This window comes from Bombina bombina, chromosome 1 (genome assembly GCF_027579735.1).
Source record: "Bombina bombina isolate aBomBom1 chromosome 1, aBomBom1.pri, whole genome shotgun sequence".
Classification (NCBI taxonomy): domain Eukaryota; kingdom Metazoa; phylum Chordata; class Amphibia; order Anura; family Bombinatoridae; genus Bombina; species Bombina bombina.
This window is the reverse complement of record NC_069499.1, coordinates 1355043197-1355187375: the sequence shown is the minus strand read 5'-3', so window position 1 is coordinate 1355187375 and position 144179 is coordinate 1355043197. Positions and strand designations below refer to the sequence as shown.

Here is a 144179-nt window from a genome sequence, read left to right as displayed (position 1 = left end):
AAAATGAGTGCAGAAATATAGTCCAAGGTGATAACCTGTAGAAAAATAAGGTGTCCAAAAATTAAATGTCACTGAAAAATGTGGATCCTAGAACAGTGTAGTGGATAACCAAATGTTGAAAACAATGATGATGAAATCCAAAAATATGTGGGAAAAAAGTGCAAAAAAGATTATATGTGACTCCAATGCTAGTGCTCCTGTCCGCTGTGGGTCAACCAAATTGCTGACCAAATAAATCCTATAGTAGAAACCTGTGGAAAAAAGATATAACAAATGTGTAGATCTATAAACGATAAATGCTCCAAATGAAATAAGGCTTACCAGTGTCTACGCGTTTCGGCCCTCTCTGGGCCTTTATCAAGACTGGTTTAATGTGTAAACTGATGGCCCTTTTATATCTTTGATTAATTAACAGCCGGAAGTTACCCAGAAAACCATTTCCGGTTTGGCGAATTTTTTTTATTTTTATATAAATGATACCCTTTGTACTTTCTAAGGGTATAAGTTAGAGAATATGTTAGTTCTATTTGGGTAATTATTCAAAAAGGTTACTTCCCTAAAGTGGTTCTTAATACCTGTTTACGGTCTCGGTGGATTTCTGACGTCACTTCCGGTGGGGGACTCTTAGCGGAAAATCTTTGGGTCTATATTTTACCCAATCGTCCTCATAATATTTTGTAAAGTTTGATCAATGCGTTATTAATTTTAGGGTTAAATCAATCCGATTGATTATCAAAATAATTGCTGATTTTTTGGTGCCCCTATTGGTCGTGACGTCATGCCTAGAGACTTTGCTATTTGCTGGCTTAGGGTATACAGAGGTGTGTTCATTACAGGCTCTGTTATTGGGTGTTTACTATTTGCTTGCTCAGGGTATACAGAGGTGTGTCCATTACGTGCTCTGTTATTGGGTGTAATAGTTGTGTGAGTACTTGTCACTTAATGCAACAGTGTTAAAATTCTAAATGTAGTGCTGATCGTACTAGAGGGAGATCTATAACAGCAGGAATTATGGGTTTTAGAGATTCTGTTCTGTAGTTATAAACGTAAGTGGACCTGTTGGTGCAGATGAACTACACATAATGTGTATCCTTTACTTTATGTTTAATGAGATACCACTATACTTAAGCCTATGGTGGTAATTTCTGTGTTGCCTTAAACTATAAATACAAACTTTAGTTTGTCTCCTAGTCCTGACCTTAATTTTCAACCATACGAGGCCTTAGTATGATGCCCATAGAAACGGAGCTTTGTGACTAGAAGCTGTGAACTAATGCATTATTTTGAATTGATGCATTATTTTAAATTAAAAATTGAAGAATTAGAAAATAAGTGGATTTACAACCAGAGGTACATAAAATCACGCTGTAAACAAATACAATAGTAGAAATAAAGGCAGTATTGCCTTAGACTAATTCCAGACCTTTATATCGTTTGCCGAAAGTGTCTATGAATCTAATATGTTTAAAATGTATAAAAAATGTTTAGAAAAGGGGTCATTGAGGACCGGGGGTTATTGCTGTATTAACTCAGATGATCATAGCTTGCTATATTGTATGGGATAAATGTGAGCAAGATGTGTAGGACCTTGTTTCCTCATATTCCATTAACGTAGATCATTTAGCATATGGCCTATACTGGCCATGTCTATAGTTGCTGTACCAGTGTTGATGTCAGACTAGATTAATAACCTTAACACACTTGGTAACCTCGAGATAGGGGACGTTGCATTTAGGGGAAAAGAACTGTATCCCGACATGGTGATATTGGACCTTGAACTGGCTAATATTGCCCCAATTGGCATGTGCTACTAGTAATGCTAAAATACACTAGTTACCTTTTCCTGATCTTATCATGATGATGATATATGCAGCTAACCTTAATCTAGTGTAGCAAATCTGATTGACCTCAGTGGGTATATTGGTAGTATGGTCACTAATGGAAGTGGGATGTAAATGATATCTAACTGGTTATCTTCACATGAACTTTAATTAGCCTAGAGTGTCTTAATTATTTACAAATAGTAAACTTTAGCTTTCAATCTTCAATTAAACTCTATTATACCTGATTTTATATTTACTGGAAGGAAAAGGGGATTGCTAAAAACAGGATGACTACATAAACTAAAGTGGTGGATAAACTGACCCAACTAAGGCCCTGTAGGTGTTGATAACCTAAATGTCGTTGGAAATACATAGTGTCCATTTAGGGACTATACTTATTTCTTGTCATAAAGCGATAAGGAGAATTTGGGATCAACTTATAGAAATCTATAAGGATATGTGCCATTATCCTTTTATAGATGGAACCTTATCAATGAATTAATACCTTCAAAAAGTCAATTTTATCGTTTATAGATCTACACATTTGTTATATCTTTTTTCCACAGGTTTCTACTATAGGATTTATTTGGTCAGCAATTTGGTTGACCCACAGCGGACAGGAGCACTAGCATTGGAGTCACATATAATCTTTTTTGCACTTTTTTCCCACATATTTTTGGATTTCATCATCATTGTTTTCAACATTTGGTTATCCACTACACTATGTTCTAGGATCCACATTTTTCAGTGACATTTAATTTTTGGACACCTTATTTTTCTACAGGTTATCACCTTGGACTATATTTCTGCACTCATTTTTAAGTTATTTTTTAAGTTGTGACTTTGAACTATTTTTTGGATTATCATCAGCACTATTTTTTTGTGTGCACATTTGGATTTATTATCTGTTATTTGCATTGCCAGCCACTTTGCTTGAATTTGTTTTAGAATACATATCAAGTATCTAGGTCAAGAATTGTTTTTACACTATTGTTTACTAAATTTACTATATTTATTGTACCTGCGTGGATCCACTGCACCCACTTTTTAACTTAATTTTTACCTATTGTAATTTTTATCATTGTAATATTGTCAATATCGTTATTTGCAAATATTGTCATTAAATTCTTTTAAGTAAATCAACCTTAGCCTCCTCTGGTTGGCGCCTAGGTATATTCCCTTTTCTTCTTTAGTACCTGTATACTGTGTTATCTACCCCCACCCGACACCAACGTTCTATTTATCGGCACGTAATCTGTGGGGGGGAGTGCGATGCAGTTTAGTTTTAGCTTCCCTTTAATTCCTTTTTCAGTATGTGTTTGGATTTCTCCCCATACTAGTTAACATAGCACTCACTGGATAATTTGAGTCCCTTTTAACCTTTTTTTGAATGATTAGGTAAAAAAAATACTTTTTAAAGTAGCAGACGTAGTTAACGTTCAATAAATCTCCCTCTTTTTATTTGTGTTGGTTTCCTATTGTTTTAGGGAGATTGCACCAAACACGGTGTGGTATAAACCAATCCTGTTTGCACTACACTTTTTTTTTTTTTTTTTTTATTTGTCACAGTGACATTTTTCTCTCTCTCACTATATATAATCCTATCACTGCTGGTATGACTTGCAAAAAATGCTTCTACTCAAAACTGTAATGCTCTCTGGATATTGAAACCTAATTGATATGTTAGGTCCCCCTACATAACATACACACTAAGCTGAAGGGTGGTAGATTAAGGAGTAATTTGAGGAAGAAAGGGTAATTAGTGGAATAACCTTCCACAAGAGGTAATGACAAACCCTGTGGGGGCTTTAAGAATGCCTGGTATAACCATAAGGCTATCCTATGAACTAGATACATTTGTACTTTTAGGAAATATTGGGCAGACTTGTTGGGCCTAAGGTTCTTATCTGCCGTCAAAATCTATGTCTCTAATGTGTTTTGCACCCATTGGTAAAAAAAAGTAATTCTATGCTAAAGAACAAAGGCCACTGAAAAGATGTTAGCACACGAGACACAGAATCCAGTAAGGATAACATTTATGGAAATACAAAAGCAGCCAATATTAGAAACGGGAGAGGCTTTATTTTCAGAGGGGAATGGGGGGAATGTACATGGCGCTCCATCCTGGACGAGGCTTTGTTGGCACATAGAGAAGTCAGTTCCTTTTTTTCCCCTTCCCGACTACCTTGCCAGGAGTTATTATTGGAGCAGCTATTTGGTAGAGGCTTGAGGAGATCTTGTTCACGTAGTATAGATCCACCAGGGAGAAAATAAGGCTAAGGAGAGAAGAAAGTGGCATTAAAGACAAAAGTGGGAGGGATAACACGCTGCAGTGAGGCAGCACACGCAAAAGGCATATAGTTCTTTATGCACTAGATTACCAACCATAATAATAATTACTATATTCTAATATCAGCTGCTAGCTTTGTAAATGAATGATTATTTGAAGGTTAAAAGGAAAGTTGCATTGCTTAGAACATAAGTTAAAGGGACATTCGAGCCAACATTGTAATGCACATGGGTGCATTTAAAGAGACAGCCTAGTCAAAATTAAATTTTCATGATTCAGATAGGGCATGCAATGTTAAACAACTTTCCAATTTACTTTTATCATCAAATTTGCTTTGTTATCTTGGTATTCTTTGTTGAAAGCTAAACCTAGGTAGGCTCATATGCTAATTTCTAAACCCTTGAAGGCCACCTCTTATCTCAGTGAATTTTGATCATTTTCACAGCTAGACAACGCTAGTTCATGTGTGCCATATAGTTACCTAGGAGTCAGCACTGATTGGCTAAAATCCAAGTCTTTCAAAAGAACTGAAATATGGGGGCAGTCTGCAGAGGCTTAGATACAAGGTAATCACAGAAGTAAAAAGTATATTAATATAACCGTGTTGGTTATGTAAAACTGGGGAATGAGTAATAAAGGATTTATCTATCTTTTTAAACAATAAAAAATTCTGGAGTAGACTGTACCTTTAAATTCTGTATAAAAGCATTTTTGCAATATACATGTATTAGCAAAAATGCATCTACTAAGTTATAGCTGTTTCAAGTATGTTTTTAAAGGGACAGTAAACCTAAAAAATAATGTTATATAATTCTGCACATAGTGCAGAATTATATAACATTATATTAGCGCAAACTTTATAAAACATAATATTCCCTTCGAATTTTTTAAAACAACGGCTGTTTTACAGACCCGCTCTCTGTGCTCTGCTGAGCGGGTCTGTTTTTATTACACAGCGCATCGGGCCAGCTGTATAGTCACAGCCCGGCCCGACCGCGCCATAACCCTAAGTGCAGATCGCTCCTGCTCTGTCTGACAGCAGGAGCGAGCTGCACTATGTATAATGGCGCGGTCTGGCCGGGCTGTGACTATACAGCTGGCCCGATGCGCTGTGTGAAAAAAACAGACCCGCTCAGCAGAGAGCGGGTCTGTAAAACAGCCGTTGTTTTAAAAAATTCTAAGGGAATATTATGTTTTATAGAGTTTGCGCTAATATAATGTTATATAATTCTGCACTATGTGCAGAATTATATAACATTATTTTTGAGGTTTACTGACACTTTAAGTAAGCTTATATAAACGTATTCTCTCTGATATTTGAATATTCCTTGTTAATTTTAATTCATGTAATATGATTTGCTCCTGTAATAAATTCTAATACCTATGTGCAACCTTTGGGTGCAGCCTCAAACTAAATGTCAGAATCTCAAAGAATGTACCAGATCCAGAGGTTAATACACCGACTATTTATACTCCAGGTAATACACCACCCATATACTGTAGATACACACTTAAAACGTACATTTATAATACTAATACCAGCCACAAAAGATATCTACATACCACGTTGTGACGCAGACCCTGTGAACCAGTCCAGAGGCAAACAGCGCAATAGACAAACAGACAAGAACTGTAGGGTGAAAAAAAAATTACTGATTAGACCAGTGAGAATTTCACATAAAAGAGTTAGTGCTGAGAACTATACTAACAGTGATGGGGGCCATCAAAACAGATTTAGACGACAACTACACACACTGACATCCAAAGAGCTGTACACATAGGTCCATCCTAAAAAAGTTCTGCGATACATATTGTGGTCATCTGTGAGATACACATGGATCAGTACTAAGGCACATTGAGAGAGTTGACACACACAGGGGCCCAGCCTAGGAACATACCGAGAGCCAACACAAACACAGGCTCAGTACTGAGACACACAGAGTTCATACAGCCCAGTCCTGAGAGCACAAAGAGAGCGCTAACACTCACATGGGCCCAGTTGTGAGACACACAGATAGCGCTTACACTTAAATGGGCCCAGAACAGAGAGAGTTCACATGGCCCAGTTCTGAGACAATAAACAGGGAGAAATGACAAACACACAAGCAAGCCCAGTACTTAGACACAAGGAAAAAGAGAAAACACGCGTGGGTCCAGTCCTAAGACACATTGAGACAGAGAACTCACATACCTAATTCTGAGAAACAAATTGAGAAACATTTGTTTTGATTGTGGTAAACATTTAGGAAAGGGTGGTTTATACCTTATATTTAATGTGTTTATGTCATGTTGCTTCTTTTACATGTAATTTATTAAATATAGTGTTTGATATCCAATATAGCATTGAAGTTTGAGTTTCATGTGTGTAGGAAACATTGCACTTATTTTAAAGATTTGATTTTTGCGGAGTTCTGGGACATGGACAGCTCACAGAAGTTCTGAGACTCACAAAGTGTGAGACGGACAGCTTACACTTATGGTTTAGTGCTGACACACACAAAGAGAGCTCATAAACGCACACAGTTCTCAAACACCAAGAAAAGCTCTCACACAGGAGTCAGTTGCAAGATGTACATGGAGGACTTTATTATCTGTTACCTCTGGGGAATAAAAACAATCGTTAAAACACCTGCAATAGATAAAAGTAATATAGGCTGATGGAGATTACCTTCTGGGAAGATCTTGGCCTGGAATCCTTTGCCAAACATCACATTCTCTAGATTGCTAAAAGCCTGAATACGGAGTTAAGAAAATAAAAAATAGGCGAAAAAATATTGCATAAAATGCAGCAAGGAACAGCAGCAAGTACATAAACCTTCTTCTTCAGAAAATGATGTACATTTAAAAAGGGAACTACATATCGTCACCTTAAACATCACGATCAAACATGCACGATGCTCACCTGATGCAGTTAGACAGCTTGTTCGTGTACTCACACTATACAGAAAAGGATACAATAAGGGAGAAGAAAAAGACCCCTGAGCCAAGCAAGCCTCCCACAATTGTCAGCCACTCTGAGGACGCCAACTGCTTGCTGTACATCTGCATTCCAGCGAACAGCAGAAGGGAGATGAGGGAGGAGAGCGCAAGGGAGATGCCAGTGCTGACCGCTGTAGGAAAGAGACAGATAAATTCATAACTGCAATTAAGCACATTCAAGTCACTGAGAAGCAAAACAATATCTGCACATTGTGGGTGGAAGCTACACAATCAGGGGCACAGTGCACCAAATGATAGATCTAACTGCATGTACACAGGAGACCATCACAAAACAGACCATAAGAAAGTCACTAGACCATACAAAGTACTATAGCTTTAATGAATGACATTAGATAATGTGTATGTATTATAGTGCTATATTTAACACTATAGTAGCAAACATGATATTAATTTTAATATTGAGGATTTTGTGTGGGACTGAATATTTTTCCTGACAAATTATATTTACCTTGCATATTTAAATAAAAGGGAGCTGGTGATAATTTGCCACAAATAAGGAGGAGGGTTATTATTAAACACCAGTGCAATATTCGGTCTACTTAAGTCCATTCTATAATTATTTTTAATAAATTGAGTTTCAAGTCAAATCTAATGATAGTGAATGATATAATTTCCATTTGCTCTAACATTCTTTTGTGCAGTGATCATTTTCAGGTGTGTGTATAATGTCAAAGTATTGGTTAAAGGGACAGTCTAGTCAAAATTAAACTTTCATGATTCAGATAGGGCATGCAATTTTAAACAACTTTCCAATTTACTTATATTATCTAATTTGCTCAAATCTTTAGATATCCTTTGTTGAAGAAATAGCAATGCACATGTGTGAGCCAATCACACAAGGCCTCTAGGTGCAGCAACCAATCAGCAGCTACTGAGCATATCTAGATATGCTTTTCAGCAAGTGATATCAAGAGAATGAAGCAAATTAGATAATAGAAGTAAATTAGAAAGTTGTTTAAAATGACATGCTCTTTCTAAATCCCGAAAGAAAAAAATTGGCTCTCATGTCCCTTTAACCCCTTAATGACAACTGACGTACCAGGTACGTCCTGCAAAAACTTGCAGTTAGTGACAATGGACGTACCTGGTACGTCAGTTGTCTTAGAGAGTGCTGGAAGCGATCGCAATCGCTTCCAGCAGCTCTCAGGGTATTGCAGTGATGCCTCGATATTGAGGCATCCTGCAATACCCTTTAGAAAGCATCCGATGCAGAGAGAGCCACTCTGTGGCCCTCTCTGCACCGGTAGCGATGGTGGCAATTAGGTAGGTGGGGAGGGTTAGAGAGGTGTTTGGGGGGGGGATCAGGGAGGTTGGGGGTTAAGGCAGGGGTCCATCACAGCTGAATAATTAAAAAAAACAAAAAACAAAAAAAAAAACACCTTTTATTTTAGTACTGGCAGACTTTCTGCCAGTACTTAAGATGGCGGGGACAATTGTGGGGTGGGGGAGGGAAGAGAGCTGTCTGGGAGGGATCAGGGGTGGGATGTGTCAGGTGGGAGGCTAATCTCTACACTAAAGCTAAAATTAACCCTGCAAGCTCTCTACAAGCTACCTAATTAACCCCTTCACTGCTGGGCTTAATACAAGTGTGGTGCGCAGCAGCATTTAGCGGCCTCCTAATTGCCAAAAAGCAACGCCAAAGCCATATATGTCTGCTATTTATGAACAAAGGAGATCCCAGAGAAGCATTTACAACCATTTGTGCCATAATTGCACAAGCTGTTTGTAAATAATTTAAGTGAGAAACCTAAAATTGTGAAAAATGTCACTTTTTTTTTTTTATTTGCTCGCATTTGGCGGTGAAATGGTGGCATGAAATATACCAAAATGGGCCTAGATCAATACTTTGGGTTGTCTACTACACTACACTAAAGCTAAAATTAACCCTTCAAGGTCCCTACAAGATCCCTAATTAACCCCTTCACTGCTGGGCATAATACACGTGTGGTGCGCAGCTGCATTTAGCGGCCTTCTAATTACCAAAAAGCAACGCCAAAGCCATATATGTCTGCTATTTCTGAACAAAGGGGATCCCAGAGAAGCATTTACAACCATTTGTGCCATAATTGCACAAACTGTTTGTAAATAATTTCAGTGAGAAACCTAAAGTTTGTGACAAAATTTGTGAAAAAGTGAACAATTTTTTTTATTTGCTCGCATTTGGCAGTGAAATGGTGGCATGAAATATACCAAAATGGGCATAAATCAATACTTTGGGATGTCTTCTAAAAAAAAATATATACATGTCAAGGGATATTCAGGGATTCCGGACAGATATCAGTGTTCCAATGTAACTAGCGCTAATTTTGAAAAAAAGTGGTTTGGAAATAGCAAAGTTCTACTTGTACTTATTGCCCTATAACTTGCAAAAAAAGCAAACAACATGTAACCATTGGGTATTTCTAAACTCAGGACAAAATTTAGAAACTATTTAGCATGGGTGTTTTTTGGTGGTTGTAGATGTGTAACATATTTTGGAGGTCAAAGTTAGAAAAAGTGTGTTTTTTTCCATTTTTTCCTCATATTTTATATATTTTTTATATTAAATTATAAGATGTGATGAAAAAAATGGTATCTTTAGAAAGTCCATTTAATGGCGAGAAAAACGGTATATAATATGTGTGGGTACAGTAAATGAGTAAGAGGAAAATTACAGCTAAACACAAACACTGCAGAATTGTAAAAATAGCCATTGTCATTAAGGGTAAGAAAACTGAAAAATGGTCCGGTCATTAAGGGGTTAATATGTAGACAATTCATGCAGTGATTCATTTTAGTGAATTACATTAGTAATTCAAAGATACAGCACAGGTTTCAAAACTGCATGTTTCAATGTTTTCTAGTGTTTTAAAACCATCTGTGCATAAAATGTTATTTGGTCACTAAAAAAATACATTTGGTCACGAAAAGAAGCATTTTACTATATTGTGATACGTGTGTGCTTAAAAGGTAGATCAGAATTTACCACTAGATCTCTTAGTGCTACTGATCAATAGATCACAATACTGTTGTACGATTTTCAATTACAAAGTCAGTCAGTAAATATAGTTCAGGTTCATGTTAAAAGGATTTTTCACAATTATATTTTACACCACTATGGTGGCCTTAATTACAAAAAGGGTGATTCAGGAAAAGAATAAAGATCATTTCCATGTAAAAACTGAGCTTTTATTTTGCTTAACACATTCAGAAGTAGATCACACAAACTTCACAGAGAGGAAATAAGGCCTCCTGTTATAATACACCCATGCACAGGTTCTGCAGTTCTGGTACTGACATCAACAGGAACAAACATCATTTGCACATTACAATACATACACAAGACAAAATAAGTTTACTGCTGATAGGACTTTTACCACAAACAATCACCGAAAAGTAAAATAATATTATAGCACCAACAGTTTGCCATTTGTAAAAATGAGAGAGGAGTTTAATATACTTCTGTAGAGATAGATTATATAGATATATTTGGATTGTTGCTAACAAGCTATATACAGTGCACGATATAAGTGCATTATTATATTTGTCAACACTATTAGTGACATTTAAATATGCATTAATATCCACAAGAACCCACTACACACTGGGGATGACAGGTCCTTTACAATGTAATGAACGTCTAAATTTCTGTCTCCGGAAGTAGAAAAATAAAGTATTGCTATTAGCATACTGTTCTAGCACCTGCCCGGTGACTGTGCATTAAGGGTGCTAATAAACATGTACATTATACATACTGCAGGACACAGACTGCCAGCACAGCAATGACAGGGACACGTCATGGTTCCTCCCATGTAACCAGCAGTATTTGTACGCGGGACCCGTCCCTAACCTCCCCACAATAACCAGTTTATGTGCCCGGAAAACCCAGACCCTCGCCTAACTCTCACCCATTCTGAATGCTGCTGATAGTGACTGAACAACCGTGCGGAACCTGCCGCACCGACACTACCAGAGAGACTAGATATTTGGGACAGAGAAGACACAGCCTACAAGAGAACTAAAACACGTTTACATATTGAGAGAGAGCACTGGAGAATGAAGTAACAGCGCCATCTGCGGGAGGGGATGATCAAAATTATGAATACACATCTAAATAGCAGAAGCGCACCATGCAGTTGCACTACTATAGAAAGAGGAAACAGCGCCATCTGCGGGAGAAAATGAACAGAAGCATGTTGTATATACACGTGTACATTGTCAAAGAGAGGACGGAAGTGAACGAAGCAGAAGCTGATTGGTTTCTTGTTCAACTTCAGCACATTTCTAATTCGTGGAAGTTAGTGCCTTTATTTCAGCTCACTTGTATTCCCCTTTACGAGGATTTTAAAATAAAAATATAGATTTATTGTAAAATAAAAACGTAATTTAAATGATGCAAATTATGAAAGGGGAATTTGCAGCATACAATCAAAGTAGGCACAAAACCTCATTGAGTATTAAAGGGACAGTCTACAACTGAATTGTTATTGTTTTAAAAGATAGATAAGTAACCCCTTTATAACCCATGTCCCCAGTTTTGCATAACCAACAGTTATATTAATACACTTTGTACCTCTGTGATTACCTTGTATCTAAGCATCTGCTGACAGCCCCCTGATCACATGACTTTTTTTGTTGTCTTTTTTCCAAGACACTGTAAAACATAGTATCAACAGTAATTATAACTTACAAACCCAAAGGGCAGGGTACAATGAGTTGTTAATCTGTTACATATACAAATCTGTACCCGGTTGAGCCCCAGTTGTCCAATGTTGAATTAAAAGGCTGTATTGAAGATACCCAGATGCGTCTTCTTTCATTTATTTGTCGTAATTGAACTGTATATAACAATAATGAACTAACAAAAAACACAAGTAAAATGGGTCATGGTTTATACAGAATATAATAAATCATCCTCTTCCTGGAATAAAAGGATACTGACGGGTAAGAAAGTTGTACACTGTTAGAGAGTCAGGGGGAGTATTAAGAAATGCCAGTTAAGAATAGAAGAGATCACGTGACTTTTTTTGTTTATTATATTGACTTGCATTTTAGCCAATTAGTGCTGTGTTGTGCTGACTCCACAGGTGTGAGCACAATGTTATCTATATGGCCCACATGAACTAGCAGTCTTCTGTTTTGAAAAGCAAATACAAAAGCATGTGATAAGAAGCTTGTCATGAGATGCAGGACACAGCAAGGATGGTACAACTCTATTTTATTGTAGAGCATGGAAACATACATCTGGTAGCATTGATCTCACTAACTAACTGCGACACAGACAAACGGACCTAAGTCCCGCCCCAATCTGGTGACGTCACTTCCTGCTCTCATCACATCTTCCCCCTTTTCAAAGGACAAAGCATAAAAAAAAATTTTCATTTGAATATAACAAATAACAAAGTATACAACAACAATTTTGTATAGAATATAACAAATAAGTTACAGAAAATATAAACGACATGAATTACATCCTGACTTGAACATCGGGGTAGACTACCCTAGTCCACAGTGACCATGGGATTATTCTGCCCATACTTCCGGTCACTGTTCTAACTAAAGTTAATCCCGATATCAGGCCGGAAGTTTCACCACTCTTCCGCTTGATGTAACTCTACATGAACTATCCTCTGATACAGAAGAAGGTGATTGAGAGTCCGCTGGAGGCAAAGATATGTCCCCGCTGTGATCTTGCTAAGGGGAAGGCACCCCTTTTAAATCAGGGGATCCACCGGCGGTGGTACTGAGGCATCCAGTTCCAAACTCTCAGGTACAGGCTGAAGATGTTTTCGGTTACGGCGTGTAACTGTCCCTCCATCAGTAAGGACCACATAAGAGCTTGGTTCTGGAGAGCGTCCAATTACCATAGCAGGCGTCTTCCATTTCTTCTCATCATCCAGTTTAATTCTGACACTTTGCCCCGCATTTAGCTCCTGCAAGGGCCTCACAGAATGTCTTCTGTCGTAGAAGAATAGATTGCCCCTTTTTGCCTCTTCATCCCTCCTAAGGACTTCGTCCCATGGAATAGAGCTAGTAGGCTGGAAGACACCCACAGAGGGTAAGGTGGTGCGAATCTGGCGTCCTAGCATCAGCTGTGCCGGGCTAAACCCCGTGGCTTGAATGGGAGTCGCCCTATAGGACAAGAGGGCCAGGTACGGCTCAAATTGCTTTAAAATGAATTTTGTTGTTTGAACTGCCCTTTCAGCCATTCCGTTGGCCTGCGGGTAATGTGTACTTGACGTAGAATGTATAAAATCATATTCCCTGCTGAAATAACTGAACTCTGTGTAAGCGAACTGCATTCCGTTATCACTCACCAGCTCCATTGGTATGCCCCACCGGGCGAACAATCTCTTGAGACGAGTGATAACGGCTTGACTTGTAATTTCATTCAAAGGTGCAATTTCCAAATACCTGGAATAGTAGTCGATCACGACTAAGAACTTTTTCCCGTGCAGTTCGCACAAATCAGCAGCTATTTTCTGCCACGGGCCTGCAGGCAGCGGAGTAGAAATCAAGGGCTCCCTTCTCTGAGTAGGCCGGCGTTCTCGGCAAAAGGCACATTTAGACACATGGCTTGCAATGTCGGAACTAATTCCAGGCCACCATACAGCCATAGCTGCCCTTTCTCTGCACTTTGTAATGCCTAAGTGGCCATCATGAATCCTATTTAACATCTCCTGCCGCATGCTAACAGGAATAACAATGCGGTCCTGGAACAGCACCAACCCATCCAGCTCCGTGAGCTGCAACCTTTCTGACTGGTAAGAACTTAAAGACATCCAGGCTGCCCGACTCTCGGGCCAACCTTCTTTTATGTACTTTATAACTTCTTGAAGGTCTGTATCTAAATATGTATCTTTCTTTATTTGTACTAGCTTCCCTGAAGAAAGGGATTTGGAGGCCAGAACTTAATCTACATACACTTTTACATCTGATTCCGTTGACGACTCTTCAGCAGAAGCCAGCGGGAACCTGGACAGTGTATCTGCCACAACCAGTTGTTTCCCCGGCACATGCACTGCCTGTACGTTGAATCTAAGCAGCCTCATTAGAAGTCTCTGGCATCTTAGGGGTGTTTTGTCAATATCATAGGAATTGATTAGAGGGACTAGCGGTTTATGATCAGTCTCCAGACTAAATTTCTCTAAACCCACTAGGTAACGCTGAAAGCGCTCACAGGCCCAAACTGCAGCCAGGCACTCTTTTTTAATTTGGACGCATCTGTCAGTGTACGGGAACAGTAGGCAATGGGCTGTAGTTTGTTTTCATTCAGCTGCAGGAGGGCGGCCCCTAACCCATAACTGCTCAGATCAGCACTAACCACAGTCTTTTTGGAAGGGTCGTAGAACCCCAACACTGGGGCAGACCCCAGCAGGGACTTGACCTGCATAAAAGATTCTTCCTGTGAAGGTCCCCAGACCCAGGCAACATATTTCTTTAGCAACTCTGTGATAGGGTGTAGTATTGTGGATAAATCTGGAAGGAACCTGCCCACATAATTTAGAAGGCCCAATATTTGTCTCAGCTCATGTACATCAGAAGGATTTTTCATCTGTTCAATAGCACAAATTTTCTCGGGGTCTGGCTTGATGCCATCCCCATTGATGATATGCCCAAAGTAACATAACTCAGCTTTCCCAAAATGGCATTTCTCTTTGTTTAGCTTCAGCCCAGACTCTCTGATAGTCTGCAGCACACAGCTCAATCGCTGATCATGTTCCTCCAACGTAGACCCATACACTAAGATGTCATCCATGACGACTGCCGTGCCCACGTGGTCTCTTAGGAGAGAACTCATTTCTCTTTGGAAGATTTCAGGAGCAGAGGATATCCCGAAGGGGAGTCTGCAAAAACAAAACCGACCTACTGGTGTAATGAAGGTAGTCAGTTTGCGGCACTTTGGATCTAGAGGTATCTGCCAGAAGCCGCTAGAAGCATCCAATGTAGAGAAGAACTTCGCCCCCGCCAATTTCAGAGCCATGTCTTCAAGTGTTGGCAGCACATATCTCTCTCTCTTCACCGCATCATTCAGCCTTTTCAAATCTACGCAGATGCGTACCTTCCCGTTCTTCTTCGCAACGGGCACAATGGGGGCACACCAGTCAGTTGCTTCAACAACCTCTTCAATAACCCCCATATTCTTCATACGCAGAAGCTCCTTCTCCACTTGAAGCATGAGCGGGAACGGAATTCTACGGGGAGTGGTAATGCTGCATGGGACTGCGTCACCTTTAAGTGATATACGGACTGGGTTGCAATTCAGTAGGCCCAATTCGCCAAACATATCTTCCGTGATCTCATTCACTCTGGCCACTAGGCCCAAACCACAGGCTGCTTTTCTGCTCAATAAGTTGTTAACACACTGACCTCTAATCACATGCACCCACATGGTGAATTTCCTTTGCTTGTACTCGCAGCTGGCAAGAAATTTCCCCGCACAATCAATACGGCCACCAGGACTATGGACTTTTGTTGTAACTTTTGCCAGCTGGGGCTGTCGAGGCAGTTTTATAAACGCTGCAAGAGACATTAGAGTGATGTCTGCTCTGTGTCAATCTGAAAGGCAACTTTGGCTCCCATTACAGTAAGGGTAACCCTCCAATCATCTTCTGAACCAGGCCGTTCAACAACAGACCCCACAAAGGACACTTCTTGACCCTCCTGGTCGCTATCCACCTGCATCTCCTTAATATATTCAGTCTTACACACCACTTCAAAATGGCCCATCCTGTTAGATTTTCTACATCTTTTGTCTTTAGCAGGGCATATGCCACTCTGATCATGGGCACGGTTGCACCGTGTGCATTGGGCATGCTGCGCCCATCCACTTCTGGGCCTATCTGTTGCCCTAGGTCTACCGCTCACACTGTGCCTTTCACTAGCAGCTCTCCTGAACTGCTGCACTTCATCCACAATACTCTCAAGACCTCAGATCAGCACTTTGCTTTTTCACTAGTTCACTCTGGCGGGCCATCCTAATAGACCCATCTAATGTTAAATCAGACTCTAACTGTAGCCTCAGTGAGACTTCAGCATCTGCAATTCCAATGACTATTCTGTCTCTGATTTGCTCTTCTTTAGCAACACCAAACTCACAGAATTCAGCTAGTTCATACAGGCTGCGCACAAATTACTCCCCAAATTCTTCCACACACTGGGCACGTTTGTAAAAACAAGCCCTCTCATGAATCACATTTCTTTTGGGCACAAAGTAGGCACTGAGTTTATTCATAACTATTTCAAAGTCAAATTCTTCCCCTTCTTGGAAAGTAAAAGCATTGAACACTGGATCCACATCTTTCCCCATAGAGTATAAAAGAGAACTAACTTGTACTTCACCACTCTCCTTGTCCAGCTTGGAAGCAATCCTGAAACGCTGAAACCGCTGACGCCATGTGGGCCAAGCTGCAGGCTGAGAGAAGTCAAAAGGCTCAGGTGGGGTAAACTTTGACATCGTCATCGATCAGGAACAGAAGCGCAGGCAAGAACTTCTGACACCATGTCATGAGATGCAGGACACATGCAGGACATAGCAAGGATGGTACAACTCTATTTTATTGTAGAGCATGGAAACATACATCTGGTAGCATTGATCTCACTAACTGCGACACAGACAAATGGACCTAAGCCCCGCCTCCATTCTGGTGACGTCACTTCCTGCTCTCATCACAAAGCTGTCTGTAGTGGTTTAGAAACAGGCAGACATTTAGTGGTTTAAATATTATAAAGTATATTAATATAGCAATGTTGGTTGTGCAAAGCAAAATGGCTAGTAAAGGCATTATCTATCTTTTTAAACAATAACAATTTTGATGTTGAATGTCCCTTTAAAAACATGGGCAAACTTAGACAATATGCAAAAATTATGAATATGGAATTTCATCACTTAATGGTATTTGACCACTAATTTCAACGTGGATATAAATCTTACCCAATTAAACACAATTGTCATTGAATAAGTAACTGGTATTTTAAAAGTTTTAATGACTACTGGATCACTCATTCCTTCTAAGGATATACAATGGCTGGATCCTCTTCTATAACATCCAGTTGTAGTCTGGTCCAGTAGTATTTTGCATATGAATAGCTATACCAACCAAGGCATGGGTGCTGTTTTACTCATTTTTGAAAAGGAACAGGGGGATAATCATAAAGTCACTAATTTTAAAGGGACACTGAACTCAAATTTTTTCTTTTGTGATTCAGATAGAGCATGATATTTTAACCAACTTTCTAATTTACTCCTATTATCAAATGTTCTTTAATCTCTTGGTATCTTTATTTGAAATGCAAGAATGTAAGTTTAGATGCCGGACCATTTTTGGTGAACAACATAGGTTGTCCTTGCTGATTGGTGGATAAATTCATCCACCAATCAAAAACTGCTGTCCAGAGTCCTAAACCAAGAAAAAAGCTTAGATGCCTTCTTTTTTATATAAAGATAGCAAGAGAACGAAGAAACATTGATAATAGGAGTAAATTAGAAAGTTGCTTAAAATTGCATGCTTTATCTGAATCACAAAATAATTTTTTTGGGTTCAGTGTCCCTTTAATATATAGATAAAAAAAGTCTGCCCCTTCCTATATTGTATGCAATTGTCATAATCCTGGCTCAAATGGATTCTTGGACATAGAAAGAAGATTCACATTGTTGTATAAGTATCTGATATTATCAAAAGGTTAATCACTATTGGGCAACTGATTTCAATTTAGATATACATAAACTGGATACTATGTTCAGTTGTCATTAGGGGACACAATAGCAGTTTCTGTATATAAACCTTAGCATGGTTTCTGTACTTTATCATTTTTTAACAAGTAACTCATATTTTCAAATCAGTTACCATTACATTGATTTCAGTGTGGATATGCTCAGTGTTTATTCCCATTTCTCAAGTAGGCAACTAATGGCTGAAATGTTTTTTTCTTTTGGGATTCAGATAGAGTAGGCAATTTTAAGCAACTTTCTAATTTACTCCTATTATCAAATGTTCTTCATTCTCTTGGTATATTTATTTGAAAAGCAAGAATGTAAGTTTAGATGCCGGCCCATTTTTGATGAACAACCTGGATTGTTCTTGCTGATTGGTGGATAAATTCATCCACCAATAAACAAGTGCTGTCCAGGGTTCTTGACATTCTTTTTCAAATAAAAATGGCAAGAGAATGAAGAAAAATTGATAATAGGAGTAAATTAGAAAGTTGCTTAAAATTGCAGGCTCTATCTGAATCACAAAAGAAAAAATGTGGGTTCAGTATCCCTTTAATATTGTGGATTATCAACCTTTTACTCCTTGCCATTCTCAGCATATCTGGTTCATCTGCACTGTACTATTTCCTGGATGCAAATGCCAATATCACCTGTACAACATTATTCTGGCAACAACTACAGCATTGTAACAATGTTAAATCAGAAACTATATTGCCTGTGTGACTTGCAAGCTGGTATATATTTTTTATAGTTATGAGTTACATTTCTGCAGCCTCTACTTATATTTATTTTATTCTGTTCACGTATTGGATATGGAAATACTCAGTATCTGCATTGGGCATCTTTGATAGTTGATCTCCTGTAACCATTACATTGGTCTGATAGAATATTTTCATTTTTTTCTATCTGGAGGTGTCACCATTTACAATTACACAACTGACCACATTCAGAAGCCATCCATAGTAGGAAGCATGTTACAACTACCAATACATAGCTGCCAACTGTCCCGTTTTTCCGCGACAGTCCTGTTTGTTTGTTTTTGCTTTCTGTCCCTGCCTTTTAAAGGACCAGTAAATTCAGTAGATTTGCATAATCAACACATGTATGATAACAAGACAATGCAATAGCACTTAGTCTGAACTTTAAGTGAGTAGTAGATTTTTTTCTGACAAACTTCAAAATTATGTCTATTTCCACTCTTCCTGTATCATGTGACAACCATCAGCCAATCACAAATGCATCTATGCATATTCTGTGAATTCTTGCACATCGGAGTTGGTGACTCAAAAAGTGTAAATATAAAAAAGACTATACACATTTTGTTAATGGAAGTACATTGGAAAGTTGTTTAAAATCGCATTCTCTATCTGAATCATGAAAGCTTAATTTTGACTTGAGAGTCCTTTTAAGTGTGTCCCTTGTTCTAGTTAGTCTGTATTGTTAATATTGTGTGCAGGTCAGTACTCCTACCACAGAGGGCACTATGCCTTTATGATTTAAAGTGATTGTAAACTTTAAAGAATTAAAGCCCAGTATCAAATAACAATCTTAAAAACAGGTGCATTTTAATTAAAGTTTACAAAGATGCTTATTTTTTTAAAAACATTTGCGTAAACATAGAGATAATCCTCCGCCCGCATCTGCTGCTTTCATTAGCATATTGAATCTGGAGGAAGCCGGATTAGTTATCGATCTGCTAAATAAAGCAGCAGATGCGGGCAGAAGAATGGCGTTATGATACTGGGCTTTAATTCGTTAAAGTTTACAATCACTTTAACTTTATTGTCTCTAGTCTCTTAGTTACTGTATGTAAGTTTTTCTCTAGTCTTTATCTGTGCTGAGTGCTCATCTTTTATACTGAGGTTTAAGGAGGGGCCATGATATTTGTAATATCAGGGTTTGTAGACTAGAATACAATGTGTGAGGAAGCAAGGCATCTGAAGAGTATTGCACAATTCGGAATATGAGTAATTGTCTTTGATTAGCAGAGGCTTAAGATATCAGGCTTTTCATGTGCTGGGACTGGAATTCACAGATCATACATATAATACAGATTTACTGGGGCATTTCTATGTTTATTAACCCACTGCACACAATCACAGTTGCAGCAAAGATCAAAAACTACTATTTACCTCATAAAATGCCACCTGCTTGTGAAACTTTCAATAGTGTTTTAGCAGAAGTAAAACATAAGAAACAAATGCTCAGTATTGACCCCTTGAATCGTCAAGTCTCTCAACCCTCCCAATAACACAAACATTCATCCTCCCAATTTCTCTCTTCCATTAACCCTGCCCCTTATGAAATAACAACACCACACCTTTCCTTAGTATAAATTAGGCTGTAGCGTGTTTATTAAGAACAACTTACTTAACATAACCAATATATATCAATTTCACAATACTTTAACCATAACTATATAACCCAACCTACCAGCAGTGCTAGTCCAACCTCCCCACCCCAAGTTTTGTTCTTTCCTTTTTGCAACATGACCATACATTTTATCATATCTATACATGACTGGACACAGCAAAAAAAATCTGCTCTGTCCGTTACTTCTTTTTCAACCACCCTGCTCTAAGGAACCCCATTCCCCCAGAGCTAAATCCAACTGCTCTCCCACCCCATGGGGAGGCACTTAATAGTGACAATGGCCATATCTATGCCGTGCAAGTGGGAGGTGGACTAGCACCCCCCGCCAACGACTGGCCTGACTTTGTCAGCCCAGTCCCACCAACCTGCAGGATATTCTGCAAACCTTCCTGAATCCCCAAAATAAACAGCCACAGGCCAAATTAATTGAAATGTACCCCATCCTCCCTATATAATTCACCTTTTCCTACATCCTACACATCTGGATAGCGTAACACAGCCCCATTAATGCTCTTCATAAATGACCCAACCAATTTGTTAACTTTCTTCCTACTCATGTCTAATCTAGACGGGTCACATTCTGCCCTCCACCTTAACCTGGGAAAAATATTATACCAAACTATACGCATAGTGGGGAACAATACCACTAACCTGGCCAAATCACTTTTTATACAACAACTTCCTCTGTGGCATAAAACCCAAATCATTGCCTCCTGCATGCACCACCAATATATTTCCATCTCTTGCAATAATCAGCTACCATCAACAACACCTGGCACCAACGGAGCCCACTGACTCCAAACCACTTAACCTCAAAACCTGATCTAGAGAAACCCAACTGAAGACCATCCTCTTTCTGTGCCGCAGTCCTCCTGGTCCAATATATAAAAGAATGATCCAAACCATATGCTTTGAAAACCTAGGAAAAACAAACAAAGAACAAAAAACATACTAAAACTGAAATACCCAACTCTGGGCGAATATACAAATGAGAACTCTGAGATCCCCACCTATCAATATTCATCAGCACTCTCTCATCCAAACCTAAAGCAGCCACCTCTGTGGCCGAACCTATTTTAAATGAATGGGACCCAAACTCTGCCACAACCAAACCCAACTTGGACAATGCTCTATTTAGGATGGCCCTACACTGAAATTGAGACAATGGGCACCCATCCTAACAGAGAACACACCACTTAAGGCCGCAAACCCAAATACTAAGCTATTTGCAAGGACAAATACTCAAACACATTAGATGATGCGACGCCGTGGTACCGGCAGTAGCCTGAAGGCAGCCTCAATATCGACCTTTGCCAATAGTGCTGATGTACCAGCAGCTCTGACCAGCTTAAGAGCCTTGTCAAAGGATGTATACTTTACCGATGCTAACTCGTCCGGAATTCCATCATTTACCGTTCCTTCTTTTGGGTACTATAATTGATAAATCATCCAAAATTTTCCGGGCTCACGCGTAGGGACTACCCCCAGCGGGGATATTTTTAAATTTGCCAAGGGAAGGTCAGAGAATGGGCCGGCCATATGCTCCGGGGCAACCTCCTTCGCAAACTTGTCCCTCACAACCTTCGGCCAATCCCTTGCCAACTTTAAATTTCACCCCAGCTTTTCAGCCCCACCGCTTGAGGGAATGACGAAACCAAAGTTGAACCCTTGCAACAACAATGCAGCCTTCTCCCTACACCTTTTTTTCTGAGTGTAACGGCTTAGCCAAGGCTCCATCACACTTACTTTCACCTCCCTTTTAAGACAGGTCCTGCTTTCCCCAAAACCTACCCTTTTTAAAGCACTTAGCATAGGGGTTGGCTCAGCCACATGCAAAACATTTGTGCCGGAATTTGCATGAAGACCCCCCCTTACATGTTTTTTTCGTTGAATGCAAAGCAAAAGCCTTTTTTAACACCCGCAAATGATCCACTAGTGGATGATCCTCTGGCCAAAGATTGAAAGGGCTGTGATGCTTGTAATGGCATCATAATCTTCAGCAACAAGCCCATATCACGGTCATCACACTTCATTTCTCGCTTAACCGCTAACCTTTGACAAAAATGTTTGTCATAGGTCCACCAGGCCATCCCCTATACGTCTTCTGGGCAGCCACTATCTCATCAAGATAGCAAAAAAGAGGGGCCCCTTGGTCAGGAAACTTTCCTGCCATGACACTGGCATAAATGACAAATGTTTGAAACCAATTTGAAAATGTTTTGGGCAGTTTACGGTAGCGTTTTTTTGGCACCTCAAACAACTGCTCTAGGGGCAATAATGAAAAGAGCTCTGTAAATTCCCTCTTATATATTCTTTCCCTAACCTCACTAGACAAGTGCAACCCCAATGGGCCAATGGAACAAAGACAGGACCTAGCTATGGCTGTATCCGCAAGTCGCAATTCAGGACCTCCTGCTAATTTAAACGCATTACCTATAGTGTGACTACCAGAACAAACAACCTGTTCCATCACAGCAACATTACCTGCGCCCGCCTTCCCTTGAACCTGACCCCTATCGGTACTAGCACCCACTTGTACACCCGCTAACGTGTTCCCAGAAGGAACCCAAACCCTAGATACTGAAAGAACAGTCGGCTGGGGTACTGAATTTTCAAGTCTGGCCAGCAAATCCTTCAAGCTAGCTACAAAAGACCCTGACACAAATTCCTCCACACCCACACCAATATTTGTACTGCAAACACTCCCCACCCCTGACAGTCCTGTCAATTTCTTACCTGCCAGTTTGTCAGTCTCTTGTGTGTTGTGGGAAGCTGTAGAGTCACTAGTCAACTGAACTTTCACACAGTGAAGCCCGTCTTTGCGTGGCTACGTCCCAAGTCTCACCCTGGTAGGGTCACCAATATCTTTGCCTCTAACTGCTGAGGCGGCTGCAACCAATGCTGTAAAATAGGAACACATGAGTGTCCCCCTTCTGGATCCCTCCCTCATCTGCTAACACTCAGGCTGGAAACCCCAGGCGTGACAATACCTTTGCCCCGTTTGGAGCTGAACCCCTCAGCTCTGAAGACTTCCCCAGCTACATACCTCCTGCGAGGTCTGCCCCTATTATTTACAGTGTAGTCTCCTGGCCAAGTAGGGTGTCATGTCCTCCCTTCACCCTCAAAATCCAAAATGGCCTTGCGGACCGTGACAGTGCTGACCTCTCTCCCTCTCTGGCCTGTACCCCAATGCCGGGTCCTGCTGACCAATTTTGTCCGAGACCAGGATGAGGGTTTTACCACATTTAAGAGGCCAATGTTTGGGTCCACAATGATGCTCTCCATCCAGGAGTCCAATAGGCCAGAAGAGGTCATGCCTGCCCGACTGCCATGCTGTTCCATTCTTACTTGAACACCTGTGGAAGACAAACTTACAGCTGAGAAGCCTGACTGAATACTAAAAAGTAACCTCACCATACGCTAACACTGACTCCTGGCCCTCCACACCAGCTACCCCCAGAACTGCTGTTCACTTCTTGGGAGAGACTAAGAGATCATTCCCCAGAGACTCCCTTTTTTCTACCGCAGGCCCAGTTAGGCCATAATTCCCTTCCTGCCCAGAGACTACTGCAGATACCTCCATCCAATCCTCAGGCTTAACATGGCCATGTGACCTCTCCCACTCCTGAGAGTCATCAGACTGCCGCCTCCACCCCATCACCGTATTCTCCTCCAACACCAGCCTGTACATTTTGAGCAGGACCTGTCAAGGACCCTCCATGGCCTCTCCTGCTCCCAGCCACTCCCGCCAAACTGCTAACACTGCCTCCTAGAACTGCCCCTCTACCTCAAGACTGAGGTGTACAGGGGGGTGCGATCGCTATATCATACATAAAAAAGTATATATTATATATATTATATTATTTATCCCTTCTCTTTAAAAAAAACAACAACTCCGAAATCTTTATTTTAATGTTTATTTTCCTTTTTCTGTTTTTTAAAATCTTTATAACAAATCCATTACAAAAGCCATACTAGAAAACAGCACAAGAGTCTCCCCACCATGATATAAATAAAAAAATGGAACTGCAATAATTTTGTAGCTAAGAGACACACATACATACACACATGCGCTCACACAAGCACACACATACATATATGGGGCCCCTAGAGATGAAGGCAGGGTAGACGGCAGGGGCCTTTGACCTGTGGAGGAATAAGCCTTTTTGGTGAGTGGGAAGGAAGGGGTGGGGCAAGGAAGCCACTATTTAAGGGGCAGGAGCGAGAAAAAGTGCCAGACTGTTAGTAAATATTTTCATGAGAATCATCTTGTCCGGTCTGTTTTTTTCCTGCTCCGGCCTTTTGAGTGATGGCTTCCTTGGAGGAGCTGTTGGGCCGTATCCGGAAGACTGCTGTGGAGAAGGGACCTACCTGGCTGCAGGAGCAGTTACAGTCCATCTTCAGTGAGCGGGTCCCGGTTCCGGTGTCGGATGCTGCTGCGGTGAGGCTCAAGTCATCCCGGAATGATGTTGTGGGATCCGGTGGGAAAGATAGCCAGGCTGCAAGTTTTTGGGGGATGATGAAGAGATCTACTCTGAACGGGAGCTGGAGGAGATGTTTAAGAATGTTTATGAGGAGTCTCACCCTTAGGATGACATGGCCTTATGTCTGTCCCCTTCCTCTGGTGAGGATTATGTTCCTCCCTCTCCAGAGGCCCATGGGTCTAGATCCCATATTCACTCTTCTGGGTTGGGGTATTTGGGTTTCTCTTCCGACAGGGGCGGGGCTGTCCCTGATATTCCTAGTGTGAGGGTCCCTGGTTTCGGAGGGGGGAGAGGGGGGGACATTTGTCACGTGAATCTGTTTCTTTTGCAGAGTGATTGCCCCAAAAAGTGGTAGAGGGAATGCTATGGTTGGTGGGGTCAGCCAATCTAGGGGGAGACGGGGACGGGGTGGGTATTTGCCCCTGAATGTGGTTTCACGTGTCCCTGTTTTATAGACTTCAATACAGCGACCACCCCAGGTGGACTCGGATGTACGGGGCGTGGTCACCGGGTCATCGGTTACAGAGGGCGCGGCTACGGAGCAGCGCAGGAGCGGGCTCCAGGCACCGACGCTGTGTGAGGGCGTCGGTGGCGGTATTTGTCCGTCAGCAGTGACGGGTTCAGGTGAGATGGCTATTGGGCCTGCTGTGGGTGGGGAGTCTGTGTTGGGGTGTGACTAGCGGTGAGTCTGTGTCGGGATCTTTGTTAGCGGGATTGCGGGAATTGCTGGCAAAGCTGAAGGGCCAGGGTGGGCCTGTGTGGTTAGCAAAGGTGTGGGTTCCCCCAGAGGGATCCCCTCGGCCTCCTCGCTGGTGAAAGAGGCTACTGTGCTCCAGTGAGCGGCCACTTGACGGGGTATTTCTGCTGGTAACCAGGTATCTGGTTTGTTGGTCCCGGTGGGTGGGGTCAGGAAGAAAGCGGCTAGTGGGGCGGAGCTTATGGGGCAGACACAGCAATGTCACGGTCTTGCCTCGGTTCAATTGGGCCTTTAGGTATGCACTTGTCGGCTGATCTTCGGGATAAGATCATTAAGCGGGAATTTATTGAACTTTTCTCCCTTCTGCCTCTGGACCAGTCTTTTGAAATCCCTGAGGATACTAAGAAAGATTCGGTTAAAAAGGAGGAGGAGGAGCGTAAAAAACGTTATCGGAAATTACCGAAAATATTTACTAATTGGATTCAAGCCTTAATGATTTATGCCAGTGTCATGTCAGGGAAGTTTCCCAAACAAGGTGCGGGATTGTTTTGCTACCTTGACGAAATTGCGTCTGCTCAGAGAACATTCGGTGGTATGGCCTGGTGGGCTTACGATGAGCAGTTTTGGCAGCGTTTATCCGTTAAACCCGCTATGTGTTGGGATGATCGTGATATGGGGTTGTGGTTGAAAATCATGACTCTGCTGAGGGCTGCTCAGCCCTTTCGAGCTGGAGCTGGCAGCCCACCTTTGGGGGGGTTGCCGGTTGGTGGAAAAAAGGGTTGCTGCTTTGCCTTTAACGAGAAGTTTTGTAAGTGGGGGCGACTTGTAAATTCCGGCATGAGTGCTCGGGATGTGGGGGTTCCGACCCCTCTTCAAGTTTTTCTGTAAGGGAAAGTCTGGTTGTGCCCTGAGTCAGTTGAAAAAGGGGGTAACCCGGGTGAGGGTAAGCGCGATGGAGCCGTGGCAAGTACGATGACAAGTACGCTAGTTAAGAGGGTTGTTGGAAAATGCGGCATTGTTGCTGCACGGTTTCTGCTTTGGCTTTGTTATCCCTTCTCAGGGGGGTCAGTGTGTTATTAGGGGTAATTTGAAGTCGGCTCGGCAGTGGCCTGGGGTGGTGACTGAAAAAATCCTGAAGGAGGTTGCGTTGGGCCGCATGGCGGCCCTTTTTTCTGAGTCTCCTCTGCCGACTTGAGGATTTCGCCTTTAGTGGTGGTTCCGAAGCGGGAGCATCGGAAGTTCCGTTTAATACATCATCTTTCTTTCCCCAAAGGGGGATCAGTTAATGATGGGATTCCAGATTAATTTGCCTCGGTTAAGTACGCCTCTTTTGATCAGGCTGTTAGTCTGCTTAGGGGGGCTGGTAAGTTGGCGTTGCTGGCAAAAATTGATATTGAGGCGGCGTTTCGGTTATTGCCGGTTCACCCTTCCTCTAATCGTTTACATGGTTGTTGTGTTGTGTTGATGGTTCCTATTTTGTGGACCTTTGTCTGCCTATGGGCTGCTCCATATCCTGCTCCCTCTTTGAGTGTTTCAGCACTTTTCTGGAATGGGTGATTCGTGTGCGGTCGGGTTTTGGTGCGGTTTTGCATTATCTTGACGACTTCCTGTTTGTCGGCCCGGCTGGGTCTGAGATATGTCGGCATATGCGGGATGTTTTTTATCTGGTGGCGAGTGATTTTGGTGTTCCCATTGCTAGGGAGAAGTCTGAGGGTCCAGTTACGATCCTCGGTTTTCTTGGCATTACCATAGATCTGGGGCGCATGGAGTGCATTCTCCTGATTGATAAAGTTCAGGACTTGCTTTTGCTGGCAAAAAAGGTGACTTTGAAGGATCTCCAGTCCTTGCTGGGCATATTAAATTTTGTCTGTCGCATTATACCTATAGGTAGGGTTTTTTGTAGACGGCTATCTATGGCCACGGCTGGAGTTAGGCAGCCGCATCATTTTGTGTGCTTGTCTCATGACTTAAAAGATTACTTGAATTTGTGGCAGCATTTTCTTTTGGATTTTAACTGATCTAGCTTGATCCAGGAGGTTAAGATTTCTAATGATGAATTGGGTTTGGTGACCGATGCTGCGGGGGGTCATGGTATCGGAGCTTATTTTCAGGGGCACTCGTGTTCGGCTGCTTGGCCGGATTAGTGGTTTGATGGTGAGCTGGTACGCAATTTGGTATTTCTGGAATTGTTCCCGATTGTGGTGTCATTGTTTGTGTGGGAGGAATCCTTGGCTAACAGGTCTGTGGTTTTCTTTACGGATAACATGGGGTTTGTTTCTGCACTGAATACATTGTCTTCTTCATTGCATCCGGTGTTGCGGTAGTTGCGCTTACTGGTGCTGAAATGACTGAGGATGAATGTTTTTGTGAGAGAGAAGCATATTCCTGGTGTGGATAATTCTATAGCTGACTCCCTCTCTCGTTTTCAGTGGTGCAGGTTCCGAGAATTGGCTCCAGGGGCAGATCCTGTTGGGTGACTGTTTGTCATGTTCCGGAGTACATGCGCTCAGGACACAGACCCTCGGGGCAGTGGTAGGGATTTGGAGACACCGACCCCTGACCCGGGGAAGAGTATCCTGGACATGGATAGATGACATTTTGTGATTCATAGTTGCTAGAAGTTATTGTAGAATTCATGGAGAGTGCAATATTTGTATACAATATATTCTGGCTTCACTCTGACTTATAGTTAGTTAATAGGAGTAGGATTAGATGATTATAAGCATAGGTAAAAGGAAAGGCTGTAGCTTGAATAAGTTGGTAAAATCCATGCAGGAACAGTCACAGACCTCTGTTGTTCAGGAACACAACTTCAAAGTTAATGCAATGCACATTAGACCTGAAAATAAAAATAAAAAGAGGCTGAGGGAATCAGGTGTATGACTGATTAATTAGGCAGGTAAGTTGAATGCAAATACTGCCCAAACCAGCATGATTGTCAGAAGCAGGGAAGGCAGTGGTAAAAGGACTGCGATATCAGGCTGGGATATGTTACAGAACCCCCTCCATCAAGGTGACCTCCGGGCACCCAACGCAATCCAAAATGAGAGAGAACAAAAAAAGAGAGTCGGCAGTAGGTGTATGGAGGTAGTGAGTCCAATCGGAAATCAAGAAAGGAGGGTTGGAGATCTCTTGAAAAAGTAAAATGACAAAGCAAAGGCCATGGAATTCAGGTATCAAAAGATCTTGAAAATGATGAGAGCAAAACTTGAAGTCATCTTTCTTGTAGTCATCGTGAGAATGCATGAACGTAACATACAATGAGCTTCCTACCACAGAATTATCCTGAGGGTTGATAGGCGGATGTTCTTCATGATAGATGACCATATACACAGCCAATGAAAAGGCACCCAGTCCTAGACATATGAATAGGCTTTCCTCAACTTCAGAAATAGAGATGAAGCATTCTGGATTGATAACAGATTATCCACCTTTGGATCAGAGATTTGAGTATCCTCAGAATTAACCTCTTGGCTGAGGATTAGATATACTCCAAAAGAAAAAGCTATAGCCACTTCTAAACCAATAGCAGGGCTTTCTTCAAAGTAGGAGATAGGAGTGTAGAGTGCAAGATTCGTCCAGTTCTTGCCATCTTCTTATTCAATATGAAATGTCTCCTTACTGGATTCAGAATCAAGAGTGTCCTCACTAGGAACAGGTATATGAATGTCCACACCAGGGCAAGGTTCAGGAATACCCACATCTGGGCAAGGTTCAGTAATATCCTCAGTAGGATCGGGTGAAGGAATGCCCATGCCAGGGCAAGGTTCAACTATAGAAAAAGAAAAAGAACCCACTTTAGAGACAGGAACCATACTCTCTTCTGAGCAGAGGGCAAGGCTTTCTTCAGGGTTCACAAACAAAGAATTTACAAGACCCACTTTAGAGCCAAGAACTATACTCGCTTCTGAGCAGAGGGCATGGCTGTCTTCAGGATCAAGTATTATTACACCCATTTCTGGGTTAAACAAAGCAATACCCATACCAGGGTCAAAAACAGGAGAGTCCACCTTGATGCCAGGTTTAGTAGTATCATCATGGAAAACAGGGACAGGAATGGCCACTGGGGAATCTTGTTGAAGAACTTTAGTACAAGTTTCAGGGTCAAGAACGTCCACTTGCAAACTAGGTTCAATGATATCCTCACAAAGTTCAGTATCAGGAATTCCTGTAGAGGAAACAGATGTAGTAGAAAATGTAGGTTGAGGCGAAGTATCTCCCAAGGATAACAATTTCTTAGATGCAGTAACAGAAGAATTTTGAGAAGGTGAAGTTTACTGAAATATGCCACTCTCAGGTAGATGTAGAGGAATTGTGACTCAAGATTCTGACTGAGAAGTTGTCTGGGGTTCAGCAGGCATTCTTATTTGAGTTTGAATATCAGAGCTAAATTTTCCAGGGACTATCTCTGGTAAACTTAAAGGTTGTATATCTGGAACAAAATTATCTTTTGCTTCTAGCACAGGGTTTACAGACATTGAGGCAGCATGAGAGGGATGTAAGGAATCAGTAGTTGAAAGCAGTGTTTGTAATTGTAGAGTCTGAGAAGAGATACCATTAAATGCTTTAAAAACAGACTGATGGTGACTAGAGACATCATCCAGCTCGGTGTTGACAGTATCATGAGGCAAGAGAGGATCTGGCACAACAGAAACTGAAACAGGAGATTCAGGCTGAGTTTTCTCTTTACGCTTCTGATTATCTGTAGGCAGAAAGATTTTCTTTTTCTTCTTTTTTTTAGAGAGCTTAGATAACTGATATTTCTTCCCAATATGAGGTTTCTTAGGGTGGTGCCACTGTGGCCTGGAGTACCTTATATCAGGTTGAGAACAGAAATCCTCTTCATCACTGGATGCATAATTCTGAAGTAATAAATCAGCATAGTAGTTGAGGGGACCATTTCTCCAAACAGCAGTCTGTAAACCAGATCTCTCTTCTTCCGACTCTGAATCTGTCCAATCTAAAGAATCCATGGGAATATCAGAAATAGGAAGATCAGCATTTCCATGAGAGGTTTCATGATGGGAGCTGTCTGTATCATCTATATTGTAAATATAGCTACCAAGGATGTCATTATAGCCAATAGGTTGAGGCTTTATCTGAGTTTGTGGCAAAGTAAAGTTGCGCTCATATCAGTCTAATGCCAGTTCAGCTGGATCTATGAAGTCATCCTCCTCGTTGACATATTCAGACTCAGAGTCAGTATCACCAGGATGAGAATCACAAACAGGAGGAGTAGATGGTTTTCTGGAACAGTAGTCCTGTCTCTTTAAATCTTAAAAGGTCTGATTTTTTTCTGCTGAATCTATGAATACAGCCTCTTCAGTTACATAGTCAGACTCAGAATCAGTTTAACCAAAATGGAAGTCACGAACATGAGTAGATGAAATTCTAGAAAAGTGGTTCTTTCTCTTTAAATCTTTAAAGATCTGAATTTTTTCTGCTTAATCTATGGATACATTCTCTTCATTTTCATAGTCAGATTCAGAATCAGTTTCACCAAAATGGAAATCACGAACATGAGGAACAGATGAAATTCTTTAAAAGTGGTTCTGTCTCTTTAAATCTTTAAAGATCTGATTTTTTTCTGATGAATCTATGGATACATTCTCTTCATTTTCATAGTCAGATTCAGAATCAGTTTCATCAAAATGGAAATCACGAACATGAGGAACAGATGAAATTCTAGAAAAGTGGTTCTGTCTCTTTAAATCTTTAAAGATCTGATTTTTTTCTGCTGAATCTATGGATACATCCTCTTCATTTTCATAGTCAGATTCAGGATCAGTTTCAACAAAATGTCAACCATGAACATGAGTAGAGGATACTCTAGAATGGGAGTACTGTGTCTTTACATTTTTAAAAGTATGAAAATCTTTTTTTCCTTTAGGGATAGCTTGGGTCTGAGATAGGTTGTAATTTTTATTTTCCTTTGTGGGCCGGTGCATCCACTACCACTGCAGAGCCCTTTTGTTGGCATTAACTTTCTGTCATGTTCCACTGTACATGCGCTCAGGACACAGACCCTCGGGGCAGTGGTAGGGATTTGGAGACACCGACCCCTGACCCGGGGAAGAGTATCCTGGACATGGATAGATGACATTCTGTGATTCATAGTTGCTAGAAGTTATTGTAGAATTCATGGAGAGTGCAACATATGTATACAATATATTCTGGCTTCACTCTGACTTATAGTTAGTTAATAGGAGTAGGATTAGATGATTATAAGCATAGGTAAAAGGAAAGGCTGTAGCTTGAATAAGTTGGTAAAATCCATGCAGGAACAGTCACAGACCTCTGTTGTTCAGGAACACAACTTCAAAGTGAATGCAATGCACATTAGACCTGAGAAGACTTAAAAAGAGGCTGAGGGAATCAGGTGTATGAATGATTAATTAGGCAGGTAAGTTGAATGCAAATACTGCCCAAACCAGCATGATTGTCAGAAGCAGGGAAGGCAGTCTTAAAGGGACAGCAATATCAGGCTGGGATATGTTACACAGTTCCCCACCCATCTGTGGAAGCTTGGAACGAAGGATTGGCTGGAGTGGTGATGGATTCCTTGGCGCCAGGTACTTGGGCATCTTATGATAAAGTTTGGCGGGAGTGGATGGAATATTGGTAGGTGGGGGTTTCGTTGCTATCAACTGTATGTTTGTCCCAATCTGAAGGTTTGAACTGTGGTTATGTTTCCCTTGTTATTTATATTGTAGGTTTTAAAAGGATGTGGATTTTTGGCCACTCATTCATTTATTGGGCCAGAGGGCAGCTTTGCAGAGGGTCGATGGTTTGCAGTTGGGTCTTTCCAGACCTGATTGGGATGTGCATTGGTTCGGGGTGCGTGGTCTTCGTTGGGTCCGGTTGCTGTTGATGGTTCTGGATTACTGTAAACGGTATCCGCATCCGGATGTATTGGCGGTCCATGCTGGGGGTAATGATTTGGGTTTCATGCCCCAGAGGGAATTGGTTCAGATGATTATGCGAGATCTGGGAAGGTTATCGGATTTGTATCCATCCTTAAAGGTAATTTGGTCTGATATGGTGCCACGTCTGGTATGGAGAGCGGCTTGGGATCCTGTCAAGCTGGATAAGAGTAGGCATAAGGTCAATAAACTTATTGGGTCTTTTGTTCGGAGGCTTGGGGGATCGGTGATTCATCATTCTGATTTGGAGGAGGTTGGGAGTTTTATCTTCCTGATGGAGTGCATCTTAACGAGTTCAGCCTGCAGCTCTTCCTCCTTGATTTCAAGGAGGCTTTCAGTTCTGTTGGGGTTTTGGCAGGACTGGGCTGATTAGGTCAGACCAGTCATTGGCGGGGGTGCTAGTTCGCTGCAAGACAGCGGGTTATGGCCAATTGGAAGGTGTTAACTACATTTGTATTCCCACGGGGTGGAATGCTTGTGGAAAATGTCTCAAGGGACAAGGGGATCTCTTAGAGTGGCCAGGGATTTGACGGCCATATTGGTAAAGTAATTGAACTAGCACCGCTTGATCATATGTTTACAGATGTTGTTACTGCAATATGTTATTTACACTTTAAAAATGATTATTAAAATATTTAAAGGTTTTATTTATATATTTAATAAAGGAGCTGCGGACAGTTTTTTATACCAAGAATGTTGTCTGGTGTCTTTATTTGTAAAGGTTAATAAGTTGTGTTTTGGAGTAGGTGGAGATTTAAAGGTAGGCCGGTTATTGACGACTCAAAAGGTCAATAGGGCCCCTAGAGGCGAACGCAGGGTAGACGGCAGGGGCCTTTGACCTGCGGAGGAATAGGCCTTTTTGGTGAGTGGGAAGGAAGAGGTGTAGCAAGGAAGGCACTATTTAAGGGGCAGGAGCGGGAAAAAGTGCCAGACTGTTAGTAAATATTTTCATGAGATTCATCTCCCCCCCCCCCCCCTTTTTCTTTGTTGTTTTATTTCTTGTTTTGTTGCAGCTGGATGGCGGGGGTGCTAGTTCGCTGCAAGACAGCGGGTTATGGCCAGTTGGAAGGTGTTAACTACATTGTATTCCCACGGGGTGGAATGCTTGTGGAAAACATCTCAAGGGACAAGGGGTCTCTTAGAGTCAGGTTTTAAAGAGGGGTAACAGACTCAATCCTTAATAAGGTTGTGTCCAGGGATTTGACGGCCATATTGGTAAAATAATTGAACTAGCACCGCTAGTTACTGCAATATGTTATTTACACTTATTTAAAAATGGTTATTAAAATATTTAAAGGTTTTATTTATATTTTTAATAAACCAGCTGCGGCCAGTTTTTTATACCAAGAATGTTGTCTGGTGTCTTTATTTGTAAAGGTTAATAAGTTGTGTTTGGAGTAGGTGGAGATTTAAAGGTAGGCCGATTATTGACGACTCAAAAGGTCAACACACACACAAGTACACCCACAGACATACATACATACACACATGCGCTCACACAAGCACACACATATACATATACACACACACACTCACACAAACACAAGTACACCCACAGACACACATATATACACACATGCGCTCACACAAGCACACACATATACATATACACACACACACTCACACAAACACAAGTACACCCACAGACACACATACATACACATTTGCACAAGCACACACACTCACACAAACACACAGGTGCACACACTTACTCAAACATACATACACACACTCAAGCACACACATACATACACACAGACGCACCCACATACATTCACACATGCACACCTACGTACACACACAGTAAAACAAGCAGTCACACAAGCACAGACCTGCTGAGTTCTAAATTGCAATAATGTACTTTTCATAGAATGCTGAAGGAACAGCTTGTCATTTTGTGCATTCTGATGTACATTACTAAATGAATGAGTAAAGCATATGGGAGATATTTATCAAGCCGTCGACCGCAAATACGCTGGAATTCTGCAGCGTAATTGTGGCGAGCTTGATCCGACCTAGTTATCAAAGCCTACGGACCGGCAAAAGTTGAAATCTGTGATGTAACATACGATCCGTCGGTCTCAATCTGACACAGATCGATGCTTACGTCATTACAAATGTTCCAAATACACATTCGGCACTATTTGACACTTTCTCAAAGTTATCAAATAGTTAACCGGTACGCTGGTTTTCAATCCGCCACCCTGGAGGCCGCGGATGCCATAGGAATCAATGGGATTCTGAAAGCAGCGAAAGCTTATGTTCGATGCTGTCAGATATCCCATTGATTTCAACGGTAGAAAACCAGTAACGTTTACACCTAACACCCTAACATAAGCCCAGCATCTAAATACCCCTAATCTGCTGCCCGACATCTCTGCAACCTAAATAAAAGGTATTAACCCCTATCCCGCCGCTCCCAGACCTCGCCGCCACTAAATAAATGTATTAACCTCTATGCCACTGCTCCTGAACCCCGCCGCCACTAAACATATTAACCTCTAAACATCTGGCCTCCCACATCACTACCATTAACTAAACCTATTAACCCCTAAACCACCAGCCCCCCACATCGCCATTAACTAAATTAAGCTATTAACCCCTAAACCTAACAAGCCCCTAACTTTACATTAAAATTACAACATCCCTAAAATAAATGTAAACTTACCTGTAGAATTAAAATAAACTATATTAAACTATTAATTAACCTACCCTAACTATTATACTAAAATTACATTAAACTGATTAAATTAACTATATTACATATTAAAAAACCCTATCCCTACTCAATTATTTAAATCTACTATTAAAAATTATTAAATTACAAAAAAATAAACGGTAAGTTACAACCCCTCCCCACTAAATTACGAAAACAAACAAACCACAGTATCAAAAATAAAAACGAATTACACCTAATCTAATAGCCCTATCAAAATAAAAAAGCCCCCCAAAATAAAAAAAACCTAGCCTACAATAAACTACCAATGGCCCTTAAAAGGGCCTTTTGCTGTGCATTGCCCCAAAGAAATCAGCTCTTTTACCTGTAAAAAAAAATACAAACACCCCCCAACAGTAAAGCCCACCACCCAACTAACCAACCCCCCCAAATAAAAAGCCTATCTAAAAATCCTAAGCTCCCCATTGCCCTGAAAAGGGCATTTGTATGGGCATTGCCCTTAAAAGGGCATTCAGCTCTTTTACCTGCCCAGACTCTACTCTAAAAATAAAACCCACCCAAAAAAACCCTTAAATAAACCTAACACTAACCCCCGACGATCCACTTAGTTTTTGAAGTTCCGCTTGAAGGATCCATCCAGCCAGCAAGAAGTCTTCATCCGGGCAGACTCTTCCATCTTCATCCATCCGGCGAAGTCTTCTTCCATGCAGCCTCTTCTATCTTCATCCATCCGGCGCGGAGCGGGTCCATCCTGAAGACATCCGGCGTGGAGCTCCTCTTCAATATGGACGCCGCCATAAACTGGAACTTGAATGCAAGTGACGTCATAAAACATGGCGTCCCTTGCATTCCTATTGGCTGAAAGGTTCCAATCAGCTAATAGGATTAGAGCTGCTAAAATCCTATTGGCTGTTCCAATCAGCCAATAGAATTTGAGCAGCTCTCATCCTATTGGCTGTTCCAATCAGCCAATAAGATGAGAGCTCAATCCTTTTGGCTGAGAGATCAATCCTATTGGCTGATTGGAACAGCCAATAGAATGAGAGCTGCTCAAATACTATTGGCTGATTGGAACAGCCAATAGGATTTTAGCAGCTCTAATCCTATTGGCTGATTGGAACTTTTCAGCCAATAGGAATGCAAGGGACGCCATCTTGGATGACGTCACTTGCAATCAAGTTCCAGTTTACGGCGGCGACAGTATTGAAGAGGAGCTCCGCGCCGGATGTCTTCAGGATGGACCCGCTCCGCTCCGGATGGATGAAGATAGAAGAGGCCACATGGAAGACTTCTTGCCGCCCAGATGAAGACTTATTGCCGGCTGGATGGATCCTTCAAGCGGAACTTCAAAAACTGTAAGTGGATCATCAGGGGCTAGTGTTAGGTTTATTTAAGGGTTTTTTGGGTGGGTTTTATTTTTAGAGTAGGGTTTGGGAAGGTAAAAGAGATAAATGCCCTTTTAAGGGCAATGCCCATACAAATGCCCTTTTCAGGGCAATGGGGAGCTTTGGTTTTTTAGATAGGCTTTTAATTTGGTGTGGTTGGTTGGTTGGTTGGTAAAAGAGCTGATTTCTTTGGGGCAATGCCCCGCAAAAGGCCCTTTTAAGGGCCATTGGTAGTGTATTGTAGGCTAGAGTTTTTTTTTTATTTTCGTTTTTTTTTTTTGTAATTTAGTCATTTTTAATAGTAGATTTAAATAATTTGTGTAGGGTTAGGGTTTTTTAATATGTAATTTTAGTATAATAGTTAGGGTAGGTTAATTAATAGTTTAATATAGTTTCTTTTAATTCTACAGGTAAGTTTAAATTTATTTTAAGATAGTGATGTAATTTTAAGATAGGGATGTTGTAATTTTAATGTAAAGTTAGCGGGTTGTTAGGTTTAGGGGATAATAGCTTCATTTAGTTTATGGCTATGTGGGGGGATGGCGGTTTAGGGGTTAATAGGTTTAGTTAATGGTAGTGATGTGGGAGGCCAGAGGTTTAGGGGTTAATAAATTTTTTTAGTGGCAGCGGGGTCCGGGATCGGTGGGATAGGGGTTAATACATTTTATTTAGGTTGCGGCAGTGTCGGGGAGCGGTGGGATAGGGGTTAATAGCTTATTTAAAGTTGCGGCGGGGTCCGGGAGCAGCGGGATAGGGGTTGTTGAAAATAATAAGCAATATCTGTCTCTGTTTTTTGCAGTGCCTTGTGAGGTCTGAATGGGTTAATTTGTATGCGGGCATTATTAGTCAGGTGCGGCCAGTCTGGTTAATGGGGCTATAAAATGTAGCTAGTTCTGAGTGTGTCTGTTTATTTTTTTTTAAATCTAATCTTTTTCTATCCTTGTTTAAGTCCTTGCATTCCAGCTAGTTATCTTGATAGGCCAAATATATGAATGTAGGTACACAACTCATTGTAAACATTGGGAATGTATCTAGTTCATCCCTGACCTTTGCCTTTTTTTATGTATTGTCAAACACAGTAAAACCTACAATTCTGATGTGTAGAACTGTTATTTACTTATGTTGTAACCATATTTGTTAAAACCCTTTTTTTAGCTAGCTAATCATAAACTGTAAATAGCCTAGATGTGGAATGTATAAATACCTGGGAAGGGGACTGACCCCCTCAGAGAAAACTTTGTATTGTTTCTCTCCATACTGCAGTGTGTAATCAATAAACAAACTGTTTTTAACCTGTCTTGGTCTGAAGAAGTTATTTAGTCCAGGGTGAGTATATCACCAACAGGGTTAAACATTTTAGTATAGTGGCGGCATTTAGTGACAGGGTATAAATAAAGTTGGTAAGAAGCCGAATAGCAGCGAGATTGATGACTGCTAGCTAACAACAGTCCAATGCTCAATGCCCCGTACTTGGTGCGCGGCTTTTTGCCGACTTTTTTTTATAAATATGGAGATCGTATTCAGGTCCATTGCTGCAATGTTAGGCGAGATTATTGGTGCCGGCAAATACAGCATAGTTGAGGCTTTGATAAATATCCCCCTATATCTCTTTTGTCTGCTTTTTAGTTAGTTAATCCCCCCCCCCATTTATAGATCTTTTGAGTCTTCACTACAAATTAGTGCATATTAATGTACATTTTCTTCCCAAATCTCAAAGCAATAGTATAGCGAATCGGATCTACACAATCAATGTATATTATTTCTTTATCTGAGCTGAAAACAGAATTAGACAGAATAAAGTCCTAAAACTTCCCTTCATATGTATTCATCATACCGCTCTTATTCCCTGGGAATGGATCGTCTGGAGATGGTGCAGATCACTTCCTTAGCCTGCCTGATTTTCCACGCCGCCGCCTCCACACGTGTCCACACACTGCTCCTGTCGCCTCTAACTGCTCACTGACTCAAAATTGTATGCAGGCTCAGCACTGTGCGCATGGTGCGTGGGTGGAGCAGGAGCTGGAGCCTGGCTGGTGTGAAGTGGAGTCAACCACACCTGGTCCACATATTGCAGGTGCGTGCAGCACTGCAGGGGCTCCCGGCTGCCTGCATATACAGGGAGTGCAGAATTATTAGGCAAGTTGTATTTTTGAGGAATAATTTTATTATTGAACAACAACCATGTTCTCAATGAACCCAAAAAACTCATTAATATCAAAGCTGAATAGTTTGTTTTTAGTTATAGCTATTTTAGGGGGATATCTGTGTGTGCAGGTGACTATTACTGTGCATAATTATTAGGCAACTTAACAAAAAACAAATATATACCCATTTCAATTATTTATTTTTTACCAGTGAAACCAATATAACATCTCAACATTCACAAATATACATTTCTGACATTCAAAAACAAAACAAAAACAAATCAGTGACCAATATAGCCACCTTTCTTTGCAAGGACACTCAAAAGCCTGCCATCCATGGATTCTGTCAGTGTTTTGATCTGTTCACCATCAACATTGCGTGCAGCAGCAACCACAGCCTCCCAGACACTGTTCAGAGAGGTGTACTGTTTTCCCTCCTTGTAAATCTCACATTTGATGATGGACCACAGGTTCTCAATGGGGTTCAGATCAGGTGAACAAGGAGGCCATATCATTAGATTTTCTTCTTTTATACCCTTTCTTGCCAGCCACGCTGTGGAGTACTTGGACGCGTGTGATGGAGCATTGTCCTGCATGAAAATCATGTTTTTCTTGAAGGATGCAGACTTCTTCCTGTACCACTGCTTGAAGAAGGTGTCTTCCAGAAACTGGCAGTAGGACTGGGAGTTGAGCTTGACTCCATCCTCAACCCGAAAAGGCCCCACAAGCTCATCTTTGATGATACCAGCCCAAACCAGTACTCCACCTCCACCTTGCTGGCGTCTGAGTCGGACTGGAGCTCTCTGCCCTTTACCAATCCAACCACGGGCCCATCCATCTGGCCCATCAAGACTCACTCTCATTTCATCAGTCCATAAAACCTTAGAAAAATCAGTCTTGAGATATTTCTTGGCCCAGTCTTGACGTTTCAGCTTGTGTGTCTTGTTCAGTGGTGGTCGTCTTTCAGCCTTTCTTACCTTGGCCATGTCTCTGAGTATTGCACACCTTGTGCTTTTGGGCACTCCAGTGATGTTGCAGCTCTGAAATATGGTGGCAAGTGGCATCTTGGCAGCTGCACGCTTGACTTTTCTCAGTTCATGGGCAGTTATTTTGCGCCTTGGTTTTTCCACATGCTTCTTGCGACCCTGTTGACTATTTTGAATGAAACGCTTGATTGTTCGATGATAACGCTTCAGAAGCTTTGCAATTTTAAGAGTGCTGCATCCCTCTGCAAGATATCTCACTATTTTTGACTTTTCTGAGCCTGTCAAGTCCTTCTTTTGACCCATTTTGCCAAAGGAAAGGAAGTTACCTAATAATTATGCACACCTGATATAGGGTGTTGATGTCATTAGACCACACCCCTTCTCATTACAGAGATGCACATCACCTAATATGCTTAATTGGTAGTAGGCTTTCGAGCCTATACAGCTTGGAGTAAGACAACATGCATAAAGAGGATGATGTGGTCAAAATACTCATTTGCCTAATAATTCTGCACTCCCTGTACCTTACCAGGCCAGGACTTTCTTACGGCTCAAGTTCACACTATCGTGACGACCCCACACACTGTCACAATACTTGCGGCCAGCGCGGGCTCAAGGGGCAGCTGCTTTGGGCCCCAGAAGATATACATAGAGAATTGTGGGTGGGGGGAAGTCTCTTAGTAGTTCATTACTTAGCAGCCAGTGACATAATGCTTCAGTGCTGAATCTTTGCAGTCGCAGCCAACTTGTATTAAATGTTGATAGTTCGCAGGGCCATTATCAAATCTGCTGAGCGGCAGGCCCCCAAGAGTGGCGGACCTTCAGGGCCTGGTCGCAGCCGTCGTGACCATGGAAGTTCCGCCCCTGTTAGCAACAATTACAACGGATTATACAATCTTCAATCAAAACTATTTACATTTTCTCATCTGAATATTGTTGATTGTCCTACAAACTATTGAGATTATGTGATAAGAATACTTTGTTAGAATCCTCAAATGTATTTTTATTTTACTGGCAAATATAATATACCATGTTCACTAGGTTGTAACTCATTTGTAACCTTGTTTACAACATGAATGTATTGTCTTATCCCTTAATAAAAAGAATTAAAAAAATTAAACAAATTTATTGCTATATTGCATTTAAATTTGTGATGACATTGTTCTACAAAAATTTTATTTTATTGAAAAATGTAAGTTTGTACTGAAATTATGCAGCAAAAAACTATTTAATGCACACGGTAGAAACTGTAATAAAACTACACTATACTGTACATGCGCACTGTAAAACTTCTGCTTAGAAATGTAAAATTCAAATGATTTTTTTTTCTTATTTAAAATGGGTTCTCCCCCCTCTGCTAGTGGGCTGAGCAGCGTCATTCCATTTGAGAAGCTGAAAGTTCTCTATCAGGTCAGACTTTTCCCCCTGCAGATCTTCCTGTTTTTTTTCTTGCAAACTGGTGGTGATATTGTGTCAAAATATTCAAAACACTAACGGCTAGATTACGAGTTGTGCGTTAGGATTAAAAAGCAGCGTTGGCCAGTCCTAACACTGCTTTTTAACGCCCGCTGGTATTATGAGTCTTGCAGGTACAGGTGTACTGCTCACTTTTTGGGCCAGACTTGGAAATACCACAAATCCACTTACGTAAATTGCGTATTCTCTTTTTTCAATGGGACTTGCATAGCGCTGGTATTACGAGTGTGACAAAAAGTGAGCGGTACACCCTCTCCTGTCAAGACTGGTACCGCATTTTAAAGTCAGTAGTTAAGAGTTTTACACTACAACGCCGTAGCATAAAACTCTTAACTAAAGTGCTAAAAAGTACACTAACACACATAAACTACCTATTAACCCGAGGCCCCCCCACATCGCAAACACTAAAATAAAATTTTTAACCCCTAATCTGCCGAACCGGACATCGCCGCCACTATAATAAATATATTAACTCCTAAACCGCTGCACTCCCGCATTGCAAACACTAGTTAAATATTATTAACCCCTAATCTGCCGTCCCTAACATCGCCGACACCTACCTACATTTATTAACCCCTAATCTGCCGCCCCAACGTCGCCGCCACTATATTAAAGTTATTAACCCCTAAATCTAAGTCTAACCCTAACACCCCCTAACTTAAATATAATTTAAATAAATCTAAATAAAAATAACTATCATTAACTAAATTATTCCTATTTAAAACTAAATACTTACCTATAAAATAAACCCTAAGCTAGCTACAATATAATTGTTACATTGTAGCTATCTCAGGGTTTATTTTTATTTTACAGGAAAGTTTGTATTTATTTTAACTAGGTAGAATAGTTATTAAATAGTTATTAAGTATTTAATAACTACCTAGTTAAAATAAAGACAAATTTACCTGTAAAATAACACCTAACACTACTATAATTAAATTAATTCCCTAAATTAAATACAATTAAATACAATTAAATAAAATAATCTAAAGTACAACCCCCCCCCACTAAATTACAGAAAATAATAAACAAATTACAAGATTTTTAAACTAATTACACCTAATCTAATCCCGCTAACAAAATAAAAAAGCCCCCCCAAAATAAAAAAAGCCCTACCCTACACTAAATTACAAATAGCCCTTAAAAGGGCCTTTTGCGGGGCATTGCCCCAAAGTAATCAGCTCTTTTACCTGTAAAAATAAAATTACAAATCCCCCCAAACATTAAAACCCACCACCCACACAACCAACCCTACTCTAAAACCCACCCAATACCCACTTAAAAAAACCTAACACTAACCCCTTGAAGATCACCTTATCAGGAGAAGTCTTCATCCAACCGGGCCGAAGTCCTCAACGAAGCCGGGAGAAGTCTTCATCCAAGCCGGACGAAGTGGTCCTCCAGACGGGCAGAAGTCTTCATCCAGACGGCATCTTCTATCTTCATCCATCCGGCGCGGAACGGGTCCATCTTCAAGACCTCCGGCGCGGAGCATCCTCTTCCAACGAAGTCTTCTTACTAAATGACGGTTCCTTTAAGTGACGTCATCCAAGATGGCGTCCCTTCAATTCCTATTGGCTGATAGAATTCTATCAGCCAATCGGAATTAAGGTAGAAAAATCCTATTGGCTGATGCAATCAGCCAATAGGATTGAGCTGGCATTCTATTGGCTGATTGGATCAGCCAATAGAATGCCAGCTCAATCCTATTGGCTGATTGCATCAGCCAATAGGATTTTTTCTACCTTAATTCCGATTAGCTGATAGAATTTAATTGTATTTAATTTAGGGAATTAATTTAATTATAGTGTAGTGTTAGGTGTTAGTGTAATTTAGGTTATGTTTTAATTTACAGGTAAATTTGTCTTTATTTTAACTAGGTAGTTATTAAATAGTTAATAACTATTTAATAACTATTCTACCTAGTTAAAATAAATACAAACTTGCCTGTAAAATAAAAATAAATCCTAAGCTAGCTACAATGTAACTATTAATTATATTGTAGCTATCTTAGGGTTTACTTTATAGGTAAGTATTTAGTTTTAAATAGGAATTATTTAGTTAATTATAGTAATTTTATTTAGATTTATTTAAATTATATTTAAGTTAGTGGGGGTTAGGGTTAGGGTTAGACTTAGGTTTAGGGGTTAATAAATTTAGAATAGTGGCGGCGACGTTGGGGTGGCAGATTAGGGGTTAATAAATGTAGGTAGGTGGCGGTGATGTTAGGGACAGCAGATTAGGGGTTAATAATACTTAACTAATGCAACAACTAGTTAAACTAATTGTAATAGAGGATACAATCCAGTTTAAGAAAAAGAACAAGTACCACAATAGTATAATACCATTCAGCTCTGCTAGAGCAGAAAATGTATAAAAGTTACAAAATGTTCCATATCATACATACAATTAAACTTTATTGTTATTAACTAGGAACTTACACACATACAGTAGCTAGGCTAAAAGTTAAAAACACTTAAACTCTGTTGATTGCACAATCGCAATTGAGTACTATGACAAAAAAACTTGAATTGTTCAACAGTCCTCAGTCCTAAATAATTAAGAATAAACTAAGCCCTTACAATCCGAGGGCTGATTATTATTACTTTTATTGCTTATAAGGACCAGAGGCTGTGATACATACTTATAAGTTAATATTCCATAACTTTTACCAACAAGAGCAAGCTAGTTAAAACATGAGCAGGAGAGACTGAGCTACCCCTGTCGGACCCCTGACGCGCGTTTCACGAATGCTTCCTCAGAGGGGGTGCGGGCCGCTGCTACTCAGCATGATATATTCCAACTATTTGCCCACCAACTATGGATTATTGGTCTCTACGGTAGGCGTTGTCTGCCTATGATTGAATAAGTCAGATGTCACTCAAAGCATTCAGTGCCAACGCATTACATACTGATCGTCATGAAGTGCGTGTATTAAACAAGTGAGTCTACTATTAGCCCACCTACTATGGATCATTGGTCTCTACAGTAGATGTTGTCTGCCTATGATTGAGTAAATCCGATGTCAATCAAAACATTCTTTGCCGACGCATCTCGTACTGATCGTCATGAAGTGGGTGTATTCTGTCTAGTGAGTCATCGTGGTTGTAAGCCAATCAGTGGATTATAGGTCACATTATAGCTGGGTGTGTGGTAATAGACGAAGGTCATTGGCGGTCATGGATCATGTAAACAGGATAGCGATCTTAATGCAAAAGCATATACTATATCATTATCAGGGTTATAAAATATTTGTAGGATTTTCCAGTGGTCATTTATGATTTTAGTTATGTGTGTAATCTGGGGGTTATATGTAGTTATGAGTCTCGGACAGGATTCTGCTTGTATTTTGTCTTTTGGTACTAATAGTTCCTCTCTGCATATTCTCAGTGCCTTATATTTTGCTCTTTTAACAGACTTTTTACTGTACCCTCGCGAGATTAATCTTTGAGATAGATCAATGCTTTCACCATAGGGTATCGCTTGTAGAGTGCTAGGTGAGCTCCCCTAGCACTCTAAAAGCGATACCCTATGGTGAATTCTTGCGACTCCGCCGGAACTGTACAAATACCGAGATTTATATGAAAGAAAGCATTGAACTATCTCAAAGATTAATCTCGCGAGGGTACAGTAAAAAGTCTGTTAAAAGAGCAAAATATAAGGCACTGATAATATGCAGAGAGGAACTATTAGTACCAAAAGACAAAATACAAGCAGAATCCTGTCCGAGACTCATAACTACATATAACCCCCAGATTACACACATAACTAAAATCATAAATGACCACTGGAAAATCCTACAAAATGATGAAACTCTAAAAACCATCATTGGAGATAAAGTATCCTTGGGATTTAAAAGACCCCATAACCTAAGAGACAAGCTGGTATCTAGTCATTTCGTCAGATCTAGGAAGAAACAAGACAGAGATTTGGGTACGTATCCTTGTGGCACTTGCTCAGCATGCAAGTTTGTGTGGAAAACAAAAACCATAACAGAAAGAAATGGCAGAGTATATAAATTACCATCTTATTTCTCATGCACAACAATAGGAGTAGTGTATGCACTCTACTGTTCTTGCCAAATTATCTATGTTGGCATGACGACAAGAGAGGTCAAAACACGTATTTTAGAAGATGCCTACAATATCAAAAATGCACAAAGAGATCTAAACAATGGCAAAAAAATAACTTCAGTGGCCAAACATTTTCTATCACATCACAAAAGCTCAACCAAGGATTTAAAATATACAGTAATTCAAAAAGCATCCCTGGGTATAAGGGGTGGTAATATTGAAAAAATATTGCTAAAAATGGAATGCAAGTGGATCTATTCATTGAATGCAGTCAAACCAAACGGGATGAATGATTACAATAATTACTTTGTATATTTATAGTTCAATTATAATATACCGGAGTATTCACAATATAGGTAGGCTCATAAATATTTGTACCAAGATAATTAACTCATGCCATCCAATATCTTAGGGAACCTAGAAATATAAATATACAAAACAAGATAATTTATATCTTAGGGTACCTACAAATATAAATATATAAAACACAAGAGAGTTCAATTCATTTCTCTTGTGAGGTAAGGGTTACAAGCATATAAACTTAATATAAGCTTAGAATCCACACATATTATAGATAGTTGATTGTTACACTGTGATACTCAACAATCTGGCAATTCTCTGTCCAAAAATCGTTACGTCACTTATTGAGTAATGCTTCACGTTGACACTATATTCTAAATGTTTAGCCGAACTAACAGTTCAGCAATGCACCAATTTATAGTTTCCTTTAATTTTTAATTACATCATCACAATAAGAGCACTAGTGCATAATTTATCATTTTCAGCAGACACATTTTATCACAGATCACCATTTTAGGATAATATGACATGTTCACTTTATGCATAACTTTAATATGGTATTTTAAATTTATTATATTTATCATCAAAACCAGTAACTATCTATTATGGAGCACTTTATAATTTTAATTGTTTCTCACCCACTCTAACACTCATGCCACAAGTATTTTCTTTTTCACACACAATGGTTATATATGTGGGTAATAACCAACTCACCTTCACAAATTCCATATGATAACATTTTTAAATACATGTTTTATATAATGAGAAACCACTCACTATAAATATCAATGCACTCTTTAAGAAAATAATAATAAAAATATATTTACATCTATTACAGTACTTGGGTGTTAAACAAAACCCTGGATACAATTACATATAGTATCATATAAGTATGGTCAGTATGGACATCTATATATTTCATAGAAACTACCCAATAATTTATGATACTGTGAATACTTTCTACAGATTATTGTTACAAAATCTCTATATAGGGATCGTAATCTGTCATGCTGATAAAGATCGTAATTGACTTTACAATGTATACAACAGGATCTTGCAACATATTATGCATGCAACATCATTTACTTTACAGATGCACATACAGTATAGAATAATATTGGGGATATTTTATAACCCTGATAATGATATAGTATATGTTTTTGCATTAAGATCGCTATCCTGTTTACATGATCCATGATCCGCCAATGACCTTCGTCTATTACCACACACCCAGCTATAATGTGACCTATGATCCACTGATTGGCTTACAACCACGATGACTTACTAGACGGAATACACCCACTTCATGACGATCAGTACGAGATGCGTCGGCAAAGAATGTTTTGATTGACATCGGATTTACTCAATCATAGGCAGACAACATCTACTGTAGAGACCAATGATCCATAGTAGGTGGGCTAATAGTAGACTCACTTGTTTAACACACCCACTTCATGACGATCAGTATGTAATGCATCGGCACTGAATGCTTTGAGTGACATCTGACTTATTCAATCATAGGCAGACTACGCCTACCGTAGAGACCAATAATCCATAGTAGGTGGGCAAATAGTTGGAATATATTATGCTGAGTAGCAGCGGCCCGCACCCCCTCTGAAGAAGCGTTCGTGAAACGCGCGTCAGGGGTCCGACAGGGGTAGCTCAGTCTCTCCTGCTCATGTTTTAACTAGCTTGCTCTTGTTGGTAAAAGTTATGGAATATTAACTTATAAGTATGTATCACAGCCTCTGGTCCTTATAAGCAATAAAAGTAATAATAATTAGCCCTCGGATTGTAAGGGCTTAGTTTATTCTTAATTATTTAGGACTGAGGACTGTTGAACATTTCTGATTTTTTGTCATAGTACTCAATTGCGATTGTGCAATCAACAGAGTTTAAGTGTTTTTAACTTTTAGCCTAGCTACTGTATGTGTGTAAGTTCCTAGTTGATAACAATAAAGTTTAATTGTATGTATGATATGGAACATTTTTAACTTTTATACATTTTCTGCTCTAGCAGAGCTGAATGGTATTATACTATTGTGGTACTTGTTCTTTTTCTTAAACTGGATTGTATCCTCTATTACAATTAGTTTAACTAGTTGTTGCATGTCTCTCCAAACCAGTTAACCACATCAGGTATTTCTTACGATAATTTAAACATTAAGTCACTATTATATAAATACACAAGAGATACCTGTTACTTGATGCTAAACTCTGCTACCCTCTAATTTATTTAATTCTAATATTTAACTAATGTTTGCGATGCGGGAGTGCGGCGGTTTAGGGGTTAATATGTTTATTATAGTGGCGGTGACGTTGGCAGCGGCAGATTATGGGGTTAAGAAGTGTAGGTAGGTTGCGGCGACATTGGGGAAGGCAGATTAGGTGTTAATAAATATAATGTAGGTGTCGGCGATGTCTGGGGCAGCAGATTAGGGGTTCATAAGTATAATGTAGGTGGTGGTGGTGGTGTCCGGAGTGGCAGATTAGGGGTTAATAAAATAATGTAGGTTGCGGCGATGTCGGGGGCGGCAGATTAGGGGTTAATAAGTGTAAGATTAGGGGTGTTTAGACTCGGGGTTCATGTTAGGGTGTTAGGTGTAGACATAAATTTTATTTCCCCATAGGAATCAATGGGGCTGCGTTACTGAGTTATACGCTGCTTTTTTGCAGGTGTTAGAGTTTTTTTCAGCCGGCTCTCCCCGTTGATCCCTACGGGGAAATTGTGCACGAGCACGTTACACCAGCTCACCGCTAACGTAAGCAGCGCTGGTATTGGAGTGCAGTAATGAGCAAACTTTTGCTTAACGCTCAATTCTTGTCTGGGTTGTAAAAACCCGTAATACCAGCGCTGTCTGTAAGTGAGTGGGGAGCATAAACTGCTCGTTAGCACCGCACAGCCTCTAACGCAAAACTTGTAATCTAGGTGTAATTAAACTAATAGAAAACCACATGCATATGAAAATAAAGGTGATTGTAAGATAATATACGCTTAAAATAAGGTAATCTGATTTGTATTGCCAACAGTATTTACTTTTTAATGTGTGAACTGCAACCTGCTAACTTCACTCTACCCAGCAAACTTTCCCTTTCCAGCAAATTTAGGGCCTGATTCTCTAAAAGTTTTTGTCTTACGGCATAAGATATCTAGTCAGTATCATGAGTCAACTGAGGGATTGTTATAAAGGCTGCAAATACAACCCATGTGACAAGCTATCCCAAACCTTATGTCTCTGCACCTTCAGCCTGTAAACTGTAAGCTCTTTGGAGCAGAGCCCTGCACATTCAGTACTTGTTTAGTTTGCTATTTATTTGTATCTTACCACAAATCTGTGTCATATAACTGTACTTTTATACACAGCACTACAGAATTTTACAAATAAATAATAATATACCTTGGGAACTGTATCTCATTAAAGGGCCAGTAAACCCACAAAATAATGTTATATAATTCTGCACATAGTGCAGAATTATATAACATCAGCTTAGCGCCAGCTTTCTACCTGAAAGGATTTCTGAGAAATTTTCCTGCGAAAATGACTTTTACAGAACACCGCTCTTGCATCTACTGAGCGGGTCTGATTGTTTTCCCTAAGTGCATCAACATAAGTACAAAAACATAAAGACAGACAGACAAACAAAACACATGGGCCCCTCACAAAAGAGCAAAACAAGCCGGCTTAGAGAGTTTCATATGGTGCACCATAGTAATTAAAGTTCAGCAAGCAAGCTGGATGTTAGTAGCATTTAGCACTCAAAGCAAGCGAGTAAGTACTCAAAATATAAGCTCCGTTTGTATAGACCAGACAGAAAGTGTACACATGAGCACCAAGGGAGACCAACAGGATAATGTCAGGCAGACTGCTGTTAGCAATGCCAACTCCACCGGTCAGACTGCCATCAGCACATAGCCAACTCCACAGGTCTAGGATGAAATACCTGATCCTTCGCTTATATCTGGTGTCCCAAGGTATCACGCCTTACTCCACTTCAACACGGTCACCAATTAAGGAACCGGACACTGTAAGGGGACCCACGGAATAAGAGCTGTACACTAGATTAAACAGAAATTAATGGTGTGAAAAACTTAATACTAAATATGGACAAAATATAAATAAATTAAAGAAGCAAAAACATTTAGTTAACTTCTCAGTTTATCAAATATAATGCAGCCTTCCTACATGAATTGGATAAATGCTAACAAAGAAACTAACAAGTTTAAATCTTTACTTATCCCCTTAAGGACCAGCGACGTACCCTGTATGTCACTGGCCTTTTTATGGGACTTGATTGTTTTATAGTGCGGTCTTGCCACCAGCGTTGAGACTGCTCTATTCCACAAAGCCTGCTGGAGGGAGGGCATTAATAGCGTGTTCTTGCTAGACTTGTGCTATTATGTCTTGAAAAAAACCTTAACGACCAGTGACATACAGGGTACATTGTGGTCATTAAGGGGTTAAACTAACATTTTGGCAAAAAAGAGGCAAATTCCATCTTCTAGTTAAGTCCTATTGGGGACAATGTTTATAGATTAAAAATCTACCTGGTGGTTTCCTTTTGTAGTAATATAGTGTTAATGTCCCCCTGTCTGCTCTGCTTAACATGTTCAATTCCAATTAATTCTAAACCATCCAGCTTGAACTTATGGTGCTGTGCAAAGTGTCTGACAATTGGGCTATCTATATTTAGATACTTGATGTCATCTTTGTGTTCAGTAATGCGTGATCTAAATTCCCTATACGTTTTCCCCAAAAATATGGGCACGAACATGATAGGAGATAGATGACCCCAGTTGTTCGATAATTAATGAAAGATTTAATTTTATGTGTTGTTCCTGTAGTGGTGCAAAAAGTTTTTGTCCTTTTGACAAATTCACAACATACACAGTGATTGCACAGAGAGCATCCAACGATTCTTTGTTCTTGGGCAGTCAGCCAGTTGTCTGGTGTAGTCTTGGTAAATTCACTTTTAACCAGGAGGTCTTTTAGGTTGTTTGCTCTATGTGCAGTCATCTGTGGATAATTCCCAACATACTTATAGAGAGTATCATCATTAGATAATAAGTACCAATTTTTATTAAGAATAGTTTTCAATTTATGCCAGTGTTAGTTATATTTGGTAATAAATCTGATTTTATTATCCTCCATGTTCTCTTTGCCCATATAGAAGGTTCTGTCTATCTTGGGATTTAGCCTTATAAAGAGCTTTCTTAAAGTGAAAGTAAAGTTGGTCCCCTTCGAACACATTAATTTTTTCTACTACCTTAGTATATTATGATCGCTAACTTTATTTTCATAAATGTATCAATAATTAGAAGTTTTATTAAAAATCTAATTTCCTACCGTATTTATTCCAACTCCTCCCATCCTCTACTTCCTATATTTCTGGGTTCTGACGTATAGAGCGGTCCCAACCCGCTCTATACGTAGCTCCAAAGCGCATTCACAGTGGCTATTTGTATTGTGCATGCGCTAATCCGGTACAGCTCCATCTACTGCGCATGCGCTTCTTGACGAAACTGTTTGTGCCCAGAGAAACGGGAGCGTGCTCCTGATATCTTGGGGTATGGCCTTGTATTGCGCATGCGCAAATCCCGTACGGCTCCGTCTACTGCGCATGCGCTTCACGGCAAAACTGTTTGTGCCCAGAGAAACAGGAGCGCGCTCCTGATATATTAGTGTCTGGCCAAACATTTGCGCATGCGTAGATTAATAAGTAGGCGGGTGACGTGTTTCACGGCCGCCTAACGGCCAGATTTTCAATTGGCTGTTGACAACACGTGACCCGGAGTGAATTTTTTTATTTATTTACGGGTTGAATTTGGATAGGTTATAAAGTTTTGTAAATAAGGCGATAACTTTGATTCCAGCTCCATTAAAAAAAAACGATGAATGAAAGTCATATTATTTATGCCCAAAGACTGCAACTGAGGATCGCAAACCAGGTAACTTTACTTTCACTTTAACTGTTCGCTTAGAGTAGCCACAATCGTGAAACCTTTTTGCCATTTGCTTTGCCTGTTTGTCAAATGAATGCTGGTTAGAACATATTCTGTGTAATCTCAGAAATTGACCATAGGGTACCCCCTGTTTGAAATTTTCAGGGTGGTGGCTACTACCTAACAATACACTGTTCAAGGCTGTTTTCTTCCTATATACTTCAGTACTGATTTGGTCATTGTCCTTACTAATTAATAAGTCCAAGAAACTAATATTATTCAGGTCACTATTACAGGTAAGAAAAATATTAAATTCATTATTATTAAAGGGACAGTACACTGTAAAATTGTTTTTCCATAAATGTATTTTAAATGACTTGTTAAACCAACTGCAGAGTATAAAATATTTGAGAAATTGCATTTTCGGGTTTATTTGTGTATCTGAAGTAGCAGGTTTTATGCTTTGAAACCACAGCCTATTACAATGGGTTGAGCTTCAGGTAATATCAGATCTCATTATGTTATCACTTTTATGTACACAGACTTGCTTCCTTATCTTATATTTGTCTGGAACACCAAAGCTCAATACATAGAGAGAACAATGGAAAATTATCATTTTATTACTTAACTATCATGCCCCCGACTGAGGGTGTAATCTCTTCTGCTGGCTGTGTTTACTTAGGCTTGTCAATAGCGTATACGCCAGTATCAAAACTTTCAGTATAGGTTGGGAAACCACAAGCTAAATCAGCTATTTCAAATGCTGAAATATGAGTAAAGAAGCTACTTGCAACCAATTTAATACACTCTAGCAGGTAAAAACGATCATTGGGAATAATTTAAAGGGGAGAAAGTTTTTGGGTGATCTGTCCCTTTAAGTATTGAAACAAATTTATGAAGTTGTTCACTGGTACCTTCCCATAATATGAGAATATTATCCACGTACCGTATCTATAGGGACACGTGTGCCTCCACCCATGCTGCCAGATCTCTTCCTCTTACCTTCATATCCTCTACTTTTATGAATTTTGAAGCCTCAGCAGTAAAGCATTTGCAAAATTAGTAAAATGTATTATTTTCTGAATATAGTTATACATGCATTTATCCAATTCATGTAGAAAGACTGAATTATATTTGATAAATTGAGAAATTAATTAAATATATTTGCTTCTTTAATTTATTTATATTTTGTCCATATTTAGTATTAAGTTATTCACACCATTAATTTCTGTTTAATCTGGTGTGCAGCTCTTATTCCGTAGGTCCCCTTACAGTCTCCGAATCCTTAATTGGTGACCGTGTTGCAGTGGAGTGAGCTGTGATACCTTGGGACACCAGATATAAGCGAACGATCAGGTAATTCATCCTAGACCTGTGGAGTTGGCTATGTGCTGATGGCGGTCTGACCGGTGGAGTTGGCGTTGCTAACAGCGGTCTGCCTGACATTATCCTGTTGGTCTCCCTTGGTGCTCATGTGGACACTTTCTGTCTGGTCTATACAAACGGAGCTTATATTTTGAGTACTTACTCGCTTGCTTTGAGTGCTAAATGCTACTAACATCCAGCTTGCTTGCTGAACTTTAATTACTATGGTGCACCATATGAAACTCTCTAAGCCAGCTTGTTTTGCTCTTTTGTGAGGGGCCCATGTGTTTTGTTTGTCTGTCTGTCTTTATGTTTTTGTATATATGCATGTTCCAATTTTTATATTCATGATTACATAAAGTATATATTTTTTTATTTATCAAACTGTCTCTGTGAATAATTCTAGATAGTTGGTATGCTATACCCCTGGTCTTTTGGATGTCCCTTATTTTGGTCCATTAACTCTTGCAAGTACTTATGAGGGTTTTACATCCCATCCACTGAATTTTAGATAATTGGACCCTATATGAGACAACATTCTGCCATACTGCTTATTGTAATGTAATATTAATAGTAATTATCATTTTAATATAATAATGAAAAAATGCTTGTAAAGGGCAAAAATATCTACCTTTGATACAACTGTATGAAAAATAAATAAATTAAAATATAATAGTCTGTCAGTTCTCATTTTTGAGTTATATCTACAAATAGGATTGTTTCCCAGCAGATATAAAATATATTTATTATACAGCTACTGGGGCACAACATTACATTTATATCTTATCATTCATGAACTAAAAGACTTTTTTCCTTTGTAATCCATTTATATTCCTTACATATGTATCAGCACTGTATGGTAGAGTCACCTGATAAAATATATATGACAGTCAGCTTTTCAACGCTGTATAAGACACAATGCACATGGAAATCACCTCTCACACTTCTTTACTCGGACAGTCACTTAGTATTCTGTGTGAGGTAGCAGGCAGTTATGTATTATAGCAAGTAAAAGTCTCCAGGGACAGTATGAGGCAGAAGACAATCATCAAATATTCTGTAAGATAAAGTCATCTTGCACATATATGAGGTAGTCACCAATTACTGTGAATGTGGCAGTTGTACAATACCTACGCGATAGCAGTACCTAGAAAGGATGCTATGGTTGTATCCCTCCCCTCGATGAGACTGCGCATGCGCTCTGCATCTTGGCGGTGTGTGAGCATCCTTAGCATTTGGACCCGGTACCCAAGCACAGCCATGGCCGAGAGGGACGACATGCAGGCTTTCACATCTATTATGGACGCGCTGGTCCGGATCAGTGTGAGTGATCTTCCTCATATACATGCACAGGATTAGTGAGGGATGGGAAACCTAACAGCTTTATATCGAGGAAATAATTCATCTCAATAGTATATTGGGTTCCCTATGGGGGCTGGGAGAAGGGCTTATAGCTTTATGCTATGCATTCCTCCACATCGATAACCCGCAGGTGTTTGTCATTTGCTGTATATCTGTATGACATAGAGGTATCAGGCTATTGGATTTAGCTGGGTATGGCTGTGTGTCTCCCACAAGAGACTATTTAGAAATCATTTTATCTGCCAGCCCATGTGAATCGAACAGTTCTGCACTTATATTTATCTGTAACAGTACAAAAGCCGTCTCTTTCTGTCACCATATGAAGTCATAACAGTGTCTGTCAGTCCTTTTAGCCGTTTACGTCCTATTGATGTTATTTTTTCATTCTTGTGGTGTCTATCTCCTGCCCCTCCCCACTCCCCATCACAGCCATGTACAACCTGCAGCACATCCCGGGGTTACCATGGCAACTGCATCCTCCATCTTCCCGGGGAGCCTTCCTCCCCTCTCCTCATCTCTAGCCCGGATCTGCAGCCAGAGCCCCTCCCTCCCTCCCCTCACATGTATACCCCGGGAAGACATGGCAGCCAGGAAAGCGCACAGCAAGGTGAGTGCGGGGCATGGCAAGGAGGTCACATGCCGACACAATCACTGGGAGCAGAGCCAACATCAAGGAGGGGCAGCACCCTGCCAATAAAATAGCCACAGCAGCAAATTATATGCGGCCCAGGGACACGCAGTGCACTAGAAATGGGCACAGAGACACAGATGGGTGAAGAAACATGAAACAAACGCTGAAAGAGAGTGGCAAGGGGGCAGTTAATGTCACAGAGATATACAAGCAGCGTTATAATAAATCACAATTAGTTTTCACCTGGTAGAGGCACAAAGTCACAACAATGTCATCATATTCATAGCACCATTCCCTTTCATTTATGCGATGTAGAAAATAAACAAATGATGCACAACATAGAGGCACTGGCTAAAGCCTGTAGGTATTCAGGTTAGAAAAGTGTGTGAAAAACATGTTATATAAAGAGAAACAACTACCTATCAGTATGTGATGTACCCACTCCAGAAGAGCAGATCCCCCACAGATACACTGCTGGCAGTAGTGACACAAGGCTCAGGGGCTGATTGTTATAGGGACAGCAAACACACAGCAGCATTAACTGTGAGGTATATCTGGTATCCACGGTGCAGTGCTTGCAGTGCTTGAATAGAGTAGTGTATGATACACAAGTCATGTGATTGCAGGCTATGTTTTATGTATAGTGCAGGTGTTTCAAAGGTGTTCATAATGTATTAAATGCACATGTATGTGATTGTGTATACTTGTATGGGTGTTTTCTTTATATAAATGGCATTGCCAGGCTTGCTTATGCATTTTCTTTAGTAATGTCATTGGAGGTGTACATACACAATGTTATATGCTATACCTGTTTCTGGAAGGCATGTATATACTGTATGAAATACAGTTTATTTCTTGAAGAGTCTATATACTGTGTTATTTATAGTACATGTGATTAAGTGTTTTTTAGTACATGCATAGATGTCTTAATAGTGCCTGTCCCCCCCCCCCCATTTTGTTCATTAGTAGGTCCCTACTACTTTTGACTGTGTGCCTCCCATGTAAGGTTGCCGGAGATGAGTACATGTGTGAGTTAAAAGCGTTTTCAATATCATATACAGTACATATCTATATATCACCCATAATTGTATGGACTGTCTATCTATCTATCTATCTATCTATCTATCTATCTATCTATCTCTCTGTCTGTCTGTCTGTCTGTCTGTCTGTCTCAATATTGTATATTGAGGTGTTTATAGTTTGAGTTTGCTGGAATGCTAGAATGTTAAACCCTGTTTTTCAGGTGCTTGTAACTTTGGATTGTGTAAACACATTTCTTTGAAATTTGGTAGTTTTGTGTGCTCCTTCAGTGACTGGAAATTCTGAAAATTAAGTATTACCTCACTTATCTTTGAAAATGATTATCCAAAACTACATCAAACACGCTGCTCTAATCTTTATGAAATTTGACAGGCACATAGAATTTTTGTCTAGTAGATAGATAGGAGTTCAAGTGTGTAGACATGTCTAGTACTCTGTGGCAGCAGCATTTGCAACTGTTATACACTGTAGCAAACACTGACGCTATAGAATGCTAAAGAATCATGAGGCTACCTAGATTTCCTGTCCAACAAACAATACCAAAAAGAATAAAGCAAATTTGATAACAGAAGTAAATTGAATAGTTAAAAATTCTATGCTTTATATCGGAAACATGAAAGTTTAATTTTGACTTTGGTGTAATGGTGTGGAAGATATTTTCTTGACACACTTTGGGCCCCTTAGTACTAACTGAGCATCGTTTAAACGCCTACCTGAGTATTGTTGCTGACCATGTCCATGACTACAGTGTACCCATCTTCTGATGGCTACTTCCAGCAGAATAATGCACCATTTCACAAAGCTCAAATCATCCCAAACTGGTTTATTGAACATGACAATGAGTTTACTGTACTCCATTGGCCTCCACAGTCACCAGATCTCAATACAATAGAGCACCTTTGGGATGTGGTGGAACGTGAGATTCACATCATGGATGTGCAGTCGACAAATCTGCAGTAACTGCGTGATGCTTTCATGTCAATATAGACCAAAATGTCTGAGGAACGTTTCCAACATCTTGTTGAATCTATGCCACAAATAATTAATTAAGGCAGTTCTGAAGGCAAAAGGGGGCCCAACCCGGTACTAGCAAGGTGTACCTATTAAAGTGGCCGGTTAGTGTATATATATATATATATATATATATATATGAAAAACATTTATGCAATATTCATATTTAATAAAGTGTTTAAAGAGACAAGAAACACAATATTTTTCTTTCATGATTCAGATAGAGCATGCAGCTTTAAATAACTTTCCAATTTATTTTTATTATCTAATTTGTTGAAAAGTATACCTAGATAAAATTAGATAAAATAACTGAATAGGAAAGTTGTTTCTGAATCATAAAAGAACATTTTGGGGTTTCATGTCCCTCTAACTATGTATTTAATGTAAACATTTCACATTCCAATGTTCTTCACATAGGGGAATATGTTCTAAGGGCTAGATTACAAGTAGAACACTATATATTGCTTTCATGAAAGTGATATTAGCGCTACACTTTGTAATACCAGTGCTGGTATTACAAGTTACCCACAACGCTCATGATAGTGCGCTTCCATAGGCTCCTATGAGAGCCTTTTTCTGATGTCGTCAGAGACGGCATCAGAACTTCTGCGCTAGCAAAGGGGGTAAGTCGTGCAGTGATGGCAGCAAGTATAAATATATATGTATATGCTGATATTCTGTATACTGTATATATTTATGTGTTAATATGTGTATATATTTATGTGTTAATATGTGTATTAGCGCTGCGGAATCTGTTGGTGCTCTACAAATACCTGATAATAATAATAAGTATATATACATTATAACACATAAATATAAATGTATATAAGCATATACATATATATTTACTGGGAACACACAGTTTTCATAGACCGCAATGTAAAGGCACTCCACTCCCATCAACTTTCACCCCAAAATAATGCCTAGTGCAGTACTTTTGTTAAAAAATAAAGATGCTGCCATCTTTATTTTTTTAATAAACTACACTAGACTGTATTTTGGGGGCATTTGGAGCAGATTTAAAAAAATTAACCAGAGGTCCGGTAGCATTAACCAGCCACTTGTAATGGCTGGGTAATAATTGTACTCCCAATAATGAATTAATTGTTTAGCGCTCCACTTGTAATTCATATATATATATATATATATATATATATATGTATGTATATCTGTAATATATATCTATACCCATATATAATCATATATACATATTGGTATAGATATATATTGTATCAAATAACCATCAGATATATGTAGAAATATGTATATATGAATAAATAGAACATATTCTGCTATGTGAAGAACATTTAAATGTAAAATATTTATATTTTTATGTAAGGTTAGTGCACTTGATACAATTCAATCAGGTTTGTGTGCGAGTAGGGTGTTAGTTTTTTCCCTCTTTTTTGCTCCATTAACTTCTATAGGAGAATACGTTAACTCGGCCGGGATATTCAAGGTTTGGATCAAGTTAGCAGAATGCTTTTTACTTTCAACTGGTAATACAGGTGCATCCACACACACGCAAAAAGCTTACTTATAGCGGAGTTAACGCACGAGCGGGAGCGATAAATAGACCTCCACTCATGATCTAGCCCTTTATGGGAAATGCAATTTGAGCTTAAAGGGACAGTGTACTGTAAAATTGGTTTTCCCTTAATGGTTCCAATGTCTTGTTATGACAGCAACAGAGTTTAAAATATATAGAAAACTATTTCTTTAGGCTTATTTTTTAATATGAAATAACTGTCTTGTCAATATAAACCACAACCCAATAAAATGGACTGAGCTTGTAGAGAGAGCAGACCTCTTTATCTTATCTGCCTAGATGGAGCTATTGTTAAACAAATTAATACAATCCGGCGGGTAAAATCATTCATTGAGAACACATTAAAAGGGAGAAATAATTTACAGTACACTGTTCCTGTAGTGAACCTAGGGATGTGTAGACTAAAAAGAAAACCAAGCCTTGTGACACTCTATCAGAACTTGGGTAAGTTATAGCAGATGCACCAGTGACAGTGTACTGAAGAGATAGCAAGAGAGCGGCATCACAAATGTTAAAGGGTTGGAGAGTTTGGAAAGTTCATCAGTGTAAAGGCAGCAGCAGATAGATCAACAAGGATTACAAGGGAGAAATGGCTGTAAAACTTGACTATGATTGGAACCTTCGTGATTTCAGTCTCTCTGGAGAGTAGAGGAGAAAATCCAGATTGCATAGGATCAAGAAAATAATCTAAAGCAAGAAAGTATGATAGGCTTTTGTATATAATGCTTTCCAAGAGCTTAACGGCAAGAGGGAGTTGAGAGAAAGGGCAAAGGTTCGATCTAAAGAAGGTTTCTTAAAGAGAGATGTGACTAGTGCATGTTTAAAGGGACATTGTAACATTGCTAATAGACATGTTCTAATTTATTTAAGTATGCACTTTTTGCAGTATTGACCTTTTTACATTGAAATGTCCCTTTAAGGGATAATGGCTGTTAATAAGTTTAGTTTAAACTTTGTTGAAATTAGCATTTCTAGACTCATACACTTGAATGGGAGTCAATTTTGTTTTTAATTGACAGTAATTTTAATGGCTAAATGATGGGCAAAATGTATTACTACCACCAATGTAAACTCCTTGCAAGCCATCTCCCATGTCACTGTCCCTCAGCATATGCCTTAGTTATGGTGCAACCAAAAAATAAATATTCTAAATAAAAATCTTTATGTGCATATGATAAATGTATTTTATCAGCTCTTGTGAGCTGCTGGTGCAATGCTGTTTACGGAGAGCGTATTGCTCTCCGCATTCAGCGATGTCTGTTGGACCTGATCCGCACTGTCGGATCAGGTCCGACAGACATTTGTTAAATATGCCTCAATTCATTTTTCTGGTTTGCTCTATACTGCAACTTGGCTGAACACATTTGGATGCTTTTTAATTGATAAATGTGTACTTCTTGATGTATTTCGCTTTAAAATACCTAGCAAATTTGTGTTGACATTGCTGTAGTTCTGCTTAAATATCTTTATTTTGCAGAACACATTTTTTTCCAGTCACAAAAAGGACAGTAAACGTATCTTTGAACAATTAATAAACAAATCATATTCATCAGGGCTGAGATCACATTTTCCTTTGCTGTGATCTCATTGAAATCTCACAAGATTTAATTGTAAACTTCCTTAAACTGAGAGAAATAACATGTTGGGATGCACACTCCCTTACAAGTCCTGGGACTAGTATCCTGATTGGATGCTTACAATGGGATGTGGCTACTGATAATATTTTGAGGTAAAATATCATCCTTTTTTACATAGAGCAGTTCAGGTAATATTTTATAGTCAGTTTTTTTACAGCTATGCTGCAATACTTTCTAGTGTTTCAGCATTTGAATGTCAATGATGTCCATTTAAGCCATAGAGATTAACCATTATAAGAGCAGAACTGGAGGCATATGAATAAGTTCTTCAGTGGATCAGGCAGTACAGCTGATGATTGTACCATTTGTTGTGTCATATCTACAAACATTTCTGGGAATATATAGGTGGCCAGATTAGGCTTCACGCTCACTTGCACCTTTCTGGTGGTGGTGCCAACGCTGCTTTTTAACACCCGCTGGTATTACAAGTCTTGTAGGTACAGGTGTACCGCTCACTTTTTTTCCGCGACTCGAGCATACCGCAAATCCACTTACGTAAATTGCGTATCTTTTCAATGGGATTTTCCTAACGCCGGTACTACGAGTCTTGGAAAAAGTGAGCGGTACAGCCTCTCCTGTCAAGACTCCTACCGCATTTAAAAGTCAGTAGTTAAGAGTTTTATGGGCTAACGCCGTAACATAAAACTCTTAACTAAAGTGCTAAAAAGTACACTAACACCCATAAACTACCTATTAACCCCTAAGCCGAGCCCCCCCCCCCACATCGCAAACACTTAAAAAAAATATTTAACCCCTAATCTGCCGACTGGACATCGCCGTCACTTTAATAAATATATTAACCCCTAAACCGCCACACTCCCGCCTCGCAAACACTAGTTAAATTTTATTAACCCATAATATGCCGTCCCTAACATCGCCGACACCTACCTACAATTATTAACTCCTAATCTGCCGCCCCCAACGTCGCCGCCACTATAATAAAGTTATTAACCCCTAAATCTAAGTCTAACCCTAACCCTAACACCCCCTAACTTAAATATAATTTAAATACATCTAATAAATATTCCTATCATTAAATAAATTATTCCTTTTTTAAACTAAATACTTACCTATAAAATAAAACCTAAGCTAGCTACAATATAACTAATAGTTACATTGTAGCTAGCTTAGGATTTATTTTTATTTTACAGGCAACTTTGTATTTATTTTAACTAGGTACAATAGTTATTAAATAGTTATTAACTATTTAATAACTTCCTAGTTAAAATAAATACAAATATACCTGTGAAATAAAACCTAACCTAAGCTACAATTACACCTAACACTACACTATAATTAAATAAATTACCTAAATTAACTACAATTAATTACAATTAAATTAAATAAACTAAAGTACGGAAACCCCCCCACTAAATTACAGAAAATAATAAAATAATTACAATTTTTTAAAACTAATTACACCTAATCTAATCCCCCTAATAAAATAAAAAAGCCCCCCAAAATAAAAAAATCCTACCCTATACTAAATTACAAATAGCCCTTAAAAGGGCTTTTTGCGGGGCATTGCCCCAAAGTAATCAGCTCTTTTACCTGTAAAAAAAAGTACAATACCCCCCAACATTAAAACCCACCACACCCAACCCTACTCTAAAACCCACCCAATCCCCCCTTAATAAAACCTAACACTACACCCTTGAAGATCACCCTACCTTGAGACGTCTTCACCCAACCGGGCAGAAGTGGTCCTCCACACGGTTCCGAAGTCTTCATCCTATCCGGGCAAAAGAGGTCCTCCAGACGGCCAGAAGTCTTTATACAGGCGGCATCTTCTATCTTCATCCATCTGGAGCGGAGTGGGTCCATCTTCAAAACATCCGACGCGGAGCATCCTCTTCGTTCGACGGCGACTGGAACAATGACGGGTCCTTTAAATGACGTGATCCAAGATGGCGTCCCTTCAATTCCGATTGGCTGATAGAATTCTATCAGCCAATCGGAATTAAGGTAGAAAAAAACCTATTGGCTGATCCAATCAGCCAATAGGATTGAGCTTGCATTCTATTGGCTGTTCCAATCAGCCAATAGTATGCAAGCTCAATCCTATTGGCTGTTCTAATCAGCCAGTCGGATTGAACTTCAATCCTATTGGCTGATTGGATCTGCATCGGATGTCTTGAAGATTGAGCCGCTCCGCTCCGGATGGATGAAGATAGAAGATGCCGCCTGGATGAAGACTTCTGGCCGTCTGGAGGACCTCTTCTGCCCGGATAGGATGAAGACTTCAGACCGTCTGGAGGACCACTTCTGCCCGGTTGGGTGAAGACGTCTCAAGGTAGGGTGATCTTCAAGGGGGTAGTATTAGGTTTTATTAAGGGGGGATTGGGTGGGTTTTAGAGTAGGGTTGGGTGTGTGGGTGGTGGGTTTTAATGTTGGGGGGGTATTGTACTTTTTTTTACAGGTAAAAGAGCTGATTACTTTGGGGAAATGCACCGCAAAAAGCCCTTTTAAAGGCTATTTGTAATTTAGTATAGGGTAGGGATTTTTTTTATTTTGGGGGGCTTTTTTATTTTATTAGGGGGATTAGATTAGGTGTAATTAGGTTAAAAAAATTGTAATTATTTTATTATTTTCTGTAATTTAGTGGGGGTTTTTCTTCGTACTTTAGTTTATTTAATTTAATTGTAATTAATTGTAGTTAATTTAAGTAATTTATTTAATTATAGTGTAGTGTTAGGTGTAATTGTAGCTTAGGTTAGGTTTTATTTTACAGGTATATTTGTATTTATTTTAACTAGGAAGTTATTAAATAGTTAATAACTATTTAATAACTATTGTACCTAGTTAAAATAAATACAATTACTATTACTATTAGTAACTATTAGTTATATTGTAGCTAGCTTATGGTTTATTTTATAGGTAAGTATTTAGTTTAAAAAAGGAATAATTTATTTAATGATAGGAATATTTATTTAGATGTATTTAAATTATATTTAAGTTAGGGGGTGTTAGGGTTAGGGTTAGACTTAGATTTAGGGGTTAATAACTTTATTATAGTGGCGGCGACGTTGGGGGCAGCAGATTAGGGGTTAATAATTGTAGGTAGGTGTCGGCGACATTGGGGACGGCAGATTAGGGGTTAATAAATATAATGTAGGGTTCGGCGATGTTGGGGGCAGCAGATTAGGGGTTCATAAGTATAATGTAGGTGGCGGCGGTGTCCGGAGCGGCAGATTAGGGGTTAATAATATAAAGCAGGTGTCGGCGATGTCGGGGGCGGCGGATTAGGGGTTAATAAGTGTAAGATTAGGGGTGTTTAGACTCGGGGTTCATGTTAGGGTGTTAGGTGTAGACATAAATTTTATTTCCCCATAGGAATCAATGGGGCTACGTTAGAAGCTGAACGCTGCTTTTTTATGGGGAAATCGTGCACAAGCACGTTTTGCCAGCTTACTGCTACCGTAAGCAGCGCTGGCATTGAGGTGAGATGTGGAGCTAAATTCTGCTCTACACTCACTTTTTTGCGGCTAACGCCGGGTTTCTAAAAACCCTTAATACCAGCGTTACTGTAGGTGAGCGGTAAGGAAAATCTGTGCGTTAGCACCACACACCATTACCGACCAAAACTCGTAATCTAGCCGTAAGTGTTTTATAAGCTCTTGTTAGCATTAAAGGGATAGGAAAGTCAAAATTAAACTTGCATGATTCAGATAGAGCATGTCATTTTAAGACACATTTAAATTCACTTCAATTTTCAAATGTGCTTTGTTCTTTTAGCATCCCTTGTTGAAAAAGAATATGCACATATCCTACACTAGTGGGAGCTAGTTGCTGATTGGTGCCTTCACACATTTGTCTCTTGTGATTGACTGACTAGATATATCATATATAGCATTTTACCTGCACCTTTCCGGGAAGCTCCATTTCACTTGAAGGAGGATTGGGACTATTTTAGTTTGGTTTTATTTGTATATGAGAATATTTCTCATTTTATATTATTGGTGTTATGTTGTGTATGTTTATGCACTTTTGTTTTTATTGATTTCATCGATATTAAAGGGTTGCGCTAAGTGTTACTTTGTTTCTTTTTGACTGACTAGATATGTTCAGTTAGATGTAAGTAGTGCAATGTTGTTCCTTCAGCAAAGGATAATAAGATAATGAAGCAAATTTGATAATAAAAGTAAATGGTATGTTCTATACATATCATGAAAGAAAATTTTGGGGTTTCCTTTCCCTTTAAGTAAATGGTAAAAATTCAGGGCAGAAACAACATATTGTTTACTGTCCCTTTAACTTTGGGTGTATAGTGGCTGACAGTCTAAAATAAAATACCAAGGGGCTGTTCACTATTTATTGTTTGATAATTATCGGCATGTTAGCGGCTGCTTATGAGCTGTTTTCCATGTTTTCATTTATAGAATTCAAGAGCTAAAAGGACTTTATAAACCACTGACAATACAACATATCATTTTGTGCTGGTGTTTAGTGGACAGATATGTAGTAGAGATGTTTGTCTCATACCTCTCATTTGTTTTTTGAAATTAGACAAGTATGAAGAACATGGAGCGTGAGCTCTTGTGCCCAGTGTGCAAGGACATGTACAAACAACCGGTCATCTTGCCCTGCAAGCACAATGTGTGTCGGGTGTGTGCCACCGAGATTCTTCTTCAGAGGGGCTACGTCTGTGATCCCAACTCTGAGCCAAACTCACCAGCCTCTTCCCCCTCCACTCGCAGCCCCCGCATGGGAAGAAGGGTGGTCCCGAAACAAGAGCGCCTAATCAAATCAGGTAAGTGCCTAGAAGCATGTCCTCACTGGGCAACAATGTATTTCTGACCTATGCTGTCTCTCCAAGTGCCCTTATCATTCTGCATCAAACTCTCTGTGCCTACACACAGCTGTGTATCATTTTTCCCCCGCACATGTATTTTTAAATTTGTCCTCCATTCACAGTATTTTGTTCGCCACATGTCTCCATAATTTCTGTAACTCTATTACCTCCGCTTCTCTATCATTGCCACCTCTTGAGCAAGTTTATTCCATGAATCAATCACCCTTACTCTAAAGAAGTGCTTTCTCAAATTACTCCAGAATCTACTACCCTTCAGCTTGAGATCATGACCCATTGTTCTTGAATTTTCCTTTTTATGTAAAATACACACAGCCTCAGTTTTACTAACCCCTTTAATATACTTGAAAGTTGCTATCATATCACCTCTTTCCCTTCTCTCCTCTAAGCTATACATATTTAGGTCATTGAGCCTTTCCTGGTACGTTTTATTTTTTAGACCATGTTCCATTTTGGTAGCCCTCCTTTGCACAGATTCAAGTTTGTTTACATTCTTCTGGAGATATGGCCTCCAGAACTGCACACAATACTGAAGATGAGGCCTAACTAATGATCTGTAAAGTGCATAAGAACCTTACTATTTCTACTGCAAATACCTCTACCAATACATCCAAGCATTCTGCTGGCTGCAGTACTACATTGTTTGCTAAATTTTAAATAATCTGAAATAATAATACCCAAGTCCCGTTCCTCATTTGTATCAGTAAAGTGTCACTTAGTCTGTAATTAACATTTGGACAAAGAATTATAGTGTTCTGCGTCTCGTGACAAGACCGCACAGGCTCACTGGAGGTGAACGATAGCCCAACACAATTGTATATTTGTAATTAACATTTGGGCCCCTATTTAACAAAGGTTTGTTGGACCTGATCTGATAGTGAGAATCAGGTCCAACAGACCTCTCTGAATGCGGAGAGCAATACACTCTCCGTATTCAGCATTGCACCAGCTGAGCTGCTGGTGCAACGCCGCCCCCAGCAGGGAGTGTCAATAACCCGATCGTACTCGATCGGGTTGAATTGCGACGATGTCTGTCAGCTTGCTCAGAGCAGGCGGACAGGTTATGGAGCAGCAGTCTTTAGACCGCAGGCTTGCCAGAAACACGGGCCCTCAAGCTCCATCCGGAGCTTGATAAGTGGGCCCCTCGGACTTCTCTTCCCTAAATGCATAATTTTACACTTTGCTGTGTTAAACTTTAGATCCCAGTCATTTGTTCAATCCTCTATTTGTTGTATATCACTTCTCATTTTGTCTACCCCCCTGGAACATCTACTCTATTACACATTTTTGTATCATCTGCAAACAGACATACTTTCCCCTGTAGCCCTTTGCTGATATCTCTGATAAATATGTTAAACAAAACAGGACCCAGAACTGACCCCTGAGGAACACCACTACTAGCCCACTTTGCTGAATGTACTCCATTTACTATGTCACTTTGTTTTCTGTCCTTAGTAAATGGAGTAAATTCAGTGATAACTTTTACTAGAAGCTTTTTATAATACACGTGTATTGGAAAAGTGTTTGTTTTCAAAATGTTAAATGTAATTATAGTACTGTGCCAAAGTTTTAGGCAGGTGTGAAAAAATAGCTATTAACAGACACAGTGGTCAGCCAAGGAAACAGTGCGGCAGATGAAATACACATCATGCTTATTTCCCTTCACAATTGTAAGATGTCCAGCAGTTAGATTAGGTCGGAATTGGCAGAAACTAGTGGGAGCCTGGTACACCTATCTACTGTTTGGCAAAGTCTGGTCATAAGTGGTCTTAATGGAAGACATGCAGCCAAAAAAAGATACCTCCAACGTGGAAACAAGGCCAAATATGCACAAAAACCCCGGAACCAGGGTGCATAAAAATGACAGTAGGTGCTCTGGACTGATGAATGTTTGTCGAAGGGCTGGAAACGGTACAAGAATGAGTGACTGCAGGCACCAATTAAGCATGTTAGAGGTTCCTTGCAAATTGAGTTGGTGATTTGGTAGGAATTAATTGTCTCCTCAATGCTGAGAAGTACAAGTAGATACTTATCCATCATGCAATACCATCAGGGAGGAATCTGATTAGCCCCAAATTTATTCTGCAGCACAACCCTAAACATACAAAGTCATTCTTCATCATAAAGAAGAACAAGGAGTCCTGGAAGTGATATGGCCCCCACAGAGCCCTGTCTGGGATTAAATTAAGAGTCAGAAGCAATTTAAGCTGCCTAAATCCACAGAAGAATTGTGGTTCTCCAAGATGTTCCTTAAAAAACTGTGTGCAAGTGTACCTAGAGGAACTGATGCTGTTTTGAAGTCAAAGGGTGGTCACAACACATATTAATTTAGATTTTTCTTCTGTTCACTCACTTTGCATTTGATTAATTGATAAAAAATAAACTATTAACATGTCTTTTTTTTTAAGCATTCTTACAGAATGTTTTCACACCTGCCTAAAAGTTTTGCACAGTATTGTATGTGCATTATATCTACTGTTTAATTTCTATTTTATGTACTTAAAGGAACAGTAAACACCTTCAGATTTGTATATAAAATGTTTAGTTATGGATAATGAAATTACTTTGCCATATATTTTCATTATTTATTTTGTCCCCTTTCACAAAATGTAGCTCCTAAAATCTAGCAATTTCCAATACTTAGAACTTGAAATCTGGCTGACTTCCCAAGGCTAACTCCTAAAGCTCTGATTGGCTCCTCCAAATAAGGCAAATGGCGGGTGGAGTTTGGCTATTAAATAAATAATTGCAAAACAAAGGATGTTTTGTCTGATTTGTTATTCTTTATCAGCACAACAGAAATGTCTTTTACTTACAAGGTGTTTACTGTCCCCTTATGTGTTTCATATTGTTTTATATTATAGATTTCTCTTTAAAATTCTTTTATGACTTCTCTGTTATGTTTCTCTAACATAGCCCTCTTCTCTGGTTTTCTACAGCAGAGATTCATTTGAAGAGGTACAAAATAAGCTATGGGGCCTATTTATCAAGCTCTGTATGGAGCTTGAAGCCCCGTGTTCCTGGCGAGCATTCAGTCTCGCCAGAAACACAAGTTATGGAGCAGCGGTCTAAAGACTGCTGCTCCATAACCTGTCCGCCTGCTCTGAGGAGGCAGACAGCGATCACGAGAAATCAACCTGATCGACACCCCCTGCTGAATGCGGAGAGCGCAATGCTGTCCGCATTCAGCGATGTCTGTCGGACATGATCCGCTTATCGGATCATGTCGGACAGACATTTGATAAATAAGCCCCTATGTGTCTACCTCACATTCAGCAACAAAATTAAAAAAAGTTACTCACTGATAAACACACACACTCACTTATACATACACACTCACTAATACATACACACTCACACCTTCACAACACAAACATGCACTCACTCCTACATACACACACGCTCACTCATAGAGACACAGCACATACTGATACATACACAAACTCACTCAAACATACACACATTCACATAGATACAAACATATACATAAAACACCTCCTCACACATACACACATACACAAACTCACTCGCACATACATACACAAACTCACTCACACATACACACATTCACATAGATACACATATACATAAAACACCCCCTCACACATACACACATACACAAACTCACTCGCACATACATACACAAACTCACTCACATATACACACATTCACATAGATACACATATACATAAAACACCTCCTCCTCATACATACATACACAGACTCACTCGCACATACATACACAAACTCACTCGCACATACATACGCAAACTCACTCACACATACACACATTCACATAGATACACATATACATAAAACACCTCCTCACACATACATACACAGACTCACTCGCACATACATACACAAACTCACTCACACATACACACATTCACATAGATACACATATACATAAAACACCTCCTCACACATACATACACAGACTCACTCGCACATACATACACAAACTCACTCGCACATACATACACAAACTCACTCACACATACACACATTCACATAGATACACATATACATAAAACACCCCCTCACACATACATACACAGACTCACTCGCACATACATACACAAACTTACTTGCACATACAGTACATACACAAACTCACACATACACACATTCACATAGACACACATATACATACAACACCACACATACTCATACATACACTAACTCACACATGCATACACTAACTCACACATAACCACACACACATATAGACACACACATACCCACACACACATACATTCATATTTACGCACATACATACAGCACAGGTGTCCCAAAAAATGAATACAAATAATTTTATCTGCATTAATTTTCCTTTTTGAACAAGATTGTGTGGAGAGTTGAAAACATTTAACCAAACTACCGTAATTTGTAGAATAAGTGGAAGTCAATAGAAACCTCCTATTCCTTTCTGCTTAATTGCTTCACTGCTGTTATTTGGTTATTAATTGCAACTTACCTTTGTACTAGGGATCCCTCCTGCCCTCGTTTCCCTGTGCACAATACATTGTCAAATCTTGTCCCGAACCCGATAACCTCATGGGGGTCCCATGAGTCCCAGTGTAAGAATCATGGTTCTAGAGTACTTGATCATTTGTTATATTCTCAGATGGAGAGTTTTCATTCTCCTTGCTCCAAAATTCTCTATCATTCTACCTCTGATATCATGTTACCTTTCATCATAGTGCTCTCTGTATTTTATGGGTTTTCAAGTTGTTTTGTGTATAAAAAATGCTCTTATGAGCACTCTGTATTAATAAGATAGATGAAAAGATGTATAAATTGTAGTACCAATATTTGACCACATGATGTCACTAGTGTGCTCTTTTGTGCTACAGGTGAGAGAATAAAAGACACAAACCTGTGTTTAATCAAGTATACACGACTAAGGTCCTATTGTAGGCCTAAAACATTGTATTTTTTCCTATGGACCCAACTATGAGACAACAAAGGCCTTTTTTTTTTAATAAATTTGGAGGCTGGAATTGATGTTTGGAATTTTTGTAGCCTATAGAAATCTATGGGAAGAGGGATTTAGGTCTATATCTCACAGGGCGTAACCTAAATTTCCATATGCAAAGATGAGACACACACAAGTATAATGTATTGAATGCACACTGTAAAAAATAATGAAACTAGGCATAACAACTCATCAAAATGTGTATTAAAAGCCTGTAATAAAATACAAATTTATTAAGAAGTAAAATTCATTATGGTTGTAGGAACAGGGGCAGAACTACAGTGGTGCAGCAGGTGCAGTGACATCAGGGCCTGGGGTGTCCATAACAGCCAGTCTATACATAGGTGTGCACAGAATGTGTTCAATCCTAATGCAGGGGAGAATTTTATTAGTGCAGGTTGCAGGTCTATCTATCTATCTATCTATCTATCTATCTATCTATCTATCTATCTATCTATCTATCTGCAAAATAACTATATAGAGCAGCATATATATTATTAATATTGCTTACTTTTGGGGGGGCCCAAAAATGTTTTTGCACCAGTGCCCTCTGTTGAGTAGATTCGCTACTGTGTAAACAATAATGGAAGTTGTAATTAAAAGGCCATTATAGTGGAAATATGAAAATTCTGATTTCTTGGAGTATGCACTTTTTTCTCTATTTAATGTTCAACACAGAAACAACCATAACACAACGATCAATCGGTACTGTGCACTTAGTTGGTCAGCTGTTAACCTAGTGGACATAATGGCAGGAAGTATTTGTGTACACGGTACACCCAATCTCAGCGGGGTATGTAGGTTATTGTCTAGCTCGACGATATTAAAGTGCCTTTGAGTAGTGGGTGCACTGTTTATTTTTTTTTTGTCCAGCTAGAGGAAATAGGCTTGAAAATTGCTCAAGTAGACATAGGGTGTTTATCAAAAGTCAGATCATTCTTAGTTATGTAAAAATGAAAGTCCTGTAGATTTTAGGGCATGACATTTTAACACTATTGACCTTGCAATGTTATGTGTTTTACCCTCCCAAATGGGTTAAACACATAGTATCACCCAAGAGGGAACTGATGCTGACCTAATCAGCAGTGGTAGTCATACCACCCAGCTGCAAGACAACAGAGAACTGCTTGTCCCGAGAGGTAATTTAACTCTCTTTAATTTAACTCACTTTATGGAGGTTAAACACATAGAGGCCTACTTATCAAGCCGTCAACTATGCTGCATTCGCCGGCAGCAATACGCTCGTCTAACATCGCCTAATATTGCTGCCGCGGACCTGAATAGGCTCTCCATAGTTACCAAAAAAGCTGTCAAAAAGCCGCGCACCAAGTACGGGGTGATGAGCAGAGGACTGTTGTTAACTAACAGTCATCGATCTCACTGCTCTTCGGCTTTTTCACAGCTTTATTTGTATACTGTTACTAAACACCGCCACTATACTAAACTGTTTTACCCCATATATCACCGCTCCCGGACCCTGCCGCAACTAAATAAAGTTATTAACCCCTAAACCGCCGCTCCCGGAGCCCACCGCCACTCTAATAAACTTATTAACCCCTATTCCTCCACTCCCAGACCCCATGCCACCTACATTATACTTATTAACCCCTAATCTGCCGCCCCCTACACCGCCGCCACCTACATAAAGTTATTAACCCCTATCCTGCCGCTCCCGGAGCCCACCGCAACTAAATAAATGTATTAACCCCTAAACCACCAGCCCCTCACATCGCCATAAACTAAATTAACCTATTAACCCCTACACCTAACAGCCCGCTAACTTTATATTAAATATTAACTCATCCCTATCTTATAATAAATTTAAACTTACGTTTAGATTTAAATTAAACTATATTAAACTAATAATTAACCTACCCTAACTATTATAATAAAATTACATTAAACTATATTAAACTAATAATTATCCTACCCTAACTTTATAATAAAATTACATTAAACTATATTAAACTAATAATTAACCTACCCTAACTAGTATAATAAAATTACATTAAACTATATTAAACTAATAATTAACCTACCCTATTATAATACAATTACATTAAACTATATTAAACTAATAATCAACCTACCCTAACTATTATAATAAAATCACATTAAACTATATTAAACTAATAATTAACCTACCCTAACTATTATAATAAAATTACATTAAACTATCTTAAATTAATAATTCATCTAACCTAATTTTTATACTAAAATTACATAAAACTACAAATTAAAATAACTATATTATATATTTAAAAACCTAACCCTACTCAAATAATTTAAATCTACACTAAAAAATTACTAAGTTACCAAAAACTAACAACTAAGTTACAAAAAATAACAAACACTAAGTTACACAAAAAAATAAACACTAAGTTACAAAAAATAAAAAATAAATTATCAAATCTTTAAACTAATTACACCTAATCTAAGGGCCCTATGAAAATAAAAAAGCCCCCCACCCAAAAAAAACAAAAAAAACCTAGCCTACAATAAACTACAAATAGCCCTTAAAAGGGCCTTTTGCAGGTAATTGCCCCAAAGTAATCAGCTCTTTTACCTGTAAAAAAATACAAATACCCCCTCAACAGTAAAACCCACCACCCACATAACCAACCCCCCAAATAAAAAGCTAACTAAAAAAACCTAAGCTCCCCATTGCCCTGAAAAGGGCATTTGGATGGGCATTGCCCTTAAAAGGGCATTTAGCTCTATTGCAGCCCAAGTCCTAATCTAAAACTAAAACCCACCCAATAAACCCTTAAAAAATCCTAACACTAACTCCAGAAGAGTTACTTACAGTTTTGTGTATTTCGTGCAAGATAGTTTATTTAATTAATTTATTGATAGTGTAGTGTTAGGTTTAATTGTAACTTAGGTTAGGATTTATTTTACAGGTAATTTTGTAATTATTTTAACTAGGTAACTATTGAATAGTTATTAACTATTTAATAGCTATTGTACATGGTTAAAATAAATACAAAGTTGCCTGTAAAATAAATATTAATCCTAAAATAGCTACAATATAATTATTATTTATATTGTAGCTATATTAGGGTTTATTTTACAGGCAAGTATTTAGCTTTAAATAGGAAGACTTTATTTAATAAGAGTTAATTTATTTTGTTAGAATAAAATTATATTTAACTTAGGGGGGTGTTAGGGTTAGACTTAGCTTTAGGGGTTAATACATTTATTAGAGTATCGGCGAGGTCCGGTCGGCAGATTAGGGGTTTATACTTGAAGTTAGGTGTCGGCGATGTTAGGGAGGGCAGATTAGTGGTTAATACTATTTATTATAGTGTGAGGCGGGAGTGAGGCAGATTAGGGGTTAATACATTTATTATAGTAGCGGTGAGGTCCGGTCAGCAGATTAGGGGTTAATAATTGTAGGTAGCGGCGACGTTGGGGGGGCAGATTAGGGGGTAATAAATATTATGTAGGGGTCGGTGATGTTAGGGGCAGCAGATTAGGGGTACATAGGGATAATGTAGGTTGCGGCGGTGTGCATTCGGCAGATTAGGGGTTAAAAAAATTGAATAGAGTGGCAGCGATGTGGGGGGGGGCCTCGGTTTAGGGGTACATAGGTAGTTTATGGGTGTTAGTGTACTTTAGAGCACAGTAGTTAAGAGCTTTATGAACCGGCGTTAGCCCATAAAGCTCTTAACTCCTGACTTTTCTGCGGCTGGAGTCTTGTCGTTAGATTTCTAACGCTCACTTCAGCCAAGACTCTAAATACCAGCGTTAGAAAGATCCCATTGAAAAGATAGGATACGCAATTGACGTAAGGGGATCTGCGATATGGAAAAGTCGCGGCTGGAAAGTGAGCGTTAGACCCTTTCCTGGCTGACTCTAAATACCAGCGGGCGGCCAAAATCAGCGTTAGGACCCCCTAACGCTGGTTTTGACGGCTAACGCAGAACTCTAAATCTAGGCGTAAGTTTTCATGTGCACTAACCCGACATCGCATTAGACCGAAAGTACGAAACATGAAGTGCGTTGCATATTTTTTACATTCCTTTGTTGTTCACATAGAAAATAAATTAAACATATATTCCTAGATATATCTGATAATGTTAATGTAAAATAGATATCTATACCTACAGTATATATCTCTAGGAATAGTTATACAGGTATATGAATATATATATATATATATATATATATATATATATATATATATATATATATATATATATATATATATATATATATATGGAAATACTGTATGTATTTACAATGAAAATAACATGTTAATGTATAGAACATTGGAATGTTAAATATTTACAGTAAATTCACAGTAAAACACATGAAATATTATTATGGAATTATTATTAAAATTATTATTATTAAAAAAAATGTGCACCAAGCCCAACATAAATTAATTACACTAATGTATACACTATCTGATACAAAATATTTATATCTAAGTATTCCAGGTAGTTTTTACCTCAGTAAAGGGGGGTTAATGTTTCATCACATTGGATTTACATAATCAACAATTGCAAGATAACAAGACAATGCAATAGCAATTAGTCTGAACTTCAAATAAGTAGTAGATTTTTTTATAACAAATTTCAGTTATGCATATTTCCACTCCCCTTGTACCATGTGATAGCAATCAGCCAATCACAAATGCATATACGTATAGTCTGTGAATTCTTGCACATGCTCAATAGGATCTGGTGACTCAAAAATTGTAAATATAAAAGACTGTGCACATTTTTTTAATGGAAGTAAATTGAAAAGTTGTTTAAAATTACTGCTGTATCTGAATCATGAAAATTTAATTTAACCTGAGTGTCCCTTTAAGCAAAGAATCTCAGATTTAATTATTTTCACAATTATTTTCATAATATCTGGCAAGTATCTATACGGTTCTTGTATAAATAAAAGCATATCATCTGTGTATAATGATAAGTGATGGTAATTACTAGGCATGTGCATTCAAATCAGTCATGATGATCCGAATGTGGAAGAAGGCGGCTTGCGGCATTCGTCTATTTTTTGGATTTCTTTTTGTTAAAGTGCAACACAGTAAAATTTGTGCCAATCCAGATCGTAATGGATCGCACTTTCACAAAAAGAAATCCGTCTCAGAACAGAGCCGAGTGCTGTGAGCGGCCACTTTCATCTGCATTCAGATTATCACGAATGATCCGAATGCACATGCCTAAAGTTACCCCGATATTCAAAACGGACATGTTTGTCACAATTTGGTGGCTAATGGTAATGCATAATTTAATTACTATGTTTACATTGTACTTTCAATATGCTTTTTAAACTGCTAAGTTTGATGAGCTCTATACTGTAATATCTGTGTCTTTTCTTTGCGTACAGAAATGTAGACTACACAGCAAAATTTGCCTTTAGAGAATCCTGTGAAGTACTTCGTAGCACTGACTTATCTTTTTTACAGAATCTCTCCTGAGTGTAATTCTACGGCGGGTCTGGCCATTAATTAGAGTAGGTGATGTGAGTGCTGGGCCTGGCTGCTACACTTCCGTGACAGACAGTTAAATGCTGAAGAGAGACAGTATGCAGGATTATAGTTACGGCAGTATCAGCAGTAAAAGTAGGATACTAGGTGGATTGTAAGTAGCATGTAGATTCCCGGCAACACATGGGACCCCATTTATCAAAGTCTGGCGGACCTGATCCGACAGTGCAGATCAGGTCCGCCAGACCTCGCTGAATACGGCGAGCAATACGCTCGCCGTATTCAGCATTGCACCAGCAGCTCACAACAGCTGCTGGTGCAACGCCGCCCCCTGCAGACTCGCGGCCAATGGGCCGCCAGCAGGGGGTGTCAATCAACCCGATCGTACTCGATCGGGTTGATTTCCGTCGATGTCTGTCCGCCTGCTCTGAGCAGGCGGACAGGTTATGGAGCAGCGGTCTTTGCGCCCGCTGCTTCATAACTGCTGTTTATGGTGAGCCTGCAGGCTCGCCAGAAACACGGGGCATCAAGCTCCTCTGAAGCTTGATAAATATGCCCCATTGTGTTCTTACATTATAAATCACACAAATTCACACTAGGTTTGTACAAATCCTCAGGTTCTGTATCATCTCTTCTCTTGTTTCAGCAGGTTTTGGAACATACCCAGGCAGAAAACGTGGCCCTGCCCACACACAATCAGTGTTATTCCCATGTCCCACCTGTCAGCATGATGTGGACCTTGGGGAACGAGGTCTTGCTAATTTATTCCGAAACCTGACCCTTGAAAGAGTTGTGGAACGATATCGACAGACTGTGAACATCAGCACAGCCATTATGTGTCAGTTTTGCAAATCACCCCAGCAAGAGGCAACCAAGGGCTGCACAGAATGCCGGGCCAGCTTCTGTAATGAGTGTTTCAAACTCTACCATCCGTGGGGCACACAGAAAGCTCAGCATGAACCAACACCACCTACACTCAGCTTTAAACCCAAAGTGAGATTGACTTGTGTAGGGGCATGGGGATATAAAATGGAGAAGAGAGGGTGCTGCTTGCTAAGAGAAATAGTGTGACAGTACTGGATGAGTAGAGAGACACTGTGGTCTGAAGGAGAGAGAAAGTGCTGTCAGATATAAAGTATATTTAGAGCAAATTATAATTTTTCCCCCTTTCTGTACCTTTGTCTTGGACTCCATAGGGCCTGTCGTGTCCAGATCACAGGGAGGAGGTGCTCTTGTACTGTAAAACTTGTCAGCGGCTGGTGTGTCAGATCTGTAGAGTTCGTCGGACACACAGTGGCCACAAGATAACCCCAATCATCAGTGCATACCAGGCACTTAGGGTAAGAGGTCCTGTTGATGTTTACAATAAGCCATAGAAATGTATACATATTCTGTTGTGTCACATATTCTGTATTTACACAGTCTTAAAGGGACAGTCTACAATAGAATTTTATTGTTTTAAAAGATAGATAATCCCTTTATTACCCATAACCAAAACAGTTATATTAATATACTTTTTACCTCTGTGATTACCTTGTATCAAGCATCTTCTGACAGCCCCCTGATCATATGACGTTTTATTTATTATCTATTGACTTGCATTTAGTACTGTGTTGTGCTAAATCTTAAATAACTCCTCGGGCATGAACACAATGTTATCTATATAGCTCACATGAACTAGCATGAACTAGCAGTCTCCTGTTGTGAAACGCATGTGATAAGAGGCTCTCTTTAGTGGCTTAGAAACAGGCAGATATTTAGAGGTTTAAATGTTATAAAGTATATTAATATAACAATGTTGGTTGTGCAAAGCTGGGGAATGGATAGTAAAGGCGTTATCTATCTTTTTAAACAACAACGATTTTAGTGTAGACTGTCTCTTTAACTAGCATTGTCCAATATAATACCTGAGGGCCACAATGCGGCCCTAGAACACATTTATCTGGCCTTTATCCAAACAGAATGCTTTATTCATTTATTTATTTAAATAGGGAGATATTTTGTAAAACAGTAATGTTTGGGGCTAAAATGGAAGAGAATGTTAGAGCAGAAACCAAGACATAGAAGACAAAGGATACATACAATTGGAGATGAACCTGTTTGAGTGTCTGCACAATATCATTATAATGTTATTGTACCATATTTGAAGGAATAGTGTAAAATGTTATTTGAAGTTATTTATATATAATGTGCGAGCGGACATGATACAAAGTAGCATATCATGTCCGCTGCATATCGCTCCACATCGATAAATGCTGACAGCATACGCTGTCGGCATTTATCATTGCACCAGCAATTCTTGTGAACTGCTGGTGCAATGCCGCCCCCTACAGATTTGTGACCAATCGGCCGCTAGCAGGGGGTGTCAATCAACCCGATCGTATTCGATCGAGTTGATTTCTGCCCGCGGCCTCAGAGCAGGCGGACAAGTTAGGGAGCAGCGGTCTTTAGAATAGATATACAGGTATAGGTATATATATATATATAGGTATATATAGATGTATATAGAAATATGTATTTACAATAAAAAGTACATTATCCTGTAAGTGAAGGACATTTGAATGTGAAATATGCACAGTACATATACAGTAAAACACATAAATACATATGTAGATACATCTATTCTTTCAACTCGTAATATGCGTGATATTTCCGTCGTGGACAAAGAGTTGCAAAATACCGCTTATCGCTCGCACTCTGCACTTAGTGCTTCACTTGTAATCTAGCCCTTAATCATATATGTAGCTTGTTGCAGTGGCATGCCAGTTATTATGTGGAATGTATTTGTATTATTTAATGACTCTCCTTTTACAGGAAAAGCTGGGTAAGAGTATTGCATACATCTTGGGGAGCCAACATCTTGTGCAGAGTCAGATCAATGAGCTGGAGGAGTGTATGAGGCAGACTGAGGTGAGGTCACCACCACAAAATGACTCTCTCTTGAACTGAATTACATTTATTGGTCATGAACTGACAAGGACACAAAGCACTGATTAAGATATGCACTTACCAGTGCCAAAGCTTACAAGACCATGAATATCTGTCTAGATCATTCACACTGATTGCACAAAACACTCACTAAGGCCATACCTTACACATGTTCTAGGCCCTAACTGACCACACCAAGCATGGATAGGCACAGACAAAGGTTGTGGCGGACATTTTCCAAAGTATAGACCTTAGTGAAGGACACCAAGGTACATTTGAAATTAAAAACATTATTTTATAGTGCTTGGTGTTATTATACTGATGCAGATACCACAGATCCTATAACCAGCCCTCCTCTGGCTATACCTATGTGCCAGTGTCACTACTGTGTCATTATATAGCGCTGGGTGTTATTATACTGATGCAGATACCACTGATCCTATAACCAGCCCTCCTCTGGTTATACCTATGTGCCAGTGTCACTACTGTGTCATTATATAGAGCTGGGTGTTCTTATACTGATGCAGAGATACCACTGACCCTATAACCAGCTCTTGTCTGGCTATATGCATGTGCCAGTGTCACTACTGTATCTTTGTATAGTGCTGGGTGTTATTATACAGATGCAGATACACATCCAGTATTTCACTCAGGCTTTATTTATTCCATAACTTATTACCCATATTGCTAGCAGTCTCTTGACAAGCCACTAAGTTTATTCTTAATACATATTTTTTTTATTCCTATTATTTAATCAGAAAGATATACTAAGGTTGTGGCGGACACTGCAAGGGCTAGTCACAGACACAAGTGTTCGTGTACGGACACCTTGCCTATCCCTGACACCAAGGTCGTGCGTGTAAACAGTCATGTATTAGAATGTCATATATGACAATGTACAGGAAGTAATATTAGAAACAGAAAATCATTCCATAGATTAGTCAAGCTAATTTGATCTATAATGCTACATACAATTCTGAAGACTATGGGCTAGTTCTCAACTGAGACACATTTGATAGCAAAATGGTTACTATATAGTGACATTTATGTTATGGTCTAGACACAGTCAATTTCCTGTCAACAGTTACGTAGCTCACAATTAATACTGAAAGTAGAGTTGCCACCCGTCCCTTAAAATGCGGAATTGTCCCGTATTTAAAAAAACAAACAAATAATGCGTCCCATTTTGAATCAATACGGGACAGGGTTTGTCCTGTATTTTAGTAGTGATAAGTATGAGTCATGGAACTTGGAGGTGCTCTGGGGATCCGTGTTATTTAAGGCACAATATAGATAACTCCCACTTCTAACTTCAGGATCTGATGTAACTTCAGCCCTACTGACACACTCTATGGTAATTTTCCAGGAGCGCTCTGCATGTTGCCGCACTCGTTGGTTCCCAAGGGAAACAGACAATCTGCACTTTGCTGTCACGGCACTTGCAGCAACTCTATGGTGGTGTTCCTATAACTGTGCCCGTGCCCTGCTGTATCCCTATGTGCACTGTCTGTCAAGTGGTTGCTGCCTTTTTAAGATGCGCTTACTGCATATGGGGCATTCACGTGAGTCTAGTCTTGTGACTCGCGCACTCACACCGTTACTCTCACTCAGCACGAGCTCTGGGGCATTACGGAGTGAGTGGGTAAGTGTGGGGAGTATTAGTACTAAGCAGTATGTCAGGTACCACTTGTCATAACCATTTGTCTCTGCTTGTTACATCCAAGCACCTCTCTTCTCTGAAGTATCAGTACTGGAGTATTACATAACAGGTGGGAGTAGTATTTGGGGTAGTATAAGAAATAGTTCCCAACAATCCATGTTGCTATAAGTATTAATCTGTATTTCAGAGGCTTTTAGCACCGCCCCTAATTCTGGAGTATGGTTGTTGTGTTAGTATAGAAGTATTATTGTGTCAGGAATTAATTTTACTTGTGTCAGTACATCATGTTACTATAGGAATACTATTTGTGTAATGTTACTATAGGGGTATTATTTGTATCATTGTGTCAGGACATCATGTTACTATAGGAGTATTAGTTGTATGATTATGTCAGTACATCATGTTACTATAAGAGTACTATTTGTTTGATTGGGTCAGGACATCATGTTACTATATGGAGTATTAGTTGTATGATTGTGTCAGGACATCATGTTACTATAGGAGTATTAGTTGTATGATTATGTCAGTACATCATGTTACTATAGGAGTACTATTTGTTTGATTGTGTCAGGACATCATGTTACTATAGGAGTATTATGTATGATTGTGTCAGGACATCATGTTACTATAGGAGTATTAGTTGTATGATTGTGTCAGGACATCATGTTACTATAGGAGTATTAGTTGTATGATTGTGTCAGTACATCATGTTACTATAAGAGTACTATTTGTTTGATTGGGTCAGGACATCATGTTACTATATGGAGTATTAGTTGTATGATTGTGTCAGGACATCATGTTACTATATGGAGTATTAGTTGTATGATTTTGTCAGGACATCATGTTACTATATGTAGTATTAGTTGTATGATTGTGTCAGGACATCATGTTACTATAGGAGTACTATTTGTTTGATTGTGTCAGGATATCATGTTACTATATGGAGTATTAGTTGTATGATTGTGTCAGGACATCATGTTACTATAGGAGTATTAGTTGTATGATTGTGTCAGTACATCATGTTACTATAAGAGTACTATTTGTTTGATTGGGTCAGGACATCATGTTACTATATGGAGTATTAGTTGTATGATTGTGTCAGGACATCATGTTACTATATGGAGTATTAGTTGTATGATTTTGTCAGGACATCATGTTACTATATGTAGTATTAGTTGTATGATTGTGTCAGGACATCATGTTACTATATGAGTACTATTTGTTTGATTGTGTCAGGATATCATGTTACTATATGGAGTATTAGTTGTATGATTGTGTCAGGACATCATGTTACTATATGGAGTATTAGTTGTATGATTGTGTCAGGACATCATGTTACTATATGGAGTATTAGTTGTATGATTGTGTCAGGACATCATGTTACTATAGGAGAATTAGTTGTATGATTGTGTCAGGACATCATGTTACTATATGGAGTATTAGTTGTATGATTGTGTCAGGACATCATGTTACTATAGGAGTATTAGTTGTATGATTATGTCAGTACATCATGTTACTATAGGAGTACTATTTGTTTGATTGTGTCAGGACATCATGTTACTATAGGAGTATTATGTATGATTGTGTCAGGACATCATGTTACTATAGGAGTATTAGTTGTATGATTGTGTCAGGACATCATGTTACTATAGGAGTACTATTTATTTTTATTTTTTTAAAGAATTTTATTTTGATTTCAGGAATTAGAAATAACAGTGGGGGACTTGCAGGACTCCTTCGCAAACATCAAAATTCAATAAGGTTACGGACCATGTGGTCCAACAGGAAATATATAATATACAGAGTAACATAAGTCCAATTGATCACCACATGTGCAGGGTCAGATTAAATAGTCAGTTTGGTCAATGATGGGAGACCAGTAAATACTCAAATTAGTTGATGTATAGGAGGTACATGGTAGGAGAGGAAGGGGGGGTGTACATGGTTGGGGATGAGAGGGGATAAGGATTCCAACTGTCTAGAGGTAAAGTCCGTGAGACAGGGTGTGTGGGTTACCTATTAGGAAGTGGGTGGAGTATCTTGTGTCATGGCAGATGGGCTTCATGAGGTTTCGTATTTGTTTTTCCAGTCAGCCCATGTCATTTCGAACAGGTCAGATTTGTTTAAGTCGAGGTATATGGCCTTTTCCATATTGTATAGGAAAGCCATTGTATTTACAATTACTCCCCAATTAGGAGGGAGTTCCCTTTTCCAGGCTCTAGCTATGTTAGTTTTAATAGAAGTCAGCAAATACACGCCAAATGTGCTTTGGTGTATGGGTAAATTATGGAGGTCTAAATGTAGGAGGGCAAGGGCTGGGCCAGCGGGTACTCTAATTACAAAGTCAATAAGGGTACGAAGCCCCAATTCCCAAAGGTTTTTGATTTTGGGGCACTCCCACCAAATGTGTAGCATATTGCCCTGGAGGCCACAGTCCCTCCAGCAGAGGGGTGAAGTTCCAGGGTACATTTTAGACAATCGGGTGGGGACCAGGTACCAGTGAGAAATAACCTTGTAGTAATTTTCAAACATTGTAACACAGTGTAGGGTTTTTTTGTCAGAAGAAAGGCCTTTTGCCACGAGTCTGTAGAGATATGCGAATGTAGAAGAGTGTCCCACTTTGTGAGGTATGGGGCTAGTTTGGGTGGCAATGTTCCATCAAGCAAATTATAATGAACCGATAGTGGTTTAACAAGTCTGCGCCCACCGCGCCAGATGGACCCCCAAGGGGTGGGATGTCCAGAGGAGGAATGGAGGAAACCCCAGCTTTTTAAGAAGCTTTTGACCCCGAGTTCTTCAAAGAAGAGGATTGGAGGAATGTCTGTGTGTGGTTCCAAGTGCGCTAGGTCTATGAATCCGTCTGGTTGAGGGGCTGTCCGAGACTTGTCTAATCCCTAACAGGGCCCAGATATTAGGATGAGTTTCTGCCAGTCCCGTGAATAGGCCAGCTACCAAAGTGATAGAAGAGGGATGAGGGGCAATTAGTTGGCGGTGTCGAACCTTATCCCAGACAGACAAGCACTCTAGGATAATCATATTACTGATACCTAAAGTTCTGCGGGTGTGTGGCGGAGTCCAGATTAAATCTTTGAGAAGGACATTTGGGGGCAGAGAGGCCTGCTCAATCTCTCGCCATCTGTGGCTAGACTGGAGTACTCCCCATTGGGAGATATGCATGAGCCTAGCACCCTTGTAATATTTTACTACTAAAGGGGATGAATAGGGAACTGTAAGTTTTTGTGAGCAATTCGGGGAGTCTTACCCCGCCAAATGAACTTCATTATCTCACTCTGAAATTGTGACAAAAGGTGCATGGGAACTCGGATCGGGAGGCAGCGGAAGAGGTCGGTGAGTTTAGGGAGAAAGAACATTTTAAGGGAGGCAATGCGTCCCATCCAAGAAATAGACTTGTGATCCCATGTATTTTTTAGATTACGCAGTTCTGTTAGTAAGGGAAGATATTTGTCCTTTACCATTTGTGTAGCACTATTGGATATCTTCACTCCCAAATGAGGAGAACTATTTGTGTTATGCATCAAGACCTTTTAGGTGTATTAGTTGTATGATTGTGTCAGGACATCATGTTACTATAGGAATACTATCTGTATGATTGTGTCAGGACCTCATGTTACTATAGGGGTATTATTTGTATCATTGTGTCATGACCTCATGTTACTATAGGGGTATTATTTGTATAATTGTGTCAGGGCCTCATGTTACTATAGGAGTATTAGTTGTATGATTGTGTCAGGACATCCTGTTACTATAGGGGTATTATTTGTATAATTGTGTCAGGAACTCACGTTACTATAGAAGTATTAGTTGTATGATTGTGTCAGTATATCATGTTACTATAGGGGTATTATTTGTATATTTGTTTCAGGACATCATGTTACTATAGGAGTATTGTTTGGGTTATGTGTTAGGCGCTTGTGTTACTATATGAGTATTGATTGGGTCATGTGTCAGGCAGCCAATGGCTGTGTGGAATATGAGTAGGGTTGCCATTCTTTAAGGGGTTCTCATTGGGTAAGCTTTGCACGTCATCGGGCCTGTGGTCATCGTGGCCCTTATTTTTCTGTATTGAAGGTGGCAACCCTAACTGAAAGCCGTTAATTCTGCATGGCTGCTGCATAATAATAATAATTACTATATTTCACACTTGTGTGGTGAGGGGTACAGCATCTTATTGGTTGTACTGCCTATCTGTGCAAAGATTACAAAAAAAAGACTTAGACCAAGGGGCAGATGGCATCGCTTGTGAATGAACACTGGAGCAGATACTAAAAACTTTTTCTCTCTTAAAATTTGTTTAGAAAGAAGGCTTTAAAATATGGTGGTTGATACCAATCTTTCTGGAATGCTTGTTCAATATTAGCAAAATGGGACTAGGTGTTGTTTTTTTTAATCAAAATGATCACAATCTTTCCAAATCAAACACAGCCTTGGTTGATATACTACCCATGAAATTCCAACCTCCATTTCCCCATAAGAGCAATGTTAACAACCGATAATGATATCCAATCACAGAAAATTAGTTAATGGGGTTGTTGGATACAGTGGTGTTTTTGATAAGTGTTAAAAAATCTGAATGACATTTGTATACGACATGACCATGTTTTCCTTTCAATTTTTATTAATTTTTAATATTTTAAAATTATTGTATTTATTACTTTGTTAATATTCCAGTTTTTCATGTTTATCTTTTCATTAGTACATCTTGGAGGAGAGAATGGAGGGAGTGATATGATAGACAATATCATACATAAATAGACTAGACACTTTCTTAGATATAAAGTTTTACTGGGAAAATAGCAGACAAACTTTTCAAGTGACAGCAGAAAGATAAGCTTGCACTGTTTATAGAACATAAACTCTCCTAACCACTGGGATGGGTTTGAGGGAGCTATTGATTAGTCACACCTAGTAACATACCCCTCTCTTCGTACTAGTAGAATGGTAACCTGAGCCCCCCCCCCAGCTTATTCCTCTCCTTTTCATCCCCCCTCTTCTATCCCTCAGTTCCTTCTCCTACGTGCCTTCTTTCTTTCTCTATCCTTTATTCATTATAAAGTTTTCTTCCTTCCTTCCCTTACTTTTCAGTCTACTAGTCCATTTATAAAAGGGACGTTACCACGTGTATAGACCTCAAGTGTTAAATAAAAGACACAATGCCTCCCTACTCCTTGAATACAGCTAACAGTGGGCGCTACATAACATTCTGTAACACCATACCTACTGTACTCTTATCTAATGGAATGATTGGCAACAACAGTTTAATTCATTGTATTAGTTCATTTAGTTGAAATTGTTTTATTCATCTTTTTTTCATTTGTATGATTCGACAAATATGAGAAAAACAACATTGCCTAAGCATCAGCTGTCTTCGAACAAAGTGAAGGACTCTCTGTAATTGATCTTCTTAGATAATTATATTCTTAAAGGGTGAAATTTTACTTTGCAATGTCTTGTATGTCTTTATTTTACTTCAATAATTATTCAAAATAATATATTGAAGAAAAAAAAGAAAATATCATACATATTACCGGATTTAACGCATTTCAGAAACAATTTTTTTTTAATAAAAATACCAGAACAAGGGATAACAAACTGGTGATATATGAAAAAGCCTTCCACATATAGAACCAGATTACAAGTAGCGTGCTAACAGTTACACACAAGTGAAAAAGAGTTTATCGCGGGTGTTTGTGGGCGTCGTATTACAAGTTGAAAGTAAACGCGAACATGTGAGCGCAATCACAATTTACGCTAGAATGATTACCGCATCCTCAGAGCTCTGGTTAACTGTTTTGTGAAACAAAAAAGTTGCACAAAACACATGAAAAGTACAGTTACACTCATAATAACACTATCTAATACAAAATTAATAAAATTGAAATAAAATTGCACACAAAAGTTATAAGGGCTCAAAGATACAAGGTTTCAAAAGACAGGTAAACGGCTTTAACATAGCGATATATACATATACACGTCTAAAGATGTGTGTGTGTGTGTGTGTATATATATATATATATATATATATATGTTTATATGTGTGTACATATGTATTTATATATGTATTTAGAGACATATATACACATATAAACACATATGTAAACATATATATAAGTGTATTGGAGCCCTTTGCTGTCAAGTAGATGAAAACATGTAAATGCATATTTATGCAATATTAATATTTAATAAAGGTTTTAACTATGTATTTACTGTAAATATTTGATATTCCAATGTTCTGCACATAGGGGAATATGTTCTATGTATTTTTAAATAAATATTCCTATAAATATCTGTATATATCTATATATATGTAATATATATATAATCATGTATATATATATATATAGGTTTAAATATATATTGTACCAAAGTACCATCATATATATGTAGAAACATGTAGTTATGAATAAATGGAACATATTCTGTTATGTGAAGAACATTGGAATATGCACAATATCCTAAGTTCAGCTTTTTACGCGCATCTTGTTAGTGTGCGAGTGAAAACTTTTTACTTTCAACTTGTAATACTCATATAATACCGCTCCACTTGTAATATGGCCCGGGGGGGGGGTCACTAAAGAATGGCTAGTCTGGGTTATTCAAAAGTCTAAATTGATCATTATTTAATACTATGATTTAGGCAAGAATATGTATTTACTATGTGACCAAGCTAGTTTGTGTCTAGTGTGAGTCTTTCTATGTCTTAGCTAACCCGTCACTGACCCTGTACAGGACAAGGAACATCATAACCAGGCACATCATCGTATCTTCTACTAATCAAACACAGTATGGTGACACTAGTTGTAGTTGTAGCTTCAGTAGCCCCATAATAATTATTGGCATAATTAACCTTACACAAATCAAGGTGAAAATATATATGGTCACCAGAAAATACACTGAGCAAGAAAATATCTGCTCTCACATGTGCCAAATGATAACTTACCCATAAAAAGAATATTACTGACCAGACCAATTGATATTATGTCCTGAATGAGTTGATGTGCACTAGACATGAGCTTAGGAAACATATTTGGCTAGCAAGATCATCAAATATGTAACTAAACCCAGAGTTACAAACATTAAACAGGGTCACGTGACCTGCAATGATGGGTAGCAAAATGTTATTATTTCCTAGATTATCTGACTTACACTGACCAGACATAGACCAAGTTCAACACATGTTTACCTATGCACTCATTGACATAACCCTGTGTTCACCGAATTCATTGACTCTATGTTTCTATAGTAACATGACTGCTAAGTTACTAATAGGATAAAAAGGATAGTGTCATAGGGCCCCTCTCTGACTAGATATAAAGCTCATGATATTGTGCTAATTTTTCTCCCTGTAGGTCACTGGCACAAAGGCTCAGGAGGAAGTACAGCAACTCTTGGGGGCTCTGCGTGCCATGCTGGAGGATAAGCAGGCAGCACTGACCAGAGACGTAGTTGAGCGCCAGCGTGAGAAGCTTAACACCCTAGAGACGCAGGTGGGAGAGCGCCAAGCTCTCCTTGAGAGTTCTGGACTTGTATGCTATGCTCACGAGGTCATGAAAGAAACTGACCAGCCTTGCTTTGTTCTGGCTGCAAAACAGCTGCATGAGCGGTGAGTACTTTTACTAGTAGGGACGTGTGTAAAACGCTCATATAGACTGGACTATATACCATATTAACCAAGTACAGGTTATATTGTGTCTATACCCTAATCAAACTTCTTCCAAGTGTAGTCTACATGTATCATAATTACATGTCTCCTTAAATTGGACTGTGGCTCAGATGATCGAAAGCACTGCATTGTGACAATATATATTCAAAGGGATCCACCATGATGTTGTCTGAGCGGGCGCAATATTCCAAACTGTGTACATCTATATTAACAGGTGGCGATGCTGGTGATATATTCAAGCCATCATCGGTGTGATGTATAGTAAAGGATCCCTTTGGAATATATATAGTGTTTGCTTGTGACAGACCCCTCTGGGTTAAGGGTTAACTTTGTTCAGCTTTGAGAAGCTATTTTCTAAAGACAGGTTTCCTGGCAGCAGCTATTGTTTACTGTAATTAAGTTTAAGTGATAAGCTTTGAAATTGTGGTGGGGGATGGTTGGAGTTATTCAGTGGTAGATATTGTACCTATTATATAAATCAGAGAGGGTATAAAATATACCAGTACTTAGTAGTCACTTATAATAGTTGTGGTACACATCTAATGTGGATTCTTAGAGAGCAGAACTAAACAACTAGGAATACTAATTGTACAAAGAGATACACTTAGGATTATTTAGAAAAGAATGCCACAAAAAAATATATATTTCTTTAACTCCAATTGTTCATATAGCTGTGAGATTACTCTATTTGTTTAAAATGTTCCATAACATTCATACTTTAATACTTTATTATAGCAACTAGGAACAAACATTCACACAGAAGTAGCCTGAAAGAGTTAAAAACACTTAAACCCAGTTAAATTGGATTGATATAATAAGCAGTGCTATATGTATTCAACCTGATGCCCACAGCATAATTATAAAGGATAAGCTAAGCCCTTACAATCCGAGGGCTATTTTACTTTTAAGTAGTTATATTTTTTAAGGTAAATAGTAGGCACCAGGAATCAACAAATATATAGGTAGATGAAGATTCTGTTATTAACTGGGCAAGCAGTTAAAAAGCGACAGACAGGAGAGAGCTAGCTTCTCCTGCTGGACCCCTGACGCGCGTTTCACAGAACGCTTCCTCAGAGGGGGAAACGCGCGTCAGGGGTCCAGCAGGAGAAGCTAGCTCTCTCCTGTCTGTCGCTTTTTAACTGCTTGCCCAGTTAATAACAGAATCTTCATCTACCTATATATTTGTTGATTCCTGGTGCCTACTATTTACCTTAAAAAATATAACTACTTAAAAGTAAAATAGCCCTCGGATTGTAAGGGCTTAGCTTATCCTTTATAATTATGCTGTGGGCATCAGGTTGAATACATATAGCACTGCTTATTATATCAATCCAATTTAACTGGGTTTAAGTGTTTTTAACTCTTTCAGGCTACTTCTGTGTGAATGTTTGTTCCTAGTTGCTATAATAAAGTATTAAAGTATGAATGTTATGGAACATTTTAAACAAATAGAGTAATCTCACAGCTATATGAACAATTGGAGTTAAAGAAATATATATTTTTTTGTGGCATTCTTTTCTAAATAATCCTAAGTGTATCTCTTTGTACAATTAGTATTCCTAGTTGTTAAGTGATAAGCGTTCACATTGTTTAATCACCTCCAAAGTTCAGACTGCCAGGTGTGAAAAAGGACTCCATTGTTTTCTTGTGTTTAATTGCTTATCTGGTTAAGTAAGGTAATTCTATTGTATTCTGTAAAAGGGCGTCTTCCCTCTATCTAATCTCTTCCAACCCCCCCCCCCCCATCTGGTCTCCTGAGGGAGTTCTGCATAAATACTGGGCATATAGCCCTCAATAAAGACATTCTTCTGTTTTACTTTCAAAATGGAGCTTGGTCTCATGTTTGGGGGGAATTAGCTGGGTTGTGTGTTGCTGATCCCATATTTAGGACATCTTTCATCTGGTATTAACCTTTGGTATCCGGGTTATACCATAACATTGCTATTTTTTGTAATTTAGGGGGTGTTAGATTAGAGGTGTGAGGATTACGTGTAAGGTAGAATCAGTGTAGGAGTAGGAGTGGTTAGGTCTTTAGGTTAATAGTGTAGGTTGTGCTGGGGGTGCATAAGGGGTTAATAGTTTATTTTAATATAGAATTTATATACAATGTTAAAATGATATGCATTGTCATGTATAATGCATATTATTTTGAGTATTGCATCTAATTTAATATGTATTTCTTTTTTTGTTATTTCTATTATTTTAAGCATACATATATAATTTCAGATATATATTTATGTTTAAAATAAAAAACAATAAAAAATAACTACATTTTAAATTATATACAATGCTTAAAATAATTATACATGACAATGCATATCAATTTAACATTGCATATAAATGTAGCAACATAGCTCCTATAGTTATAATAGAGAGTTTTTTTGTGTATATTTTATGAGTCAGGTAGATTGCAGACATGACGTAGGTGTAGGCATTTTGTGGAAGTTAGCTGAATGTTCCATGGGGGAGTATAGGGAAAACATGACGTAGGGAGTTATATGGGCATTAAAGGGGAGTGTAGCTAAGGCATGACGTAGGTGTCGGCGGTAGTAGGGAGTTAGTTGGGTATTACAGGGGAGTGTAGCTAAGGCATGACGTAGGTTTAGGTGGTAGTAGGGAGTTGGCTGGGCATTACAGGGGAATGTAACTAAGGCATGACGTAGGTGTAGGCGGTATTAGGGAGTTAGTTGTGAATTACAGGGGAGTGTAGCTAAGGCATGGTGTAGGTGTAGGCGGTATTAGGGAGTTAGCTGGGTATTACAGGGGAGTGTAGCTAAGGCATGACGTAGGTGTAGGCGGTATTAGGGAGTTAGCTGGGTATTACAGGGGAGTGTAGCTAAGGCATGACGTAGGTGTAGGCGGTATTAGGGAGTTAGCTGGACATTACAGGGGAGTGTAACTAAGGCATGACGTAGGTGTAGGTGGTATTAGAGAGTTAGCTGGGCATTACAGGGGAGTGTAACTAAGGCATGATGTAGGTGTTGGCGGTATTAGGGAGTTAGCTGGGCATTACAGAGGAGTGTAACTAAGGCATGCCATAGGTATAGGCATACAGACTACACTAGGGAGGTGTGTAATTAGGTTATGTACAGACTAAACTAGGGAGGTGTGTAATTAGGTTATGTACAGACTACACTAGGGAGGTGTGAAATTAGGGTATGTACAGACTACACTAGGGAGATGTGTAATAAGGGTATGTACAGACTACACTAGGAGATGTGTAATTAGGGTATGTACAGACTACACTAGGGAGATGTGTAATTAGGGTATGTACAGACTACACTCGGGAGGTGTGTAATTAGGGTATGTACAGACTACACTAGGAAGATGGGTAATTAGGGTATGTACAGACTACACTAGGGAGAAGGGTAATTAGGGTATGTATAGACTACACTAGGGAGATCTGTAATTACAGACTACACTAGAGAGGTGTGTAATTAGGGTATGACCAGACTACACTAGGGAGGTGTGTAATTAGGATGTGTACAGACTACACTAGAGAGATGTGTAATTAAGGTATGTACAAACGACACTAGGGATATGTGTAATTTGGGTATGTACAGACTACACTAGGGAGGTGTGTAATTAGGGTATGTTCAGACTACACTAGGGAATTGTGTAATTAGGGTATGTACAGACTACACTAAGGAATTGTGTAATTAGGGTATGTACAGACTACACTAGGGAGATGTGTAATTAGGGTATGTACAGACTACACTAGGGAGGTGTGTAATTAGGGTATGACCAGACTACACTAGGGAGGTGTGTAATTAGGATGTGTACAGACTACACTAGAGAGATGTGTAATTAGGGTATGTACAGACTACACTAGGGAGGTGTGTAATTAGGTTATGTACAGACTACACTAGGGAGGTGTGAAATTAGGGTATGTACAGACTACACTAGGGAGATGTGTAATTAGGGTATGTACAGACTACACTCGGAAGGGGTGTAATTAGGGTATGTACACACTAGGAAGATGGGTAATTAGGGTATGTACAGACTACACTAGGGAGATGGGTAATTAGGGTATGCATAGACTACACTAGGGAGATGTGTAATTAGGGTATGTGCAGACAACACTAGAGAGATGTGTAATTAGGGAATGTACAGACTACACTAGAGAAGTGTGCAATTAGAGTATGTACAGACTACACTAGGGATGTGTGTAGTTAGGGTATGTACAGACTACACTAGGGAGGTGTGTAATTAGGGTATGTACAGACTACTCTCGGAAGGGGTGTAATTAGGGTATGTACACACTAGGAAGATGGGTAATTAGGGTATGTACAGACTACACTAGGGAGATGGGTAATTAGGGTATGCATAGACTACACTAGGGAGATGTGTAATTAGGGTATGTGCAGACAACACTAGAGAGATGTGTAATTAGGGAATGTACAGACTACACTAGAGAAGTGTGCAATTAGAGTATGTACAGACTACACTAGGGATGTGTGTAGTTAGGGTATGTACAGACTACACTAGGGAGGTGTGTAATTAGGGTATATGCATTCTACACTAGGGAGATGTGTAATTAGGGTATTTAAAGAATACACTAGGGAGATATGTAATTATGATATGTACAGGCTACACTAGGCAACTGTGTAATTAGGGTATGTGCAGACTACACTAGGGAGATGTGTAATTAGGGTATGTACAGACTACACTAGGGAGGTTTGTAATTAGGGTATGACCAGACTACACTAGGGAGGTGTGTAATTAGGATGTGTACAGACTACACTAGAGAGATGTGTAATTAGGGTATGTACAGACTACACTAGGGAAGTGTGTAATTAGGATGTGTACAGACTACACTAGAGAGATGTGTAATTAAGGTATGTACAAACGACACTAGGGATATGTGTAATTAGGGTATGTACAGACTACACTAGGGAGGTGTGTAATTAGGGTATGTTCAGACTACACTAGTGAATTGTGTAATTAGGGTATGTACAGACTACACTAAGGAATTGTGTAATTAGGGTATGTACAGACTACACTAGGGAGATGTGTAATTAGGGTATGTACAGACTACACTAGGGAGGTGTGTAATTAGGGTATGACCAGACTACACTAGGGAGGTGTGTAATTAGGATGTGTACAGACTACACTAGAGAGATGTGTAATTAGGGTATGTACAGACTACACTAGGGAAGTGTGTAATTAGGATGTGTACAGACTACACTAGAGAGATGTGTAATTAAGGTATGTACAAACGACACTAGGGATATGTGTAATTAGGGTATGTACAGACTACACTAGGGAGGTGTGTAATCAGGGTATGTTCAGAGTACACTAGGGAATTGTGTAATTAGGATATGTACAGACTACACTAAGGAATTGTGTAATTAGGGTATGCACAGACTACACTAGAGAGATGTGTAATCAAGGTATGTACAGACTACACTAGGGACGTGTGTTATTAGGGTATGTACAGACTATACTAGGGAGATGTGTAATTCGGGTATGTACAGACTACACCAGGGAGGTGTTTACTTAGGGTATGTACAGACTACACTGTGAAGATGTGTAATTAGGGTATGTACAGACTACACTAGGGAGGTTTTTAATTAGGGTATGTATAGACTACACTAGGGAGGTGTATAATTAGGGTATGTACCGACTACAGTAGGGAGGTGTGTAATTAGAGTATGTACAGACTACACTAGGGAGGTGTGTAATTAGGGTATGTACAGACTACACTAGGGAGATGTGTAATTAGGGTATGTACAGACTACACTAGGGAGGTGTGTAATTAGGGTATGTACAGACTACACTAGGAAGATGTGTAATTAGGATATGTACAGACTACACTAGGGAGGTGTGTAATTATGGTATGTACAGACTACACTAGGGAGGGGTGTAATTAGGGTATGTACAGACTACACTAGGGAGGTGTTTAATTAGGGTATGTACAGACTACACTAGGGAGGTGTCTAATTAGGGTATGTACAGACTACACTAGAGAGATGTGTAATTAGGGAATGTACAGACTAAACTAGGGAGATGTGTAATTAGGGAATGTACAAACTACACTAGGGAGTTTTTTAATTAGGGTCTGTACAGACTACACTAGGGACGTGTGTAATTAGGGTATGTACAGACTACACAAGGGAGATGTGTAATTAGAGTATGTACAGACTACATTAGGGAGATGTGTAATCAAGGTATGTACAGACTACACTAGGGAGGTGTGTAATCAAGGTATGTACAGCCTACACTAGGGAGATGTGTAATCAAGGTATGTACAGACTACACTAGGGATATGTGTAATTAGGGTATGTACAGACTACACTAGGAAGATGTGTAATCAAGGTATGTACTGACTACACTAGGGAGGTGTGTAATTAGGATGTGTACAGACTACACTAGGGAGATGTGTAATTAGCGTATGTACAGACTACACTAGGGAGGTGTGTAAATAGGGTATGTACAGACTACACTAGGGAGGTGTGTAATTAGGGTATGTACATACTACACTAGGGAGATGTGTAATTATGGTATGTACAGACTACACTAGGGAGATGTGTAATTAGGGTATATACAGGCTACACTAGTGAGATGTGTAATTAGGGTATGTACAGACTGTACCAGGGAGATGTGTAATTAGGGTATGTACAGACTACACTAGGGAGGTGTGTAATTAGGGTGTGTACAGATTACACTAGAGAGATATGTAATTAGGGTGTCTACATACTACACTAGGGAGATGTGTAATTAGGGTATGTACAGACTACACTAGGGAGGTGTGTATAGACTATACTAGGGAGGTGTGTAATTAGGGTATGTACAGACTACACTAGGGATATGTGTAATTAGGGTATGTACAGACTACACTAGGAAGATGTGTAATCAAGGTATGTACAGACTACACTAGGGAGGTGTGTAATTAGGATGTGTACAGACTACACTAGGGAGGTGTGTAATTAGGGTATGTACAAGTTACACTAAGGAGATGTGTAATTAGGGTATGTACAGACTACACCAGGGAGGTGTTTACTTATGGTATGTACAGACGACACCAGGGAAATGTGTAATTAGGGTATGTACAGACTAAACTAGGGAGGTGTTTAATTAGGGTATGTACAGACTACACTAGGGAGGTGAATGATTAGGGTATGTACAGACTACAGTAGGGAGGTGAGTGATTAGGGTATGTACAGACTACAATAGGGAGGTGTGTAATTAGGGTATGTACAGACTACAATAGGGAGTTGTGTAATTAGGGTATGTACAGACTACACTAGGGAGGTGTATAATTAGGATATGAACTGATACAGAATATACTAGGGAGATGGGTAATTAGGGTATGTACCGACTAGACTAGGGAGATGTGTAATTAGGGTATGTACAGTCTACACTAGGGAGATGTGTAATTAGGGTATGTACAGACTTCACTATGGAGATGTGTAATTATGGTATGTACAGACTACACTAGGGAGGTGTGTAATTAGGGTATGTACAGAGTACACTAGGGAGATGTGTTATTAGGGTATGTACAGACTACACTAGGGAGGTATGTAATTATGGTATGTACAGACTACACTAGGGAGGTGTGTAAATAGGATATGTACAGACTAAACTAGGGAGGTGTGTAATTAGGGTATGTAGAGACTACAGTAGGGAGGTGTCTAATTAGGGTATGTACAGACTACACTAAGGAGGTGTTTAATTAGGGTATGTACAGACTACACTAGGGAGGTGTGTAATTAGGGTATGTACAGACTACACTAGAGAGATGTGTAATTAGAGTATGTACAGACTACACTAGGGAGGTGTGTAATTAGGGTATGTACAGACTACACTAGGGAGGTGTGTAATTATGGTATGTACAGACTACACTAGGGAGATGTGTAATTAGCGTATATACAGACTACACTAGGGAGATGTGTAATTAGGGTATGTACAGACTACACTAGGGAGGTGTGTAATTAGGGTAATACTACACTAGGGAGATGTGTAATTATGGTATGTACAGACTACACTAGGGAGATGTGTAATTAGGGTATGTACAGGCTACACTAGTGAGATGTGTAATTAGGGTATGTACAGACTACACTAGGGAGGTGTGTAATTAGGGTAATACTACACTAGGGAGATGTGTAATTATGGTATGTACAGACTACACTAGGGAGGTCTGTAATTTGGGTATGTACAGACTACACTCGGGAGATGAGTAATCAGGGCAAGTACAGAATATACTAGGGAGGTGTCTAATTAGGGTATGTACAGACTACACTAGAGAGATGTGTAATTAGGGAATGTACAGACTAAACTAGGGAGATGTGTAATTAGGGAATGTACAGACTACACTAGGGAGTTTTTTTAATTAGGGTCTGTACAGACTACACTAGGGACGTGTGTAATTAGGGTATGTACAGACTACACAAGGGAGATGTGTAATTAGAGTATGTACAGACTACATTAGGGAGATGTGTAATCAAGGTATGTACAGACTACACTAGGGAGGTGTGTAATCAAGGTATGTACATCCTACACTAGGGAGATGTGTAATCAAGGTATGTACAGACTACACTAGGGATATGTGTAATTAGGGTATGTACAGACTACACTAGGAAGATGTGTAATCAAGGTATGTACAGACTACACTAGGGAGGTGTGTAATTAGGAGGTGTACAGACTACACTAGGGAGGTGTGTAATTAGGGTATTACAAGCTACACTAAGGAGATGTGTAATTAGTGTATGTACAGACTACACCAGGGAGGGGTTTACTTATGGTATGTACAGACGACACCAGGGAAATGTGTAATTAGGGTATGTGCAGACTACACTAGGGAGGTGTTTAATTAGGGTATGTACAGACTACACTAGGGAGGTGAGTGATTAGGGTATGTACAGACTACAGTAGGGAGGTGAGTGATTAGGGTATGTACAGACTACAGTAGGGAGGTGTGTAATTAGGGTATGTACAGACTACAATAGGGAGTTGTGTAGTTAGGGTATGTACAGACTACACTAGGGAGGTGTATAATTAGGATATGTACTAACTACACTAGGAAGATGTGTAATTAGGGTATGTACAGACTGCACTATGGAGATGTGTAATTATGGTATGTACAGACTACACTAGGGAGGTGTGTAATTAGGTTATGTACAGACTACACTAGGGAGATGTGTTATTAGGGTATGTACAGACTACACTAGGGAGGTATGTAATTATGGTATGTACAGACTACACTAGGGAGGTGTGTAAATAGGGTATGTACAGACTAAACTAGGGAGGTGTGTAATTAGGGTATGTAGAGACTACAGTAGGGAGGTGTCTAATTAGGGTAATACTACACTAGGGAGATGTGTAATTATGGTATGTACAGACTACACTAGGGAGGTGTGTAATTTGGGTATGTACAGACTACACTAGGGAGGTGTGTAATTTGGGTATGTACAGGCTACACTAGTGAGATGTGTAATTAGGGTATGTACAGACTACACTAGGGAGGTGTGCAATTAGGGTAATACTACACTAGGGAGATGTGTAATTATGGTATGTACAGACTACACTAGGGAGGTCTGTAATTTGGGTATGTACAGACTACACTCGGGAGATGTGTAATCAGGGCAAGTACAGAATATACTAGGGAGATGGGTAATTAGGGTATGTACCGACTAGACTAGGGAGATGTGTAATTAGGGTATGTACAGTCTACACTAGGGAGGTGTGTAATTAGCGTATGTAAAGACTACACTAGGGAGGTGTGTAATTAGGGTATGTACAGACTACACTAGGAAGGTGTGTAATTAGGGTATGTACATACTACACTAGGGAGATGTGTAATTATGGTATGTACAGACTACACTACGGAGATGTGTAATTAGGGTATGTACAAACTACACTAATGAGATGTGTAATTTGGGTATGTACAGGCTACACTAGTGAGATGTGTAATTAGGGTATGTACAGACTCTACCAGGGAGATGTGTAATTAGGGTATGTACAGACTACACTAGGGAGGTGTGTAATTAGGGTGTGTACATATTACACTAGAGAGATATGTAATTAGGGTGTGTACATACTACACTAGGGAGATGTGTAATTAGGGTATGTACAGACTACACTAGGGAGGCGTGTATAGACTATACTAGGGAGGTGTGTAATTAGGGTATGTACAGACTACACTAGGGAGATGTGTAATTAGGGTATGTACAGACTACACAAGGGAGGTGTGTACAGACTACAGTAGGGAGGTTTGTAATTAGGGTATTTACAAAGTCAGACTACACTAGGGAGGTGTATAATTAGGGTGTGTACAGATTACACTATAGAGATATGTAATTTGGGTATGTACAGGCTACACTAGTGAGATGTGTAATTAGGATATGTACAGACTCTACCAGGGAGATGTGTAATTAGGTTATGTACAGACTACACTCGGGAGATGTGTAATCAGGGCAAGTACAGAATATACTAGGGAGATGGGTAATTAGGGTATGTACCGACTAGACTAGGGAGATGTGTAATTAGGGTATGTACAGTCTACACTAGGGAGGTGTGTAATTAGCGTATGTACAGACTACACTAGGGAGGTGTGTAATTAGGGTATGTACAGACTACACTAGGGAGGTGTGTAATTAAGGTATGTACATACTACACTAGGGAGATGTGTAATTGTGGTATGTACAGACTACACTAGGGAGATGTGTAATTAGGGTATGTACAAACTACACTAGTGAGATGTGTAATTTGGGTATGTACAGGCTACACTATTGAGATGTGTAATTAGGGTATGTACAGACTCTACCAGGGAGATGTGTAATTAGGTTATGTACAGACTACACTCAAGAGATGTGTAATCAGGGCAAGTACAGACTACACTAAGAGATGGATAATTAGGGTATGTACCGACTATACTAGGGATATGTGTAATTAGGGTATGTACAGACTACACTAGGAAGGTGTGTAATTAGGGTGTGTACAGATTACACTAGAGAGATATGTAATTAGGGTGTGTACATACTACACTAGGGAGATGTGTAATTAGGGTATGTACAGACTACACTAGGGAGGTGTGTAATTAGGGTGTGTATAGACTATACTAGGGAGGTGTGTAATTAGGGTATGTACAGACTACACTAGGGAGATGTGTAATTAGGGTATGTACAGACTACACAAGGGAGGTGTGTACAGACTACAGTAGGGAGGTGTGTAATTAGGGTATTTACAAAGTCAGACTACACTAGGGAGGTGTGTAATTAGGGTGTGTACAGATTACACTATAGAGATATGTAATTAGGGTATGTACAGTCTACACTAGAGAGATATGTAATTAGTGTGTGTATATACTACACTAGGGAGATGTGTAATTAGGGTATGTACAGACTACACTAGAGAGATGTGTAATTAGTGTGTGTATATAGGGAATGTACAGACTACACTACAGAAGTGTGCAATTAGAGTATGTACAGACTACACTAGGGATGTGTGTAATTAGGGTATGCACAGACTACACTAGGGAGGTTTGTAATTAGGGTATATGCATTCTATACTAGGGAGATGTGTAATCAGGGTATGTAAAGAATACACTAGGGAGATATGTAATTAGGATATGTACAGGCTACACTAGGGAGCTGTGTAATTAGGGTATGTGCAGACTACACTAGGGAGATGTGTAATTAGGGTATGTACAGACTACACTAGGGAGGTGTGTAATTAGGGTATGACCAAACTACACACTAGGAGGTGTGTAATTAGGGTGTGTACAGACTACACTAGGGAGGTGTGTAATTAGGGTATGTACAGACTGCACTAGGGAGATGTGTAATTAGGGTATGTACAGACTACACAAGGAAGGTGTGTACAGACTACAGTAGGGAGGTGTGTAATTAGGGTATTTACAAAATCAGACTACACTAGGGAGGTGTGTAATTAGGGTGTGTACAGATTACACTATAGAGATATGTAATTAGGTTATGTACAGACTACACTAGAGAGATATGTAATTAGGGTGTGTATATACTACACTAGGGAGATGTGTAACTAGGGTATGTACAGACTACACTAGAGAGATGTGTAATTAGGGTATGTATATACTACACTAGGGAGATGTGTAATTAGGGTGTGTACAAATTACACTAGAGAGATGTGTAATTAGGGTGTATACAGACTACAGTATAGTTATCACAGATTACTTGCAGCAGGATTTAATTAGCATTTGGTGCCAAATTAGAAGCAATGAGAGTAGCAAATATAGGCATGTTCAACCTAAGGTTTAGACAACACTATTCACTGAGAGGCTCTCTGCAGCTATGTTTAACTGTTATGTGTAAGTTTGTTTATTCAGAATTAAAGTTTTCACTTAATAGAGTGTTTAATCTATGATAATTAGTCATTTAAGAAAAAGTAGCCTTTCTTTTGACTATGTTGGAGAGATATGAGAGATTAGAGAATGAATGTATAGAGGAGTAGGTTCATATTAACAGATGCAAGAAAGGGAAATTTTAAAAACTTTTCTGCGCTGCCTGGTTGAGGTAGGCCTTTACTCCTAGGATATTTCCCCCCAAAATATCTTGTATGAACGTGTGGAAGAGGAGGGTTTAGGAGTATAGGGCGCAAAGAAATGCTTAAACCTCTGGTGAGATATATAGTCAGATATATGGTCAAAATAAACCTTGGTGGAATATATATAGTAACAATAAAATATTATGAGGATAAAACTTTTTTTTTGCAAATATTACCACTGGACTTTGAAGTTCATAAAAATAGTTTATTATTTATAGATACATGACAATCTGAAAAACAAATGTGAATAGGGCTATGAGGCTGTAAAAGGTATATTCGATGTAAGGATTGTGTTATTTATAAGTACAGAGAAGTACTTAATGTTAAATACTAATTATAGTGCTACACCTGGTACATTTTAACACCTAGTGTAACAATAGAATCAATCTGATTTCATGAAATGTTTCTGAAAATTTATGTATGCAATTTTGAATATTTAAATATTTTATCGAGGTGTCTTGGTATACATATAATAAGAAATCAACTTTTGTATAGGGTACAATAAAAGAAAAGAAAGGAAAGCAATAATAATAGTACTTAAAAATAATAAAAGCGTAGTCAGCCGACCAAAAAAAATAGCTTTCTTTTGTTTTTGTTTTAGCGTAAAAGGTGTTTCAGCATTAAAGGTATTTCAGCATGAAAGGTATTTTAGCATATAAAAGTAATAGCAGTTTGACCACCGGTGGATTTTAAAGTTCCTTGATGTGTCCTTACATGTAATAGGTATGGTCTTTGTGATGTACTAGGGTGCAGGCGTTTCTAAGCGTAGCCAGAGCTCTACGGACTAAAAGAGATGCAACAGTAAGGAGCGGTAAGGTATTTACTTACTGTCTCTTTTAGCCGATTCTGGAGCCTGGTTGTAGATCCGGGTGATGTTTGGAAGTTTCTCCGCTCAGCTGATTTTTCTCCAAAGGCGGTGGGGGTCTCTGATGTGTTGGGTAGTTATTAGTTGGTGCTTTTCCTCTATGCACTTTTTTGTTGCGGTAGAAAAAAAGGGTTTCCACTTATCCTGATATTGGTTTGTTAGTGTAAACTCTTTCCTCCAATTTCTTCAGTCTGCCTTGTAGACATAGGATTGAAAGTGTCCTTAAGCCTTGACAGATTGAATTCCTTGCGGTTAAGCAATAGTTCGCTCAAAATTCAAATGGAGTATCTTTTGGCTTTAACAGATAAAGTTCCTTGCGGTTATGCAGTAGTTCGCTACGCGTTTCGGCCATAAACACTGGCCTTTTTCAAGCTCTTGAAAGAGTACCAGGTGTAGCACTATAATTAGTATTTAACATTAAGTACTTCTCTGTACTTATAAATAACACAACCCTTACATCGAATATACCTTTTACAGCCTCATAGCCCTATTCACATTTGTTTTTCAGATTGTAATGTATCTATAAATAATAAACTATTTTTATGAACTTCAAAGTCCAGTGGTAATATTTGCAAATTTTTTTTTTATCCTCATAATATTTTATTGTTACTATATATATTCCACCAAGGTTTATTTTGACCATATATCTGACTATATATCTCACAAGAGGTTTAAGCATTTCTTTGCGCCCTATACTCCTAAACCCTCCTCTTCCTCATATTAACAGATACACATATATGCTCATATCTCACTCCTTTCTCAGAATCATGAGGTCAATAGAGGGCGTGCAGAGCTTCCGGTCATCGGCCTGTGTCCCCCTCCCACCCTTTAAGCTGGACGTTAGCCGTGAGATGAAGATGCTGACTGAACTTTACTTCGTCAGAGGTAATTTTGTGTCTGCATGTGCCGATGGATACAGCCTATTTGATACAAGCCCAAAATATCTAGAACAGAGCTAAGAGTCTTCTGAGGGGACATTTCCATTATACAGCCTGGAAGTTGAGTTTTTACAGAATGGGAGAGAGGTTTATAAGCGGGGCTTTCTCTGTATCAATGTCCAGAGTAGATGACACAGCAGACAAAATACATTTTTAGTGGTGGTTCTTCTTACTAACGACTAATACTATAGGTATAGTAACAGGACACATTCAACTAGCAAGTGTAAAGGGAAATTAAAGTTTTCTTTCATGATTAATATATCACAATTTTGAACCTTTTTCCAATTGACTTTATTTTTTTGTTATCCTGTGCTGAAAAGCAGATAGGTAGCCTCAGGTGTGTGCACGTGTGCCAAAACACTATTTGTAAGCAGAATACTTTAAGTAGAGTTTTACATTTGTTAGAGCACTAAATGCTCCAGACACATGCACACTACCTACCTAGGTATGCTTTTCAACAAGGAATACCCACGAGCAAATTTGATAATAGTAAAAATGTGGAAACTTATTTTAAATTGTATTATCTGAATCACAAAAGAAACATTTTAGGTTTCATTTGCCTCAACCCTTTTGCTAACGGAGAGGGCTGATGCACATTACATAGCAATGTGCTGCTGCTCACTCTGGCAGGCAGGGGTTTAAAGATTGGACAGAATAGGTGATTACAACATGGAATTGTTTCTGCCCTTCCATATGCCCAGAACAAGATGTAGAACAGAAAATGTAGACATCTCTCTCAGACCACAGACTAGTGTTTAAAGAGACAGTAAACCCCTTGAGATTTGTATATACAATGTATTTTTATGTATAATGAAACAACTTTGCAATATACTTTAATTATTTATTTTGCCACCTGTTCATGTAATTTAGCTCTTAAAATTGAATAATTTCTCATTCCCAGAATTTAAACTGCACCCTGCTGACTTCTCAAAGCTAATCCTATTATGGGCTAGATTATGAGTGGAGCGCTATTTATCAATCCCGCTCGAATGTTAACTCCGCTAGAAGTAATCTTTTGCGTGTATCAGCTACTGCGCATATTACAAGTTGAAAGAAAAAAGGATTTGCTCAAGCGCTAACCCGAAGTGCAGAAAAGCTGAACTTACATGATCACAATTGTGTAAACGTATTCCCCCATAGACTGTAATGGAGCTCGCAAGTGGGAAAAAATCTTGACACTCTACTTGCGCGCAAACCCTACATGAAATATTAATATTTTACATTCCAATGTTCTTCACATATAAGAATATGTTCTATTAGTTCATAAATTCATATTTCTGTATATATCTGATGTTTTTTTGGTACAATATATATCTATACCTTTATATATATATATATAGGTGATTATATATAGGTATAGATATATACAGATATATATACTTCTGTATATATCTATACCTATATATAATTTTATATATATATATATATATATACATTTATGTGTTTATATGTAATATTTCAATAACGCATCTTAAGAGTACTCAATTTTCATGTGCGCTAACCCAACCATGTTAAGATCTAAATTGAGAAACGCGATGCGCAAAACGCATATTTTAATTTCCTGTGTTCTTCACATAGAAAATAATGTACTTTTTATTATTAAATATATATTTCTATATATATCTGATACTGTTCATGTAAAATACATATCTATACCTATATAGAAATAGATATGTATAGGTATATGCACATATATATAGAAATATGTATTTAAGATTAAAAGTACATTATTCTGTAAGTGAAGAACATTGGAATATGAAATATATACAGTAAATATACAGTAAAACACACAAATATATAAAATCTGTACACACACACATATACATACATATTTAGACATGTACTGTATATGTATGTATCTCTATGTTAAAGCCCTTTGCAGTCCTTTTTTTCCCTTAACACCTGAGACCTGATATCTTTTAATTGCAATTTTTTAAAAATATTTTTTAATAATTTTTTTATCAGACAATGTATGAGTGTAACTGTACTGAAATGTATTTTTGATATTTTTTATGCAACTTTTTATTTCAGCGTAACAGTTAACCAGAGCTCTGAGGTTGTGCTATTCCGACACATCTTAAATTAATTTGCACTCGTTCTAACCCATTTACTTTCAACTTGTAATACGCTCACTACTTCTGACGCACGCAATATACTCCTTATCGCTTGCGCATAACAGTTAGTGCATCACTTGTAGTCTAGCCCTATATATCTGTCTCTAATTGGTTTAACTGATAACAATTGCAAAACAAGGCACTTTATACTAACATTAAATAGCCAGGGCTAGCCTTGTTGTCTGCAGACTAAATCCCAAATTGGCTCCTTCAAATAAGGCAAATTGTGGGTGGAGATGAGTTTTGCTATTGATTAATAATAGCAGTAAAAATGATGTTAATGTGTTTTAAAAATGTTAAGACTGATATTTCTGTTGTGCTGCTATAGAATAACGTGTCTTGTAATTGCAAGATGGTCACTGTCCCTGTAACAGTGTCCCCTAGAAGGTGCAGCTGTCATTTGTGCAACTGTGGGTGCCCGTTATACTGTGTCCTTTGCAGATCTGCCCCATGTTGAAGCCCATATGTGGCCTCATTCAAGACCACCTTGTCCCTCTCTCCGTTTATAGGAGGCTCAGTGAGATTCAGAAGCCAGGATATAGCAGAGGCAAGTTAACCAACTTCTCCCTGACGGAAGCCTCCAAACTTTTCCCTTTTCCCCTTTTCTTACTTTTAACCCCTTCAGTGCATTTTCTAGCAGGCTACTCTGCCACTGAAAGGATTAACCCACCCTCTGCAGTGCTGTCCTGGCCTTAGTGGCAAATAATTTATTCTTTCTGATTATGTATCTTCTTTCTTTTTTAACCCTTTACAAATCTTTAAGGTTCCCCTTGGCTCGGCAATCCCCCCAACCTTCATTCTCACCCCATCTTCTAAACTCTGTTTTTTTTAATTAACCCCCAATACTTTCTCTACATCGCAGTTCCTCACTGTTAGACACTAGATGAAATAGCTTAGATTGCAAATTATTAGATAAATAGATATTGGATACTTTGGGGCCTATCTATCAAGCTCCGAATGGAGCTTGATGCCCCGTGTTTCTGGCGAGCCTGCAGGCTCGCCAGAAACAGCAGTTATGAAGCAGAGGTCACAAAGACCGCTGTTCCATAACCTATCCGCCTGCTCTGAGCAGGGGGACAGACATCGCCGAAATCAACCCGATCGAGTACGATCGGGTTGATTGACACCCCCCTGCTGGCGGCCCATTGGCCGCGAGTCTGCAGGGGGCGGCGTTGCACCAGCAGCTCTTCTGAGCTGCTGGTGCAATGCTGAATACGGCAAGCGAATTGCTCACTGTATTCAGCGAGGTCTGGCGTACCTGATCCGCACTGTCGGATCAGGTCCGCCAGACTTTCTTAAATAGGGGCCTCTGTGCTTTGATATTTAATTTGAAGTGAAGACTAGGCCGGGAGTGGAGATACAAAAAGCTATGAATTTATTTCATCCACATTTTTATGAAGGAGCTCTTAATGGAAGTTCATAGACGCAGAAGGTTGGTAATATGAAGGAGCCAAACATAGCTCAGATCAGCAGCTGCTATAACGCAGTGTTAAAATAAAGATGCCAGTTTTACCTAACACTAAGGTCAGTACCACATGTTGGCCTAGATTTCAACTGCAGCACAAAATTATTAGCGCTATTGTGTGTCAACAGCACTTGTGCTCAGTCAATCGCGCTTCTATTTTGGCGCTCATATTACATATTCAAAGTTATTTTTCATTGCTTGAGAATCCTAAAATGTCTCAACACTTAACTTACTGCTTGTAATACCAGCTTAAGGAGTGCGCTATTACATATTAGCTCTCTCTGTGCTATTCATTAAACGTATAGGGCACACTAAAAGGTTTAGGCTGCGTTAAGATACTTTGGTTAAAATATTTAACCATCCAGGTGTAACAGCATATTGTGCGTTATTCATTGTGCAAGATCGTCTCATATCATTTTTAGAAGCAGTATGACTGCTATAGGATCTACACTCCAGGCTCTACACTCGAGATGGCCAACAGATTAGCAATTGATGGCTTTGTAAATGGGGCACAGAGAGTACAATGAAAAAATAAATAAATAAATGCTTTCTGGTATAATTTTATTATCAATTTACATTTTAGTATCCATTGTTGAAACTTAGCTCCTTTTTCCATTGGAGCATACTGAGGTAGGTTTAGGTGCATGCACTTGTCTTGAGCACTATATCAGATCAGTGTTTGTATCAATGTTATACATGCAGTGCTCGAGTCACACACATGCTCCTCAGTCTACCTCTCTCTATGCCCTCATGTTAGTGATTTAACATACGATACCAAGTGGAAGAGGTTTATTTGATTTTAGAAGTAATTTTGTATTTATTTTTTAAATTTTTCTCTGAGTTATGGAAGGTTCATTTTTTATTTCTTCAAGTAGACAGATCTTTGACAGGCAAAGGCTAAAGACAGGAAATGAGGCACAATATGACCAAGTAGTCCTAATCTGTTAGTTTCTCACTCCACCAGTCATGTTCATGTTATGTCAGTAAATCATGGTACCCCTCTTTATACCAGTCATGTTCATGTTATGTCAGTAAATCATGGTACCCCTCTTTATACCAGTCATGTCATCTTCACCTTTTAATCCTATTAAAAAACTATAGCCCAGCTACTGTCTCATGCCATTCTATTTATTTTTTTTCACTGCCATCTCCCAGTTCTTTACACTAGCCACATACCTTCTTTTATCTTTCTTATGCCAGCACATTTTTGTCCCTTTTCTTTTTTTCTGTCTATGTGATAATGCTTGTCCTGGTGTCACTGAACTGACACTTTTATTTTCTTATAATCAATACTATGCACCACCACTTAATCCCATTCCTGCAACCTTCCATCTCTCCATCCTTATCCTTCTAGGATCCTTGGATTGACTTTCTTCCTTCTGATCCTGCTCGTTTCCTGATTTGGGATCTGCATTAACAAGATCTCTTTCTCCTACTATACTCAGCATGAAATGTTCCCTGTTTCTTCCTATCTGCAATTAAACTCTGCTGCTACCCTCTTGCTTTCTCATAGTCTCCACTTTCTCACCAGTTCCTGATGCTCCTGTTATTGACACACAACGCACCTACGCATATGATCAAATATTCCTTTGCTGGCGGCTACCCCAGGACTCGGCTCCTGCCTGGCATTACACTGTAGAGTACCGCAAGACTGATCCAAAGCACAAGGCTCTGAAAATGTGGCAGAGACGGGAGGAAATCTGGGGTCTAAGTACAATTCTGGAAGGTCCTGATATTGATAGTGTTTATGTTTTAAGAGTGAGAGGCTACAACAAAGCTGGATATGGGGACTACAGTGAAGATATCTACTTACACACACCACCAGCACAGGGTATTGGTTTAAATTTACTCAAACAATTCATCCTTTGCTCCAACCCTCCATCTATCATTTAATTTTCCTTCCTTGTTCTCCATTTGCTCTTCTTTTTACCTCTTTCAGTCTTGCTTGCCCCTCTCTTTTTTTTTAATTATCTGCCTCTCTTTGATCTAAATCTCCCCTTTCTTTTTTATAGTATTAAACTTCTTCTTGGACAGCAGCTGTGGTTTTCCTCGTGACCGGCTGGTGGTTAGTAAGGACAGGAGAGCAGTGCGCAGTGTGCCTGGGGTTCCTATGTTGTTCGCAGCTGAGAGACTGATGTCCAGTTGTCATGTGTCCATGGAGCTTGTACTGGGAGATGTGGCCATCACACAAGGGCGTTATTACTGGGAGTGCTCTGTGGACCCTAGTTCATATGTGGTCAAAGTGGGTGTTGGGCAGGAGAACAAACTGCAGGAATTGTTCCAGATGCCCCAGGATGTGGTCAGCCCAAGGTAAATGAACACGGTAAAGGAGGGGGCAGACAGAACTGCAGATATACATATATTAACTCACAGAGCACATTTATATCTTTACCTCCCCAGTAGGTACGATCCTGACAGTGGACATGATTCCGGAGCAGAGGACGCCACACAAGATGTGTCACCTTCATTCTCCTTTCTTACGATTGGCATGGGTAAAATCTTACAACCTCATGGCTCCCCGCCTACCTCTCGTGACCCCACAGGCTGCACCATTCCCCTACCCCCAAGACTTGGAGTCTGTTTGGACTATGAGAAGGGCCGTGTATGCTTCTACGATGCTGTGTCCCACAGGAGCTTATGTGAAGGCAGTGTGGATTGCTCAGGGCCTGTTTGTCCAGCCTTCTGCTTCATTGGTGGGGGAGCCTTGCAGTTGCAGGAGCTGATATGCATCAGGCATGAGCGTAAGGTGACTATTGGGGGCCTCAGCAAGGCAGAGTGACCTTTCCTCCGTTACAGAACAGTAGGGAGACTCTAAACTTCTAAATGCCCTATCCTGTGGGGGGCGCACTCTGCTCTACATGTGCACAATCACAGTGAAGAGAAGATGGGGTCCGAGGCTCAGATCTGAATAGGATAGGGTTAAGAAGCCACGTTGCTGCGCATGGCATGTCACTCTATGGTTTGGAAGGAGGAGATGTAAGAAAGCATTGTCAGACATAGCAGTGTAAAATACACTGTATTAATTGGACTACAACATTTATGACATGCTTGTCAGTATGCCAGTTAGATACAAAATTGTTTGACATGCCTGTCACTTAATCATCTGGATATGGCATTGTATGGTGCAGTGGCCAGTTTAGCTGGGCACAGCAATATGTGATGCCTGTCATTGTATCGCCTGGGCATGATACATATGACATACCCGGCACTGCAACTGGGCACAGCATTATGTCACATATTTATTACTGTATCCTCCAAACAGGACAAAATATGACCTTTAGACTAATTTTAAAGTGTTTAATAAGTCAGTACTGTCTGTAAGTCTCTTGTCATACACAGTATGTACTTTCCAAATAACTGTTAATGCCACCATCTCAGCTTTAGCCAATTATGCTTCTTATTTTTCATCTGGAACCCTAACCAACCCTATTCATTATGACCCCTCATATCTTACTCTTTATCTGCCACTACCTCCAACTGATTTAACATCCCTCTGGCCCAACATCCAGCCCACCCTCCATCACTCTGAACCAACAACCAACTCACTCTTTATCAATCTAAACCCAACAGCTAAACCATGCTCCATAATTCTGACCCAACATCTAACCCATCATCCATCTCTCTGACCCAACAGCTAACCCAGGCTCCATCAATTAGACCCAGCATCTAACCCACCCTTCATCACTTTGACCCTTCCATCACTCTACACCAACACTCAACCCATCCTTTATCTCTCTGGCCAAACTTCCAACCCATACTTTATCACTTTTAACCAACATCTTTTTTACCTTCCACTGATCTTAAATTCCAGTCCACCTGCCATTACGCTGACCCAACAACTATCCCACCTTTAATCATTCTGACCCAAAAACCAACCCTCACTTCATCACTCAACATTCAAGCAACCATTAATCCATATACCCAGCAGCTAACCCATGCTCCATATTTCTGATTCAACATCTAAATCACCATCCATTATTATTAGCCAATGTTCAACCCACCTTCCTTTACTCTTGGACAAAAAATCCTTTATCATTCTTACTCATCATAAATCTAACCTCCATCATGACATAAAATCCACCCTCCATCTCATTGACTCAAACAACTAACCCACACTTAATCACTATGACACATCCATCTCACTCTCCATCCCTCGGCCTAAAAACTTTTCAACTTTCCAGAATTTTGACCCATAATGAAACTCACCCTCCATCACACAATCCCAACATTTAACCCATGCTTTATCACTCTGTCCCAACTTCAAATACATGCTTTTTCACTTTTACTCAACATCTGACTTACCCTCCACTGATCTTAAATTCCAGCTCACCAGCCATTATGTTGACCCAACAACTATCTCACCTTTAATCATTCTGACCCAGCAACTAACCCTCTCTTCATCAGCCAACATTGAAGCTCTATTTTTCATACTCAACATCGCAATCACCATCCATCAATATGAGACAATATCCAACCCACCTTCCTTTACTCTTGTTCAAAATTTCCTTTATTATACTTATGCAACATAAATCTACCCTCCATCACTATGACCCAACAACCAATCCCTCTTATGCAAATCTAGGGTACATTTTTCTACTCTGACCCATCCTCCTTTTGGCTCTCATTTATCCTGATACAACATTTATAACTGTGATCCAACATCCAGTTCTTCACTTTAACCACTTCCAATATCAACGAGCACTATCTTCCTAACTTACACAGTTTGACTAGGGCAACAATCTAGCCCTGGGAAAATGTAACAGTGTATGTTATATCAAGACCAATTCCAGATTATATGCTGCATCCAGGCACAAACACAAGCACATGCACTTTCAGACAAACATATATATATATATATATATATATATATATATACACACACACACACACACACACACACACACACACACACACAAAATAACACTTAGACAAACTGTATTAATAGCATTGATACCCTGCATAATAGACCCAAGATCTATGCCAGTCTGCTCAATTTGGACCCAGCAGTTAATACACTCTTTCAGGGCTGGTGCTAGGAATTGAGACTACACAGGTGGAAGACACATTTTGCTGCCTCTCCCCTACCTAAAGACATTATATACTCTGGCATTACTGCTTTATAAGAAAATGTTCTAGTTATGTGGTAGGCATCTATAGATTACTATTTTATCTATAATGATAGAGAAAATAGATTTCTGTTATCGCATCAAATTTGTCACTGTTAATCTGATTTATTATAACTATAATAGATATAGGGCTAGATTACAAGTGAAGCGCTATTTTATTGCAGCCTGTAAACAAGCAAATTTGTCATTAGGGTCATTACAATTTCCCATTGAAGCCTATGGAAGCGCACTCTCGTGAGCGCAAAGCTTCCCTGCAATGCAAACGTGAGATTGTGGTCGTATTGCGCTCAATTTGTATGCAAGCTGGTATTACTGATTGGAGCGCAAATATCGCGCTCATATGAGCATCATTTTGCACTCCACTCATAATATGGACCATAATGATTAATTTCTGCATCAGATACCAAAGTGGTGGCTCTGCACAACATAGCAAATCAGTGGTAGCTCTGCATAATGAATCAAACAGTAGTGATAATACATAAAACACACAAACGACCTTTTTTCTTTTTCACCATTATACCTAAACTGATACTAGCATGACTCTCAGGAACATTTATTAAGCAGAGAACGTGTCCACCCACAATTTAAGACTGCAGAAGAACTCTGTTCACTGTACACTAACTGTGCTGCAAAGTGATGATGAACAGTCATAGGGACATATTTATCAAAGTGCAAGCGGACATGATACGATGTAGCGTATCATGTCCGCTGCACATCGATAAATGCTGACAGAATACGCTGTCGCCATTTATCATTGCACAAGCAGTTCACCAGAACTGCTTGTGCAATGCCACCCCTCGCAGATTCCAGCAAATCGGCCGCTAGCAGGGGGTGTCAATCAACCCGATCGTATTTGATCAGGTTGATTCCTGTCCGCCGCCTCAGAGCAGGCAGACAAGTTATGGATCAGCTGTCTTTACACATTTGGAGCTTGATAATTCAGCCTCATAGACTGAATATGAACTCACTGCACTGTATAATTATGCCAAGTATCTATAAACTGAAATAGGACATGTGCTAAATAATGATTAGGGCCATCGATCTACTGAAATGTATACATATGCATGTAGAGTAGACTGATAATAGACATGGTACTACACAACTTTAGAGAGATTGATAAATACATACATAAAAAAAAATGATGTCATGCATTAAATTTTGTGTCCCCCTCTGCAGGGGTGCCCTTAGGCGGTCACTTAGTCTGCATATATTGTAGTACTGACCATGCACTATTTTTTGTTGTGATTCAGCATGAAACCTACCCAGTATCATTGCAATCTCACATATGATCAACTCTAAATTACTCCAATACTATGACCCACCCTCCATCATACTTACAAACACCCTTAAATCTAAGCCTACACTCTCCTTCTGATGTTTCCACCTATGTATCCCTTCTTTCTCAATATGCACACAATGGGGCCGATTTATCATGGCCCGAATAGGGCCAAATACCCCTGTTTCCGCCCAGAAACAGGAGCTAAGAAGCAGCGGTCTTAAGACCGTTGCTCCTTAACTCGTCCCCTGACTCTGAGGCTGTGGACATCAATCCGCCCGATCGCATATGATCAGGTTGATTGACACCCCCTGCTAGTGGCAGATTGGCCGCGAATCTGCAGGGCGTGGCATTACACAAGCATTTCACCAGATGCTAAATGCCGACAGTGTATGCTACAGCGTATCATGCCCGCCAGACATAGATAAGTCTGCCCCTTACTTCACTTTCTGATCTTCCTTTCCCTTTCTTCTGCTACTCATTACTCTCTCTCACTCTTTTCTACATTATTCATCCACCTTTTTATCTGAGTCGTGATCCTTCTTTTCCCTCTGGCTTTTTCCCTCTCTCTGTCTATGCTCTTTTTCTCCCCAATCTTTGGTCTTTCTAACCTTCCCTGCTATTTTACTCCTCTCTGTTATATCAGTTATTCTTCTGTTCATGCTCTTTACCTAATCTTCTCTCAGTTCCCCCTCTCTTGCTGACTGCTCTGTTCATAATCTCACCTGTCTCATCATCTGTTTTGTATCTCTGAAGACTCTGTTTCCCGTTTGGAGAGAAGCTAGTTAATGCCTACAGTCTCTATATACCCACTTACACTTTTTATGCACCTCTTTTTTAAACAATTTTTATAACGAGAAAGGCGTCTTCCTTTTTGTACTCACAGCAGACTGCTCTAATTTCTTCACCTAGACCTACTCAGAAACTCTTAGATGTCTGAAATACATGCATGCATAAACACATGGGCACACTTACATTCCTCTTATGTTGGGGGGCAATTTTGTTTTGCACGTTACCTGTAGCTGCATATTGTCCCCCTTTCCTGCACATGCCTACATCTTTCCATTTACATCAGAGTATTAGAGATATTCTCTAAACCGACAAGATGATGGTCACGTGCCAGGGATGTAGAAACATCACTAGAGGAAAGTTAGCTCAGCCACATGGTAAGCTATCCTCATGTGTTATGTCTACCACCACATACAGGCATTGTAGTATTTCAGCATGGATCTACAGATTAAATAGTTGAAAGGTATTTCTTATCCTTAGAGTTTATAGTTTTTCTGCTTTGGACCACAAATGTGCTCTGTTTGGATCTGCCACAAGAGGGCACTGTTTAGCTGTAAGTGACCCATATTGGTGAATGAGGCTGATGTTTAAAGGCAGTCTTGTTTTCACTGTATAATATCTTGCTCCCTATTGTAAACTAGGATACTCTTGTAGAGTCACAGATACAGGCAGCACTATATCAGAATAGTATACATAAAAAAGCAAAAGACCTAGACTTGCAAAAAATCAAACCCATAGGGTATAAAGTACAATATATTATTTTTAGTAAGCTTGTATCAGAGATTAGAAGAAAGGACAGATAAGGTAACAGACAGGATTGGGGTAGCGTTGCCAGTTGATCTTCAGAAAAATACTGGATAGCCAGGGAAACCGTGGGAATAAGCTGGTGGTGTGGGGTCATTCAAGAGTAGGTACAGTCCCAAGTACTTGTAGAAGGAGAAAAAGTAAGAAACAAAAAGAGTAACAATGTGAACAAGTTATAGGTCATAGGGAGGGACTATGCATGTGATCTGGTATGAGAAATAGGTGTGATTCAGGACTAAACAGGAGGGTATGTGTGCCAGTTCTGAATAAAGGAGCAGCATCTGATAAGTACTTGGGGAGTATCTAAGAACCTAGTGCATCATGTCTATGGACTTAGCAGAAGTTCTTGGCTAACTCAGGATCTGGAATATTTTGGAGTTGGTAGAACATGTCCTGGTAAGGAACAGAATTTATGAGGCTGCCAACTAATGGCCGACTGTTCAGCGGTGGACGTAGAGGTGGGCGTGGAGGAGACTAACTATAAAGCTGAGGGTGGTGTAATGGAACATTTACTACAATAAAATGTTCTGCTGTGACTTTATGGTATGTTTGCTGTTTTATTAACTTATAACAAATATCAAACACGCTCATACAGCTCAAATATGTACTGATGGTCCGTGGCAGACTTACTCCCTTTTCCATTTTTTTCCTGTGCTATTCTGTGGAGACTCTTCATTAAACGGACAGGAAACCCCAACATTTTATTTCATGATTCGGATAGAACATAGAATTTCAAACAACTTTTCAATTTACTTCTGTTATCAAATTTGCTTCATTCTCTTGTTATCCTTTGCAGAAGGAACAACATTGCACTACTGGCAGCCAGCTGAACACATCTAATTAGTCAATCACAAGAGACAAATATGTGCAGGCACCAATCAGCAGCAGTCTCCAACTAGTGTAGGATATGTACGTATTCTTTTTCAATAAGGGCTAGAAGTTAAATTAAAATTGTCTTAAAATTAAATGCTCTATCTAAATCATGCAAGTTTAATTTTGACGTTCATATCTCTTTAAGGAATATAAAAGCACAAGTTAATAGGGCACATTCAGGGGCGAAACTACAGGGGGTGCAGAGTCCCCAAGGGTGGGGGCCCAGCTTTTTTTAATAAAAAACGTTGACCTGCCACAACCGCACTGATATCATGTGAGTGTGACATGATGCTTCACTAGTGTCTCTGACTACAGGGGTTAGTCTTTCTGTTTTACCCATTGGTGTTTATGTGTGTATGTATGTATGTATGTATGTATGTGACTGTGTGTGTATTTATGCATGTATGTGACTGTGTGTGTATTTATGCATGTATGTGTGTGTGTATGTATGTATGTATGTGACTGTGTGTGTATTTATGCATGTATGTGTGTGTCTGTATTTTTGTGGAACCAGCAAATTACAGAGCTTGTTACTACAGCATGGGGGGAGGGGGTAAACAGTGTCACTATACAGTACCACTTTATACAGTACAGGAGGGCTGGACCATGTCACAGACTACTGGGGTAACTTTATAAAGTACTGGGGTGGGTAGGGTCAGGCCAGCCATCTCACCGGCAGATTACAGACTGTGTCACTAACTCACTATATAGAGTACTGGTGGGTTAAACAGTGTCACTATATACAGTAATAGGGGGTCAGACCATCTCACAGACTGTGGGCACAGGGTACCTCCTTTTGCAGACATGTAATCTGATTCACATTTTTTTTCTGTGTTAAATGTTGGGGGGGAAAAGATATGTATCGAATTCACTTTTTTTGGGGGGGGGGGGCTTCTTAGATTCTTGCACCTGGGCCCTGTGGTTTCTAGTTACGCCTCTGGGCACATTGAATAGATTACATAGAATAATATAGGAATTGGTAAGACATGAATAACTTCACCATCCTTTGTAAATCTAGATAACTTTATTTATCCAGTAATCTCACACCAGTGGCCACCAGAGGACATCTCTACCTAAGAAATATGCTGTAGCACACACATTATTTATTTATAGAAGGCGGTCTAACCTTATGTTGAGAGAGATAACGTGCGTTTTACGCACCACAGAGGAATGAACACACCTTACCACAAAAGAGCTTTAAAACATACCTCAAGAAATATTTAGGAAACAAAATGAGTACACTGCAGAGCCAGTTTCATATAAAGTAATCATATTTTCCATAGGGTCCCAATAAGAAGTATGAAATATGTATTTTTAATTAGTCTTTATGTACTAATCGCCGTGAAACACAAAGGACTAGATTACAAGTGGAGTGCTAATTTATAGCGCGTCCGCAAACTGGCAAATCTTTAATTTTTTAAATTTGTTAATTTTATAAATGTCCACCAAATGCCCCCCAAATTATTTTTTTATTTTTTTAATAAAATAACTGCACCAGGCCGTTTTTGGGTACTAAAGTTGGCGGGTGTGGGGTGTTAGAAAAAAGGGCACTGAAAAGTTCCTTTACATTGTAGTCTATGAGAACTGTGTGTTCCTAGTAAATATATATGTATATGCTTACTTACACATACACATATTAACACATAAATACAATACAATCATATACATATTTATTTGCAATTTGCTGCCATCGCTGCACGACTTACCCCCTTTGCTGCGCTAGTTCACATGCTGTGTCTCATGGAATGAGAACGAGATTCCCATTGGAGCCTATGGAAGCACACTCTTGTGAGCGCAATGCTATCCATCAATGTGAATGCGAGATCGCAACTTGCAACATTAGCGTGTGCTGGTATTACTCAGCGGAGAGCAAATAGCACTTCACTTGTAATCTAGCCCGAAATTGTTATTTTGGGTCTATTTGACTGCACCATTCTCTTTTTTTTAAAAGATTCCAATGTATCTCTGTTAAACTTTTAATATTTATTAGGTTTATCTATAAAATCACTATCTAGGCATTCTGCCAAGGGTCAAGTCCTACAAAAAAGTATGGGAACTCACCAAGACTTCCACCTCCTCACAATTAATATTGTTTTGATACACACACTTACATAGACACACACACTGTATTTATATAATCTATACACTCTGGTTAATGAAAGCAAATTAAAATTAATGAAGGGCTGAATAGTTGCCTTTGGGCCAGAGGATGGACACCCATGGTTACATTTTTACATGACAGGGATGAAATTTTTATTTGTTATTTAGGATTCAACTGATGCTGAATACTGAGAAGCCAGACACACACTTTATAACACATAAAGGGGCATTTATATATATATATATATATATATATATATATATATATATATATATATATATATATATATATATATATATATACATATATATATATATATATATATATATATATATATATATATATATATATATATATATATATATATATATATATGATAAAAACAAAGAGCCTTTGTAAAATTTTTAGAGATGTTGCTCCCTGGCTCTCAGGATGTGTAAGGCTCTGTAATGTAAACATCATGATCTTGATAAGGTTTGTGTATGCACTCACTCTGCAGGAAGAGACAACAATAATGTGATTTAAAGTAAAATTATGGTCACAAAGCATCTGAGTGTCATTTTATTTTAACATTCACACATATACCATGTAAATGTGAAGCAAGTAACACTGGAAGCAGGAGGCATGAGGGCACAGTAACAACGAGAGGAAAACAAGTCACCTTTTACTTTGGGGTGAAACTGGTAAGGTTGAATCTGCAGCAAATACATCATCTTGCACATGTCAGCATTCTGCAGAAAATCTTGCCTGCTGACCATAAGTCAATAGACATACAGACATCAACATAGATAAACAGACTGCACATACTATTGGTGTATAAAATAAAGTAATTGGGCTTACCCTACTACAAGATGTTTCACAACCACATTTAATTGCAAGTACTATTTTCCTTTGTGTGTACTCATGTATTTCCCTTGCACACCTCACCCCAGCTATCTCTGGAAGAACTAAAAGGAATTTCAATCAGAGAGAAAGCAGGAAGCTGAAAGGACATGCCTCTTCCCTTCTTGATGGGCACATTTTTTCTTTGGTGAAACATTAAACTTTAAAATAACTAAACTAGACACATTTGAACTCCTATTGTTTAGGGCTCGATTTATCAAGCCAATCTCTCCCCTTTGCTACCCTGTTCTCGACCTCTTAGGTGGAGAATTTCAATCTCCCTGGTCTTTTCCAACCGGGGAGATTGACAGATCCTGCCCATGTGTGAATGTTAAGATCCAGGGTGTGTATATTTCTTTTCTGCCAGAGAGTCTCACCCACATATAGTGCAATAGTCCTATTTTTTCTGCGGGGAGCTAAATAATCCCAGAGCAAGCCACACAGAAATGTAAGCACCATGTGTTCCACACCGTGCACTGTGATCATACTGCACGACTGCTGACAGGCTTGCATTTTGTGTATTGCAGGAAGTGTTACTGCCCATTACTAGAGGATCACACTGTCCCTCGAACCAGCTCCCCCCACCATCAGCAGCAGCAGTGTTTACTGAAGCTTTTCTGTTCTCTGTCCAGAGGGAACTTAGTTCCACCTGCAAAAATAGTGCAGGAACTCCGTTACCCATGCGTTCCCACTGGACTTGACCCCTGCATTCTGCTGAATAACAGTCTGTTGAATCTAACTAGTAAGCCTTTTGTGATTGGACGCTATATGCTGCCCAGACCATGATGTCATCAGGGGGCAGAGCTTGACAACCATTTCAAACTGGCCAGAAACAATATTCATTTTAAAATAACCTTTTACTGTTCTTGCTGTATGATATAGAAAAAGTGCAGGAAGCTATTTGCAGCTTAATCTAACGTAAGACTTTAAGATGACTAAGGTGTAGACTGCCCCTTTAATACCAGTTTCACAAAAACACCTATAAGCTAATTGATCATGACGTGACCTGGTATTTGTGTACCAATCACTTTCCCAGTAAATACTGACATAAGCACAGAGGGACTTGTATAAGACATTGAACTCAAAATTTAAAAAAAATCAGTGCCAACATTTTGGAAAATATGGTATAGATCCTCATACTGCTGTTATTGGTATCACTGAGATCACTACTGCAGTACAGCAGCTTCCAAGTAAATTTACTATCTATTCTATGGTAGTGACTATAACAACAGTGCCAATATCCTATGCCCGGTGTGGCAAATCACTATCGGCTAGATTTAGAGTTCTGCGGCCAAAGGGGTGCGTTAGCTACGCGTGCTTTTTTTCCCCCGTACCTTTTAAATACCGCTGGTATTTAGAGTTCACAGAAGGGCTGCGTTAGGCTCCAAAAAAGGGAGCGTAGAGCATATTTAACGCCACTGCAACTCTCGATACCAGCGGTGCTTACGGACTCGGCCAGCTTCAAAAACGTGCTCGTGCACGATTCCCCCATAGAAAACAATGGGGTCGTTTGAGCTGAAAAAAAACCTAACACCTGCAAAAAAGCAGCGTTCAGCTCCTAACGCAGCCCCATTGATTCCTATGGGGAAACACTTCCTACGTCTGCACCTAACACCCTAACATGTACCCCGAGTCTAAACACCCCTAGCCTTACACTTATTAACCCCTAATCTGCCGACCCCCCTATCGCTGACCCCTGCATATTATTATTAACCCCTAATCTGCCGCTCCATACACCACCGCAAGCTACATTATCCCTATGTACCCCTAATCTGCTGCCCCTAACACCGCCGACCCCTATATTATATTTATTAACCCCTAATCTGCCGCCCCCAACGTCGCCTCCACCTACCTACACTTATTAACCCCTAATCTGCCGCCCCCAACGTCGCCTCCACCTACCTACACTTATTAACCCCTAATCTGCCGACCGGATCGCACCGGTCGCTTAACGTACAAAATTTAACTTAGATGTTAACCAATTCCCCCCAAACTTACCACAATACATTAAACTATCTATTCAAACATATTATGACAATTTCAGGACATTTGATAAAACATTCCAAAAGTTATTCACATTTAACTATTTTTTTACAATCCTAAAACATTTAGGGGGATAGTTATCAAGCCGTCAACCTCAAATACGCTGGAATTCCGCAGCGTATTTGTGGCGAGGCTGATTCGCCTTAGTTATCAAAGGCTAGAGACCGGCAAAAGTAGAATTTTGTGACGTAAGGTTCGATCCGCCGGACTCAGTCCGACACAGATCGATGCTTACGTCACTCCAGATGTTCCGCACACAAGTGCGGCACTATCTGACTACTTTTGCTAGTTATCAAAAAACTAGCAGGTACGCTCGGCACTTTTCCGGCCCAGCGTACCTGGTTTTCAAACCGCCGCCCTGGAGGTGGCAGATCCCATAGGAATCAATGGGAGTCTGACCATAGCGAAAGTTCATGTTCGGTGCTGCCAGACATCCCATTGATTCCTATGGGAGCTGTCTACACCTAACACCCTAACATGTACCCCGAGTCTAAACACCCCTAGCCTTACACTTATTAACCCCTAATCTGCCGACCCCGCTATCGCTGACCCCTGCATATTATTATTAACCCCTAATCTGCCGCTCCATACACCACCGCAAGCTACATTATCCCTATGTACCCCTAATCTGCTGCCCCTAACACCGCCGACCCCTATATTATATTTATTAACCCCTAATCTGCCGCCCCCAACGTCGCCTCCACCTACCTACACTTATTAACCCCTAATCTGCCGACCGGATCGCACCACTACTATAATAAATGTATTAACCCCTAAAGCTAATTCTAACCCTAACACTAACACCCCCCTAAGTTAAATATAATTTAAATCTAACAAAATAAATTATTTCTTATTAAATAAATTAATCCTATTTAAAGCTAAATACTTACCTGTAAAATAAACCCTAATATAGCTACAATATAAATTATAATTATATTGTAGCTATTTTAGGATTAATATTTATTTTACAGGTATTTTGTATTTATTTTAACCAGGTACAATAGCTATTAAATAGTTAATAACTATTTAATAGTTACCTAGTTAAAATAATTACAAAATTACCTGTAAAATAAATCCTAATCTAAGTTACAATTAAACCTAACACTACACTATCAATAAATTAATTAAATAAAATACCTACAATTATCTACAATTAAACCTAACGCTACACTATCAATAAATTAATTACATAAAATACCTATAATTAAATACAATGAAATAAACTAACTAAAGTACAAAAAATAAAAAAGAACTAAGTTACAAAAAATAAAAAAATATTTACAAACATTAGAAAAATATTACAACAATTTTAAACTAATTACACCTACTCTAAGCCCCCTAATAAAATAACAAAGCCCCCCAAAATAAAAAATGCCCTACCCTATTCTAAATTAAAAAAGTTCAAAGCTCTTTTACCTTACCAGCCCTTAAAAGGGCCCTTTGTGGGGCATGCCCCAAAGAATTCAGCTCTTTTGCCTGTAAAAGAAAAATACAACCCCCCCAACATTAAAACCCACCACCCACATACCCCTAATCTAACCCAAACCCCCCTTAAATAAACCTAACACTACCCCCCTGAAGATCATCCTACCTTGTCTTCACCACACCGGGTATCACACCGATCCGTCCTGGCTCCGAAGTCTTCATCCAAGCCCAAGCAGGGGCTGGCGATCCATAATCCGGCTGAAGTCTTCTATCAAGCGTCGGCTGAAGAGGTCCAGAAGAGGCTCCAAAGTCTTCATCCTATCCGGGAAGAAGAGGAGATCCGGACCGGCAACCATCTTGATCCAAGCGGCATCTTCTATCTTTATCCGATGAACGGCTCCATCCTGAAGACCTCCAGCGCGGATCTATCCTCTTCTTCCGACGTCCAACTGAAGAATGAAGGTTCCTTTAAGGGATGTCATCCAAGATGGCGTCCCTCGAATTCTGATTGGCTGATAGGATTCTATCAGCCAATCGGAATTAAGGTAGGAATCAGCCAATCAGATTCAAGTTCAATCCGATTGGCTGATTGGATCAGCCAATCAGATTGAGCTCGCATTCTATTGGCTGTTCCGATCGGAATCAGAATTTTCCTACCTTAATTCCGATTGGCTGATAGAATCCTATCAGCCAATCGGAATTCGAGGGACGCCATCTTGGATGACGTCCCTTAAAGGAACCTTCATTCTTCAGTTGGACGTCGGAAGAAGAGGATAGATCTGGAGGTCTTCAGGATGGAGCCGTTCATCGGATGAAGATAGAAGATGCCGCTTGGATCAAGATGGGTACCGGTCCGGATCTCCTCTTCTTCCTGGATAGGATGAAGACTTTGGAGCCTCTTCTGGACCTCTTCAGCCGACGCTTGATAGAAGACTTCAGCCGGATTATGGATCGCCAGCCCCTGCTTGGGCTTGGATGAAGACTTCGGAGCCAGGACGGATCGGTGTGATACCCGGTGTGGTGAAGACAAGGTAGGATGATCTTCAGGGGGGTAGTGTTAGGTTTATTTAAGGGGGGTTTGGGTTAGATTAGGGGTATGTGGGTGGTGGGTTTTAATGTTGGGGGGGGTTGTATTTTTCTTTTACAGGCAAAAGAGCTGAATTCTTTGGGGCATGCCCCACAAAGGGCCCTTTTAAGGGCTGGTAAGGTAAAAGAGCTTTGAACTTTTTTAATTTAGAATAGGGTAGGGCATTTTTTTATTTTGGGGGGCTTTGTTATTTTATTAGGGGGCTTAGAGTAGGTGTAATTAGTTTATAATTGTTGTAATATTTTTCTAATGTTTGTAAATATTTTTTTATTTTTTGTAACTTAGTTCTTTTTTATTTTTTGTACTTTAGTTAGTTTATTTAAATGTATTTATTTGTAGGTATTGTATTTAATTAATTTATTGATAGTGTAGTGTTAGGTTTAATTGTAGGTAATTGTAGGTATTTTATTTAATTTATTTATTGATAGTGTAGTGTTAGGTTTAATTGTAACTTAGGTTAGGATTTATTTTACAGGTAATTTGTAATTATTTTAACTAGGTAACTATTAAATAGTTATTAACTATTTAATAGCTATTGTACCTGGTTAAAATAATTAAAAAGTTACCTGTAAAATAAATATAAATCCTAAAATAGCTACAATATAATTATAATTTATATTGTAGCTATATTAGGGTTTATTTTACAGGTAAGTATTTAGCTTTAAATAGGAATAATTTATTTAATAATAATTAATTTATTTCGTTAGATTTAAATTATATTTAAGTTAGGGGGGTGTTAGGGTTAGGGTTTGAATTAGCTTTAGGGGTTAAAAAATGTATTATAGTAGCGGTGAGCTCCAGTCGGCAGATTAGGGGTTAATGCTTGAAGTTAGGTGTCGGCGATGTTAGGGAGGGCAGATTAGGGGTTAAAAAATTTTAATAGAGTAGCGGCGATGTGAGGGGACCTCGGTTTAGGGGTACATAGGTAGTTTATGGGTGTTAGTGTACTTTAGAGCACAGTAGTTAAGAGCTTTATAAACCGGCGTTAGCCCAGAAAGCTCTTAACTACTGACTTTTTTCTGCGGCTGGAGTTTTGTCGTTAGATTTCTAACGCTCACTTCAGCCACGACTCTAAATACCGGCGTTAGAAAGATCCCATTGAAAAGATAGGATACGCAAATGGCGTAGGGGGATCTGCGGTATGGAAAAGTCGCGGCTGCAAAGTGAGCGTTAGACCCTTTCCTGACTGACTCCAAATACCAGAGGGCGGTAAAAACCAGCGTTAGGAGCCTCTAACGCTGGTTTTCACGGCTACCGCCCAACTCTAAATCTAGCCGTATGTGTGCACCCAGTTTTATCCCTTCATCACAATGCAACTTAAAGGGTCATAATACTAATATGCTAAATCAACAGTTATGCTGTTGTGATGCAGCATAACTGTAAAAAGCTTACCGGAAAATATCACCTGAACATCTCTATGTAAAAAAAGAAGATATTTTACCTCACAATCTCCTCAGCTCAGCAGAGTTAGTTCTGTGTAAAAAGTTATACTTCAGCTGCAGGTATAAAAAAATGAAGAAATTAACAGTAGTCAATCAGCATCAACACTGCTGAGTTCATGAACTATTTTACTGTGATCTCATGAGATTTGACTTAACTCTCATGAGATTTCATAGTAAACTTCCTTAAACTGAATAGGGAAATTACAGGAGTGTGCATGAGGCTCAGTCCCTTGCCTGTCCCGGGACAAACATACTGATTTGCTGCTCAAGGTCCTTTGCAATGGGGTTTGAATATTTAGGACATTTTGAAGTAAAATATCTTCCTTTTTTACATAGAGATGCTCAGGTGATATTTTCTAGTCAGCTTTTTACAGCTATGCTGCATCACTTTCAAGTGTTTCGACATTTGGGTATCATGGCCCTTTAAGGGGGCATTAAACGCTAAATAAATGCTAGATGTATTAATGTATTTAATGCAAAAACTAGTCTGAGAATAATATGCATTTGTATTTTTAAAAAATATATTAGTTATCTAAATATGAAAGAAATAAGTTTAAAGTAATGTGTGTCATCAAGTTGTAGCCTAGTTTTAAAAGCCTGTTATCTGTGAAAAAACCTCTTCTTTAAAGTAAAGGTTAACTTTGATGAATGAAAGCCCGTTTTTTAAAAATACTATTAAAAACAGGGGCACTTTCATTCATCAAAGTTTACAAAGCAGCCGTTTTTATTAAAAACTTACCTCTCTTCTTTGCACAGCAAGAGCAGCTTCCCCCACCCGGAGATCCTCTCTTCACACATCATCAATGACTAATCCAGCAATGACTACCCTGGGGGGAAAGCCGTGATTGGAGGAAGCTGGATTAGTCATTGATGACGTGTGAAGAGAGGATCTCCGGTGAGGGAAACTGCTCTGGCTGTGCAAAGAAGAGAGGTAAGTTTTTAATCAAAACGGCTGCTTTGTAAACTTTGATGAATGAAAGTAACCCCTGTTTTTAAAAGTATTTTTAAAAAACGGGATTTCATTCATCAAAGTTTACCTTCACTTTAATATTGGGTCAGTCACTAAAATCTTGTCAGGCTTTTCCTTATATACCATTTACCTTATTTAAAGAATGATACACCAGTCTGCAAAGGATGAATTTATTAAATAACAGATCTATACATGAATGATGAGAGAAGCGTCTACCTATTCTAAACTAACGCCTGTAGGTGCATGTATGCAAAGGAAGCCTTTGTGTTATTTGTCCTTCATTTACTTCTTTCAAGCTGTCACCATCTATAATGATCTGGCATCTGCCTTCATATGGAACCGGAGCACCGATCTCCTGTTGTGAAAAGCAAATAAAAAAGAATGTGATAAGAGGCTGTCTGTAGTGGCTTAGAAACAGGCATTTAGAGGTTTAAATGTTATAATCCTTAGAAGTATTGGACCAGCTGTTGGAAAAGTAATCCAGTGCACGTGAAGACCGCGGAAACTTCCTATTCCACCCAACGATATTCCATAAACGTGAATGTCCACAGCACCAGTAATATAAAAGTGTTCTTTATTGACAAACAACATTTTTTTTGTCAATAAAGAACACTTTTATATTGCTGGTGCTGTGGACATTCATGTTTATGGACTTTAAATGTTATTAAGTATATTAATATAATAATATTGGCTGTGCAAAGCTGAGAAATGGGTAGTAAAGACATTTTCTATCTTTTTATTCAAATAATAATTTTGGTGTTGACTGTCCCTTTAAGTAGAGTAGGGGGATAATGCATTGGGCTATTGGTTGTTTAGGGGTTAATTGGGTAGAAGATTTATTGTGGTGGGCTATTGATGGTTTAGTGTGGTGGTGGGTTCTGTCAGGTTTAGGGGTACATAGGTATAGTTGTTAGGCTTGCTGTAATATATTCCAAAGGGATCCTTTACTATGTATTGCCCATGTTGGTGCCAATGCTAGCTGTAATTTATCGCCAGCATTGCCTCCCATTGGGATGCATAGTAAAACGCCTCTCCGCAATGCAGCCTGTTAATATGCCCACCCAACATCACGGTGGATCCCTTTGAATATGGGGCCTTATTAATGAGATATATATTTCCCAAGGTAAAATTGCCTTTAAACAATCACTGAGGTGCCTTGCAATACTCCAGCACTCTGAATATCCAAAGAGTGTGCATGCTGAGTCTGTCACTGTGTAACCCCACATACAGTACACAAAACCAAGTAAAGCCGCACCACTGATCTTTAATAAGGTTTTATTCCATATAAAGGAGCATGTACAAAAAAGTACTACATTTCGGGCCTTGCACCCTTAACGAGTGGGGCACTGCAGAGATAGAGTTGCAGAGTTACTCTGTGGCCCTCTCTGTATCAGACAGCGGTGGTGCCGATCGTTGGTGGGTGGCAGGTTAAGGAGGGAGGCGAAATGTTGTCCATTTTTGAACATGCTCCTTTATATGGAATAAAACCTTGTTGAAGATGGTGCCGCTGTACATGGTTTTGTGTCTTGCAATACTGACAAGGCATCCTATAGAAGCTCACCAAACCAGAGAGCTTTAGAGAATATGGCCCTTAGCAATCTTAAGATCACTGATCCTACTCACAGAACTCACTTACAGAAACCTGCCTTTCCTTCTCTAGCATGACTGCTCCACCCTCCCTTTCCTGTGGAGACCTGCAATTTAGCCACACTCCCAGACCTTTAGGCATTCTTCTGTTCCCACATTGCATTTTCCATTGCATTTCTTCACTCCCATTCCTTTCATTTGCATCTTTTGAAGTTCATGCTATCCAGCCCTTATACCCTATAGCTCTCCATGTTGCAATCATTGGTCATCCTCCTGGACCAGCATCACAATTTTTAGATCACTTTAACCCCTTAACGACTATGCCCTTATGGACCAGCGACGTACCTGGACCTTCTCTCTGCCGTAATCTCACTAAAAATAGCAAGATTGTGCTATTTCTGCATGCCCCACGAGTGGGACACTGCAGAAATAGATTTGCAGAGTTACTCTGTGGCCCTCTCTGTATCGGACAGCGGTTGTGCCAATCGTTGATGGGTGGGAGGGTAAGGAGGGAGGCGGGTGGGCGGCCCATCGCTGGAGGGGGAGGGAGGAGGGCGGGAGCAGGTGGGACCACTATGCCATGCTACAGGAGTTGAAAAAAAAAGCCGGCAGTGAGGGGGAAGGAGGGAGGAGGGTCAATGAGGGGGATCCTATGTGGAATCCGTTGAGGGAAAGGGATCTGGGAGGGGGTAGGGTATTGAGGGGGGGGGGGCAGCTACACTGCCAGTACCGAAGATGGCGGCAAATAGGTAGAGGGGGGAGGGTTAGAGAGCTGTTCAGGGGGGATCAGGAAGGTTGGGAGGTAAGGGGGGATACTACCCTGCAGAGAATATATAACTTTAAAAAAAAAAAAAAAAAAAACTTTTATTTTTATTGGTCACATTTTTAAATATGAACACAATATGGACTCTATTTATGAAGCAGCGGATGCTGCTTTTGACCCTCTCCGCTTCAGTTCCAACTGAAGCGGAAGTTAAGAAGCAGCGGTCCTAAGACCACTGCTCCTTAACTCGTCCGCCACCTCTGAGGATGCAGACAGCAATCAGCCCGATCAAATATGATCAGGCTGATTGACACCCCCTGCCTCCTCCTCCCTCCCTCCCCCTCCAGCGATGGGCCACCCACCCGTCTCCCTCCTTACCCTCCCACCCACCAACGATCGGCACCACCGCTGTCAGATACAGAGAGGGCCACAGAGTAACTCTGCAACTCTATTTCTGCAGTGCCCCACTCGTGGGGCATGTGGAAATAGCAGAATCTTGATATTTTTAGCGAGATCATGGCAGAGGCCCAGGACTGCAGTGACGTACAGGGCATAATGACCAGCGTCGTACAGGGTATGGCGCTGGTTGTTAAGGGGTTAAAGTTAAAGCAGCGGCATTTAGCGGCCTTCTAATTACCAAAAAGCAATGACAAAGCCATATATGTCTGCTATTTCTGAACAAAGGGGATCCAAGAGAAGCATTTACAACCATTTGTGCCATGATTGCACAAGCTGTTTGTAAATAATTTCAGTGAGAAACCTAAAATTGTGATCGCATTTGGCGGTGAAATGGTGGCATGAAATATACCAAAATGGGCCTAGATCAATACTTTGGGTTGTCTACTAAAAAATATATATATATAGTTTTGATAGGTAAAAAGGGCTCTATTTCTGTTTAAATGTAGTGATGACAAAAATACAAAAAATGCTCTTGTCTTTTGGGGAAGTTTTTGTCTGAAATGCCCGGTCCTTAAGAGATTAAAGCCTGGCTTCCCCTTTTCCTCTAATGTAATGTTCCTGGCCTCATCTTACACAATTTCAATATACCCTTTGCAAATCTTAACACAATTGCATTCTTTAAATTTCTATCTCTTTCAACATCTATTGGCTTATCTCATTGGATCACATCTCCAAACCACTGTAAAGTCAACTCCATTGACCTGGTCTTCACTAATCTCTATGACATCTCCTAGTTTTTTACCCTCCCATCTTTCTGGCCGCCATCTACTAACTTTCAATCTCTTTAATTGCAGCATCCTCATTAGTCCCCCAAAAAGCTGATATCTTAAAAGAACTTAAATTATGTTGTGCCTCAGATTAAAAACATCTCTCCCTCTCCAGCTTAGACCTTATTGTCTTACAATACAATTCTGCACTCAAGTCAACACTTGATACAGGTGCACCCTTCCCAGTTTGCTGTGCATCGTGTACTTGATGACAATTTTGGCACACCAAACAGAACCACTACAGATTCTTATGGGCTGCAGTGAAGGAAATCACACAACTATCTTGATTTCCTTCATTACAAATTCATCCTCAGGTCACATAGTCATGCTCTTAACCTACAAAACAATTTTGTTTTTCATGCTTCATATTAAACCTTTTGTCCAATCCCAGAAGGCTGTTTTCAATCTTCAACTCCCACCTCCATCCACCTGCACCCTCATGCACAACCCATACTATCACAGATCACTTTAGAAATAAAAGTGATACAATTAGAAGAAACATCTTCCCCTCCCACCCTTCTACCCTCTCCCTCTATCAATAAAAAAACTCTTTTACTCTCTCCTGTAACAGAGGTCAGCATGCTTCTATCTTCATTTCCTCTAACAACCTGACCCATTGACCCCATTTCTTCACCCCCCCCACTCTCTCTGTTTTCATTAACACAGGCCATTCTTACTTCCTTTTACCTCCACATTATTGGAAAGATTAATCTATAATCTCTTTTAGATTTAAATGATTTTTATTGAGGTTATTCAACTATAACAACAGACATAAAAGAATATACAATAAACATAGATTGTAGAGAACACTTTCACATCTCGTATATTCTAGAATATTGGTAACCAGTTTTTTACTGAAAAAAGAAAATAGGGTAAAAATAAGGGAACAAAGGAAAGGGAAATTTGCATATTTACATTAGACATTGAGGGGTCTATTTATGTACTGTTTGTATAAAACTAATCATATCTGCCGCACATCGATAAATGCAGACAGTATACGCTGTCAGCATTTATCATTCCACCAGCAGTTCTGGTGAACTTCTTGTGCAATGCTGCCCCTCTAACAGGGGGTGTCAATCAACCCGATCGTATTCCATCGGGCTGATTGCTGTCCGCCACCTCAGAGGTGGCAGACGAGTTAAGGAGCAGTGGTCTTAGGACCGCTGCTTCTTAACTTCTGCTTCAGTCGGAACTGAAGCGGAGAGGGTTGGAAGCAGCATCCGCTGATTCATGAATAGACCCCATATTGTGTTTAGATTTCTAGAATATTGGTAACCAGTTTTTTACTGAAAAAAGAAAATAGGGTAAAAATAAGGGAACAAAGGAAAGGGAAATTTGCATATTTACATTAGACATTGAGGGGTCTATTTATGTACTGTATGTATATAGCGAATCATGTCTGCCGCACATCGATAAATGCAGACAGCATACGCTGTCAGCATTTATCATTCCACCAGCAGTTCTGGTGAACTTCTTGTGCAATGCTGCCCCTCTAGCAGGGGGTGTCAATCAACCCGATCGTATTCCATCGGGCTAATTGCTGTCCGCCACCTCAGAGGTGGCAGACGAGTTAAGGAGCAGTGGTCTTAGGACCGCTGCTTCTTAACTTCTGCTTCAGTCGGAACTGAAGCGGAGAGGGTTGGAAGCAGCATCCGCTGCTTCATGAATAGACCCCATATTGTGTTTAGATTTAAAAATGAAACCTCAATATTTATAGTTCACATACAGATACTGGCAAGTACATAACTTATCCTTCAGTTCAGTACACCAATTAACACCAAAGATAAAAAATAATAATCTGTAATCTCTTTATGCACTTAATAACAATTTACTTGATTCTCTCCAATCTGGCTCCCACCTAACACAGAGAACAGAAAGGGCTCTTATTAAAGTAACCATTTTTCTGATATCTCCTACAGCAAAAGGATACTCCTTACTCCATCTGTTGCTTTTTGAACACAGTTGACCATCCTCTTTTCTTACAAATTCTCCATTATTTTGGCATCTAAGATATCCCTCTCCTGGTTCACTTCCTAACTGTTCAAATGCTCATTTAGGGCTAGATTACAAGTGGAGTGCTTATTTATCATGCACCCACAAATGGGCAGATTCGCCTGTTTACAGGCACGCAAGTGTGGGGTTTTTGAAAAAAAAAAAAAAGCGGCACTCAAAAGTGCCTTAACATTGCGGTCTATGGGAACTGTGTGTTCCCTATAAATATATATGTATATGCTTATATACATATACAGGTATATTTATGTGTTAATATGTGTAAATACACAAATTAACACATAAATATATATGTATATAAGCATATACATATTTATTGAAAATTGCTGCCCACCGCTGCGCGACTTACCCCCTTATCTGCACTTTGGTTCTGTGCCATATTTGACAGCATCAGAACAAGGCTCCCATTGAAACCTATGGAAGAGCACTCTTGTGAGCGCAATGCTTCCGTGCAATGCGAACGCAAGGTTGCTTTCTCATTGAACCTAACTTACAATACCAGAGCACATTTGCGTGCACTGATATTACAAAGTGGACCGCATCTATTGATTTAGCAAAAGCAATATGTTGTGCTCCACTTAAAATCTGGCTCTTAGAGTCTTATTCAACAGCATCATCTGATCCTTAGCCTCTCTCAGTCGAGGTGCCACAAGGTTCTGTCTTGGTTTCCTTGCTTTTCTCAGTCTATACATCCCCGAGAAGCTTAAATCTTTTTTTGTGTTCCAATACCATTCCATATGCTGATACTACCTAAAGCTATCTTTTTTCTCCAGTTATCTCTCACTCAACCAGATTCTCAAATATCGCTCTTCAATTTCCTTATGGATGTCTTCATACTTCCTCTAACTCAATCCCTTCAAAACTGAGCTTTGTCTTATTGTCACTATCATAGATGCCTTACATCTGGTATCTCTCTTATTATAAGAGACTCTGTACTCAAAATATCAATCCAGTTACTTCATCTTGGCATCATACCAGTCTCTTGAACTTTAATTCTCTCCACCTCATTCACTAACAAACATCAGCTGCCCAAAGCTCACACCCAACTATATTGTCTCAATTAACTTCAAATACTTCCTTAACCACCCTTAAAATCAACATCTGGCCTGTGTTTCTCTACTGTTAATATTTCCTTCCCCTTCCTCTTGTGCTGCTCCTACTCTTTAGATCTATCTTCACCATGTATCAGATTTTCACAAGCATTGTATAGTTTGAAGCACTGATTGAAAGCCCGCCTATTTAGATTTTTCTAAATAGTTTTCCATCTTGCCTCTGAAAGTTTATTTTCATCATTACAAAATGAATCATGACATTACTTGTCTCAATACTACAACTTCAATCCATGTGATAAGCGATCACACATCTTATGTCTCCCCATCCTTCAACCTATAGATTATAAGCTTTTTGGTGCAGGACCCCCCCCCCTTTCCTGTATCAATTTTGTTTGTTTATTCTGTTTTATGTATCTGTATTTTTACCATGAAGCAGCGTAATTGTATACCCTTATGTACCCAATGTTACAGAACTTGGCAGAGCTTTACAAATAAATAATAATTATAATAATTGAAATCAACAGAAAGTGATTATTTATTGACAACCTTTCCCTATGGGCAAATTGCTTATTGGTTTTTAGGAAGTGCTGTAATAGCTCCATTAGTAGTCAACTAAATACTTCCACAAGCTTCAAAACAATGTTCTAGATTCATAATACTTACAGTGAGGATATAGAGAGGCCTGTTGTACAGGCCAGAGCCTAATAGAAATTAACTGAGCATATGTTTCATGCATATTTTATCACATTGTCATCAGTGGGAATTCCTGCCAGTATCATCTATAGTTGTGTGAGGAGCACATCTAACTTAAACTACTGTCAATGTGGAAAAACACTCTAGAAACACACTTGCAAAACTGTCTATGTAAATGACTGTAACTGTAAAATATTTGCATGGCTGTTTTGATTTTGTAGTTTCGCTGGATAGAACAAAAGAGGCCTCTGTGATCTTGTAGACGTCAGCAAGGTTCTGGCTATGGGCGCTGAAGGAGTTCTAGGTGTGGTCAGAATTTTTCATCTACACTTAGGCCCAGCATGTGCAATTCATAAAGACTCAATTGCCCTTGTGAAGTATGAAGTTTACTTTTGTATATATGTCAGAGTGGACTGTTTTATAAAGGGATCCCCCCCCCCCCTTTTGCACCTTATTTGTTGCAATTATTTTACAATGGTCAACTCAAACTCCACAAACACAAAATAGAATATGGATTAGAAAGGGGTATATATAAATATTCATACAGCATGTATATATATATATATATATATATATGTATATACTGTATGTACTATATGTATATATATATATATATATATATATAGATATAGATATAGAGATATATATATATGTGTGTGTGTATAATGATCTTTTATCCGATATACTGACAGTCACACTTTATATTAAAGCAGTGACAGACTGATGTATATATAAAAAGAACAAGCACACAGCTCCATACAGTTGTCAATTATGTACTACAACAGATTAACTTTGCAAATCTTCCTCTCCACCCGGGACCTAGAAATAGAAGCCTGTGTTGCCACCACAATATCCTCTTCTCCTTTACCCTGGGGAGTTCAGCATCTGAAAGCCAGAACACTGTAAGTACAACCAGAAGCCAGTTTCTGCACACTGACACAGCTAGCACTGCCTCAATTCACGTTACACAAATCACAAAATAAACCCCATTGCAGGCAATATTAGGTGCTGCAAACAGTAAAATATGGGCTCCTCCACACTCCACAAAAAAATGAAAAAAGGCCTGATAGGCACCAATTATAATATTAAAATGTATTCAAGAAAATGTAAAAATTCCATCAATCAGTGTATAAGTTCATAAAAAACAATAAGAGAATAAAAGAGTGCTGAAATCCCAGTCTTTTTAAAGTGATACTATTTTATATCACTTTGTCTTCTTTAAAAAATAAAAGTTATTTTCATTTAATGGGTCTGCACCATATGCCAAAATATTTGGCGAAACTGAGAATTTGAATTTGCTCAGAAGGGCACTCTAAGACACTTTAAGAAATTTGCAAATTTTTCCATTTACAAAATTCTCTTTTTTTTGTTCATAAAAAACACCTGGTATAGAGCGCTTTGGCTTAGCACACTGCCGTATTCTTACCACACCATGTGTTTTTTTTATGAATTTATAAGCTGATTGAGATCTGATTGAGATCTTGAGTCTGCAAAAGACAGGGCTTCCCAGCGTAATTTTCTTTCATAAGATCTCCATTATTTGGCCTCAGCAGAAATAATGACATAAGAAATTGCAAATTAAGGACAGATATGTGGCAATGCTAGCCTTATGAAAGGGCAATGCACACCTTGAAAGTTTAATATACAATCTTTAGTTATGCATAGTAAAACAACTCTCTAATTTATTTGTATTATTTGTTTTTCTACATTTTCATATAATTTAGCTCGGAAAATTGAGGATTTTATCATTCTCAGACCTGAAAAACCACCCTGCTGAATTCTCAAGGCTAAACATGCTACAAGCATTTCCTTAATTGGCTTTAACCGATTAAAAACTGCAAAACAATGCATTTTATATTAACAATAGGACTGCTTACCTTGTCGACATAATCAAGCCCAGAAGCCCTGCTCCTCCAAAAAAAGGAAAGTGGTGGGTGGGGTTTGGCTATTGAAAACAAATGCAGTAAACAAGATGTTAATTTGTTGTAAAAATGTTAAGACTTGGTTGATGTGTTTTTCTATAGAAAGACAACAGAATTGACTTGTACGTACAAGGTGTTTACTGTGCCTTGAAACCTGCCATGTGCTCAGTTTGCAAGACTGGAAAATCGACAATTTAATTACAAGATTACACAATTTTGCAGTTATGTGGAAAATCCACACAAATTTAGTTAGAGAAACTTTATTCTGTTTAGCAAGCACAATTGTGCAAGGTTTTATTTTGATATTTTGTTTATGTTTAAACTGTATTCCTGCAAATTGTCCGTGAATAAACAGGACGAGACTTTTACACCAAATCCAGTGTGTTTGAAGTGTTTCTCTGCTGCGAAGACTGCGTGACAACAGTGGCGTCACTAGGGTTGGTGTCACCCGGTGCGGTAAGTTATGGTGTCACCCCCCCCCCCCCCCAGAAACAGTGGCGGATCCAGAGCCTGGTCTCGGGAGGGGCACTTCCAGATTTTTTTGTGGCGGCGGACAGAAAATAATGAGTGCTTATAGAACAGACTATTTTATTTAACCTATCGTACAGCTCTAACCTTATTTAAAAACAGTCACATTTGTCTTTCCAAATTATGGATTTAAAAAATTAGAAACAGGGGGTAATGGTAGATGCATGCCCTCACTGTATGCACCAGGGGGCTAGACCCTGTAAATCAGGGCGCAATGGTAGATGCATGCCCTCACTGTATGCAACATGGAGCTACACCCTGTAAATCAGGGGGTAATGGTAGATGCATGCCCTTACTGTATGCCCCAGGGGCCTACACTCTGTAAATCAGGGGGTAATGGTAGATACATGCCCTCACTGTATGCAACATGGAGCTACACCCTGTAAATCAGGGGGTAATGGTAGATGCATGCCCTTACTGTATGCCCCAGGGGCCTACACTCTGTAAATCAGGGGGTACTGGTAGATGCATGCCCTCACTGTATGCACCAGGGGGCTACACTCTGTAAACCAGAAATAAACCTACACTGTGGGCACCAGGTGCTGCAACACACTAAAAACAGCTGCACTATCAGGCCGTAATAGTTTTTGTTATAATCAGTTTTCTAAGGCTATAGATTATAATGCTCAGTTATGTATAGACATCAGTGAAATAACCAAGAGTTTTTGTATTGTGTTTAAAATATACTATACATATCTTACAATGTTAAGTATATATAAAAGTGTGTTGCAAATGGGGAGAGGTAAAGCAGTGGAGGGGCAGAAAAAAAAACAATGGAAGTCATAATTATAGTCTCCAGGTATTATACAGTAAACACTTTATATACAGCCATGGGACTCTGGTTACAAAAATAAAGGAAAAGAAACAAAAAGAGCCGTGATCAGACTTTCGGAAACACAGTATCATGCAATAATGGTACTAAGATATATATATATATATTTAGTTTGTTTTAACAACAAGGATAATTGCTGATCAGCCACCCACCGCACACTGATCTGCTGCAGCCATACCAGTAATACCCAGCCATGAGCAGTGGGTGCACTGGTAAAATACCCAGAGGTGCCACAGCTGTCAGGATCTGCCCTCTTCAGCCATTATAAGACTTTGTTCTCACTGAGCTATCAGCAATACAAACATACAGAGCTGACATAACTTATGTGCTGGTTCCAATAAGTAACTGAAATTCACTTGCAAAATGCTGTATTGTTATTGTTGTGTTGCAATATTGCTTTACCCCCTCAGTAATACAAGTCAGGAAACACTAAACTTCCCTCCTCCCCCATAACCCAGACAGCCCCGGTACAAACACGCGTGATCAGCCACTTACCAGCGACCCCTCAGCAGTGCACATGGCTTACATTGCGCTAACTAATATATACTACGCTGACTCGCTGAGACTGTCTGAGACTCTGAGCGCCGGCGTGTGACGTCACTGGCGCTCAGCAGTGCCGCGATAGCTGTCAGCGGCAGCGCCTGCGGCCTGAAAACCAATTAATCTGTCTTCAAGACAAGTTCTAACTTCTGAGCAGTCATTATGGGCCTTCTTGGCTTACAGTGTCCAGGTCAATCAATATCCCAGAAGGCCCATAATGACTATGAGCCGGCGGAATAGGGAAGCCCTCTCAGTCTCAGTATATTCTCGGGGGGGGGGGCAATTGCCCCGTTGCCCCCCCCCTGGATCCGCCACTGCCCAGAAAGCAGACACACACAAAAGCACAGGCAAACACACATTCAAACACTCAGACACACTTAAAACATACTCAGATGCACACACAAACACTCGGAAACACACTCAGACACACACACAAAAACACTGAGACACACACACACACACACAAAAAAAACTCAGACACACACATACAAAATATGTAAACTGCACTGCATTAATTATAAAGCTCATGCCTAGAGCTGCTCCCTGGCTCAGCAGAGCATTAAATGAAAGATAAACAGAGCACTCTAAAAATAAATCACTAAAGAAAAGTTTTAGGCGCAAACTATGAAAATTCTGCTCTCTGACTCTGTTCCAAGTCTGTCAGTGCACAGCCCCGGGCCGCGTGCCTACCGCTTCTTATGGCCAATCACCTCTGCACTCTGCCCACCCCCAGACCCCCGCCCGCCCTCCTACCTGTTCAGTGTGCACTTAGTGTACCGTAACCGTAATGGTCTGGTAGGCATCATACGTGGCTCCTTCACTTTAAAGACAGTGTCAAACAGTCATGCGGTCAGGTGCCAGGCATCCCCCTCATGATTTGCCAGTTCCCGTTTAGAGAGACAGCACAGCAGTGAGTGACTCCACTGCTCCACATGTCACTGAGCAGTGAGCACAGATAGGAAGGCAGGTTTAGGCTAGCAGCGCAACTTTGCAAGCCCCACGGCATGCCCACAACATTCATAGCGAAATTGGGCAGGGGAGAAGCAAAGTACAAACAAGCAAAAGCAGCCGGGAAAACTATTTGTTGAAATTGCAGCACTGGCTCAAGGGGCAAAAAAAATTGTGTGTCTACATCTTCCCCAGTCCCACCAATGTTCACAAATGCCAGCCCCTCTAATAAAAAAAAATCTATGCATCTCAACATTGTATTTCTTTGAATTTCAATAAAATTTTAAAAAAAAAATATATATATATTTTTTTTTTTTGTGTCACCCCCTGGTGGGTGTCACCCGGGTGCGGCCCGCCCCCCCCGCCCCCCCCCGCCCCCCACTAGTGACGCCACTGCGTGACAAAGCTGTTTCCAGGGCAAAACACCCAAGGACAGGGGTTCATTCAAAAGTGAATTTGATACATATCATTTTTTTTTTACATTTAACACAGAAAAAATGTGAATCAGATTACATGTCTGCAAAAGGAGGTACCCTGTGCCCACAGTCTGTGAGATGGTCTGACCCCCTATTACTGTATATAGTGACACTGTTTAACCCACCAGTACTGTATATATTGAGTCAGTGACACAGTCTGTAATCTGCCGGTGAGATGGCTGGCCTGACCCTACCCGCCCCAGTACTTTATAAAGTGACCACAGTAGTCAGTGACATGGTCCAGCCCCCCCGTACTGTATATAGTGGTACTGTATAGACTGACACTGTTTACCCCCCGCCCCACCATGCTGTAGTAACAAGGTCTGTAATTTGCTAGTTCCACAAACATACACACATACATGCATTATTACACACACAGTCACATATATACACACACACACACACATAAACACCAATGGGTAAAACAGAAACACTAACCCTGTAGTCAGAGACACTAGTGAAGCATCATGTCACACTCAAATGATATCAGTGCAGGCAGTACTGATTTTTTTTTAAGCTGGGCCTCCACCCTTGGGGGCCCAGTCGCAATTGCAACCTCTGCACCCCTGTAGTTTCGCCCCTGATATATATATATACACACACACATTTTTGAATCATTTTAATTAATTTTTAATGTGTTTTAAATAGCAATACTTTAAATGCCTATATTATTCACTTTGACATTTTTAAATTGATAATTATATTTATATCTATATATCATATGTGTGTATATATATATATATATATATATATATATTTGGGGAAAAAAATCATATAAAGTTTTACTTTCAACTTGTAATATGCATGCTAATGACCCCAATAATTTTTTATTTCGACCGCAGTTAGTATGTGGACAGAAAAAAATTAGCGTGCCACTTGTAATCAGTATATGTGTATGTATGTATATGCGTGTTTATATATATATATATATATATATATACAGTAGCCTGGAAGTTCTGTAAAAGGTACGTCACTTATTTACTGTTGCTGGATGATTTATCAGCATTTCTTATCAGAGCGCCATGCTCACCTGGTGTGTACATAACCAAAGACTGCGGGAGAGATCACAGTACTGCTTAACTTCTTCCTGGATTGTGGGACAAATCGACCTTTACCCTTTGTAACAAAGAAACGTTCATGGACATTTCTACACTTGCAAACGTATGGTTAGGTAAAAACCTGAAAAAAAGAGTTAGATTATTATTATTATTATTAAAAATTATATTCAGTTTTATACAGGTTCTCTATAATCAATGTATCAGAATTAACCTAATACATTTAACCAGCCTGTGATAACTTCACAGAAAAACTCTCTCTCACCTAGATTACAAGTTTTGCGTTCGTGTTTTAATGCTGAAAAAATGTCCATTTCAGCGTTAAAAACGCACCGCAGTCATTACAAGTGATGTCAATATATCTGTACCGCAAGCCTTTTAGCCTGTAACGCAACGTCAGTCCCGCACACGTAAAAATTATTTTTGTTATGGGACTTCCATAGCGCTGCCATTATGAGTTTTGCGGTCAGGTCAAAAAGCTTGCGTTCCAGCCTATAACTAAATTAACTAAATTAAACTAGTAACCCCTAAACCTAACACCCCCCTAACTTTATATTAAAATTACAATTTCCCTAGCTTTAATTAAATTAAAACTTACCTGTCAAATTAAAAGAACTAAGTTTAAACTAACAATTAAACTAATATAATTATTAAACTAAAATTACACTAACTACCAATTAAATAAAACTAAACTACACATTAAAAAAATCCTAACACTAAAATTACACTAACTACCAATTAAATAAAACTAAACTACACATTACAAAAATCCTAACACTAAAATTACACTAACTACCAATTAAATAAAACTAAACTACACATTAAAAAAATCCTAACACTAAAATTACACTAACTACCAATTAAATAAAACTAAACTACACATTACAAAAATCCTAACACTAAAATTACACTAACTACCAATTAAATAAAGCTAAACTACACATTAAAAAAATCCTAACACTACTCTAAAAATTAGAAAAGTATCTAACTACAAAAAATAACAAACACTAAATTATCCAAAATAAAAAAGAATTACACCTAATCTAATAGCCCTATAATAATAAAAAAGCCCACCCAAAATAAAAGAAAACCTAGCCTACAATAAACTACAAATAGCCCTTAAAAGGGCCTTTTGTGGGGCATTGCCCCAAAGATATCAGCTCTTTTTCCTAAAAAAATACAAAGACCCCCCCAACAGTAAAACCCACCACCCAACCAACCCCCCAAAATAAAAAATCTAATTCTAAAAAAACCTAATCTACCCATTGCCCTGAAAAGGACATTTGTATGGGCATTGCCCTTAAAAGGGCATTTAGCTCTTTTGCTGCCCAAACCCTAATCTAAAAAAAAAACACCCAAAAAACCCTAACACTAACCCCCGACGATCCACTTACAGTTTTTGAAGTCCCGCTTGAATGATCTTCATCAAGGCGGCGAGAAGTCTTCATCCAGACGGCCTCTTCTCTCTTCATCCAGGCGGCGAAGTCCTCATCCAGGCAGGGAGAAGTCTTCATCCAGGCGGCCTCTGTTATCTTCATCCAGATGGCATCTTCAATCTTGATCCCGGCGGCGGGTCCATCCTGAAGACATCCAGTACGGAGCATCCTCTTCATACGGTCGCCGCCGTACACTGAATCTTCAATACAAAGAAGCCGTTTCAAAATGGCGTCCCTTGCATTCCTATTGACTAAAAGATTTGAATCAGCCAATAGGAATTAGAGCTGCTAAAATCCTATTTGCTGTTCAAATCAGCCAATAGCATTTAAGCAGCTCTCATTCTATTGGATGACTTCTCGTCGCCTGGATGAGGACTTCGCCGTCTGGATGAAGATAGAAGAGGCCGTCTGGATGAAGACTTCTCGCCGCCTGGATGAAAATTGAATAGACCACCTGGATGAAGACTTCTCGCCGCCTGGATAAAGATCGTTCAAGCAGGACTTCAAAAACTGTAAGTGGATCGTCGGGGGTTAGTGTTAGGTTTTTTTTGTTTTGTTTTTTTTTAGATTAGGGTTTGGGCAGCAAAAGAGCTAAATGTCTTTTCAAGGCAATGGGTCTATTAGGTTTTTTAGATAGTTTTTTTTATATTTTGTGGGTTTGGGGGGTGGGGGTTTGTAATGTTAGTGGGTCTTTGTAAAAAAAATTTCAGGTAAAAGAGCTGTTTAATTTAGGGCAATGCCCTGCAAAAGGCCCTTTTAAGGGCTATTAGTAGTTTATTCTAGATTAGGTTTTTTATTTTGGGGTGTTTTAAAAAAAAAAAAAATGGGTATTAGAAAAGGAATAATTTTTATTATTTTTGATAATTTCTTTGTTATTTTGTGTAATGTATTTTTTTCGTTTTGGGTGGATTTTTATTTTTAGATTAGGGCTTGGGCAGCAAAAGAGCTGCCCTTTTAAGGGCAATGCCCATACAAATGCCCTTTTCAGGCCAATGGGTAGATTAGGTTTTACTTTATTTTTATTTTGTGGATTTGGGGGTGGGGGTTTGTATACTGTTAGGGGGTGTTTGTTTTGTTTTGTAGCAAAAGAGCTGTTAACTTTAGGGCAATGCCCTACAAAAGGCCATTTTAAGGGCCCCCAAAAGGCCCTTTTAAGGGCCCTTGGTAGTTTATTATAGATTAGGGTTTTTTTTTTTTTTTGTTTGTTTTTTTTAAAAGGGTATTAGAATAGGAATAATTTTATTGTTTTTTATAATTTCATTTTTTTGTAATGGTAGGCTTTTTTAATTTTTTTGTAATTTTAGTGTTTTTTATTTTTTGTAATGTTCGGTTTTAGTGTAAGGCATCTTAGGTTTTATTTCACAGGTAAGTTTGTATTTATTTTAACTAGGTAGTTAGTAAATAGTTAATAACTATTTACTAACTAGTCTACCTAGTTAAAATAAATACAAACTTACCTGTGAAATAAAAATAAAATCTAAGCTAGCTACAATGTAACTATTAGTTATATTGTAGCTAGCTTAGGTTTTATTTCACAGGTAAGTATGTATTTAGTTTTTAATAGGAATTATTTAGTTAATAATTGTAAATTTAATTTAAATCTAATTTAATTATGTTAAAGTTAGGGGGAGTTAGGTTTACGGTTAGGTTTAGGGGTTAATATAGTTTAATTTAGCTTGTTGCGAGGTGGGGGCTGGCGGTTTAGGGGTTAATAGGTTTATTTAGTTAATAATTGTAACTTTAATTTAGCTCTATTTTACTTATGTTAAAGTTAGGGGGTGTTAGGGTTAGGTTTAGGATTATGGTTAGGGTCACGTTAGGGTTAGGTTTAGGGGTTAATATAGTTTAATTTAGGTTGTTGCGATGTGGGGGATGGCGGTTTAGGGGTTAATAGGTTTATTTAGTGGTAGTGATGTGGGAGGCCAGAGGTTTAGGGGTTAATACCTTTATTTAGTGGCAACGATGTCGGGGAGCGGCGGAATAGGGGTTATTAACTTTAATATAGTGGCAGCAATGTTGGGGTGTGGCGGAATAGGGGTTAATAACTTGAATATAGTGGTGGCAATATCAGGAGTGGCAAATTAGGGGTTAATCACTTTATTTAGATGGCGGCGATATCGGGAGCAGCAGATTAGGGGTTTAAAAACTGTAGGTAGGTGTTGGCGATGTCAGGGGCAGCAGATTAGGGGTGTTTAGACTTGGGGTTTATGTTAGGGTGTTAGGTTTAAATGTAACTTTTATTCTCCCTATAGACATCAATGGGGCTATGTTACGGAGCTTTTCATTCTGCGATCGCAGGTGTTAGGCTTTTGTCTGACCCGCTCTCCCCACGAGCACGTCAAAACAGAGCTTGTATTTTGTGCGGTATGGAGCTTAAAACCACCATATCGCACGCACAAGCCGGCTGTTTAAAAACTTGTAATGGCAGCAGGGGGTTAAATAACGCAACTTTTGTTGCGTTCGTTAATTTCCCTATAGCGCACATAACTCGTAATCTAGCTGTCTGTGATTTAGTAACCCTTATAACGTCTGTAATACTGCAGACACAATAAATAGGTTTTTATTTAGCATGCCCCAGTACCTATATTATAATTGTACAAATGATGAGCCTATTTTAGGGGGAACTTCTGATCCCTCCAGATAAAACACTGCCTTAGTTACACCAGGGGCGGAACTACCATTGGTGCAGCAGTTGCAGTTGCACCAGGACCCAAAATCTGGAGGTGGACATATCAGCCAGTCTATACAAATGTTGGCCCGATCAAATATACGGCACCGAATCTAGCGATCACATATACGGCACCGCATACAAGTGCGGCGTGTATATTTCATCCGTCGCTCGCTGTTTTTACTCCCATAAACTAACATAGAACCGGTGTCGCAAGTCAGTATCACAAATTCAGCGCAAGGACTTACGCAGCGAAAATAGAGAAATTTTACTTCATTTTCACCTTGCCACACATAGGCAGGCGCAGTAAGCCTTGCGCTGAATATATAAGTACCGTAACTCCCTGGAAGTCTTAACAAACACCTAACGCATGCGCAATATGTACCTTTCAACAGCCATCCCCCCACCGCAATAACTAATAAAATGTATTAACCCCTAATCCGCTAACCCCCACATCGCAAAGTACCTATTAACACTATTAACTCCTAAACCGCCAACCCCCCACAACGCAAAGTACCTAATTACACTATTAACCCCTAAACCGCCAACACCCCACAACGCAATCTACCTAATTAACCTATTAACCCCTAAACTGCCAACCCCCTACAACGCAAAGTATTAATCTAATAACTAAGCCCCCTAACCTAACACCCCCCTAAATTAACCCCAATTAAACTACTATTACATAAAATAAAAAAAGACTAACTACATTTAAAAATAATAAACATTTACCAAAATTATAAAAAACTAAATTACCCTATCATTACTAAAAATAAAAACACAGATCCTTACTCAAAAAAAAAAAAAAAAAGATTGCATTAAAAAAATCTAAGAATACAAAAATAATAAATGAAATTATCCAAAATAAAAAAATTAAACCTAATCTAATACCCCTATAAAAACAAGCCACCCCAAAATAAAAGCACCCCCTAATCTAAGAATAAACTACCAATAGCCCTTAAAAGGGTCTTTGTAGGGCATTGCCATAAGTTTAACAGCTCTTTTACTTAAAATTATAAATCCCCCCTAACAGTAAAACCCTGCACCCACTCAACCCCCCAAAATGAAAAACATCTAACTATAAAAAAAACATATCTACCCATTGCCCCTTAAAAGGGCAATCAGCTATTTTTTTTTATTTTGGATTATTTTTTAATTGTTTTTCTGTAAATTTTTATTTTTTTTATTTTTTGTAATATTAGATTTTTTTTATTTTCATGTAATCTTAGGGTTTTGTTTCTTTTTACTGTAATGTTAGTTTTTTTTATTTTACTGTAATGTTAGGTTTTTTATTTTACTGTAATGTTTTTTATTTTAAAGTGAAGTTAGGATTTTTTTATTTTGTTAATTTTTAATAAAATTTTTTAGGGAGATAGTCTTTTTTATTTTACGTTGTTGTATTTTAATTGGGTTTAACTTAGGGGGTGTTAAGTTAGGGGTCTTAGGTATTAGATTAATACTTTACGTTGTGGGGGATTGGCGGATTAGGGGATAAAGGGATAGGAAAGTCAAAATTAAACTTGCAGGATTCAGAGAGACTTTTAAATTCACTTCTATTTTCAAATGTTTTTCATTCTCTTAGTATCCCTGGTTAAAAAATGAAAATGCACATATCATACACTAGTGGGAGCTGCTGCTAATTGGTGCTGCACACATTTGTCTCTTTATGATTGGCTAAATAGATATTTTCAGCTTCCTGTCAGTAGTGCAATGCTGTCCCTTCAGCAATAGATAACAAGAGAATGAAAAAGTAGTTGCGATGTGGGAGGATGGTGGATATAGGGGTTTTGACGTGTCCGGTTCATTTTTTGGAGGCGGGTTATATTATTATGTGCAATTAAACATTTTTTGTTTTTTTATTTAGGTGCCGGCAGATCATATACTGCCGTAAGTCACTGGCGACTCCAGAAATGTGTATTTGTGCATGTTTCTGAACCTCGCCAGATTATCCGATTTAAGGTAGTATATGATCTGCCGGCACCGTATATGTGATTCACCCGATGTGCGAGGTGAACTTATGGGCGGCATGGGTTTCAGCAGTTGTGCTGAACCCTACACCGTATATGAAATATTGCCCCTCGTGTGCAGAATGTTTACAATCCTAATGCAGGGAAGCCTTTTATTAGTGCAGGTTGTAGGTCCATCCTATTATCTATCTATCTATCTATCTATCTATATCTATCTATCTATCTATCTGTCCATTTCTCCTCAAAATCATTATACAGAGGAGAATGTATATTAATACTTTTGCTTTCTACTGAGTTACCCTACAAATATTGCTCCAGGGCCCTTTGTTGAGTAGGTCCGCTACTGAGTTACGCTATCCCCCACATTAACTCTTACCTCATCTAACC

At 39.3% G+C, this 144179-nt stretch overlaps 2 protein-coding genes across 2 annotated transcripts; one reads left to right on the top strand and one right to left on the bottom strand.

The window, feature by feature from the left end:
- Positions 1-3885: 3885 nt before the first annotated feature.
- Positions 3886-11134, bottom strand: KRTCAP2 (keratinocyte associated protein 2). The gene is made up of 5 exons (XM_053695444.1): positions 11001-11134; positions 7069-7223; positions 6782-6845; positions 5677-5743; positions 3886-4099 (listed from the first exon to the last, which is right to left on the bottom strand). Exons 1-5 carry the CDS (start codon positions 11002-11004, stop codon positions 3979-3981), a joined length of 411 nt encoding a protein of 136 aa, XP_053551419.1. The 5' UTR covers positions 11005-11134; the 3' UTR covers positions 3886-3978.
- Positions 11135-54572: 43438 nt separating this feature from the next.
- TRIM46 (tripartite motif containing 46) lies at positions 54573-108237 on the top strand. The gene is made up of 10 exons (XM_053695437.1): positions 54573-54599; positions 64368-64611; positions 75748-76091; positions 76295-76438; positions 77913-78008; positions 87054-87307; positions 101518-101639; positions 106803-107102; positions 107284-107581; positions 107675-108237. Exons 1-10 carry the CDS (start codon positions 54573-54575, stop codon positions 108048-108050), a joined length of 2205 nt encoding a protein of 734 aa, XP_053551412.1. The 3' UTR covers positions 108051-108237.
- Positions 108238-144179: the final 35942 nt, after the last annotated feature.

Excerpts from the sequence above, each read along its gene's own strand:
- KRTCAP2 (XM_053695444.1), bottom strand. Across the intron at positions 5,744-6,781 it reads GGCCAAGATCTTCCCAGAAG|TTCTTGTCTGTTTGTCTATT; the intron begins GTAATCTCCATC and ends TTCACCCTACAG. Across the intron at positions 4,100-5,676 it reads AGGGTCTGCGTCACAACGTG|CCTTATTTTCTCCCTGGTGG; the intron begins GTATGTAGATAT and ends TTCTCTCCTTAG.
- TRIM46 (XM_053695437.1), top strand. The coding sequence starts at position 54,573 with ATGGCAGCCAGGAAAGCGCACAGCAAG. Across the intron at positions 64,612-75,747 it reads AGAGCGCCTAATCAAATCAG|GTTTTGGAACATACCCAGGC; the intron begins GTAAGTGCCTAG and ends TTGTTTCAGCAG. Across the intron at positions 107,103-107,283 it reads ACACACACCACCAGCACAGG|TATTAAACTTCTTCTTGGAC; the intron begins GTATTGGTTTAA and ends TCTTTTTTATAG.